Genomic DNA, 138,686 nt, shown 5'->3' with positions numbered 1-138,686 from the left:
CCAGGGGAGACTGGAGAGTGTCCCCATGTGTCCCAGGGAAGAGTGGAGAGAGTCCCCGTGTGTCCCGGGGAAGAGTGGAGAGTGTCCCCCTGTGTCCCAGGGGAGAGTGGACAGTGTCCCCATGTGTCCCGGGGGAGAGTGGGGAGCGTCCCCATATGTCCCAGGAAAGAGTGTTCCCATCCCTGTGTCCCAGGGGAGAGTGGAGAGCATTCCCGTGTCCCGGGGAGAGTGGGGAGTGTCCCCGTCCCTGTGTCCCTAGGAAGAGTGGACACACACACTCTCCTTTATGTTCCAGACACCGCTGCTATCACTTTCCTATACCCGCTGAAACTGTGTTCTGACCTTTCTAATTAATAATCCAAACACTGCTCATATGTAAAGCGTGCCTGAACGATGCCTTCAGAAGGTAGATGAGGCTCCAGGCATCACATACTCAAGACCTGGGGGTTCTCTCTGTGGGTGGGAGACACGGCATGTGTGATGTCACTGGATTGAGTCCAGTGAGGTCCCTTTCCATTAACTGTGGTTACACACCCTCACAGCACACTGTAAAGGGACTTCATACCGGAGCTTTTCCGCTGGACCTGCTTCGGGAGCTGTACTGACATGTAGGTGAAAACGTGTCACTGACTTCTGCTCAGATGCCACCAGGTGGCGCCCTTTTCCAGCCCCCGAGAGCCTCTGCTGGGTCTGTGGAGAATCCGCTGTGTTGGGCCACTTCACTGGTTTGAATCTTCCAATTTGGTCTGGCTCAGTCCTGCCTTCCAAGTAGCTTCCCCTGACAGTTCCCACCCAGGATACCTCCCATAATCAGAGGCCAAAGCAGTCAACAACCAAAATTAGCACCAGCCTTGAAATAGATGAAGATAAGTTAGTTTTCACTGAAGAAAGTTTCCATTAGAATTCTTGGTGGTAGTGAGGTGCTGGTTGTGTGGAATTCTAAACTAATTCGTAAATTGGGGAACATCTTGGGCTTTGTGGCCAACCTGACCTCCCAGGATTTTTTTTCTCCCCAGAACTCCATGAGTTCACTCCCAGGGATTTAGACGGGTGGAAGCCACGCTCTGAAAGGTGGATGAGAATGTTCGTGTTCAACAAAAACACTTACTAGAAATCACACAGCTTTAGATCTGTTAAAGGATATCTGCAAAAAAAAAAAAAAAACCCAGTTAACAACTTTCTTCCTAAAATTTATTTTGTATTGTAATAAAACATTTAACATGAGACCCACCCTTTTAACAAAATTTTAATTGAACAATACAGTATTGTTAACTACAGGCATGATGTTGTATAGCAGACCTAGAACATACTCATTTTGCATAACTGAAACTGAAACTTTATACCTGTTCAGGAGCAACTCCCTTTTACCCTCTCTGCAGCCTCTGGCAACCACCATTCTACTCTCCGCTTCTATGTTTGACAACATAATTTTTTTCATAATTTTTTTGAGGTAGGATCTCACTCTGTTGCCCAGGCTGGAGTGCAGTGGTGCAATCCTAGCTCACTGCAGCCTTGACCTCTGGGCTCAAGTGACCCTCCCACCTCAGCCTCCTGAGTAGTTGGGACCACAGGCACGTGCCACCATGCTAGGCTACTTTTTCCATTTTCTGTAGAGACAGGGTCTCATTGTGTTAACCATCAGCCTGGTCTCGAACTCCTGGGCTCAAGTGATCTTGCCTTGGCCTCCAAAAGTTCTGGGATTACAGGCACGAGCAACTGTGCTCAAGTGACAACATAATTCTTTTTTTTTTGAGATAGTATTTGACTCTGTCACCCAGGCTGGAGTGCGGTGTGCAATCTTGGCTCACTGCAACCTCCACCTCCTGGGTTCAAGTGGTACTCTTGCCTCAGCCTCCTGAGTAGCTGAGACTCCAGGCGTAAGACACCATGCCTGGCTAATTTTTTATTTATTTTTTGGTAGAGATGGGGTCTCCCTATGTTACCCATGCTGGTCTCAAACTCCTGGGCTCAAGCGATCCTCCCACCTTGCTCTCCCAAAGTGCTAGGATTACAGGTGTGAGCCACTGTGCCAGTGGACATAATTTTTTTTTTTTTTTTTTGAGACAGAGTTTCGCTCTTGTTGCCCAGGGTGGAGTAAAATGGTGTGATCTCGGCTCACCGCAACCTCCACCTCCGAGGTTCAAGCTATTCTCCTGCCTCAGCCTCCCAAGTAGCTGGGATTACAGGCATGCACCACTATGCCCGGCTAATTTTGTATTTTTAGTAGAGACAGGGTTTCTCCATGTTGGTCAGGCTGGTCTCGAACTCCAGATCTCAGGTGACCCACCCCCTTCGGCCTCCCAAAGTGCTGGGATTACAGGCCTGAGCCACCGCGCCCAGCCAGCATGGTCTTTCTTAAAGGCTCTTAAAAGAGGGCTCTTGGCCCCTGCTGGGATTACAGGTTTGAGCCACCCCACCTGGCCTGGTTGACATAATTTTGAATGGTGAAGAGAATAAATGCTTTTCCCCTGCACTCAAGAGGAAGACAAAAGTGTCCTCTCTTGCCACTTCTATTCAATGTTATGCTGAAATTCTAGTTATAACAAGTAGGTAATAAATTGAGAAAAACTGCAAAAGAAGTAAGATCATCTCTATATGCAGATGGTATGATACTGTATAAGGGAAACCCTAAGGAATCCACTGGAAACTGTTAGAGCTATTAAGTTCAGAGAGGTTTCAGGATACAACATAAATATATAAAAATCAGTTATATTTTCTTTCTTTCTTTTTTTTTTTTTTTGAGACAGGGTCTCACTCTGTCACCTAGACTAGAGTACAATGGTACCATCTTTGCTCACTGCAACCTTCGCTTCCTGGATTCAGGCAATCCTCCCATCTCAGCCTCCCAAGTGGCTGGGACTACAGGCATGCACCACCACACCCAGCTAATTTCTTATTTTTGTATGTTTTTTAGAGACAGGGTTTCCCATGTCTTGAACTCCTGGACTCAAGCAATCCACCCTCCCCAGCCTCCCAAAGTGTTGGAATGACAGGTGTGAGCTGCCGCCCCTGGCCAAGTTTAATTATTTTAGATTCTTCAGGCAAGTGGAATCATGTAGCATTTGTGTTTCTGTGCCTGGCCTGTCTCACTGCATACTGCCCTCAAGGGGCACCCACATTGTAGCATATGGCAGCAGTCTCTTCTCTTTTAAGGCTGAACAGTATTATGTTGCCTGGACACACCACACTTTATCCATCATTCATCCATCAACGGGCATTTAGGTTGTTTCCCACTTATCTACTTTCTGTTTCTATGGATTTGCCTGTTCTGGACATTTTCTATACACTAACAGATTTATTTTTATTTGTTTAAAGCCTTTCTCTCTAAAAAAAGTTTATAACATATCTGAGATATAATTCACATATTATACAATTCACCCATTTAAAGTGTACCTTCATTGTTATTAGTATAATTACAAGATTGTGCAAACTCCACCATGATGTAAATTTAGGATATTTTCATCACTCCAAAAAGCTTGCTCCCCTCCCGTCCCCTCCCCATCCCACCCTGCCTCACCTTGCCTCCTGCCCTACATGCTTCTCCTGGGTGAGGATGCTTGCTCACTCTTTGGCTTCTACTGACCACTCGGGCACACAGCCCTGGCTTAGGTAGTTCTTCATTTATTTCCTCCCACATGGATCCTGAGCTGTCTCTGGGACTCACTTTTGGCCAATAGAATGCGGTTGAGGTGATGTTGTGTGACCTCTGGGTAGGTCAGAAGAAGCCTTGCAGATCCTCCTGGGGCTCTTGCTCTGGGGAAGGCGCTAGCCACCCTGGGGCTGCCATGTTTTGAGGAAGCCCCTGTGAGCCTCACGGGGGCCATGTGAAGAGAAGAGTTGATGGGCTCCCAGCTCATCACTCCCTCCAGCCACCAGATGCAGGAGTGAAGGAGCCATCTTGGACACAGCCCTGTTGCGTCTTCAGATAATTTTCGGCAGCCTAGCTGCTACCTGAAAGCTGATGCCTGAGCAACATGTGTGAGAACCGCCCAGCTGAGCACAGTCAACCCAAAGACGGAGCGACCATCACAAGTCATGTTTTTGGGCTACTGAGTTTTGGGTGCTTTGTTTTCTGGTGGTGGACAGTGCAGGTGCTGCATTAGGCTGGGTACATGTACCCCTCGTTCCTGTCGCCAGAGGCCAGGGCTCACTCTGAATTCCCACCCTGACTCCCCAGTCACACCCCTCAGCGTCCCCACTGCTCTTCCCTGCCTCTCTCTCTGCTCCTTGTCCCCCCAGCCCTGCCTGACTCAGCCTCCTATCCCCTCTGGCCGCGCGTGCATGCTATCGCATGGGTCCTCTCGCTTCCAGCCTCTCCCTGCCCGTTACAGAGGCCACCACGCACCCAGGAGCTTCCACATCCTGCCTGTAGTTCTCACCCGAGACCCCTTTAATGGTCTCAGCATTCAAAAGGGCAGCATGGCTGGCACTCGAGCTCCAGGGCTGGCTCCTCCCCACCCTCTCTAGTGTCCCCCTGGGCTGTCGCTGCCCTCCCCACCCTCCCCGCCTCAGCTCCCCAGACACTGGGCCATGCCCCACCCCTCCCCCCCGTGCCCGGCGCTCTCCTCACTCTACCATCCCCACTGGGCCGTGCTCCTGGCAGCAGGTGTTGTGCAGGTGTCTCTGTGAAGTCTCCCTGACATCCCTGCTGCGTGGTGTCCCCCTGGCACCTCCGTCGTGCCCCTAACGACGCCCACCACTCTCTGCGCAGTGTGTTTGTTGCCAGGCCCAGCTCTCACACTGGACCGAGAGCACCAAGTTGACACCGGGGCACAGCCTGCTCCCCCGCTGAGCCTGCCACGGCACCTGGCACATGGTCGATCACAAATAAATAATGAGTAAACAGCCCATACACATGTACTGCATAAGCAGATGCATGTGGAGATAAATAAACACCACCCAGACGACAGCAAGCCCAGGCTCTGAGTTCGGAGCTTGGGAGCGCCCCACCCTGAGATCAGCAGGCAGGGGGCAGGGCACAAGTCCGCCCGCTTAGGGTGGTGGTGGTGCTGTGGGAAGGCAGAGGCGGCTGATGGACAGTGAGGTGTTCGGCGGTTGGTGAGAGGACATGTTTGGCCTCCTCTGGTTGGTCCTGAGTTGGAAGTGGGGGCAGAACACAGAGAAATCAAGCTCTGACTGTCCCAGCAATTGGCTGCAGAGGCGGAGCTGCTGCTTCCAGCTTCTTTGTGGTCCGGAGTCAGTAGCAGTGTGGAACTGGCCCCTGTCCAGATGCCTACACTGAACCTCTCATGTGGGGAGATGAGCATTTTTCTCCTGGGACTGAAGGAGGGAACAAGAAGGAGAAGGAAGAGGTGGGGCTGCGACTGTGCCCAGCGTGCTGCCAGGCTGCCGGGTCCCTGCTCTGGGTATTTCTCTGCTTTCGGGCGTCTCGTCTAGAAGCTGCAGCCTGGCCTGTCTCACCTCTACAAAGAGGGGCCGCTGGAGCCTGACGGTAAAAGGTAGGGCTGCTGAATGTCCACGCAGCTGTCAGACACCAGGGAAGTTTTCAGCAAGGGAGGCCCAACTCACGAGTCACTCGCACGTCCTGTTCTCTGGGTGTCAACAGGACGCGTGCATGCCCCAGAGCCCAGGATCAACCCTGCAGCGGAGCCAGCTCTGCCCTCGGTCGGGGTGCCCTGTGGGGATGACCCCACCTGCCAGGTGCCCGGCCTGGCCCTGCTGGGCCCCCGAAACTCAGAAGAGTCTGGGCAGGGGTTATAGCACCAGCCCCAGGGTCTTATGCTCAAAACCTGAAAGCTGTGGTTTCACAGATGATCTATGGAGATTTGTAATGTCTTTGACAAGATTTAGCATCAAGCTTTTTACTTAGCTGATTGAACTACTATGGAAACAAACTAGATATTGATAATTGTAGGCAAAACTGAAGAAGTGTCTGATCCGAGAGATTTTTAAGCAAATGTCCCGGAATAGAGACCCCCATATATAGAACATTTGAAAATAACGAGCTTCCATCCCAGGGGCAACAGCACCTCCAGGGCACTCATGAGGTCTGCCTGTGACCTTTGCTTTTATTGTGGTAAAATACCTTTAACATAAAATTGACCATTTTAACAATTTTTTTTTGAGATGGAGTCCCACTCTGTTGCCTAGGCTGGAGTGTAGTGGCATGATCTCGGCTCACTGCAACCTTTGCCTCCAGGGTTCAAGCGATTCTCCTGCCTCAGCCTCCTAAGTAGCTGGGACTACAGGGATGCGCCACCACACCCAGCTAATTTTGTGTTTTTAGTAGAGTTTCACCATGTTGGTCAGGCTGGTTTTGAACTCCTGACCTCAGGTAATCGCCCACCTTGGCCTCCCAAAGTGCTGGGATTATAGGCGTGAGCCACCCCATTCCCGGGCCATGTTAATGATTTTTAAGTGCACAGTTCAGTGGCATGAAGCACGTTCACGTTGCTGTGCAGCCATCACTGCCATCCATCTGCAGAGCTTTACATCTTCCCAAATATCAACTGGCCCCATTAAACACCAACCCCCACCTCCACCTGCCCTGGGCACCACCATCGTATTGTCTGTCTCTGTGGGTTTGACGACTCTGGGGACCTCACACATGGGATCAAATGGTATTTGCGCTTCTGAGAGGGGCTCGTTCCCTCAGCATCAGGTCCTCAGGGTGACTGTGTGGCCCCTGGGTCCGAGCTGCCTTCCATTTCTGGGGTCACTGACATCCCATTGCGCGTACATATCACATTCGGGGCAGGGGTCGTGTAACACATTCGTCCACCCTCTGGCCGTCGTGAAAAACGCTGCTGTGAACGGTGTGACCTGTGACCTGTTAGACACCGGACTTTCCGAGCACAGGCAGCTGCCTGTTCCTGGGCTGAGCAGGGCCCTTTGATCTGTCAGGCACATCGTGCTCCATTTGGAAACGAGGCCTGTGAACTTTGCAAGGGCCTACGAAAAGGTTTGAGACCAGAAAAAAATTTTTCCTGGTTCCAAGTACAGGAAAGATACTGCAAACTTGAAATTTAAAAAAGTTCTAGTTGTGATTCAATTTAGCTTTTATGTAGTTACATTAAAAATTATATTTAAAACGGGCACAGTGGCTCACACCTGTCATTCCAGCTACTCGGGAGGCTGAGCTGGGAGGATCACTTGAGCCCAGGAGGTTGAGTCTACGGTGAGCTGCGATTGTGCCACTGCACTCCAGCCTGGGCAACAGAGCAAGGCCCCATCTCTAAACAAAGTTATATTGAACAGGCTTGATATGATTGGAAACAGGGCTTACTAAGTTTGCCCGATGGCTGGGGATGTGGCCATTCATCTTGGAAAGTGTTGACATGACTCATTTGTCTGGGGTCAGGGCTCCAGGATCAGGTGCGAGGGGCATCTAAGACCCTTGACCTTTGACTTCCTGTGAGGGAGGTAAAATCAGTTCCTGACCTCGTGGTGCTCACGCAGCAGCAGGGAAGACAGGAGGGAGTGCAGGGAGCGGGGAGGCTGCCCAGCTGCAGGCAGAGGTGTGGGTGCCAGGACTGCTCATGTGGGGAGGCCACTGCCGGGGCTCGGCTGCCCCTGCAATGGGCATGGGGGAGGTGGGCATCCATATTTGGGTTCCTCTGGCTGGTCCTGAGTGGGGAGTGGGGTCACTGACTGAGTCCTGATCTGCTGTGGCTTCCCCAGCAGACGGCTATAGGTTGTGGCCAGAGCTCCACCCTTCCCCAGAATGCATGCGAGATAATGTGAGGAATTTAAGAAAAATAATAACCAAGGGGATTCAAGAGACAGAGACAGAGAGAGACAGAGAAAGGGAGACGGAGAGACAGAGAGAGACAGAGAGAGGGAGAGATAGAGACAGAGACAGAGAGAGACAGAGACAGAGAGGGAGAGACAGAGACAGAGAGAGGGAGAGACAGAGAGACAGAAAGAGACAGAGAGAGGGAGAGACAGAGAGAGAAAGAGAGACACAGAGAGGGATAGACAGAGACAGAGACAGAGAGAGGGAGAGACAGAGAGACAGAAAGAGACAGAGAGACAGAAAGAGACAGAGAGACAGAAAGAGACAGAGAGAGGGAGAGACAGAGAGAGAAAGAGAGACAGAGACAGAAAGAGACACAGAGAGGGAGAGACAGAGAGAGAGACAGAGGGAGAGACAGAGACAGAAGCAGAAAGAGACAGAGAGAGGGAGAGACAGAGAAAGAGGGAGAGACAGAGAGGCAGAGAAAGACAGAGACAGAAAGAGACAGAGAGAGGGAGAGACAGAGAGAGAAAGAGAGACAGAGACAGAAAGAGACACAGAGAGGGAGAGACAGAGAGAGAGACAGAGGGAGAGACAGAGACAGAAGCAGAAAGAGACAGAGAGAGGGAGAGACAGAGAAAGAGGGAGAGACAGAGAGGCAGAGAAAGACAGAGACAGAAAGAGACAGAGAGAGGGAGAGACAGAGGGAGAGACAGAGAGAGACAGAGAGGCAGAGAAAGACAGAGACAGACAGAGACAGAGAGAGGGAGAGACAGAGAAACAGAGGGAGAGACAGAGGGAGAGACAGAGAGACAGGGAGAGACAGAGACAGGGAGACCCTGCCCAGCCCCCTGGCCCCAGCGCAGCCCCGAGTGATATGTGGAGTCACAGCACGGGGTGAGGGAGCCGAGGGGGAGGCCAAGGGTGGACTTTCTTTGTGTGGACTTCATATTCGCCCTTCATCTTACATAACGAATGGTTTATCTTGTTGTCATGCGTGGTGTTCATTTTCTATTTTCTGGTTATTTATGGCCAGTGTGGAGAAATCGTTTTGAATTTTGTGTTGATCTTGGTCTGGCCTCTCCTGTCACTTTTCATGATTTGTGGAGTCTACTGGGTTTTCCCGTATGGCTTTGGAACCCGGGAGGAAAAGAGAGACTCTCCTAATGACGTCTCCGCCTGGGCCCAGCTGGAAGACTCCCGAGGAAGGGTTCCTGTCGTCCACCCTGTCCTGGGCCGGTCGCTGTGGTGGGGGCAGCGCCGTCTGGGCGTGGGGCTCACAATGAGCACAGCTTGGCCGCTGACCACACGCAGGGCAAGGCCGCCGCTTCGTCTGACGCCCACGCTGCTGCGGGGCTGGGCAGCAAGGGCCCCTCCAGGAGAGACCCCAGGCTAAGGCTCCCGCTTCTGCTCACAGCAGGTGCTCACGTTCAAATTCATCAGGGGAACAATTTTCCCCTGGGAAAAGGCTTCTTCAAAATCCATTTTTCACGTTTTGCCTCGATGTGTTAAAAAAAAATCCATTTTCCATGCAGTGCTAAAAAGAAATGAGTCATTATGCCACGAAAAGCCACGGAGGAACCTTAAATTGCACTTTACTCAGTGAAATAAGCCAACCCGAAAAGGCTACAGACCGATTCCAACCAAACGGGATTCTGGACAAGGCAAAACCAAGGAGACAGTGAAAAGCTCGGTGGCTGTCAGCAGCTGGGGATGGAGGAGCGAATAGACGGGGCACAGGGATTTTTAGGGCATCGGATCTGCTCTGCAGGATACTGAAATGGCAGCTCTGTGAGAACGCACTCACCCAAACCCACAGCAGGCACACACCGCCTGAGCTGTGGACTCCGGGTGATGATGGCACATCCCTGTGGGTCTATCAATGGCGGACAGATGTGTCACATGAGTGCAGCATGTTTATAATAGGGGAAACTGAGGCAGGGGAAAGAAGGTGGCATATGAGAATTATATTTTCTGCACTTTTTTTGTATGCCTAAAACTGCTCTAGAAAATAAAGTCCATTAAGTTTTTAAAAGTCTGTCTTGCAAGAGAAAGGAGCAGGAAGGGACGGGAAAGGAGTGGGGAGGCCAGCATCAGGCGCCAGGCAGGACAAGGTTGGCGTGGACACACTCCCACAGAACCCTGGGTCTCTGCAGGTCCACGCGCCTGATGGCCGGCCCGGGGTGGACGCTGCTGCTGCTGCTGCTGCTGCTGCCGCTGCTGGGGGCCATGGCAGGGCATGGGCCGCATAAGAAGAAGTTGAACGTGTCCCATAAGGTGGGTGCCGGGCGCCCCTGAGGCCCTTGAAGGCCCCACACACGCCATAAGGTGGGTGCCGGGCGCCCCTGAGGCCCCTGCAGGCCCCACCTGCGGGGGCTGCCACTTTCTGTCAGGAGGCTCTCAAAGGGACACAAAGTGCCTTCCTGGATGAAACCCTCCCTGAGGCCACTGGCTCTCCTGGCCGCACGCCCAGCTGTGCTGCCCAAGCACACTTGAGGCTATGGGACGGCAACCCCAGCACCAGGAGCAGCCCTGGACCGCGGTCACCGTACACCAGGCAGGAAAAAGCGGGGCCACGTGGGAGCTGCACCAGTGCGCACTTTTGTTTTTGAAAATATACCCATTTTTCTTTTTTATTACTTTTTAAATTGTGTGTGTGTGTGAGAGAGAGAGATGAAGCCTGGCTCTGTCGCCCAGGCTGGAGTGCAGTGGCGCGATCTCAGCTCACTGTAACCTTCACCTTCTGGGTTCGGGCGGTTCTCCTGCCTCTGCCTCCCGAGTAGCTGGGATTACAGGTGCACACCACCACGGCTGGCTAAATTTTGCATTTTTAGTAGAGATGGGGTTTCACCATGTTGACAAGGCTGTTCTCAAACTCCTGACCTCAGGTAATCCACTGGCCTTGGCCTCCCAAAGTGCCGGGATTACAGGCATGAGCCACCGTGCCCGGCCAGAAAATATACCCACTTTTAATAAAAAGTTATTTATGTTAACATGCAATGGGATTACTATTGTTATCTTAAAATTCTCTCAGTTTTAGGTGGAATGCAGTAACACCAATAGACATAGCCTCATCCACAACACTCCGAGCAAACAAAACCAGAGGTCGCGCACATGGCGGCGCCTTGTGTGTGTGGGTGGGGGGTGGCTACAAACTGTGGTGCGAGGGGCAGGCCTGGCTCTCAGCTCGCCTCTGCTGGGCGCCTTGCTCGCCTTCCCTGAGCCTGTTTCTTCTCCTGTAAAATGCCAGGCACTGGGCCGGCCTGAGAGCTTCGCCCATGCTCTGCTGCTGCATCCTTGCCCTCAGTGCCTTGGTTTACCCTCTTCCGCGTGGCTCACAGTAGACATTCCCTTTCTCAGCCCCGGGTCCCCAGCACTGACCTGCCAGAACCACGGCAGTCTGGGTTTGTTCCAGAAACTTCTCAGGGAACCCAAGTTTGAAGGATGGTGACACAGGGGAGCCAAGGAGAGGGCAGGCCTTTCCTGAGTGCTGAGTCTGCAGGCCCTGCCCAGGAACAGGTGAGCGAGCTGGTGAGTGGCGTTTCAGGGCATCGGGGAGCCATGCGGGAGCCACGAGGAGTGCCAGAGCAACTGCTGTACCATCAACAGCCTGGACCCACACACGCTCTGCACCCCTAAGACCATCTTCCTGCAGTGCCTGCCCTGGAGGAAGGTGAGGTGCGCGCGGGGGGCGGGGGTGGAGGAGTGAGACTGCCTGTGGCACCCTCCTACCTGCCCCTGAAGGGCCAGGGAGTGGATGGTGGGTGCAGGGATGACGCGTCTCCTGTCCCATAGCCCAATGGGTACAGATGCTCGCACGACTCAGAGTGCCAGAGCAGCTGCTGCGTCCGCAACAACAACAGCCCGCAGGAGTTGTGCACGCCCCAAACCGTCTTCCTGCAGTGTGTGCCCTGGCGCAAGGTGAGCTGCGGGCACCCAGGGCAGATGGAGCAGGGGTAGCCGGAGACGGCCCCTCTCCACGACCGCTGCCGGGCTGCCTCCTCAGCCCAACGGCGACTTCTGCAGCAGCCATCAGGAGTGTAACAGCCAGTGCTGCATCCAGCTGAGAGAGCACAGCCCCTTCCGCTGCTTGCCCCGTACCGGGATCCTGGCCCAGTGCCTGCCCCTGGTGAGTCCCGGGCGGGGGCTCAGCCTCCAGGCCCTCCCTTGGCCGCAACAGGGAAGTCACACAGAAACCCAGCAACTGGGCCGGGACCGCGGCTGTGAGAGGTGGGCTCTGAACCCACGGGCGTGCAGAGCACCCGGGCACCCCCGCACCCCCGCTGGGAGAGGCCGGCGCTTCACCGCCCATCTCATAAAGTGGCGGCCGCAGAGAAGGCTCCTGGGCTGGCACTGAGCCCACCAGGCCCCGCAGGGCACGGGTGCCCGGTCAGAGACCGTCAGAGCCTGCGGGGCCGCGGGGAGGGGGCCCCACGACCATCCCCCGTGGGAGCTGGGGTTGGACGTCTTCAGGCCGGAGAGGGAACAGCCTCACCAGCCCTGGAGGAGGAGGATCCTGGCTTCTCCCCTCCCTGCCCCGACCTCCGCCGCGGCTTTCCCTGACAGGAAATCCATGGGGTAAGCCGTGCGGTGCAGGCTCCGACTCTGCTGAGCCCCGGGGTCAGGGGCAGGGCCCGGCGGCGCAGGGGTCAGGGGAGGGGGCCAGGTCGCCAGCGGCGCAAACGCTGTGGGGGCGCAATTGTGCGTTTGCTGGAGCCCAGAGCTCCCATCTGGGGTGAAAGGGTCCTGGCACCCAGAGGTGAAGTTTGTTCGCAGCCCTCGGGTACCACCAGGCCCCCTCGTGGGCGCTGGGAGCAGCTCCGGGTGCCTGGCGCTGCTCGGGGGCATCCCCCTGGGGAGCTGAGCGTGGGCGTCGGCCTCCGGGTGCCGTCCCGACCCCCACGAGGCTGGTGCCGGGAGACGCTGTGGCCCCGGGTTCACGTCCTCCTTCCGCGGCCGCTTCGAGGCCCGTCCCCTGCAGGTTTCCTCAGCTTCGGGCTCGTCCCCCGCGCGTTTCCTCAGCTTTGGGCCCATCCTCCCCGCTCGCACTTTTCCTCAGCTTCAGGGCCGTCCCCCGCGCATTTCCTCAGCTTCCGGGACGGCCCCCGCGCATTTCCTCAGCTTCAGGGCCGTCCCCCGCGCATTTCCTCAGCTTCCAGGCCCGCCCCCGCGCATTTCCTCAGCTTCCGGGCCCGCCCCCGCGCATTTCCTCAGCTTCAGGGCCGTCCCCCGCGCATTTCCTCAGCTTCCGGGGCCGTCCCCCGCGCATTTCCTCAGCTTCCGGGGCCGTCCCCCGCGCATTTCCTCAGCTTCCGGGGCCGTCCCCCGCGCATTTCCTCAGCTTCCGGGGCCGTCCCCCGCGCATTTCCTCAGCTTCCGGGCCCGCCCCCGCGCATTTCCTCAGCTTCCGGGCCCGCCCCCGCGCATTTCCTCAGCTTCTGGGCCCGCCCCCGCGCATTTCCTCAGCTTCAGGGCCGTCCCCCGCACATTTCCTCAGCTTCCGGGCCCGCCCCCGCGCATTTCCTCAGCTTCCGGGCCCGCCCCCGCGCATTTCCTCAGCTTCAGGGCCGTCCCCCGCGCATTTCCTCAGCTTCCGGGCCCGCCCCCGCGCATTTCCTCAGCTTCCGGGCCCGCCCCCGTGCATTTCCTCAGCTTCCGGGCCCGCCCCCGCGCATTTCCTCAGCTTCAGGGCCATCCCCCGCGCATTTCCTCAGCTTCCGGGCCCGCCCCCCGCGCATTTCCTCAGCTTCCGGGCCCGCCCCCGCGCATTTCCTCAGCTTCCGGGCCCGCCCCCGCGCATTTCCTCAGCTTCAGGGCCGTCCCCCGCGCATTTCCCCAGCTTCGGGCTCGTCCCCCGCGCATTTCCTCAGCTTCGTTACCCCACCTCGCATGTTTCCTCAGCTTCAGGGCCGTCCCCCGCGCATTTCCCCAGCTTCGGGCTCGTCCCCCGCGCATTTCCTCAGCTTCGGGCCCGTCCCCCCACCCCGCACGTTTCCTCAGCTTCGGGCCCGTCCCCGCCCTCCGCGTTTCCTCAGCTTCGGGCCTGTCCCCCGCACGTTTCCTCAGCTTGGGGTTTTCCTCCGCGCGTTTCCTCAGCTTCGGGCCCGTCCCCCGCACGTTTCCTCAGCTTCGGGCCCGTCCCCCGCACGTTTCCTCAGCTTCGGGCCCGTCCCCGCCCTCCGCGTTTCCTCGGCTTCGGGCCCGTCCCCCGCGCGTTTCCGCAGCTTCGGGCCCGTCCCCCGCGCGTTTCCTCAGCTTGGGGTTGTCCTCCGCGCGTTTCCTCAGCTTCGGGCGTCCCTGCACGTTTCCGCAGCTTTGGCTTCTCCTTCAGTGATGTGAGCTCGAACCTGGGCGCGAGGGACCGGCCTGGGCCCTGGGATGTTCACGCAGGACCGCGTTGTGCTGGGGCTGATTCCAGTGGAAGCTTCCCTTACGGTTTGTGCTGCTGTTTCCGGGGCTCTGAAAATCTGTGGGAACTGAAAGGCTGTGACCAGCCTGGTGGCGCGAAGTGTCTGAGAACAAATCCCAGGCACTGGGGTGTAGGTGATTGTTAAACATCAATAAAGGCTCCTGGCCGACTGAGCAGCCGTGTCTCACCCCTTCAGTGTTTCGAATAATAAAAGCATAAAATCTGAAGGAAACCTGGAGGTCACAGAGAGGTGGCATCTGCTGGGTTTGTGCCAGAGTGGCCTCCTGGGAAGCCTGGGGAGGCACAGGCCATGCTGTGGGAGGCGAGGCCAGGGCCAGAGGATCGGGTTTGCTGTCACCTCCCCCCATTGCAGGGGCGTCAAATAAAGGGGTGCAAGCCCGTGTGGTCACCGCAGGTAAAAATCACTCCCTCCCTGTCCCTGGCACGGGCAGTCCTCAGCATATAGGCACCCGCGTCCGGGACGCAAGCCCAGGCCCCTTCCCCTTCCCCGGGCCCTGGCTGAGCTTCCATGGTCACCTCCCCTCCCCTCGGGGGATCCCTGGTTCAGGCCGCTGACACCCCAGGGCAGCACTGGGCTCTGCACGGCTGGGAGCGGGTCTCTCTGCCTCGTTTGGTTTCTGATTCCATCTGCCTGACGTTCCTGGAACTGCCTCCATCCCCAGCCCACCCCATCCCTGCGGTTTTCAGCCTGGGCCGCTGTGTATTTGTTTTTGTCTTGTTCCCGAGTCCTTCTCCGGCACGTGGGTCTTCCTTTCCTAACTAATTATAAACAATCTCCATCTCTGTGACTGCCGGACCATCTGAGGCTCCCCCGGGAGAGACCTGCAGGGGCAGGAACACCTGGCTGCGGTCAACTCTGCACAGCCTGAAGTTACATAGTTTTGGCGACTTCCTTAAGAAAAGGCATATGACATTATGAACACAGCGTTAGGCCTAAAACTGAACATACTTACGGTGAAAGACCCAGCACACCATGAGTGTAGGAAGCTCACACAGGCAGCATCACGCACAGAATCAGAAGCTCACACAGGCAGCATCACGCACAGAATCAAGCTCACACAGGCAGCATCACGCACAGAATCGCACAGCACGTTTTTTACCCCAAAGTTCCTGACTGCGCAGCCTTGGATCACGTTAACAAAACGGCAATTTGGTAATATTTTCCATGGGAGAATGGAAAATCAACTTAGTCTTCCCACGGATGGGGTTGAGCCATGTTTTCTATGGATATGAGTTGCTCAGGTGTGAACCTCCCTGGGCATGTGTGGGCGACAGACACAGCCGCCATCACGCGATTCCCATAAGAAGTCAAAACAAACCTCCATCCTGATTAGAAGCTGCTGAGAACTGAATTTTCCATGCACACCTCTACCTGTCTGAAGCCATCCCATGCCCCAGTGTCTAGATGCGGAATCTTCAAACAGGATTGCCCAATGCCAGCAGAATACGTCAGAGACACCATCAGACTCCTGCCTTCATGTTGATGTCAGGTGGGTGAGCCCAGCACGGGGGCCATCCCTATGTGGGTGAGCTTGGGTTTGCAGGCCATCCCCACAGAGGTGAGCCAGGGCTCGGGGGCCATCCCCACGGGGGTGAGCCAGGGCTCAGGGGCCGACCCCATGGGGGTCAGCCAGGGCTCGGGGGCTGACCCCACGGGGGTGAGCCAGGGAGTGGGGGCCGACCCCACGGGGGTGAGCCAGGGAGTGGGGGCCATCCCCACGGGGGTGAGCCAGGGTGCAGGGGGCCGACCCCACGGGGGTGAGCCAGGGAGTGGGGACCGACCCCACGGGGGTGAGCCAGGGAGTGGGGGCCATCCCCACGGGGGTGAGCCAGGGTGCAGGGGGCCGACCCCACGGGGGTGAGCCAGGGAGTGGGGACCGACCCTGCGGGGGCGAGCCAAGGCTCGGGGGCCGTTCTCACGGGGGTGAGCCAGGGAATAGGGGCCGTCCCCATGGAAGTGAGCCATGGCGCAAGGCCCATTCCCACGGGGGTGAGCCCAGCAACACCAGGGAAAAGCTTCCTCAACTCACCTTCCCCACAGATAGCTCCCGGCTGCTTGGCGCTCCTCCTCCCGCAGAGATACCAGAAGCGCACGGGGGCTGTGCCAAGTGGAGACAGGTCTTGACTCAGTACAGTGAAAAGATCTTATTTTCCCAAACTTCACAGAAATACCAACCATGTGTTTGTCACAGTCAGTTGGCGGCAGACGCCACACCAACATGGGGACGGGGGCGTCTAAGGTGAGGGGTTGTGCGCGGGTTCCAGGAGGAGCAAAGTGAGCTCAGTGGGCACCCCGGGCTTAGGGCAGCCCCCAGGGTGGATGCAGAAGGGGTTCCCTGCCTGGTGCTCAGGAGACGGTGGGGCCACAGCCACTGGTTTGGAGAAGCTCTCTGGGTTGAGGCCGGGGGCCCACAGCGGGGCCAGCAGCACTGTGCGCTAGAGGGAAGCACCTCTGGGTCCACACGGCCAGGGGAGCCACTGAACCGGGAAGCCCCCGCTGCATCCACCCATGGCAGAGGGGCTGCCGGTGGGCAGTTCCAGAACCATCCATCAGTGTGAGGCTGCCAGCCCCAGGATACCGACGATCCCCCCCATCTGTCCAAACCCCTCGAATCCTGTTTGTTGTCATGTGGGTCAACTTCACTATGAATTTGGAAGTCTAAGAAAATTACAAAATGAAACAACATCATGAAAGGGCGTCAGACGCCACTGCTTCTGAGTGCGCCTGTCCATTCCTTCCACACGGGTGCCCTCTCCCGGCCTCTGCCTGGCCGTTCCTTCTGCATGGGCACCCTCTCCCGGCCGCTGCCTGGCTGGAGTGTGGCCAGAGTCTGCCCCTGCTACTTGGGGACATGGCCTTGCTGTGGACTGATCATGGCCTTGCTGTGGACTGATCGTGTCCTCGCATTCATGGGTTCAGGCCCTGAGCCCCAGCATGACGGGACTGGAGTGGGGTTCTGGGAGGTGACTGAGGTTTTGATGAGGCTGTGAGGGGCCTCATGAGAAGGGAATTCACGCCCTTGTAATAAGAGGCTCCAGGTGACCGCGGTGGTAAACAGTCACACACTGTGAGAAAAAAGAGACAACAGAGCGGAGTGTGCCAGCTCCCCCTGCCCTGCCCTGCCCACCTGCTGGGGGAGGACGCCCTGGGAAGGCAGCTGCCTGCAACCCAGAGGGGGGCCCTCATGGAGCTTGTTCTGCTGGCAGCCGGATCTCAATGTCATTGTTTTAGCTGCTGGGTCTGTGGTGTTCCGCATGGCAGTCCAAGAAGGCTGAGACAATCCTTTTAGCGAAATCCTGAGAAACCGTTGCTTCCACCGTAACAGTGAGAACAAGCCAGATACGCCGCAACATGATCGTTATTTTGACCACTCATCCTCAAGTTCTAACAAAATTATAGTTTTTAAAAGAACAGAATAGGTAAACGTAACCCATCAAACTTGAAAGCATCTGGCAGAAGTGTGGCTCCCAGCACTTCGGGAGGCTGAGGTAGGAGAACTGCTTGAGCCCAGGGGTTTGAGACCAACTTTGGCAACATACCAAGATTCCATCTCTACAAAAAATACAAAACTTAGCTGGGTGTGGTGGTGCAAGCCTGTGGTCCCAGCTACTAGGGAGGCTGAGGCAGGAGGATCGCTTGAGTCTAGGAGGTCGAGGCTGCAGTGAGCTGTGACTGCATCACTGCCCTCCAGCCTGGACAACAGAGCAAGAACTTGTCTGAAAAAAAAAGAAAAGAAAGGGCTGGGCGTGGTGGCTCATGTCTGTAATCCCAACACTTTGGGAGGCCGAGGTGGGCGGATCACAAGGTCAGGAGATCGAGACCAGCCTGGCTAACACAGTGAAACCCCATATCTACTAAAAATACAAAAACAAAATTAGCTGGGCGTGGTGGCGGGCGCCTGTAGTCCCAGCTACTCGGGAGGTTGAGGCGGGAGAATGGTGTGAACCCGGGAGGCGGAGGTTGCAGTGAGCCGAGATCACGCCACTGCACTCCAGCCTGGGTGACAGGAGACTCCGTCTCAAAAAAAAAAAACAAAAAAAAAAAAACAAGTTGTGTTGGTTTTCCGGTTGTTTTTTCTTTTTTCTTTTTCTTTTTCTTTCTTTTTTTTTGAGACAGAGTCTCGCTCTGCTGCCCAGGCTGGAGTGCAGTGGCGTGATCTTGGCTCACTGCAACTTCTGCCTCCTGTGTTGAAGCGATTCTCCTGCCTTAGCCTCCTGAGTAGCTGGGATTACAGGCGCAGGCTACTACGCCCGGCTAATTTTTGCATTGTTTTTCAAGATGAAGCCCCAGCACAGTGCTCTAGTCCCCGGAGGGGCCGTCAGCTCCAGGGAACCTGGAAAGTGCTTTGTGGCTTTAATAACGCGGTGGGGGAAGGCGGGCGCCTGCGCGAGTGGCTTTAATAACGCGGTGGGGGAAGGCGGGCGCTTGCTTGTGTGTTATGTCTGCCGGGGAAGATGGAAATTTGCAATTGTAGGAGGAAACTCGGTCTCCGCACAGCTGCCCAGTGGAGGCTCAGCCGTAAGGGGTCCCTAGAGCCCGCGGTCTGGGCCCAGGTGAGGAAGCGACTGTGAGGGCTGTGGCCACCGTAGGGACGCCGGGAGGCCAGGACCTTCGCTCACTGCAGAGGAGGCCAGACAGCCTGGTCGCTAGGAGGGTTTCTCAGAGCGGGAAGAGCAACACTGAGGATGCAAACTGGGAAACTTCCTGCATCCTGACTGTGGGTGGAGAGGAGGGGCCCGCGGAGAGGAGGGGCGCGTAGTGAGCACTTCAGGAGATGGTGCGATGGCGGGATAGACAGAGACAGACAGAGGAGAGACACAGAGACAGAGACACACAGAGACAGAGGAGAGACACAGAGACAGACACAGAGAGATACACAGAGACAGGAGAGACACAGAGACACACAAAGAGACAGACATACACAGAAGGAGAGACACAGAGAAGGAGAGACAGAGACAGAGACACACAAAGAGACAGAGATACACAGAGAGAAGGAGAGACAGAAACACACAGAGACAGAGGAGACACAGAGACAGAGACAGACAGAGATACACAGAGACAGAAGGAGAGACAGACAGAGACACACAAAGAGACACAGGGACACAAGAGATAAGGAGAGACACAGATGGGGACACAGAGAGGAGAGACACAGAGACAGACACATGGAGACAGAGATACACAGAGACAGAGGAGAGACACAGGGACACACAGAGACAGAGACACAGACAGAGACACTCAGAGACAGAGGACAGAGACAGAGACACACAAAGAGACATAGAGACAGAGACACAGAGACAGAGACATACAAAGACAGAGAGAGTGGGGGGAGAAGAGAAAACCCCAAATTTGTTTTTCACCAAATAGAACAAGGTAGACAAGCGTTGAATTGACAAAAGAGAGGAAATAGCAATCAGCATTAGAAATGTGACAGGTAAAAAAGCCACAGATAAAAAGAGGATTTAAAAATTATAAACAGGCCGGGCGCAGTGGCTCACACATGTAATCCCAGCACTTTGGGAGACCGAGGCGGGCAGATCACGAGGTCAGGAGTTCAAGACCAGCCTGGCCAACATAGTGAAACCCCGTCTCTACTAAAAATATAAAAATTAGCCAGGCATGGTGGTGCATACTTGTAGTCCCAGCTACTTGGGAGGCTGAGGAAGGAGAATCGCTTGAACCCGGGAGGTGGAGATTGTGGTGAGCTGAGATTGCACCACTGCACTCCAGCCTGGGCAGTAGAGCAAGACTCCGTCTCCAAAAAAATAAATAAGCTAACATCAAAGCTAACATCACTGGGTGCAGTGGCTCATGCCTGTAATCCCAGCACTTTGGGAGGCTGAGGCGGGTGGATCAACTGAGGTCAGGAATTTGAGATCATCCTGGCCAACATGGCAAAACCCCGTCTCTACTAAAAATACAAAAATGAGACAGGTGTGGTGGTGGGTGCCTGTAATCCCAGCTACTCGGGAGGCTGAGGCAGGAGAATTGCTTGAACCCAGGAGGTGGAGGTTGCAGTGAGCTGAGATCGCGCCATTGCACTCCAGCCTGGGCAACAGAGTGAGATTCCGTGTCAAAAAGAAAACAAAAACAAAAACAAAAGCTAACATTGAAGAAAATCTAGTAATTGAATATTAAACTCTTCCGCATATACCTTCAGCAGGCATCATACTTTCCTGGAAGCATTATTAACGTCTCCACCAGACAGAAGCAAGGAAAGTCATGCCCGCTGCCCGTCCTACTCACCATGACTGGGAAGTCCCAGCTGGCATGAAAACACAGGAGACATGCGAGACCACTACAACGACCGACGAGCCACCCCTGATGGCGCCGGCCCAGTATCTTCCTGGGAAGAAAGAGAAGCACCGGAAACGCTGCTGGAAGGCATCAGAGGGGTCAGCCGGCCTGTCAGCAAGGGCAGGTGAGGCCGTGCTGCCTTGAGGAGCAGCCCCGCTCCCAGGGTTGGGACAGCCACGCGCCCTTCCTGGCCAACATGTGCCCCTCGGGCGCCCTGCTCTGTCTTCCTCACCGAGAGCCAGGCTGTTGGAGATGTCCTGGGAATGTCACCCTTGGAAACATTCCTGGCTGCTGTGGCAGAGAACACGAGCGGCTCTGGAGAGGATGATGCCAGCGCTGAGTGCTCCGGTCCCAAGGCAGCACACGCTCCCCGACGGCCTGTGACCAGAACGGCCATGAGGGCTGGACACACAGTCCTGCGTGTGCTTGCGGTGTGGGGAGCTGAGGATACCTGGCAAGTGGAGCATCTGCCACGGCCAGGGAGTGAGATACAAACAGAAAACGTCCAGAGTCACCCGGGCCACAGCGGCCCATGACAGCTCACCACCATCCTTAAAGCTTGAACACCTGGAAGTAAACTCACCAGGAGCTCCGAGACTTAGGTGAGGAAAATCAAAACCTTCACCAGATGATGAAACAGGAAGCAGAATCAGCCCTGAGAGCTGTGTGGTGTTTCAGATCCACATCGATTCTCCCCCAAATTCACTTATAAATCCAGTGCTATCCCAACATAAAGGTCACAGCTAAAAAATTTAACACAATTTGACAAGCTAATTGTCGAGTTCGTGTGGCGAGAAATCAGGAATTTTATGCTGCGTATTTTCTTCCTCGAAGCCTCTTCCCTTGGCATGAGGTTCCTGTGTCTCATGAGGACAGATATGGTTGCCCAGGCTGGAGTGCAGTGGCACAATCCCGGCTAGCTGCAGCCTCCACTTCCTGGGCTCAAGGGATCCTCCCGCCTCAGCCTCTCAAGTAGTTGGGACCACAGGCACATATCTCCATGCCCAGCTAATTTATTTATTTGTAGAGATGGGGTCTTGCTATGTTGCCCAGACTGGTCTCAAACTCCTGGCCTCAAGCATTCCTCCCATCTTGGCCTCCCAAAGAGATTACAGGCATGAGCCGCTGCACCCGGCCCAGACTCCACCTCTAACTGCTGTGAGGTGGTCATCTGGAGCTTCTCTTTGCTGTCCTTCCAACTGGGTTCTTTTTGTTGGTGTGCACCCTTATTTTAGTTAAATGTTTCATCTGGTAGCTTTCAAAGAAAATATGCAGGGAATACATGTGTGCCTGAACCCTTGCCTGCCTGAGACTGTCTGAGAGCATCTTCATCCTCGATAGCTCTTTGCCTGGGAATTCTTTTTTTTCTTTTTTTCTTTTTTTGAGACGGAGTCTCACTCTGTCACCCAGGCTGGAGTGCAGTGGCGGGATTTTGGCTCACTGCAGCCTCTGCTTCCTGGGTTCAAGTGATTCTCCTGCCTCAGCCTCCTGAGTAGCTGTGATTACAGGCACCCGCCACCATGCCCAGCTAATTTTTGTATTTTTAGTAGAGACGGAGTTTCACCATGTTGGCCAGACTGGTCTCGAACTCCTGACCTCAGGTGATCCACCAGCCTCGGCCTCTCGAAGTGCTGGGATTACAGGCGTGAGCCACGATGTCCAGCTGCAATTTTTAAAAATTTTAATATGTATTTGTTTTTATTTTATTTTATTTGAGACAAGGTCTCGCTGTGTTGCCCAGGCTGGAGTGCGGTGGCACGATCTCGGCTCACTGAAACCTCTGTTTCCCAGGTTCAAGTGACCTCAAGTCGTCTGCCCGCCTCGGCCTCCCAAAGTGTTGGGATTACAGGCATAAGCCACTATGCTTGGCCCCTGAAGTTACTTTGATATTAACATAGTCACTGCAGTTTTTTAAAATTTTTGTTTGCGTGGCATAGCTTTTTCTGTCCTTTTGACTTATTGGTGGCTATATCTAAAGCGCATTTCTCATGAGCAGTTTAGCGTTGGGTTTTGCTGGCCTACCCTCCCTGGCAATCTCTGCTCTTAACTGGGGCTGTCTGACCGCTTTCTCTGGTGTGGCTGTGGCTGCGTGGAGGCCACGCCCTCTGTCCTGCTCTGTTCCCATTGGTCTCAGTGTGCAGTTGCCACGCCCAACTCCCTGTTCTCTGCTCCCATTGGTCTCGCTACATGGAGGCCACACCTACCATTCTGCTCTCTGTTCCCATTGGTCTCACTGCACGGAGGCCACGCCTGCTGCCCCGGCTCTCTGCTCCTGTTAGTCTCACTGTGCAGAGGCCACGCCCACTGTCCTGCTCTCTGCTCTCATTGGTCTCACTGCAAAGGCCACGCCTGCCATCCTGCTCTCTGCTCCCATTGGTCTCACTGTGCAGAGGCCACGCCCGCCATCCTGTTCTCTGCTCCCATTGGTCTCACTGTGCAGAGGCCGTGCCCGCCGTCCTACTCTTCGCTCCCATTGGTCTCACTGTGCGGAGGCAACGCCCTAATCCTGCTCTCTGCTCCCGCTGCTGTCACCGGCTCTCCCTTTCCCATTTCCTCTTCCTTTTTTGGATTCTGTTTGATGATCCTGTTTGATTGCAGTTGTTGGCTTATGAGCCAGAATTTTCTGTTTTGTTGTTTTAGTGGTTGCTTCAGGGTTCACAGTAAACATCTTCAACTCTCACGGTGAACCTTTGAGTGGGGCTGCACCTCCACGAGGGCAGATGCTCCGCAGGGCACGTCACCCACCCTCTCCCCGCCGGGGCCATTGCGGCAGGGCGGTTCCCTGGTGACTGCACTCCGTGCCGGTGCCATTGGTATGGTCTGGGTTGAACAGTTTGATATTTCACCTGAAAGGCAGGTGCCCCAGCCCCGGGAGGCCCTCCTCAAGCCCTTCCCTGCTCTGGGACCGCCTTGCTGCAGGCTGACCCTGAAGGGGCATCTTGAGGCCAGGATTGGACCCGGCAAGCCCCCGGCCGAGGTCACGGCTCGAGTGTGACTGTGAACTTGGACATCTGACCCCAAAGGTCACTCCTGGGACAAACCCAAGATAATCAGAAACAAGCGTCACACAAATTCTTGTCCACAGATGTTCAAAGCAGACTCTTCATAGCTGCTCAGGTGTCCACAAACAATCAACAGATAAGCCCAGCGTGGCCCTCCACACCAGGAAACAGGATTCCACCAGGAAAAGAATGAGGCCCGCACGGCTGCAGGGGGTGAGCCTGGAGAACGGCGATGGGGGACGGAAGCCAAGCACACAGCCCCGACTGTGAGCTTCCGTTTCTATGCGGGCCCAGAACAGGCGGGTCCGGAGGCGAGAGGAGGCCCGGGTTGCCAGGTGGGAGGGATGCTCGCGGGGAGGGAGTTCTCTTCCAGGTGGAGAGCGTTTAGAACCAGACGGGAGTGAGAGTCATTCAACATCGCAAATGGACTAAATGCTACCGAATTGTACCCTTTAAAACGGTTCATTTTATGTGATGTGAATTTCAGCTCAATAAAGAAAAAAGATTTAAAATGTGTCTTGAGGAGCCACGAGCATCTGTACCAGGGAGGTGGAATTCTGTCAGGAAGGCTGAGGTCTGGAGATGAGCAAGGGTTGGGGCAAATCCTGGAGATAAATGTGTTATTTCTGCAACTTAAACAGGACCAGGCTTGTGCTATGAACTCTAAATACTCGCTACAGCTGGAGGACGGCTGCTGTGCTCCAGAAAACTCAGCTGCATCCAAGACAGGAAGGGGCCGGGAGGGCTGTGTGGTCGGCTGAGCGACGGCACGGAGACGCATCCCCGTCCGTGGAACCTGGGAGTGCTGCCACATGTGGTAACAGGAGCTTCGCAGGTGTAACTAAGTTAAGGATCTTGAGATGGAGAGGAGAGCCTGCACTTCCAGGAGGCCCTAAGTGCAGTCACGCGCCGGTAGGAGGCAGGCAGTCGGGGCAGGAAGCTCGAATCGGGGACCTGAGGGCGCAGCCGGGAGAGGCGAGAAGAGGCCACACAGCTTGTCTGCCCGCCCCCTTCCTGGACAATTTCGTCCTGAGACCTTTGCATGAGGCTGAGCATCCTCAGGGGCCGTGGGGAGCCAGGGGTTGGGAGTACAGCATGGACCCTGTGCCGGCTTGGGGTGGCCGGGGCGGAGCAGAGAGCAGGCGCTGTGCCGGGTGGGCGGCCCAGGGTGGGTGCTGGGCTCAGGTGAGGAGTGGGGCGTCTGCAACGGGGGCAGGGGCACATCGAGGCGGGAGACCAGCCAAGCAGAGTGTGGGAGCCGGGCTCCCCGCCATGGGGAAGCCAGTGGATGCCAGGAGCACGGGATGAGCCCTGTGCGGTCGGACTGGGATTCCAGGGTTTTCTTTTTCCTTTTTCTTTTTTTGAGACGGAGTCTCGCTCTATCTCCCAGGCCGGAGTGCAGTGGCGTGATCTCGGCTCACTGCAAGCTCCGCCTCCCGGGTTCACGCCATTTTCCTGCCTCAGCCTCCCGAGTAGCTGGGACTACAGGCTCCCACCACCACGCCTGGCTATTTTTTTTTTTTTTTTTAATATTTTTAGTGGACACGGGGTTTCACCATGTTAGCCAGGATGGTCTTGATCTCCTGACCTCGTGATCCGCCCGTCTCGGCCTCCCAAAGTGCTGGGATTACAGGCGTGAGCCACCGTGCCCGGCCAGGAATTCCAGGGTTTTCAACACACATTGGTGGTTTTGGAAGTAAATAAATATAGATGTGAAGAAACACAGGTAACGTGCCCAAGAGCACGAGGCACACACGACACCCAGGCTGAGCCTCCAGGGCTCCAGGAGATGGGGCCGGGCAGGGAGCGCCTGGTGCTTGGGGGCCCCAGAGGGCAGGGGCTGTGAGTGGGGACGGGCACGCGCAGGAAGCCACTGGCCTCGCCCCGGGGCATCAGGCTCAGGGGAAGGCCCAGCTGCACTGATGTAATTGATGCGTTCAGGGAATGTTTGAGGGGAAAGAGGTTTCACATGGGTTCAAGCAGCTTCCCCCTCAATGCTCAATTACAAAATGGGGGGCAGGTGGCTGAGTGCAGGTCGGGACCAACGCCTGATGGGACAAGCTGGCATCGGGCGCTGCCGACGGCTTCGAGGATCCCCAGCAATTCTGCGTATTTCCACTCCAATGCCCATGCTCCCGAGAAAGCCAGTGAGGGCGTCCCTGAATTGCGGTCCAGAACCTTCTGCGCACCAAGGTTGTGAGAGTCCCTGAGAGGCGGGGGGGGGGGGGGGGGGGGGGCTCTCCCAGGAGGAAGGAGCGTGAACGCTGAGGCCCTGCACCAGGCGGGGGGCTGTGCTGCTCGTCGATGCTGCGGGGCTGCGGTGTGGACTGGGACGGACAGCCCTCCTGCCGGAACGGACAGAAGGTGCCGAGAGCGAAGGCGGAGGGTTACCAGCTCGCTCTGAGGTCAGGAAAGAGTTATTTGAACGGCGCTTGCAACTTTTCAAGCTGAAATGTTTAAAATCACAAATACAAGTTACAGATAAGCACCGTTTCTGAACCCACAGTTCCACGTTGGAGAATCAAATCCCACAAAAATGTTTGTCCCAGAAGGTGCAGTTTGATACACAAGACTTAATCCACAAACCGGACACAGCCACAGGCGCTGGCATCATGGAGCACCCGCGGTTCTTCCTGGAGCATGAGGAGTCCAGCTCCCCCGGACGGTTCCAGAGCACAGGTGGTGTCCCCAGAGGGAGCGGCTGCTTTCCTGATCACTCATGGATTCTTTTGCTTGTGACAAGGAGCATGCATCAGTCCTGTAATTTCTTTTTCTAAAATCTAGGCTGGCGCGGTGGCTCACGCCTGTAATCCCAGGACTTTGGGAGGCCAGGGGGCGTGGATCACCTGAGGTCAGAAGTTTGAGACCAGCCTGGCCAACATGGCAAAACCCTGTCTCTATTAAAAAATACAAAATTAGGCCGGGTGTGGTGGCTCACGCCTGTAATCCCAGCACTTTAGGAGGCCGAGGCTGGCGGATCACGAGGTCAGGAGATGGAGACCATGCTGGCCAACATGGTGAATCCCCGTCTCTAATAAAATACAAAAAATTAGCCAGGCGTGGTGGCGGGCACCTGTAATCTCAGCTACTTGGGAGGCTGAGACAGGAGAATCGCTTGAATGTGGAAGGCGGAGGTTTGCAGTGAGCCGAGATTGCTCCCCTGCACTCCAGCCGGGATGACAGGGCGAGATTCTGTCTCCAAAAAAAAAAATTTTAGAACAAAAATGTAAAGGAGGGAAATCCCAACAGTTGAGTTGCTGTTTCCATTTACACGTTGAACTTGATGAGCACGGGTGTCAGATCTGCTTCTCTGGGGCAGAAACAGGAGCCGTGCGTGTCAGGCCCGGGGACCATGCAGCCTCTGGACCACCCAGGTGCACACACCTGGCCCCTGCTTGGTCAACTCAGCCCTCGAGCCTCTTCCTGACTAGGAGGCAGCCGTGTCCTGGTGGCCTCTGTAGTGGCGGGGGGGACAGGCGGCCACAATCCTCAGCCGCAAGCTGCTGCAGGATTACGAGATGTGGTTCTGACCCTCCCTGCCCCCAGAATCCCCTGGCCTGGCGGCTGGATGCTGAGAACCCCCCGGCCTGGCGGCGGGATGCTGAGCCTCTCGTGGGGCTGGGGTGAGGTTTCCAGGGGGCCACACAGGCTCAGCTGTCTCTGTGAGGCCTCTTTTCCTGTTTGCTGCCGTGTTCAGCAAGGCCACGTCCATCCCCCCGAACCCTGTTGAAGGGGACCCTGTTCAGCTTCGAGCAGCCCCAAGACCACCCAGGAAGGAAGGAATCGGGGTCGGTGTGAGCCAGTCGGTCTGAAGCCTTCATGGTAAATATTTTATGATGCTTCCTTTTCTATCTAGAAATGAAATTCAGTTCTTAAAAGCTTCACATATAATTTTAGGGAAAAAATATCTAAGGCCCCCAAATATATAAGCCCCAAACTGTGGTATAACAGAAAAATAAAAATAATTTATAGCAAAATGTTGTGGATTTGAAGTCGGTGAAGGTCTCAGGTGTGCGGATGCCAGATGTAAAATGACCTTCAGGTTTCCCAAAGGCCCCTGGGTTAGTCCGGCTCCCACAGAGAACCTGGGCCCTTAGCCAGCAGGCCGGGCGCGGCCCACGTCCCCTGCCCTGTTGACGAGAGGTGCAGGCCCCCCAGTGTCAGCTGATGACACCTCAGCAGAGACGCTCTGGTGGTGAGGGGGAACCCTGGGGAGGCCCTGGCTTTCTAGACAAGGTTGGCACTCACCGTCTCCCCTTCACTGATCTCTCTCCTTGGCAGGTGGATGTAATGCCTGGAGCTGCAGCAGCTATTTCGTAACTATGAGGCAATGAGCAAGGAAAGGCCAAGAGAATCACAGAAATGCCAGGCCTGACTCAAGCTCCTGCAGCACCTCCTGAACCTCTGCCTCCAGAACACGTGTCCTATGGGAAAACCCTGTGTGTTGACGGCGTCGTGGTCACAGATCCTGTACTTGCAGGCACACTCCTTTCTCTCTGGGCCTTCCCCAGCATGTAGAGCCTGTTGGACACAGGAGCACTGGCCACTGGCCTCTCCCAGCAGTGCCACGTGCCCTTGGGCTGTGGATAGGACCCCAGCCAACGCTGCAGAGAACTCAGCATTGTCAGCTGTGAATACTTACAGCCTGCATCAAGATCCTTGAATTCCAGGTTCCTGTCAGTGGTGGGAAGATCTCCATGGCACGATCTCTGGAACCTGAGAGTACCTCACCTAGAAGGCCATGTCTGAGCAGATGTGATTAAAGTAAGGATGTGGAGGCGGTGCAGCTTTCCTGGATTACCCAGGTAGAGTGTAAACGCAGACTAGTCCTCACGAGACAGCAGGGGAAGCCCCAACACAGAGGTGGCCACCTGAGGACAAGGCACAGAGAACAGGCTAGTTTGGACACCCAGGGCATTCCAGGGTCCATGCCTGTTCTGGGACTCCACTCCCTTGCTGGTGAGGGGTCCAGGCATTGCCAGGAGGAGCCCAGCAGGGCGTCTGGGAGGCTTCCTCTTCCTTTGGTGCCTTTGCCCGTCCAGGACACACCTGGCCCTTGCTGCGTGCCAGGCCCTGAGTCTGGTAGTAACAGGATGGACTTTGATGCTGTTCCTCTCTCTCCTGGGCTAGCCAGGAGTCACTGCAGCTGCTTGACAGATGTCACCCAGGTTGAGTGTTTTTAAAACTCTGTATCCTATGAAGGATAGAATATTAAAACATATATTAAAACCTTTATTTTTCTTCAACATCAGATGTACTTCCATTTGCCTGACCGCATCTTTCAGGTCTTGTTGAAATAAAGTAGAATTTCAACTACTGATTTTTACAGCAGGGTCTGTCTTACCAAGTTCTAAGTTACCCAGGTTCCAAGTTTTACAGGAGGGTAACTTAGCCCAAGTTCTAAGTTACCAGGTGAGATGGAAATAGCCTGACCAAAATCCTCCAGGGCCAGGGGATGGATCGCTTGGACTGCTGACCTGAGCGATGTGCCCCCTCACAGTGTTTCCAGGAGCATGTACCCTCATAGAATGCTCCCAGGAAGGTGCCCCTCCTCACAGAGTGCTCCCAGGAGGGGGCTCCCTCACAGAGTGCTCCCAGGAGGGGGCTCCCTCACAGAGTGCTCCCAGGAGGGGGCTCCCTCACAGAGAGCTCCCAGGAGGGTGCTCCCTCACAGAGTGCTCCCAGGAGGGTGCTCCCTCACAGAGTGCTCCCAGGAGAGTGCTTTCATCACAGAGTGCTCTCAGGAGTGTGCGCCCTCAAAGAGAGTGCTCCCGGGCGGGTGCTCCATCACAGAATGCTCCCAGGAAGGTACTCTCATCACAGTGCTCCCAGGAGCGTGCCCCCTCACAGAGTGCTCCTGGGAAGAAGTCCACCTTGGATTCTGCACCATCAGAGATTACTCCCCTCAAGGATGATGCCTAGGGAGGGATGGCTGCTTCAGTGCCAGGGCTGGCCCCACATTGGAAGGCAGCCCAGAGGGACTCTGCCTGGGTGGGGTCCCCTCCCCCCTCCCCCCTTCTCTGTGCCTCAATGCAGGCTGTGTGCTTTGACCTAAAGGCGGGCATTTCACCATTTCACTCCTTCACATGGCATCCCTGGGCTTGCAGGTAGTTCTGGCCAGCGGATGGCCCTGGAGTGCTGCCCACCCTCCAGCTGCCCACCCTCCAGCCGCACTGCTCTCTACCCTCCAGCCGCACTGCCGCCCTCCCTCCAGCCGCACTGCCGCCCACCCTCCAGCCGCACTGCCGTCCACCCTCCAGCCGCACTGCCGTCCTCCCTCCAGCCGCACTGCCGTCCACCCTCCAGCCGCACTGCCGTCCTCCCTCCAGCCGCACTGCCGTCCACCCTCCAGCCGCACTGCCGTCCTCCCTCCAGCCGCACTGCCGTCCTCCCTCCAGCCGCACTGCTGTCCACCCTCCAGCTGCCGTCCTCCCTCCAGCCACACTGCTGTCCACCCTCCAGCTGCCGTCCTCCCTCCAGCCACACTGCTGTCCACCCTCCAGCTGCCGTCCTCCCTCCAGCCGCACTGCCATCCTCCCTCCAGCCGCACTGCTGACCACCCTCCAGCTGCGCTTTACAGGTGCGTTCCCAGATCTCTGGGGCCACAGGGCTGGGCCCTGGCCCTGCCTCCTCCTCGCCGCTGGGCCCTGGCCTTGCCTCCTCCTCGCTGCTGGGCTGCCCTGTAGGGGCCTTGGGGCTTTGGGTCAGACCAGCCCCAGGGCAGAGCAGGCCTGTGTGGGTGACTAACACAATCAGCTCACTCAGGGCAGAATACGCGTTCCTGGAGTCTTCCTGAAGATTAGATGTGTAGGTTGGAATAACCAAGACAAGGGGATGTGAAGCATAGCCACGTGCCGTCCAGCCGCACCGTGGGAAAGGGTGTGTAGGTCGGAATAACCAAGACAAGGGGATGTGAAGCATAGCCACGTGCCGTCCAGCCGCACCGTGGGAAAGGGTGTGTAGGTCGGAATAACCAAGACAAGGGGATGTGAAGCATAGCCACGTGCCGTCCAGCCGCACCGTGGGAAAGGGTGTGTAGGTCGGAATAACCAAGACAAGGGGATGTGAAGCATAGCCACGTGCCGTCCAGCCGCACCGTGGGAAAGGGTGTGTAGGTCGGAATAACCAAGACAAGGGGATGTGAAGCATAGCCACGTGCCGTCCAGCCGCACCGTGGGAAAGGGTGTGTAGGTTGGAATAACCAAGACAAGGGGATGTGAAGCATAGCCACGTGCCGTCCAGCCGCACCGTGGGAAAGGGCAGGCTGCATAGGCAGTGGCGGCCCTAGAAGATTAGAATGCTGGATTCATTTTTTTTTTCCTCTCTTTTTTTTGAGATGGCCTCTCGCTCTGTCTCCCAGGCTGGAGTACAGTGGTGTGATCTCAGCTCACCGCAACCTCTGCCTCCTGGGTTAAAGCGATTCTCTTGCCTCAGCTGGGATTACAGGCGAGCGCCACCACGCCCGGCTAATTTTTTGTATTTTTAGCAGAGATGGGGTTTCATCATGTGGGTCAGGCTAGTCTCAAAACTCCTGACCTCAGGTGATCCGCCCACCTCGGCCTCCCAAAGTGCTGGGATTATAGGCGTTAGCCACCACGTCTGGCCAGAATGCTGCATTCTTCCTGTACCTTTTCATGCACCGGGTTACAGCTGCCGATGGGATTCGGGAGTCACATGGGGTGCAGCCCAGGAGCAACAGGCTGTCCCATCCAGGCGTGTGCCACGCGCTGTGATATTCACACAGTGGCAAAATTGCACGACACATTTCCCAGTGTCTCCCCATCGCTAAGTGGCAGCTCACTGTAAAGGCTGAAGCCCAAGTTGGGGCACAGAGGCCTGCGGGGATACAGAGGCCTGTGGGGTGGTGGGGCTGACTCCACAGGAAGCAAACTCTTGCATAGAAGCCCCACATGGCAGATGGTCCAGGCCCCGGACAATGACCCAGTGGGGCGTGGAGTGGGACCTGTCCCTCCTGCCAGCCTGGAAGGGTCTTGTGGGACGCAGGGCACTCCTTGCTGGGTGCTCAGTGGGCCCACGACTCCTTGCTGGGCGTGCAGTGGGCCCACGAGGCCTCCTTCTTAGGTTGCAGCCCTGGGGCCCCTTAGTGAGGAGTGAATTGGCAGGGAAGGGATGGGGGTGATGCTCAGGTGAAGGCCAGGTGTGCACCTGGAGCTTTCCTGACGATCACTCAAGGCAGGTGGGCCTGGCGCTCACTGCACTGGAGGGTGGGGGCTGCCACCTCTGCACCTGGCTCCTGCTCTCTGAGCTCCTGTTCATTCGGGCACAGCCAGGGCAAGGCCAATCCCACAAGTCCCTGCGGGGCCAGAACTCTCTGGCACGAAGGCAGGAACTAAGAGCACCTTCTATGCAGAAAACCCCGTGGATGTGAGGGAAGGAGGCCCGCGGGGTTGCTGGGGGTGGGACGACGGGGGGCCGCGTGACACCCCCAAGAACGAAGGAGCACATGGGGCATCCGGCAGAGCCAGGAGCTGGGGTTTCCATGGGGAGAGGTGTCGCTGGGGGAGGGGGCTGGGCAGAGCCGGCGTGGCAGCAGGGCCAGGAAGCCAGGACCTGCTGTGCTTCACTTCCGGGGGGCAATGGCACCCAACAGCATGGGGCCGCCGAGGCGCCCAGCATCCCAAGGTGCTGCAGGAGGGACGCACGGCTGTAGGGGGTCAGCCTGGGTGAGCCTGGCCCCCCAACACCACACAGAACACGCGACCACAGTTTCGTCCAAATCAAGGCTGTATTTATCGTCACTGACTGACATGGGAACAGAATATTTAAAACAGACAGGGTCCACTGTGGAAACGTGGCTGAAACACAGAACTGAGCAAAGCAAGTGGCTCGACGGCTGACCCCGAAGGCTGGGAAGCCCGGCAGGGACACAGCCCAGACGTCGGGGAACACGAAAGGCTGCAAGGGGTGCAGGGCATGGGGGGCTCATGTGGGTGAGGGCAAAATCCAAACCAAGAGGAGGCCAGGCCAAGGGCCTGGGAGGCGACGACCACACCGAGGTGATGCTGATGCCTCAGGTGGAAGAAAACACACAGCAGTGATTTTGTGTGTGTGTGTGTGTGTAATCAGCCTTTAGACTCTTGCACTTCTAAACCTCCACCGATCTGGTCTACAGATTCCGAGAACACTGCACCATCCACACAAACGTCCACAGAATCGCCCTTGCGGCTGGAGCCGGCCAGTCCTGAAGCCCACAGGAGCCGCCCAGGAGTGCTGTTCTGCTGGCCCAGGGGCCCTGCTGGAGGGACCCAACCCCTCCATGGACCCAGGGGCTGGGAGGTCGCTGGCGGAACCTTCCTCCCCCAACCAGCAGAGCCGCCGGGAAGCGCTTGCATAGTTGAAGGAAAGTTGCTGCCATTAAACTTCTGATAATGTTTACAGCCGGCCGCGCCTGGGTTTTTGTGACCATGTTAGACAAACAACCAGAGGGGTTTCTGGAAACCATTTTTATAAAGTCTATCTAGATTAAGAATTTAGTAACGTCATATATTTATATCAACAGACTATTTACACGTTTCGTTTGCTTTTAAAAAAACAAACCAAAAAAGAAATTACACTTCTGCATAATAAGGCAAAAAAACAAAGTTTGTACATTATTATTATTATTTTAATATAGATCTGTAACTTCGGTTCCAAGTACCAAGGGGGGGCCAGGGCTGGCCTGAGTGGGGGCCTCACAGTGCGCTGGACAAAGTGACCGGTTTTTCTCCATAAATAAGACAAAGAAACCCTGGGGATCTGAAGAAGGATCTGAGGCCATTAAACTGCAAATCCCAACCGAAAACGAAGAAGCAAAAGTTTCTTTTTTGGTTCTTTTAAACGTCTAAAGAGCATAAAATTAAGAAAAATACAAATCCATTACAAACACTTCTCATCTGTGGGGGGAAAAGGTACAAACGCGATTTTTTTTTTCCCAACAGCCGAATCCCAAACTCGGAAAACAAAAGATCACCCTCAGAAAAGCCGACACCCAAGTCCCCGCCTCCGCAGGCTGCGGGTGGAGAGGCGGCGCCGCCCCAGGATCGGCGGGAGCTGTGCTTGAGTTCTAGGAACTGATGGAGAAACGGACAGCGGTGCGCTCGGAGAGGCGTCTGCGGCCCCAGGGCTACCGCGCCTCCACCTCCGGGGGGTTTCGGGACGGGGAGTAGTCGCGCGCCTCGCTCGGCCCGAGGCCCCCCAACGGCGTAGTCCGGCTCCGCGGCGGCCCGGGGGGCGTGGGGGGCCCGGCCGCGGTCACCAGGGGGGGCGGTGCGCCGAGGGCGGCGGCGGCGGGCGGGGTCCGCGCCAGGAGCCCATTGTGCAGCGCGGCGGGCGCGAGGCGCGGGAAGTGCAGGGCTCCCAGCGAGGGCAGCAGCGCGCCATCCAGGGCGGGGGCGGCGGGCTGCAGGTGCGGGGCCCGCGCGCGCTCCAGCTCCCCCCGCAGGCGATCGGGGCTGTAGCCGTGGGGCTCGCGGTCGCGGTAGGGGCGCTCCGGGGGCTCCAAGAGGGCGGCGGAGCCCGGCGCGGGGGCAGGGGCGGCGGCGGGGAAAGCGCGACGCGGCAGCTCCAGGCCGCGGAAAGGCTCCCACGCGAAGCCCGGCGCGCCCAGGCGCTCGCGGCCCAGGCCGAGCTGCAGGGGCGCGGGGTGCAGGCCGCCCCCCGGGGGCTCGGAGGCCTCGTCCTCCCCGCGCTCCTCCTTGACCTTCACGTCTCCAGGGACCGCTTTGCTGTGGGGCGGGGACGCGCGCGCGGGCATCTTAGCGGCCTCCTCCTTGGCCGGGGAGCGGCTCTCCTTGACCCGAGGTTCGGCCTCGCGCTCCGCGGGGACCCCGGGCCGGCCCAGCTCGCTCTGGGCCCGGAGCAGGAGGCCGCTGACGGGGTGGCCGGTGGGGGTGGCGGGCGAGGCCCGGCTCAGCAGGCGCGTCTTCTCCAGGAGGTCCCTGGGGGCGGCAGGGCGGACCCGTCACTCCCGAGACCTCCGTCCTGCCGCGCAGCGCAGCCCCGGGATGTTCCCATTGCCGGGCGGGGCCTCCAGCTCCTGGGTGGCCGGTGACCCCTCAGCACCCACAGCTCTTGCACCCCCACAGGCTCCCAAAACCTACGCGTCCTCTCCCCGCTGGGCGGCCTGGAAACCTCGGCCGGGAGACGGAAGCGGGAGGAGCTGCCAGCAGCGACTTCAGCTCCCCACGGGCCCTCCCTGTTAGGACGGTGGGGGGGACCTCCCGGCAGCCGCACCCCCGAACTCCTGCCTCAAACTCCGTGGGTCAGGGCGCGGCCACCTGGAGGTCTCCCGGATGGCAGGTGTGGGTGCCTGTGGTGGGGTCTTCACCCTCCTCATCCCTCCCAGCCCCAGGGCCCAGCCTTCACTCCCCACCGCAGGGAGGAGTCGCCGGGGAGCAGAGCTTTGGCCCCTGTACCCCGGGGCTCAGCACAGAGCTGGACAGAGTGTGAGTGGGCAGCAGTGGGGCGAGGAGGGTGAGAGGGAATAGGGGAGGAGGAACGGGGAAGGGGGAACGGTGAGGGAGAGGAAACGGAGAGGAGGAGAGGGAATAGGGGGAGGGGGAACCGGGGATGAGGGGAGGGGGGAGAGAAAACGGGGTAGGGGTGTGTGGTAGGGATGGGGTACAAGAGGGCCACTCACCGTTCCTGCTCCTCCTTGCCATTGTCCGGCTCTCGGTCATGGTTGGTCAGGGCTGACACCCGCTCCGCGTCCACGGACTTGGGCCACGGGGGCGGAGCCGGGAAGGAGGGCGGTGCCCGGTGCAGTCGGTTCCAGGCCTCGTGGGGGCTGGGCAGGCCGTGCACGGAGGAGCCCTCCTTGGGAGCAAAGATGCTGCCAGCGGGAGCTGGGGGCAGAGGCCAGGGAGCATGAGGTTGGGTCTGTCCCTCCCCACCCACTCCCCAGGAGAACCCAGTAGGAGTTTTAGGAGGGTCCCAGGCTGACACTGAGAAGGGGTGCCCCAAGGAGGCCCAGCCCAGAGAGGAGGAAAGTCAGCCAGGCATCAGGGTTCCCGCAGAGGACACAGGCATGGGGGAGGGGCGCGGGCATGGGGGAGGGGGGCACAGGCTGGGTCACTCACCCAGTGCATGGCTGCCCAGGCCCCCAAAGGCGTGGCTGCTCAGGCTCCCCAGGCCCCCAAAGGTGCTCGGTCTGCTGAAAGGGTCTGTGGGGGCAACCGCGGGACCCAGAGGTCTGTGAGGCATGGGCTGCAGCTCCCACCTGGCCCACTGGGGGCTGCTGTAGAGGCTTTGGGCCTGGTGGGTACTGCCTGCATGACCCAAGGAGCTCCCTGGGGCTTGGGGCCACCTTCCCGCCCACCTAGTTCCCCCGCCACAAGGCTGCTGAGGAACCAGCCAGGCTGCGTGGGCTGAATTCAGAGACACCCACCTGTCAGGGGGCCAGCGGGGAGGAAGCTGCCAGGATGGGCTGAGGGTCCAAATGGGTTGGAGGCAGGATGGGCGGCACCTGGGGGAGGCAGCCAGGTTTGACAGAAGCCAGGAGAGAGCACCAGGGCCTCCCATCTGCAGCTCTGTTCACAGGGAGCACCCCAATTTCCTCTGTGAACCTTCACCTCCCATTCTCTTGCATGCCCTGAGGGGTGAAGTGTGTCCAGTCAGAGTAGGAGATGGAGTCTGCCCCACAGTTCGGAGGTTTGACTTGGAGCTGCAGTGGCAGCCATCCTGGGACCCCAAGGGGGGCAGGGAAGGAGGTGCTGAGTGCGGTGCAGCCCTCGGAGCAAAGGGGCTGCAACTGGGGCAGAGACAAAGTCCAAGTAACATGCGCCTTGATCGGACCACTCCTGAAGCCCTTATCCCAGAGCTTTCACCTGGGAGCTGGTAGATGGTCCTCACTTCTTAATGAGGTGCTGGGCCTCAGGCCCGGATGGACATGGTTCTGTCTTGGAGGCTGCACATGGCAGCCCCTCGTGGCATTCCTGGGCACAGGCCCAGCCCACAGCACCATGTCAACATCAGCCCTGGCCCCCCAACAACCCTTGGAGAGCAACCGTGTGGGGCCCTGGCCCTGGGAAGGGCTGCTGCAGGGGACTCAGTGCTGTTGGGTCAGGGGCCGTCCTGCACATGGGTCCAGAGGGCAGGTTTCTGGTAAAGACCAGCAGGGCGTCATCTTTAGGTTACTCCGGCTCCCTCCCAGCCCTAATCTTAGGGACCCCAAAGATGGGGTGCTCATGCCTCCCATGTAGGACGCAGCAGGTTGTATTCAGAGCTTCTGGTCTCCACTGAGCTCTGGCATGAAAGCTGATGCCACTCTTCTAAACTAGAGAGGAAGACAGCCTGCCCGATGCTATGAAAACACAGCTTGTCAAAGCGTGTGCAGCAGGAGGTGGAGAGTACACTGCCTCAAATGCCTGCACTGTGAGACGCTGAGGAATTAATATTCTCAACTACCAGACCAAGCTAGAAAGGGCCAGAAGAGTGAGTGACACACAGGAAAACACACACAGAGAAGGCGGCAAGGTCAGAGCTGTCCTTTAAAAACACAGAGAAGGCAGCAAGGTCAAAGCTGCTCCTTTAAAAACACTGGTGAAATTGGTTGGGCACAGTGGCTCACGCCTGTAATCCCAGCACTTTGGGAGGCAGAGGCGGGAGGATCACCTGAGGTCAGGAGTTCGAGACCAGCCTCGCCAACATGGTGAAACCATGTCTCTACTAAAAATACAAAAATTAGCCAGGTGTAGTGGCACCTGCCTGTAATCCCAGCTATGTGGGAGGCTGAGGCAGGAGAACTGCTTGAACCCAGGAGGTGGAGGTTGCAGTAAGCCAAGATCGCACCACTGCACTCCAGCCTGGCGACACAGCAAGACTTCGTCTCAAAATAAATAAATTAAAATAAAATACTGGTGAAATGGACAAACTTCTGGTGAGATTAATGAAGGAAAAAGGACAGACGGCACAGCCAAGCAACATTAAGAACTGCCAGGGCCTGCGGAGTTCAGGCGTGACGGACGGACACTGACAGCTACGGAGCCTGCCCCAAATCAACTTACTAGAAACACTCATTACGGAAACCGATGCCAGAAGAAACAGCTTGAGGAATACCACACCCAGGGGAGAAAAAAAAAATCAGTCCTTGGAACCTGAAATGTGAGCCTCCAAGCCTTGAAGGCAGTGAGGATCGGACCTCACAAGAGCTCTTCCAGAGAACAGAAAAAAGGAAAGCGCCTTAACTCACTGAAGACGGCAAAGAGCCCTCACGACAAAACCTGCCAGGTTTTAGGAAACTAAAGGCCAGGCTTACTCAGGAAACTCATCTGGAACAAAGCGCTGGAAAAGTGGCTCCAGAAACGTATCAACAGTTTATACAAGGGGGCAAACCATCCACTCGTAGATATGACTTTCTATTCAGAAAAGGTAAAGGAATTGACAGACAAATGTCTTTGCATTCGTAAGAATTTAGCGGGATTGCTAGTTACGGCATCGAGATGGCATACAAATCTTCAAAACAGATAATGCACTTCTGTTTTCTAGCAACAGCTTAAGAATGTAACTTACAAATTCCTATCATAATATTAGTAAAATATAAAGCATCTATGAATAATTCTACTAATACCTAAATAAATGAGATACACCATGATCAGGGATAGGAAAATGATACCAGAGATGACGTACGAATTCCTCTTAGGTCGATGTACACCTTTAACCCAACTCCAGTGAAAGCTGGAACCTAACAGGCAGATTGAAAGTTTATATGGAAGAGAAAAAAGAGCAACGAGGAATCATCCTGCCCGCTGCCAGCAAGATATCAAGCCCTGCCAAGGAGATGGAGGAGGAGGCAACATTGGCCCCAAGGACTGAGGGGGCCCAGCCTGGAAGGACAAATGGAAGACCATTGAGGGACAGCCACCGGGTATCCAGAGGAGGGAAGGGGAGGGTGGGTGGGGTGGGCAGTGTGGAGGGCCCAGAACTGGGTGCCACACTGAGCAGGTGTCCCGGGGGCTTGAGCCAGGCTGTGGACAGCCAGAAACTGCAATCTGGACTTCTGCTTTCTGAGACACCCAGACTACTGGGATGCTCCATGGCCCAGAGGCCACCATGCTTGTGAAGCCAGCCTCGGGTGGCTGCTGGGCACGCCCATCACCCTTATGTGGACAGGGCTCTGCCTTTACACGTCCACATGCAACGTGCCATCAAATGCTCATGAACACGGAAGAGACCGAACACGGTGAGGGGAGAGTGAGGGGGGCTGCAGCGGGGGTTGGGAGCTCTGAGGAAGGGACAGGCCTCAAGGACCTGGTGGCTGGGGAAGGTTCCAGCAGCAGGACAACTGGGCAATGCAGTGCCCATGTGTGTATGTGTGCCTGTGCATGTACGTGTGCCTGTGTGTGTACGTGTGCATGCAGCTGACCCTTGAACAACATGGGTTTGAACTGTGCGCGTCCACTTAGACACAGATTTTCTCCCACCCCTGCCACCTGAGACACCAAGACCAGCCCCTCCTCCTCAGCCCACTCAGTGTGAGGACGAGGATGAAGACCTCTAGGATGATCCACTTCCACACAGTGAATGGCAAATATCTTTTCCCTATGATTTTGTGTGTGTGTGTGTGTGACAGGGTCTTGCTCTGTTGCCCAGGCTGGAGAGCAGTGATGCAATCACAGCTCACTGCAACCTTGACCTCCTGGGCTCAAGCCACCCTCCTGCCTCAGCCTCCTGAGGAGCTGGGACCACGGGGGTGCGCCACCACGCCTGGTCATGGTCTGCCTCATAAGGTTTTCTTTTCTCTAGTGGACTTTATTGTAAGAATACAGTCCATCATACACGTAACACACAGAACAGGTGTTCAGCAACTGTTTATGCTATCGTAAGGATTCCTGTCAACAGTAGGCTAAGTTTCAGGGGAGTCAAAAGTTATACCTGGATTTTCAACTGTGTGGTAGGGAGTGCCCCAGCCTCTGTGTGGTTCAAGGGTCAGCTGTATGTGGATGCTCATGCTTCACGTGTGCGTACACGCATGGGTGTGTATGTGTAACTCTGTATGTGTAGAAAGGCATGCACCGTGCAGGCTGAGACACCATCTTTGGAAAGGTCTGTGCACACGGCTGGCCCTCAGCCAGCCTCTAGGCACCCAGACTGTGTCTATCCCACGCTGTGGTTGAACTTCGAGCCCACTTTCCTCCTGGGGGCCTGTGCCAAGCAGTGGTGCCCACGGATCAGCACCCCAGAGTCTGCGTGCCTCTGCATGCCTGGAGGATGACACTCGCGTGTGCTCATGTTGTGTTGCTGGGGGAGGGGTGACCCGGGGGAGTGTGTGACTCCAAAGGGCAGGGAGGCCCTCGCCGCTCCCAGCAGATCCCACCCTGGGCCATGCCACTGAGGGCAGTACAGGCCAGGTCCTGGGACCCTTCCTAGGAAACCACCGCAGCTGGGCCGGTCCTAGGATCCCGGGAGCAGCCGTGCATGTGAGGAAGGGGCACTAGGGTGTGGGCCCAGCCTGGCCTCAGGAGCAGCTTCCTGCTGTTCAGCGAGAGGCCAAACTCCTCCTGGGAAAGCGGGGGCTGGGAGACAGAAGGGGGCAGCCTCGCGTGGGCCTGGGTCCCTGCCACTCCTTTGCCTCTGGTGGGGCCAGAACAGGGAGCCCCAGGGAGGAGGGGTGGCCAGGACCAGCTGCCTCAGAGCCGTGTGGCGTGGGCTGAAGGCCCCCCAGGACACATTGGGCAGGACTTGGTGGGGAGGAGCAGCAGCCCCAGGCCCAGGTCCACCCTGGGGAAGCTGGTGGGGAGGAGAGGAGGGGAGAGGAGAGGTGAGGGGTGGGGTGAGGTGAGGTGAGGTGAGGGAGTTGCCAGGCTTTGACCTGAATAAGTGGTGAGCATCAAAAAGCAAAAGCTGGTGCTGAGGTCCAGAGAGCGCTCTCACTCCTGGCACAGGAAGGCAGGCTCGGCTGGGCACAAGTAGGAGGTTTCTGGGCCCCCCACCTGGCCCCTGACTCCAGTCTCACCTGTGCTGGGGAAGAGGGGCCGGGCCAGGTCCTGTGGGTAGTGGAAGCCTGCAAACACGCCCGGGGCGGGGGGTCTGCCGAACAGGTCCAGCTTCGCACCCACCTCCAGCTTGTGGGGGTCCAGCTGCATCTCCTGGGAAGATAGAGCGGGTGAGGGCCGCCTGCCCGGGGACTGGCCCTGACCACAGGGAGCCCAGGCCTGGGGGACCGCAGGGACCGGGTGTGGGCCAGTCCAGAAAGGGGAGCAGGTGGGATGGATTTCAAGGGTGTATTCTCTACACCCTTGATGTAGGAAATGTTACATGTGATCAGCAAAAAAGTTGAATGGGAGAGCTCACGTCCTCTGAACTGTGGTACGTACTTAGCACATCTCAGCTGGGACGCTACGCTGTCATGGAAAATAACTTACTTTTTCTGTATTTAGATTCTTTTAAAAGTTAAGGCCAGGCACGGTGGCTCACGCCTGTAATCTCAGCACTCTGGGAGGCTGATACGGGCGGATCACCTGAGGTCAGGAGTTCGAGACCAGCCTGGCCAACATGGTGAAACCCGTCTTTACTAAAAATACAAAAATTAGCTGGGCGCAGTGGCGGGCGCCTGTAATCCCAGCTGCTCAGGAGGCTGAGACAGGAGAATCACTTGAAGCCGGGAGGTGGAGGTTACAGTGAGCCGAGATTGCGCCACTGCACTCCAGCCTGGGTGACAGAGCAAGACTCCATCTCAAGAAAAAAAAAAAAAGAAACTGAAAAAGCATGCTCACGTGCCCAAGTTGTTCCAAATATGCTGAAGAGTTTCTCAGTGACTGAATTTGGTATCAGTTTTCAAAGTTAAATGTGTGCAAATTATATGAAACTACAACATGTGCCCCTCACTTGCATTGGCCACACTTCAGGTGCCCACGCTGCCAGACGGCTATAGGAGGCAGGGCCAGGCTTGGGTGGAGACTGGGGATGCCTGTGCCCTCCCATGGGAGCAGAGGGGCCCAGAGCCAGGAGGGGTGTGGCCAAGCAAGACCCCACCATGTCCTGGTGACTGCGCTGCCTCCGCCTGTCCTGCCTCTGACTGGCACTCAGGCTGGCCTGGCCCGGCCCCTCCTGGTCCCTGCAGTGTGCTCTGGCACTGGGGTGGTTTCACTGGCCATGATGATGCTGGGGTACTCTGGCACTACGTGGGGGCAGGAGTGAGGGCTGGGCAGACCCTGTGTGCGCCCTCTCCCTGGACCGCCAGCCTCTTGCAGGATCTGCCCTCCTCTGAGGAGCAACTGCGCCCCGAGTTCCAAGGACAAAACCAGGAGTGATGAGGCCTCCCGACTCTGCCGTGGGCAGCCCCCCACGGGAGCACCTGATTCCTCTGCTGTGTGTCCAGAAATTCCACCCAGACACGCACGTATAAAGACATACAGCATTCTGGCCGGGCACGGTGGCTCACGCCTGTAATCCCAGCACTTTGGGAGGCCGAGGTGGGTGGATCATGAGGCCAAGAGATCAAGACCATCCTGGCTAACACGGTGAAACCCCGTCTCTACTAAAAATACAAAAAAAATTTAGCCAGGAGTGGTGGCGGGCGCCTGTGGTCCCAGCTACTCGGGAGGCTGAGGCAGGAGAATGGCGTGAACCTGGAAGGTGGAGGTTGCAGTGAGCCGAGATCGTGCCACTGCACTCCAGCCTGGGCGACAGAGCGAGACTCTGTCTCAAAAAAAAAAAAAAAAAAAAAAGACATACAGTGTTCTGCTCTGAGTCCCGTCCTGCTGATGCCTCTCCCAAAGGGCACTGAGGACAATGATTTTTCAGAGTTGTGTGCGGAGGTGACATGCGTCATCAGGACAGCACAGGGACAGCAGAGGTGCAGGGTCCCATGGCACTGAGGCCACAGTCCCGCTGTCCTGGCCTCCCAGAACCCTCTCCCGTCCCCGCGGCTCCTAGCCTGGTGGGACCTGCACCGAGCTGCCCGCGGGCTCCCGCCTGCCTCAGCCTTCCCAGGTGCACATCAGTTGTGAGCGCTCAGGGTCCACCTGGGTCACTGCTGAAGACCGAAGAACACAGCAGACACTCAATCACTGCGGGGAGTAGGGACGGCAGAGGACCCCAGAGGCACCCCAGTGACGTGCTCTGCTCCCCAGGGCCCAGCCGGCACACCTCGCCGAGGGGAGGGCCTTGCGGCACCCGGGCACCCAGCAGTGCCCTGTGGCCTCGCTGACCTGCTTAGAGTAAGAGCCCAGTACCCAGAGGAAGGGGCAGGCGGCTCATGCATGGGGATCACACCCGTGCACACACGTGTGAACACACACGGCCTCATGCCTGGCCTTCCAGGGCCCAACCAGGCTGGAAACGGGTCTGTGAGCCCCCAACCAGGCTGGAGACAGGCTGGAGACAGGGGTTCACAAGCGCCCTGCACCAGCCCAAGTGGTCTCACCTTTATCTTCTGCTGGTGGCGGTAGATCTGCCAGGCGATCTGCACGTGCACGGCACACCACCTCCCTGGCTTCTGCGACAGGACGGAAGCACTCAGTGGGGCCGGTGCCACCCCCAGCACCTCCCCGGCTTCTGCCACAGGACGGAAGCACTCAGTGGGGCCGGTGCCACCCCCAGCACCTCCCCGGCTTCTGCCACAGGACGGAAGCACTCAATGGGGCCGGTGCCATCCCCAGCACCTCCCCGGCTTCTGCCACAGGACGGAAGCACTCAGTGGGGCCGGTGCCACCCCCACCCGTGTCTTCTGCAGACTCCTGCTGTCATGGGTCCCCCGAGGCCACCAGAGTCCTCCCCTGCCACAGGCCTTCCCAACGTGCGCTCACCTTGACCACTGCCCGGTACGGGTCAGACACCTATGGAGACAGGAAAGGAGTGTTAGGTCCGGGCCCCACAGGAGGCTGAGTCCTGGGAGTGCAGGGGACACAGCCCGTGTGCTGTGGCCACCAGCCCACGCAGGGCCGGGCCAGGGCAGGCCATCACCCGGGGTGGGGACGGGTGCCCACTGACACCTACCCCAGGTGCTTTCTGCAGGAGTGAGTGAACCGCACCAGCCCGGCGGGCCACCTCAATGGGGCTTGAAGTCTGAGGGGAGAAAGAGACAGCTTGTGTGCGCGTGGGGCCGCCCAGGCAGGAGGACGCCTTGGGCTTCCTGGTTCTGGCGTGGGCCCGTGCCCTGCTTTGCCTTGCCGTGGGGCCCCGCACGCTGTCTCCTAGGGGCAGTCTGCCCTCCCTCGCAGGACCACCACACCTTCAGCCCGCCAGTTTCTGCAAAGGTGGGAAGCAGGTGCTCTTGCCGGAGAAGGTGGGCGACCTTCCCCGGGGAGCCACTTGCTGCCAGGGCCGAGACAGCCCCACCCGGAGGGGGAGTGGTGCAAACCTAGTCTCCAGCCCAGGAGGAGCTGCTGTGAGCCTGGATGGGCCAAGGGGAGACAGTCGTTTCCCACCAGGGGCGCCAGGGGAAGGGGGGGTCCCACAGCAAAGACCAGCCGTCACACCACAGCCCCCTCCTGCCCGGACTGGCTCAGCCGCCCCTTCTCTCTGGGCTACCGCCCTGCCCAGAAGCAGCTGTGCTCGGGGTGCAGCTGGGACAGATTCCTTCGCTCCCAGACTCAGGGCCTCAGCGTCCTGGCTGTCTGGGCTCAGGGCAGTGCCCCCGAGTCCCAGTCTGGGGGTCCCTGGTCGACACCTGCAGGTGGGCCACATGCCTCCCTTCTCCATTCCTCTGAATTCCTCAACCACGGGGTCTGGGGGCCCAAGACCCTCTAGTGCCCAGGGGTGCCTGGTCCTCGGAAGCGCTATCTGCCTGTCCACGACGTGGGCGGTGCCCCAGGGGAGCCCAGGGGTGCGTGCTGGGCCCTTCAGGGCAGCTGTGGGCAATGAGTGGGGGCTGCAGGATTCTGGGAGGTCAAGGGCTTGGCAGCTACCAGGGATGGTCCAGGCCCCGTCTTCAGAACCCAAGGCCCACAGGTGAGGAGGCTTCAGGACTGAGAGCTGCGTGCCCCTCCGTGGAGGGTGGGGGTACAGCACAAGGCTGGGGACAGTGAGGAGGGTCACAGGGTTCCCTCTCCCCTGGCTGAGGTGGCACACAAACTCCTGCTGCCCAGGTCCCCTGCAGCGTGGCCGGCCCCGTAAGGCCCGGGTCCCCTGCGGTGTGGGCGGCCCCTTAAGAACCTCCTTGTGGTGTGGACGGCCTGTTTGGCTGCTGTCCACACCAGGGCCTCCTGCCAAGGACTGGAATGTTCTCCATCGAGGCTTCCACAGTGTGCTCTCCATACGGTCCCACCACCTCCCAGGGCTGCTCCCAGGCCGGACCCCCTGCCCATCCCACGGTGGCCACACACAGACCGCAGGGCCCCCCATCCTGGCAGAGGCTGCTCACGCCAGCGCCCAGATGACGACAGGTACAAGAGAGGGAAGGGGGGGTAGTTGTGGGCAGAGAGTTTGGCAAGGTTGTCACGCACTCCCCCCAAAATCCACCCACCCGCTGTGCCCGCCCCACCTGCCAGGGGCAGCAGTACCTTGGGCTGAAAAGCGCCCTGCAGGGACCCGAAGGGGCCGGGGTGTGGGAGCAGGGTGGGCAGTCCCGGGATGGCAGGAGGGAAGGACGGGAAGAACTGTAAGAGAAGGACAGCGGATGGAGTGGGGGGCCCAAGTCCTCACCTCACCCTCTGCCTGTAACCAGAAGGCACCAACGCAGCAGGGGCAAGGCCAGCCGAGTCGCAGCCCCACCCGCCCACCCTGTGGCCAGGACCTGCGTGCACAGTGACACGCGCCGGGCCCCTCGGGGACACTCACACTCACGCTGGAATGTCGGAAGTAGGGGCTGTCCAGCTTGGGCGCATACTTGTCAAACTGGAAGGGAAGGAGGGGAGGGTGAGGCCCCGCACACACGACATCCTTGCTGGGCCCCAGCCCCCGCCCACCTGGCCGGGCTGGGCAGTGACAGGACGGCGTTGTGCTTCCTGAGGCTGGCGGCTGTGGCCAGCCGTCCCAGGCTCCTCTAGAGCGCCAGCCCCACAGCTCTGAACTCAGTCTCAGACCAGGGCGGCCCTGCCATTCTAAGGGTCCCCTTGCATGGGGTGGGAACTCGGCCCACCCGGGCAGTCTGTGTGCCCGGCTGAGGCCTGGGGCATGAAGCCCTGGCTGCTGGGTCGCGCTGGGGACACACTGGGTTACTGACAAACTGGCCAGTTTCCGAATAAAACTCGAGAGAGTGGAGGGGACTGGAGCCCCCAGCAACTCCCTCCTCAAACCGGGCCTCCGGGGCCAGGAACACGGGAGGCATCCTGAGTCATGGTCCCTGTGCCCCTCAGGCCTGTCTGGGCCTCCAGCCCTGGCACTGGGGATCTAGTGCAGGTGTGAGGGTGTCCCACGCACGTGGGCACGGGGTGCCTGCCTGAGTCCAGGACCACGGCCCAGGGTGGGGGCCTCATGGCACAGCTTGGGATGGGGACACCACAGGGCACGCTGGGGACCAGACAGACGACAGAGAGGTGCCGCCAGCCCCCCACCTCCTTCTGGGCTGGTGTGTGTGCAAGCGTGTGTCTGCGTGTGCCTGCTGCGTGTCCCCGCCCCACGCCCGCCCCCGCCCCCTGCCAGCACGCGGGCCTACGCACCGGCGGGGGTGCGGCGGGCGGCGTCGGGGGCAGCCCTGCGGGGAAGGGGGCGAATGTGTGTTGGTGCTGGTGTGTGTGTTGGTGCGTGTGCTGGTGTGTGTGCTGGTGCTGATGGAACTCCGCCCGCAGCAGAGCCCCCGGGCCCAGGGAGGCGCCAGGCCGCTCGGCGCTCTGCACCAGAAACCGCGTGTTCAGCTCTTGCCTGAGCAGCTCGTGATCTACAAGAGAAAAAGAGAGAGAGACAGAGAGGCACGTTGGCCGCGGGCTCCCGGTGGGGCGAGGCGGATAGTCACCTGGCACTCCCGGGGTCGGCAGGCCAAGCCGGGGTGGCCGCTCGCCACGTGCGGGCCCAGGGGTGCAGGTAAGAGAGGAGCCTGTGACCAAGTACCAATCAGAATCCCCGAATGAGGCTGGCAATACATGATTGGCTGGCTGAATGAGACCGACAGGCTGGCATCTAGAGGCAAGAGAGAACACGGTGAGCCCCTCCCCGGGAGCCAGGGTCCAGCCACCCCCAGGCCAGCGTCCTGGTCCCATCCCGGGACATGGGGCTGTCCCCAGCGTGGGCCGGGCTGACTCGGAGCCTCAGGAAGCGCCTGGGGGCCGAGGGAGGAAGCCTTCGCGGTTGGGGTTCCACTGGGATGGCACCCGCTTGATGTGAGGCCCCCTCCTCCCAGGGCTCAGGACCCAGCAGGTTGCGGAGGAGGCCTGGCCCCAGGAGGGGAGGCCCGTGCACCTGTCTCAATGTGAACACGTGTCTGTACGTGCATGTGCACGTGTCCTGCCTGTCCCCACACACACGTGGCCCGTGGCCCCGCAGGGACTCCTGGGGAAAGGCACACCTCGGGGAGCCACTCAGAGAGGCGCGCAGGGTCTGCAGAGACCACGGCAGGTGGAGGGCCAGGCTGTGCGCCCCTCCCCGGTGGCCGTGTCCCCGCACCCCCCACCCCTGCCCTGGGCGAGACTGCGGCCGAGACACCTACCGGCCGGGTGTCCTGGGAGGACCAGGCTGCTGGCCGGCAGCGCCGGGGGCGGGGGCAGTGTCGGGGGTGCGGCAAACATGGCCGCGTGGAGCTGGTGCTGCGCCTGGGACCGGAGCGCCAGGTGTGAGGTAGACAGGTGGGGGCCCGGCCCGTGTGGCGACAGCGACACGTGCTTCCCCAGGCCCAGGGGGGCGCTGCTGCTCCTGCTGCGGGACACGGGGCTCAGTGCCTGCCAGCCCGACCCCTGCAGAGCCCCCAACCTGAGACCACACAGGCCCCGTCCCCCGCGGGGACCCCACCTGAGGCCGTGCAGGCCGTTGGCTGCCGCCTGGCCGTGGCCCGCAAAGGCGCCCAGGGATGCAGGCACGTGTGTCGGGAGCAGGCCGCGGGGCTGCGGGGGTGGCGGCTGTGGGGTGTGGTGGTGCGGGGCGGGGGGCTCCTTCTTCACCAGGGGATTGGCGCGGGAGCCGGGCGGGGGCCCCGGGCAGGGCGCGGCATGGGGTGCGGGGCTGGCCGTGGGCAGGAAGCTCTCGGCGCTGAGCTCACGGCTGCGCTCCAGCCCTGACACCTTGGGCACCGGCCCGGCCTTGGCCTCCGACTTCTCAAGTGCTGGGCCTGCAGAGAGAGAGTGGCTGCGCTCAGACCAGCAGGGCCTCGTCCCTGCTCCTCCTCTGGCCCAGGGAGCCCTGGTAGGTGCCCGGTGCCCAGGCTACGTCTGGGCTCTGGCTATGCCCCCATTTCAGATGAGGAGGCAGGCACGGAGGCCACACAGCCAGCTGGACCTCACCCGAGGCTCCAGGCCCCGCCTGTCGGAGGGAGCTGGCTTGGGAGCCTGGGGCGTGGCCGGGGGTGGGGGTGGGTAGCCCACCTGCCCGAAGACGCATCACTGGCAGGGACAGGACAGGACCTGCAGGAGTCAGTCCCTGGACAGGGGCTGCTATGACCTCATTTAACAGACAAGACCAAGATACATCAAGGACTTGGCCCAAGAGGGGAGCTGGATTTGAACACAGGAGCTAGGGCCTGTGTGCCTATGCCTCATGTTCACGGCCCCTGGATGTGCCCTCAGCCCAGTGCATGGGTCCACCCCACCCCAGCAGCAGCGCCCACAGCTGGTGCCCACCTTTTCTCTCTGGAACCCCCTGGTGGAAGGCTTGACCACTTCCTGGAAACTTGGGCAGGGACTGGGTAAGAGGCTGCCTCCCACTGTGACTGCCCGTCACCCACCACCCTCACCCCTGCTCCCTGGCCACCCTTCTGCTCACCTAGGCACGTCCCCCCGCAGGTCCTGTGGGCCCCTCTGAGCCCCTGGGGCCTGCCCCCCCACCCCCGCACACCCCAAACCCTCCTTTTCAGGCCCCTTCAGGCAGGTCTCAGATCAAGTCCCCGGGAGTCAGGAGAGAGCAGTGTCCATGCGGCGGAGCTCCTGTTGCCCGGGGTCAGGAGCTGCCATGGCCAGGGGGCCAGTTTCGCAGGAGAAACAAAATCAGGTTCCACGTGCCACATGCCTCCTGTTCACGTCCCCGGCAGACCCTGCTTCCTTCCTGAGGCCTTGGGACGGTGGAGCCATGGCCCACGGGGACAGCTGCGGCCGTCCCTTCCCCATGTGACCACGGGGCCTGGTCTGCTGGGGCCTCAAGGAGCTCCTCCCAGGTGAAAACAGGCAGCAGGAAGCAGCCCCATCTTCACTCTTCACCTGGGGCCAGGCCTTCCACAGCAGCCACCACCCAGCGACCGCAGAGAGGCTGCGCGGAGGATACAGGAGAGAGGGAGCCCACGGGCACTCTCTCCACCGGCTTTCCCAGCTCCCCGGGTCAGCCCCACAGGACCTCTCCTCCTCTCTCCCACATCTCCAAGCCAGACTTGCGTACATTAAGAGCTGTGATCATCAGGATGGAAAGAGGCTTGGGCCGCACAGACCTGGACTAGACTCCACATGCGGGGCCTCCTGTGCCCTTCTAGCACCTCCAGCCCTCACTGGGACATTGTCCGTCCAGATGCAGCAGCAGCAGCCGCGGCAGTGAGCTGAGTATTCAACAGCCCTGCGTTGACACTCTGTCTGCGAAGCCAGCTGCCTCTCCTACTGGGGCCCGTCCCATGCACGCCCCTTCCGACACCACCCCATCTGCACCTGCTTTGCTGTGATGCTCTGATGTGAACAGGCTTCCAACTTGAAGGCAGGTGAAGGCCATGCCTACTACAGGGCAGTAGGGCCCATCCTTGCCGGCGCTGGCAGGGCCTGTCCTGTCCAGTCACATCCGGGTGAAGCCGTCCCAGCAAAAGGGTGGTTCCAGCTGGAAACCCAGGGAGGCAGGAGCCGAGACCCCGTGGCCCTGCCGGAGATGCTGCCCGCCTAGGCCCTGGTGTGGGAATCCCAGGATCCCAGCGCCAGGGAGGCCCTAAGACGCCGGGGCTACCCCCTCTGGAGAGGGTTGCTGGCCCGTAGACACCGTCCCACAGCTCACAGCCACAGGTTTCGAGGGCCTGGCCTGGAATGGCCGTCCAGGCCCCTCTACTGCACCACAGAGGCTCACAGGCAGCAGAGCCAGGGAAGTGAGTCTGAGTCCCGTTTCTCTTTAACTCAGCAGCCACAGGTGCTTGTGGTGCTCGTGGCAGGTGGCCCTTCAGTCCCAAGTGTCTGACCCCACAAGCCTAGGGAGGGCCTGAGAGCACGCATTCCTAACGGTTCCACTCTGGGAGCCACTGCTACGAGCGGAGCCCAGGCCTGCCTACGGCTCAGTGGCTTCATCTACTCTCCCCTGCTCCTGGGGGCTTCCCAGCAATCCCAGCACCCTGGTCCCACCCAGCTCTGCACCCCAGGTGCCAAGACCATCTCTCCCTGACTTCAAGGGGATGTCCTGCTGGCAAGACGCAGGGCACATTGTGTCCCTTCAGAGGCCCAGGAGCTGAGCCGAGGGGACCCACTTACCTTTATCGGTTCCCGGGGCAAAGAGCTTCTCGGAGCCCACGGATGCCTGGAGAGAGAGAGAAGTGGGTCAGGGGCAGTCAGGGTGGTCCTCATCCTCGTGGACCCTGCGCCCACTGCCCACACACAAGTCTGGGTGATTTTCCAGCAGGGCCAGGCGGGATGTGCCCTCGTGGATGCCCCCGTGTACGAGGCGAACACGCTTAGTCCTGAGCTCCATGCATGTGTGTACATGTGCTCACGCTGGGGGCACACGGGCCCCTCTCTGCTCAGAGCAGCAGGCTTCCTAGAGGGGGTCTGAGTGAAGACGGGGTTTGTGGGGGAATCAGGAACCAAGGCTGCTGCTGGCGTGGACTGGGGGAGCGCTGGCATTTGGCAAATCTGCACCCCTCCCAGGAGAACCAGCACCAGTAGCTGTGGGCCCTGCTGGGCCCCCACCCATCAGGCCAGAGGCAGATGATGGAGAGCCCTAGGACACACCTCCTGCTCCCAACCACTGCCCAGCACAGGTGCCCTGGCAAAAGTGAGAGAACCAGGATACCGACCAGGCTGGACATGCGGGTCCACAAGGCTGCAGGACACCTCGCTATGCTCCCGGGCCGGCTGAGCTCCAGGCCTGGTGCCCAGTGTTGCTGAGAGGCAGCTGAGTGTCCCGGACCATGTGGGGGAGCTCTCAGAGGGTCAATCGCAGAAATTGCGCAGCCCCACTCCTCCATCTCTTCCAGAGAAACTCGCTCAACCACCCGCCACAAGCAGGCGGCGAGAATGTGGGCCTGTCAGGGTGAGAGCGTGGGCCTGTGGCCACCGATGGGGAGGAGTGGACGGAGGGCCCCATGCTCTGGGGGACTTCACGGCAGTTTCCAGGAATGAGCTTCGTAAGAATGACCTTAAATAGATATTTCCCTCCTAGTTTCTTCTTCTTTTTTTTTGTTTTGATTAAACAGCTTCATTGAGTTGTGGATTGAACGTTTCTGTCTACCTAGAATTCACACGTTTAAATCCTCACTCCCCAGGTGATGGGATCAGGAGGTGGAGGGTGATGAGGTCATGAGGTCTTGAGTGTGGAGCCTCACGAGCGGCATCAGTGCCTTATAAAGGGCCCCAGAGCCACCTAGCCCCTTCCACCAAGTGAGGACGCAGCGGAGAGGCACCCTTCATGAACCAGGAAGCCCTCACAGGGACTCTGCCATGCCTTGACCTACTTGCGGCCTCCAGCACTGTGAGCTGTGAATGTCTGCTGTGGACAAGGCACCCGCTGGGGTATTGGGCCAGAGCAGCCTGCACAGACTAAGACTTGAGATGTAATTCACATACCATCCAACTCACCGTCTAACGCTTACAATTCACTGGCGTTTAGTATGTTCACAGTGATGCATCTGTCACCACGATCAATTACAGAACATTGTCATCACCCCAAAAAGAAACCCTGACTCCTAACCGTCACCCCCAACCCTGGGAAACCACAAATCTTTCTGTCTCTACAGAGCTGTCCTTTCTGAACTTCCACGTGGGTCAGGCGGCACGGACCTGCTGTGATTGGCTTCTCTCACTGCAGGGCTTTTGGCATTCACCCACACTGCAGTGTGTACCCTGGAGAGATCGGGGACACTCTGTGTGTGGAGGAAGCAATTGCAAAGAAGAAGTGTTATGTCGATCTGGACAATGTGCCTGTGCTTGGGCACGTACACACACTCGGGTACGTGTATGTGGGCACACTCTCGGGTACGTGTACATGAGGACAGTCGGGTACGTGTACATGGGCACACACTCGGGTATGTGTACGTGGGCACACTCTTGGGTACGTGTACGTGGGCACACGCTCGGGTACGTGCACGTGAGCACACTGGGGTATGCATACGTGGGCACACACTCGTGTACGTGTACGTGGGCACACTCGTGTACGTGTACGTGGGCACACACTCGCGTACGTGTACATGAGGACAGTCGGGTACGTGTACATGGGCACACTCTCGGGTACGTGTACGTGAGCACACTGGGGTACGTGTACGTGGGCACACACTCGGGTACGTGTACGTGAGGACAGTCGGGTATGTGTATGTGAGGACAGTCGGGTACGTGTACGTGGGCACACTCGGGTACGTGTACGTGTGCACACTCTCAGGTACGTGTACATGGGCACACGGGTACGTGTACATGACAGTCGGGTACGTGTACGTGGACAGTCGGGTACGTGTACGTGAGGACAGTCGGGTATGTGTACGCGGGCACACTCTCGGGTACATGTACGTGAGGACAGTCAGGTACGTGTACGTGGGCACACTCGGGTACGTGTACGTGGGCACTCGGGTACGTGTACGTGGGCACTCGGATACGTGTACGTGGGCACACTCTCGGGTACGTGTACGTGAAGACAGTCGGGTACGTGTACGTGGGCACACTCAGGTACGTGTATGTGGGCACACTCTCGGGTATGTGTACGTGGGCACTCTCGGGTACGTGTACATGGGCACTCTCGGGTACGTGTATGTGAGCACACTCAGGTTCATGTACAGGGGCACACACATTCTCGGGTGTGTGTACCTGGGTGGCAGTGTGTGCATGGATGTTTGCGTACATGAGCATCATGTGTATGTTTACGTAGGTGCCCGCGTGTTGGCGTCTATGTTGGTGAAATTGTAGAATGGGTCTCGAGCTCATGTGTCCACCAGGAGAGAGCAGTCCCCTCTGGGAATGGCGGGGGTGGAGGGCACAAGAGACTCGGCTTAAACACATATTTTAAGTTTTTACAAAGGAGACTGCATTCTGGTAATACTCGTGTAACTGAAATGTAACAATGACAAAGGTAATTAAGAGCTTCACTGCTACCAGGGAGGGGCCGGCCAGGCTTGCCTAGTGAGCACGGCTGTGAGAGACCATGGCGTGGGGAGCATCCGACTCGGAGGCTGGGTGCTGGGAGATGGGGGTTCTGTGCTTGTCGGTCCCCCTGATCTGTAACATCATCTGTGACTCTTAGGGTTAAAACAATAAAAAGGGATTTAGGAAGTTGGCTGGTGAAAAGCGTGCGAGACCCACAGCTCTCTAACCTGCTAAAACCTGGGAGGGCAGCTGGGCGCGGTGGCTTGTGCCTGTAATCCCAGCACTTTGGGAGGCTGAGGCAGGCGGATTACGAGGTCAGGAGATTGAAACCATCCTGGCTAACACGGTGAAACCCCGTCTCTACTAAAAATACAAAAAATTAGCCGGGCGTGGTGGTGGGCGCCTGTAGTCCCAGCTACTCAGGAGGCCGAGGCAGCAGAATGGCGTGAACCCAGGAGGCAGAGCTTGCAGTGAGCCGAGATCGCGCCACTGCACTCCAGCCTGGGCGACAGAGAGAGACTCCGTCTCAAAAAAAAAAAAACCTTGGAGGGTGAGGGCAGGGGCTCTCCCAGAGCCAGGAAGCTCACCAGCGAGTAAGCCAGCCCAGAGGGGCACTGGGTGCTGGGAAGAGGCCTGCTGTCCCCATGCCACAGCGCACGTTTCCTATCACCCCAATCAAAATCCCAAGCAGGTATCTGGAACACATGCATTACTAAGTCCTTACTGTGGGAGCTGCTTCCCCTGAATCCCACACAGCCCAGCCAAGGGAGCTGTGCTGCTGTTCAGGGCAGAGGGGAGGCGGCTCAGGGTCCACCGGGGCCTGGTGTGGGGCTGGGGTGAAGCCAGGCCCAGCTGCCCAGAGGGACACCCGTGTCCAGCAACTGGCAGATGGATCAATGGTGAGCGTGTCTGCCTCAGCCACACATGGAGGAGCTGTTGGCATGCGCTCCGTGAGCCTCAGAAACATCACAGGAGCCAAAGCCAGACCACAAAGAGCACGCAGCCGTGTGACTGTGAGAGCGGCCCCAGCCACAGCAGCCGAGGGGTGCAGGGGGTGCACAGGAACTCGGGGGTTCAGGGGCGACAGGGGTGAGTGTACAGTCGTAGGTGTCAGCCGGAGGGGTGCAGGGGGTGCACAGGAACTCGGGGGTTCAGGGGCGACGGGGGTGTGTACAGTCGTAGGTATGTGTCAGCCGGAGGGGTGCTGGGGGTGCACAGGAGCTCGGGGGTTCAGGGGTGACAGGGGTGGGTGTACAGTCATAGGTATGTGTCAGCCAGAGGGGTGCTGGGGGTGCACAGGAGCTCGGGGGTTCAGGGGCAACGGTGGTGGGTGTACAGTCGTAGGTATGTGTCAAAAAGCAAACCGCACACTTAAAATAGCTGCATTTACCGCAAAAATAAATAGGTGAATTTTACCGCCAGTAAATGACAGCACTGGAAACCAACAAAAAGACGTGACACGATGCTGGGACGGACAGACAGACAGAGGGACAGACGGACAGACGGAAGGAGATCCAAGAGCGGAATGAGAAGCCCCAGAGTTCCCATGGATGCCAGGATGGACAGAGATCCACAGAACGGAATGAGAAGCCCCAGACATGGTGCAGGCTGTAGGGGCCAGGCGTGGGGTGCCGGCTGTGGGGTGCAGGCTGTGGGGGCCAGGAGTGGGGTGCAGGCTGTGGGGGCCAGGAGTGGGGTGCAGGCTGTGGGGGCCAGGAGTGGGGTACAGGCTGTAGGGGCCAGGCGTGGGGGGTGCCGGCTGTGGGGTGCAGGCTGTGGGGGCCAGGAGTAGGGTGCATGCTGTAGGGGCCAGGCGTGGGGTGCCAGCTGTGGGATGCAGGCTGTGGGGTGCAGGCTGTAGGGGCCAGGCATGGGGTGCCGACTGTGGGGTGCAGGCTGTAGGGGCCAGGCGTGGGGTGCCGGCTGTGGGGTGCAGGCTGTGGGGGCCAGGCTGTGGGGTGCAGGCTGTGGGGGCCAGGCGTGGGGTGCAGGCTGAGGGGGCCAGGCGTGGGGGCCAGGCCTGGGGTGCAGGCTGTGGGGTGCAGGCTGTGGGGACCAGGCGTGGTGTAGGTCCTTCAGAGCAAGCTCCTGTTTCACCCCCTATCTGAAAATAATTCCAGACAGATCGAAAACATAGAAGTGAAAAACCATCAACATATCAGAGAAGACCAGGTGTGGATTCCACCTTCTTGCTGGAATGGGAAGCCCTTCCTAGTCACGTCGAAAGAGCCCCAACCACAAAGACCGGCGGGTACATGCCTATAAGATGGCAATAGCTGAGGAGGGCCTGCCACACCCACACGTGCCGAAAGGGCCCCTGCACAGGAGGAACGTGGGCCCCTTGGAAAGGAGCAGCGGTTGGGCCCTGCACATTTGAGTGTTAAAGGGCTGTGGTGCAGCTGGTGTGAGGGGATACCGAGCTCCAGGCACTGACGCTACATGGTCTGCTCACCCTGTGCAGTTCCTGGGGTCGGGGAGGGGTCTGTCCACCTGCTGAGGGCCGGCAGGGGCGGGGGTCCTGCAGCCCAGCCTCCTGCGGGGTGAAACACCAACTCTATATCCAGCGCCCCCAGCCACCAACCCCCAGGCAGTGACGTAGGACTTCCTTCTGAGAGGAGGAGGCTTCTGCTCAGACCCAGCTCAACCACGCAGGGGCCGGGTCGGATGGAAGCTAGGAGACCCCGGCACCCCAGAAAGGGACCCTCCCAGCCCCAGCCCAGGGCCCCAATGCCCTCTCCCTCCCCCAGCCTTGCAGCCACCACCCCTAGAATCCTGGCTTGTTACAAAGAAAGGAGGACAGGAACCTCTCACCCCTGGGAAGCCGGGGGGCCTGGAGGTTGGGGCGTGTGGCTTTCTCCCCTCTGCTCGCCTCAACATCATCCCCCAGAAGTGTGGCTCCCATGGGGTCCGCCTCCACCTCCCTGCCCCATCCGGCCACTGCTGGTAACCCAGGCTACGCAGTGACCATCCCAGCATCGGAAACAGGAAGGACTCCGAGAGAAACAGGAGGAATAGTGAAGAGGAGTCCAGACCAGCCTTTGGGCCTCCGGGGGGCACTGGGGCTCCCCAGAAAGGCCTCGGCACCTCCTTGGCCATGCCCATCCCCCAGCAGTGCCAGCACCAAGTGCTCCCTTGGGCCTGGCCCCCAAATCTGGGCCCCTCACACAGCAAGGATGGGGATCCAGTGCTGCTCCATGCCAGCCATGAACCAGGCACTGAACACCCAGGCCTGCCACAGCCCCCTGGGGTCTCTCCTGGGCCTGCACCATCCTCCTGGGAGGTTGCCCCGTCTCTGGCACCCACGCGGGCCCTCTTCTTGGCTGGCATCCCGGGTTTGAGTGGCCTCTTCACCAGGTGGCCCACCTGTTAACTGCCCGCTCTGTGGCTGCGGCAGCAGGCCCCACCACGCTGCCAGGAGGGAGGCGGGTGCTGAGGCCTCCCAGGTGGGCAGAGGGAGGAGAAGCCAGCTTAGCCCGCAGTTTGACGGCCAACCCAAAAGACAGACCCCAAAGCACAGCCCCAAAGCCGGCCCTCGTCTCTAGGGTAACTACAGATTGGAGCCCTGTCTGGGGCTCTGCTGCCCTCCCCCTCACTGGGACCCACTCTAGTGGGTTCCGCTCCACGTCCCAGGCTCGAGCACAAGCTCCCCAGGGCCACAAGGGGGCGCCCCAGACACCAGCGAAGCCAAGAGGGCTGCAGGGAAGGGGAGAGTCTCCTGCACGGGCCGCGCGGCTGGGGTCATCCAGCACCCATTCTGGTCACGCCACAGTGGGCCCTACACTTAGCAGACAAGTTTGCTCAGGGAAGCTGAGAATGGGTGCTCCAGGGGTCCTCGGCCCTAGCAGAGGCCCCGGAGGCAGCTGGCCTCCACCTCACAGTGAGAACCTGGACACCTGGCCAGGTGCAGCCACGCCCATCCGGGAGGGCTGAGAGCAGAACACGGGCCGGCCCTCTGGGGGCCTGGCCCAGGCTCCAACCCCTTCCTAGACCACACACAGCAGCTGCACCTTCTGGGGCTCGTTCCCCCACGCGGTCCCTCAGCTCTTTCCCTTCTAGGACAGTGCTTCTGGCGCTGGCCAGCTGCCCCAAGGGGGTGGCAGCCCCAGGGGCCACCAGACCCGCGTTAACTTCTCAGCCATGATTTGCAGGGACGTGACCCAGGCACGAGCAGCCGCCTCTGCCTCCTAGCCCGCATGGGGTGGAAGGTCACTCAAGCCCAGGGTACAGGTGGGAGGACTCCGGGCCCGCAGGCTCAGGGTCCCTGCGAAGAGGCAGCGGGGGCGCCCAGGCGAGCCTCAGCCCCCGCGAGGTGCACAATCCCGGCGGCGGGCGGAGGTCAGGGCTCGCTTTGTCTGCGAGGACCCGACCCGCGGAGCAGCCTTGGCCAGACACGCGGCGCAGCCTGGGCCAGCCGCGCCCCGCCCCAGACAAAGAACTCCAACTCCGGGCAGGTGAGCGCGGCGCCGGGAACCCGGGTGGCCGATTCCGCACCGGGGCGCAGACAAAGGCGCGCGCCCCCCACAACGCTGGGCCCCGCCTCCACCCTCGGACCCTGGGTGCCCTGACCCGGGCCTGGGACCCTCGGCCGCGCCGCACCCCCGCCCGCCCGCCGCCACGTGCGCCCCCGGGAGGACGCGGTCTCCGCGCTCGGCTCCGGGAGAGGCGGGGTGGGCAGAAGGCCCGGAGATCTCGGGCGTCCCGCTCTTCTGGGGGGCGGCTGCTCCCCCTCCCCTGTCCCCCCAAAGTCCTAATTCCCTCTCCGGAGCCCGCAGCGCGCACTCACCTCGCCGGCGCCCCAGGCAGTCACCACTAGTCCCGGGGCCGGAGCCGGGCTGCATGGACGCGGGCGTAGAGCGCGGGCCCCGGGTGGCCCCGGCCCGTCCAGGCGACTCCTCTCCCCGCGTGCCCTGCTCAGCCGGAGCTCGGGCCGGGGACGCGCATGTCCGCCGCGCCGGCTCTGCGCGGTCTGGGCGGCGCTCGGTGCGCTCTGGGCTCCCGGGCGGACGTCGGGCGCGGCGCGGGCCCCGAGGCGGCGGGCGCGGAGCTGGGCGCGCGGGAGGCGGGAGCGCGGGCGGGGCGGGGGCGGGGCGCGGGCAGACCCGACTAATCCAGCCCCGAGGCGCCGATCCACCCGCGCCCGCCGCCGGTCCAGAGTCCGAACGCGCTGCCTCCGATCGCGGCCACCCGGGGAAAGGCGCGCAGCGCTGCTGTGTGGGCGCTGCTCCTCTGGTCCTCACAACAAGAAGTTACGGACACCTGCCACCCCGCTCCCAGAAGGGAAAACTGAGTCAGAAAGGGCGACAGCCGGGCGCGGTGGCCGGCGCCTGAAACAGCACTTTCGGAGGCCGAAGTGGGCGGATCACTTGAGCCCAGGAGTTCGAGACCAGCCTGGCCAACATAGGAAGACCCCCGTCTCTACAAAATAAAAAAATTAGCCGGAGGTGGCGGCACGCGCCTGTGGCCCCAGCTACTGGGGAGGCTGAGGTGGGAGGATCAATTGAGCCCGGGAGGTGGAGGCTGCAGTGAGCCGAGACTGCACCACTGCACTCCAGCGTAGGTGACAGAGCGAGACCAGGTCTCAAAAAAAGGAAAAAAGAACGACCTGATTGCCACTGTGGAAAGTTGGGACCTGAAAGGAGGAGCCCTTCCCCCACCCACCCGCTGCAAGCCCCGCCCTCCCTGGGCCTCGGTTTCTCCCTCCGTGAAACGGGAGTGCAAAGTCGGAGACAGCTCCGAGCAGCTGCTGTAGCTGCAAACGGCTGCGCAGCGCACCCCCCAAGACCACCGCCCTGAACCCCCCGTGATTTTACACTTGAGGTGGCCGGGAGGGACAGGAAGCACCTGGCTCTCCCTTACGGTGGGGCGCTAGAACTCGGATCCAGGCCCAGCCACGGCTTCCTGCGAAGGCTGCTTATGTGCGCCTGACCGACCCAGACGCCCGGGCGGGACCCTTCCATCCCAGCGCCCCTCAGGCGGAAAACCAGGACACCAACTGCGAACTCAAACGCGATGAATAAGGGAGGGAGGGCGCAGCTCTGGACCCAGCAGTCGGGAAGTGTTTAAGGACAGGTCCCCTCCAAGCTGCTGCGTGGCTGGCGGCACACAGGGAGGCCGGCTCTGGTGCGGCCAGGGACAGACGACTTGGGCGCCGCTTTCGGGACAGAGGTGGGAGCTGGGACCACGTTTCTGTTTCTGGGCTTGGAAGGCCTGGCCCGGGCAGAGCCTATCCATGGCGGAGCCCGCAGCCATTCAAACCGCGGGAGCGGCTCCCACACGGGTTAGTTGGAGCCCTCTGCAAGCTGAACCAGCACTTTCTGCTCCCAAAGGTGCCAATGTGTGCAGGATGCCTCCAACGGTATAGAAGGAATCGCCAAGGTCGGCCTCAGCCAGGGAGTTCCAGCCCTCAGGTTCTATTTGAACTATTTACCAAATACACGTACTCCCTTTAGCAACAAGTCGCCCCCAAAGCCCTGCTGTTTCCTGCCATGAAAACGGCACCGCTTGCGTCCACGCACACACTGTGTCCACCCAGGCACTTCCGGGCACACTGCGTGCCGCAAGACACAGGGCCCTGAAGCCTGTACTCTGAGGACTTGGGACAGGCCACCACTCGTCTCACTGACGAGGAAACAGACGTGCTGCTGGCGTGGCTGGTCTGTGGCTGGGCTGGGCTGAGCCGGCAGGCTGGCTGCAGGGCTCATGGCTCAGCAGGGACACTCTTCCAGGAAGGTGGTGGGCCACTCCTGAGATGGGGATGGGGCCGCTCCATTTGAGATGCGTGGAGCCCTCAGGGATAAGTCAGGGTTAAGGTCAGGCCCAGGGTGCTGGCCTGAGCAAAGCCAGCCAGGAGGGGCCCTGTGCCGAGATCATTTCTGTCCATCGGGGGTCCAGACGGCGAGGCCCACAGAGAGGGAACGGGGCGTGGGGGGGAAGGGAGGAGAGAAGACAGACTCAGGCACAACCCTAGCTCAGCCCCTTCCTGCGTGCCTGGCCCTGGGAGGATGCCATCCCCGGTCCCCTCTTCCGGGCCCTGCTCTGGGGACCCTGCACAGATGGAGCCAGTGCATCCTCAGCCCCCTGAGAAGCTGTGCTGCCATCAGCTCCTTCTCTGGGTACAGGGCACGGGAGGCGGCTGCCCAGCAGGCCAGGGTCCCGCCAAGCTGTGCCCACTCTCTCTGCTGACTGGAGACCCCAGGGGGCTAGGGAGTTGGGGGAGCAGGAAGAAGGAACTGAGCGGCAGCAACTGGCCAGCTCCAATCGGGCTACGGCCAGTCTCAATGTGGCCGGCTCCTCTCTTGGGACCTCACCACTCAAATCACAGGAGAAGCCATCTTCCTCTCACAAACGAGGCTTCCAACCCCACTTTCCAACCTCAGTCCTGAGGCCGCCTTCAGCACTGACCATCCTGGAACAGGCGGAGATCCTGGCCTGGGTCAACGGGGCCGAAAACCCAGCCCCGAGCCCCGAGCCCCGAGCCCCGCCCCACAGCCCTGCGCCCCAGTTTGGGAGTGAAACTAGACTCTGAGAACCGGGGGCAGGTCTGTGTTTTGTTTAGAAAGGAGAGTAGCTCTGATATGAAAGATGTAATGAGGTTAGAAGTCTAGAAGGAAGCGAGTGGGAATAGATTATCTGGAGAAAGAAAGGCATTCACTGGAGAGCACGCTGATATTAAATATCAGGCTTCCAGGCCAAATATACATAATCCAGTTAGGGACTTGATGGTGGTGTTCAGAGGCACATTTATCCAGAGCTTATGGTTCAGAAACTAACACTGTAACTGCATCTGTCATCGTTACACAGCGGGGGGCCGGGGGGTGTCATCATGGGAAGGCATAGGAAGACAGGGTCCTCTCAGCCATGCTGCCCCAGCCACCCCAGGACACCGGATCACCCTGGGAACCGCCCTGGGGGCACCCAACCTCCATTCGGCCATGGTTAGCCGAGTGCCCAGGCCAGGAGACGACAAGACTGCTTCCTCAAGGCTGCCACTCCACGGGGCACGTGTCCTTGAACTGGGCCATGTCCTCTCACGCCTGGAGAGGAACCTCCCGCAGGACAGGGGTTGGGGGGCAGCACGAAGGCCTGAAGAGGAGCGTCCCACAGGAGGGGGGTGGGTGGTGGGGGCACAAAGGCCTGAAGAGGAGCGTCCCACAGGACGAACACTCAGACGCACCCAGCAGACTTGGGCCTTGAGTCGTGGCGTGGCGGGTAGGGCCTGCGCCTGCTGTTGCCCGGCCTGTGCAGGCCACGGCCACGCTGGCAGTGTGGCTTTGCCATGGAACGACTCTGAGGTTCTGTCTGTTGCAGAGGTGTGCACTCTCTGAGCAAGGCTGTGGTGCATAGGTGAGGGGTAGGCCAGACCCCCCAGGCCCGAGGGCGGCATCAGGGGGAGCCCAGAGAACCGTGTGTTCACCATCTCCATCCAGAATGTCGGGAGAAAAGCAAAAGCCAGAACCACCTATAGAGATGCTCAGATGCTGCTCAGCATCCCTGGAGGCTGCCGGCCTGGAAATGCAAATCCCAGCGAATTTCAGCTCCCAGGGAAAGTGCAGAAGGCACCGGAACTTCGCGGAAACACAGAAACCCAGGGAAAGCCTCTAAGGAGAGAGGACCCCAGGGGCTGGGGGAAGAGCCCAGGGATGCTGTGCCCGAGGCCTTGGACGGCAGCACCTCCCGGAACCCTGAGGCCACAACCCGCCCTGCAGGCTGGTACACAGGCACGAGTGCCTGCGGGGAGAAAGGTGGGGGCCGCCTGCAGGCCCCAAGCCCACGCCCATCCTGACCCTCAGATGGGGCCCTCCCAGGTTATCCAGGTGGACCTAAATCCGAGGACTGGCGTCATTTTGAGGAGAGGAGACACAAAGACACACACACAGAGGAGGGGCCACGTGAGGACGGACAGGGGCAGAGTCAGGAGCTATGTGGCCACCAGCCAGGGACGCCGGAGTCAGCAGGAGTGGGAAGAGGCAGGAAGGATCCTCCTCTGGGGCCTCTGGAGGGAGCATGAACCCAACACCATGATGCCGGACTTGTGGGTGTGGTCCCCACGCTCACGCTCGGGTGGGGCGGCTACCGTGGAGGCCACGCTCGCTCTTGGGTGGGGCGGCTACCGTGGAGGCCACGCTCACGCTCGGGTGGGGCGGCTATTGTGGAGGCCACAGGACACCAAGGCCCCATGCTGCCTGCCAGAGAAAGCCGTGACCCCCCTCCAGAGATACACCACAGCTACACTCCCACCTGAGGGAGAGCTGTGCACAGCACAGGTTTAACATTCATGAAATATTAAATCACAGGAAACGCATACCTCCCCCAAATGCATCGAATTCAGCCATCCCCACAGCCGTCCTGGGCAGGCGCTACTCCATTTTACAGGCAAGGAAACCAGGGCTCAGAAGGTCGTCTGCGGTGGAGGTCACCCCAGCAGGGGGCAGGATGGGGCCAAAGGCCACAAAAGCTTGTCTTCAGAATGTTTGGTTTCCGATTTCGATATAGTTCCAACCGCACATTTTATTTTTTTATTTTTTGGAGACAGAGTCTCACTTTGTCGCCCAGGCTGGAGTGCAATGGCGCGATCTCAGCTCACTGCAGCCTCCACCTCCGGGGTTCAGGTGACCATCCCTCCTCAGCCTCTTGAGTAGCTGGGATTATAGGCACACACCACCACAGCCAGCTAATTTTGTATTTTTTGTAGAGACGGGGTTTTGCCATGTTGACCAGGCTGGTCTTGAACTCCTGACCTCAGGTGATCCATCCACTTGGCCTCCTAAAGTGCTGGGATTACAGGCGCCTGCCACCACACCTAGCTAATTTTTGTATTTTTAGTAGAGACGGGGTTTTGCCATGTTGGCCAGGCTGGTCTTGAACTCCTGACCTCAAGTGATCCGCCCGCCTCAGCCTCCCAAAGTGCTGGGATTACAGGCGTAAGCCACCGCAACTGGCCCCACTGCACATTTTAGAAAAGCATTAAGATGCATATTTAACATCAATTAAGTTACATTTATTTAAGCATACTCATCAAAACCCACCTTATGAAACATCCTTTCTGTGACACCCTGTTCTGTTCCAAATCCACTCTGGGCTGCTGTTTTCAGACCCCAGTTTCTGCCGGTGCCCTGCAGTGACACCCCCAGCTGGGCCTCCTGAGGGTGCAGGTTGCCCTCGAGGCTTCTGAGGCAGGGGCGGCTCCTCCACGTGCCGGGGGTGAGGGCCTGAATGGGGGGCCCTTGTCGCTGCTCCCTCCCACTGCCCAGGGTCCTCCGGTAACTGCTGACCCCTCCTAAGGCGGTGAGGCCCTTCCCGACGCTTGAGGGTCTGACAGCTGCTGCAGTGTTCATGGGACCCCCGAGGTGCCCCGTGGCAACCGATGGCTCTGAGCCCCTTCTCTGGACTTCTGGGCTTCCAGTGCATCCTAAATCTTCCTTTGCTGTGACGGGGACACCACGGGGCCCTCAGGATGATCCAGGCTCTGTTCTTGGAGCCCTGTGAGCGAGACTAGGCCCGTGGAGTGGAGCAGCTGCCCAGGTACTCAGAGCCAAGTAGGGCCTCTGAGGCTGGGAAAGGCAGGACACCAATTCCCCTGAGGTCGGTACCTTGACTTCAGCCTGGTGAGACCCATCCTGGACCTCCAGCTCCACTGCTGCCATCAGCTCGTGCCGTTTTGAGTGACTGTGTTTATGGTGACTTGTTACAGCAGCTGTGGGATGCTGAGACCCCCTCGCACCCCCATTGCCCCGAGTCTCTGATGCTACTGCCTCAGCCAGGCCCCGCTTCTGCTGGGACCAGTGCAGAAGCCTCACTGGCTATTGGGCCTTTGATCTGAGGACCCGGGTGCTCGCTCTGTGGTGGTCATGATCTTGGTCCTCAAAGGGACCGACACGTCCGCACCTTGTGCCCGTGCCCTCGGCCCCTCTGCCTGGCTCCAGTGAAGCATGAGTGGCAGCTCAGGGTGGGGTGCTGTCCCTCCCCAGCAGGCCCCCACCAAATGCCGAGTTCTACCACGTGGGACCCAGGCAAGCAGGGCCCCGCAGCCTGCCACACAAGAGAGCGAGATGGCCTGTCTCGGGGACCCAACCACCCAAGGCCCCCACGCCCCACTGAGCCAACCCTCTCAAGGCCCTTCTGGGCTCAGCAGCCCCAGGTCAAAGTGCAGGCTCAGGCAGGAGGGTGGCGGCTTCAGAACCCCACACACCCTGTGAGGTCACCCCATGGTCACCCGGTGTGGGCAGGGTCTGTGTCCAGCAAAGGGAGTCCTGGCCCACGTTCACCAGAGACGGTGGCAGCTGGGACACCACTCCCTGCACTTTTGTCCCTAGGGAAGGATGGATGGGCCTCCAAAGCCCCCAGGAAGGTGCTCCCAGGAGTGGGCTGGGGTGGGTGGGGGGTGTGAGTCGCACACAGAGGAAGGCCTCCGTGAGCCACAGACACGCAGCAACCCTTCCTCAGAAGGTGCCTGGTCTGCTGGTGGCCAGATACAACAAAGGCGCAGCTGGCACACTGGACTGCTGTTGAAATTTCCCAGGACCCCACGGAGGCCCAGCAACTGCGGGGTGAGCGCCCATGGCAGGGGCCCCCAGCCTGTCCAGCCGTCCTTCTGTCTGTCCCGCGGGGTGAGTGTCCGTGGCAGGGGCCTCCAGCCTGTCCAGCTGTCCATCCGTCCTTCTGTCTGTCCCACGGGGTGAGTATCCATGGTGGGGGCTTCCAGCCTGTCCAGTCGTCCATCCGTCCTTCTGTCTGTCCCGTGGGGTGAGTGCCCATAGCAGGGGCCTCCAGCCTGTCCAGCCGTCCATCCATCCTTTGTCTGTCCTGTGGGGTGAGTGCCCCAAGGCAGGGGCCTCCAGCCTGTCCAACTGTCCATCCATCCTTCTGTCTGTCCCGCGGGGTGAGTGCCCCAAGGCAGGGGCCTCCAGCCTGTCCAACTGTCCATCCATCCTTCTGTCTGTCCTGCAGGGTGAGTGCCCATGGCAGGGGCCTCCAGCCTGTCCAGCCGTCCATCCGCCCTTCTGTCCATGCTGTGGGGTGAGTGCCCCAAGGCGGGGGCCTCCAGCCTGTCCAACCGTCCATCCATCCTTCTGTCTGTCCCGTGGGGTGAGTGCCCCATGGCAGCGGCCTCCAGCCTGTCCAGCCGTCCATTCGTCCCTCTGGCTGTCGTGCTGGTAGTGCCTGAACTCGCAGTTCCCAAGAACAAGAACCTACGAACTTCAGTGACGAGAAGACAGGTTCAGAGAGGACCCAGTCAGGCACAGCGCCCCACTGGAAGAAGGGTCTGCTGGGGAGGGGCTGGGTGTGGAGGACTGGCTGGCCTCCAGCCCTCTGAGGACCGTGCTTGGGGTGGGCAGTTCTCTCCTCTGCCTAGGCCCCACTGTGGCCCCATTTTGCAGACAGAACATGGAGGCTGTGGATGGTGGGCTGCCCGCGGGGTTGGCCCCACGCCATGTCTGACCTCATGCCACTGTCCCCCAGCCCTGCCCCTTCCAGGCCGGTGCTCTTGGCCGAGGCCCGGCACTGGGGGTGCTTCCTGATGGGCTTCCACAGATGGGCCAGACAGCCGTCCCTGGAGGTGGCCGTGGCGGCCACCGGCAGCAGGAGGAACGAGGCCACCACCACCTGGCGGCTGCCTATGGAGTCCCATATCGCTCTTCACCCCACACTTTTCCAAGAAAAAAGTGGTTAGACACAAACTGCAGACTTGCGAAGGGGCCATCTGGCAGCGCCCGAGCCTCCCGTCAGCTGCCAAGGAGACTCCTGCCAAGGGCCAGGGGAGGGGGCGGCTGGGCGGGCACAGCGTGAGGGAGGTGGTGGAGAGGTGTCTCAGTCAGTCTGTTCACGTGGAGGAGGGCTGTCCAAAAGTCTCCACCTTGATTGGCAGGAGAGCCCAGGGTGAGTCCCCGAGGGGTGGCTGGCCTGGTGGGAGCTGGCACCCCAGACCAAGCTCAAACCCGCAGGTGTGGGATGAGATGTGAAGTGCACTGGCCTGAGACGTGTGCCCGCGCCCTCCCCACCACTCCATCCAAGAGGCCCCCTCGGGGTGCAATGCCACCTGCCCCGGCGTCCGCTTCTGCGAGCAGGGCTGTTCCCTGCATGGCTGCTGGGTCAGCGCCCACAGACCCCACACGCAGGACGCTGTCTGTGGCTTCTCCGTCTTCTGCCCACTGGGAGCGGCCAGGCCATGTGAGCAATGGGCTTCCCAGGTCTGAGTGAGGTCTCTGAGGGTCCCTGTAAATGTGGGCACTCGGGGACCTTCCTTCCACATCCAGTTCACAGACGGGTTCCACACAAGCCCGGGGCTGCTGAGGGGCTCTGGGCACTGCTGATGTGAAGCGCCCCCACGTTCCTGTCTCAGAGCCTGGAATTCTGCCATCTGGAGCCTGCAGGGCTCTGTCCCTCCTGCTTCTCCTGCCTGCTCCCTGGCAGGGGTGCCAGCCTCGCACAGCGGTGCCCAGGGACAGAGATCTGGGTGCCTCTGCTCCCAGCAGGTAGGGAGGAGGGCTGGGGACGGCCAGTGGGGCGCTGGCTGACTTCCCACACCTGCCTACGCCTCTGTGTGCGTCTGGATGGGCTCCACGCACACCCTCCGCCCAGCGTAAGTTCCTGACCCCCTGAACCCAGTGCCGGGCAGAGAAGACCAGGAGGGACCTGAGGTCTCCTGCCCTCCCAACTCTCCCAAACTCAGGAAGCTAATTTCCGAGCATCAGGGGCTGGATGCCACGGGGAAACGGAGACGTCTGGATGGGGGTGTCCGACGGTGCAGCATCCCATGCACTCGGAGGGAAACGGAAACTCCTGCTGCTGCCTCTGGGCTCCTCCCTCTCGCTCCGCTGCAGCCCGGGATGCACTGCCGGCTCCCAGAACGCACCAGGGTCGTCCCCACCTCCAGCGTCTGTCTCGAGTCAGCCTGGGACACACCCCTCAGAGCACGCCCCAAGGTCACACAGAGACAGACAGGCTGACGGGCCAACAAGGAGAAGCCCCTGCGGTTTTCCTGGCCCACCCTGCTGCTCTGCCCGGCCTCCGGGAGCTGCCCCCCAACAGAAGCAAACAGGGCCACAGGCAGGCCCCACCCACTCTGCCAGCACCGTGCCCCTCGTGCGCCGGCGCTCAGACCTTGCCGCAGCCAGAAGGAGCCACCATCATGGAGACTCAGTGTTTGGCGGAGCTGCCTTCTCCGTCCCCGCCCCGCCAGGCCTCTCTGCTCTCCCCAGAGTGGGCGTGACCCGAAGTTGTGCCCTGGAGAAAGGCTGGCAGCCCCTCTCCGCTCCCCTGCCATCCTCCGCAGCCCCTCTCCCTCCCCTGCTGTCCTCCTCAGGACCTGTGGCCACCACAGCCCTGGAAGCCCCAACACGGCCCCAACAGCACGGAATGCCAAACTCGCCCTGCCGGGACTCTCCGTGTGCAGGAATGCTGACCTCGCCCTGCCGGGACCATCCGTGTGCAGAGCCCTGGACTGGACTCAGCCTCCCCGACCCTGGGGCTGCTCGGGCGTCTCAGAGATAAACGCCCCAGTGTGCAGACTCCACCTGACCCCATTCTAGAACGCTCTTTCAGCCTGTGCTCTCCCATGGACCCCTCGGCCTCCAGCCCAGGCCCGGGCAGGGGCCACATCACTGCAGGCACAGCCTGCACAGACATCGTTTGGGTCTCGGAGGCTGGCGTTACCCTTGGTGGCTGGATATGGGGGGTGTGCAGTTATGGGGGCGGCTGTCAGCCTTCCACGTGGACCTGGACTCCGGGGCTGCAGGCGGCTTTGCCTCATCTCGGTAAGGCAGGCGGGGAGAGGAGAGGGAGCCCCCAGCAGGCCCCAGGCTCCCGAAATCCCCTCCTTCCTGCCGCTCTCAGAGCAGCCCTTGGTTGTGGAGAGTGTCTTCCCCAAAAACTGCTTTTAAATGAAAGGAGGTAGGGAGGGGGTGAGCGGCTATTTCCCGGGTGCCTGTGACCTCATTTCATTCCTGAGATCAGGACGAAGGTTACTCCTCTGAAATGTTAGGCCTGTCAGGGTTCGGGCACGGGAGCTGTGGGCAGGGGCTGAGGGCCACGCGGAGCCACGCGGGGTCCCAGGTGAGGCCACTCCTGTGGGCTTCATGACCACCAGGACGCGTCCCCAACACTGTCCATCCGCGGACGGGCAAGGAGAGGTGTGTTGGGCAGGGACATCGTGGCTGGAAGCAGCCCAGGAAGCCGGAGCCCCAGACACGGCTGAGCCCGGCGCTGCGGCCCACACGGCGCCTGCCCCAGACCCCAGGCCGCCGCGACGGTGCGGCCTCTGGCTTCCATGGCGACTTACCTTGACTTCTTGGCGCATCACAAACTAAACCACCGAGCCCCTCCTCCCCCGGCCACCGCCACTGACTCCAACATCTGGACCCTCACCGGGCCCTCAGCTGTGAGACCCCACAGCCCAGACGGCTCCTGCCAGGCCATGGGCCACCGTGGGCGTCCCCCAACACCTGTGCAGACCCCTCATGGAACTGTTCCATTCATAAAAACCTGCCTGGACCAGGGCGAGAAGCGTCGCACACACACAGCCAGGGCGAGAAGCGTCGCACACATGCAGTCCGCCTCGGGCCTCTGCAGGGCCGTCCCTGAGGCCGGGGTGTCCATTCCCCTGGCACATCTGGCAGGGCCCTCACCCCCATCCAGGTGCCCCCGGGTAGCCCTCGGCAGTCACAGGGGGACAGTGAGGTGCAGTGGTTACGGGCCAGGACCTCGCGCCACCTGCCTGGCCTCCTCGCCCTCCCGGGCCTGATGCTCCTCGGCCACAGCAGGTGACGGTTCCTCCCCGCAGGGCTTTGGGGCAAGTGGGGCAGGCCTGGGCCCTGGAGCTGCCCTGGGGCAGAAGGAGAGCCCCCCCGGAGGCTGCTCCGAGGCTGAGGGGACGTGGCTCAGGGGCTGCTCGGGGGGTTCATTCCTGGCTCAGGCTGCAGGAATCCTGCACTAGTGGGGACTGGATTACTCCTGAACACTGAGGGTGACTGTGATGTGGTCATAGGCTGCGCATCTACCTCCTGGTTCTGGGGGCCACCGGGTTTAGGGTGGGGGCTGGGCTCTGCCCCTGCTCCCTCAGGACTGATGGGGCCAGTCCCGGGGCACAGGCCCAGCTGCCCTCTGCTGCCCAGGAGCTGGAGCTGATGTGCCCGACCCCACGGCAGCCCTGCCCAGGGCACCCTCCTGGCTGGGGCAGCACTGATACCCACCTGTGCCTGTGTCCCGCCAGCCACAGTACCAGCCTCAGCCCTGGACAGGCTCTTCCACAGCCAGGAGAGGCCAGCACCCCCACACCTGGGAGGCCACAAGCCCCCTGCACCCACCGGGCGGGGGTATCCCCCCAATGCCCGACCTTCTGCCTGGTCTCCAGGGCCCACCTCGCAGGGCCAAGGTCAGCAGGGGAGGGCAGGGCCGTCAGCCGAGCCCAGGAGGAGGACGCTGGGCTTACCTTGTCGTCCGGGCCGCTCTCGCTGTCACACTGCAGGGACAGAGAGACAGAAGTGAGTCGGGGCCCCACCAACCAGTGTCACCCCCCGGGGCACGGCGGCAGCCACGCTGCAGGGACACGGGTGGGGCGGCCCTGGCTGCTGCCGGGAGAGGGAGGTGCCAGCAGGCCCAGGTGGTCGGGGCGGTTAGGAGGAACCTGGGCCAGGGCCCAGTGCTGCACCAGACAGACCTGGATCACAGCCCCCCCGGGTGGGATGGACAAAGGGGCACAGCCAGGCCGACTTGTCAGCGGTGGGGAAAAGACTGGCCCTGCAGCCCGAGAGGAGCCCTCACTGGCCAGACCCTCAGAGCAGGGTGGCCATGAAGACCCCCATCCTGGGCCAGCCAGAGCCTTCCTCACACCAGGAAGGAGGGCAGCCTCCGGCCCAGGATAGCCCCACTGTCCCCAGTGAACCCCCGAGGGGATCGATGGCACCACATGGGCTGGGAGATCCAGGCACCCCAGCTCCTCATGGTGGGCAGAGCCTGGGAGCCCCTGGGGTTAGGACAGCCGGGGGCAGAGGAGGGGCTGGCAGCGCACAGAGGGCCATGACTGCTCAGGGTTAGACACTCGATGCCAGCGCCATTTGTCAGCTTGGCTGGTTAGGGTGGGGGTGTGATAATCCCGAAAACAAATCCGTTTTCCATTTTCAGTAAGCAGAGCTTTGAGAAGAACACACTGACTGCAATGTCCCCCAAAACAATCAAAAGGGGAAAAATCTCTTCCTGGCAACTGCAATTATGAGGCATTCATGTCGAATGAATGACCTGGCGGAAGAATAAACCCCCCCAGTGCATGGAGGGTGGTGAGTGCCAGCCGGACGTGTGGGCGGCGCCCTCCTGTGTTGAGCCCACTGGGTTAATGCAGGGAACCGAACGCACGGCCACCCTCCACGTCCAGCCGCAGCTGCGGAGTGTTCAGTGACGGAGTTCACGGTACGGTGTGAAATGTGCTTTAGCAGACACTCTGCAGCCAGAACGTGCTGCTCCCAGCGCATGACGAGTCACACTCCAGGTGGCTCCTACTGGTGGGACCCCAGCTGGGACCCCTGGGGAAGCTGGGCAGCTGGGGTGGGCCTGTGGGGGGGTCTCCTGAGGCTGACAGGCTCCCCCAGGCTGTCTGTCCCGGCTGTGTGCTGCCCTGGTGGGCTGGGCCAAGACCCCCAGGGTGGGTGTCCTTTCCCACACAGAGGAGGAAGGTGTGAGCCTCTTCTGGCTGCACAGTCGTGGCCAAGCCCTCTCCTAGGGTCCTCCCTGGTCTGGCCTTTTAGCCATGACCCAGCCCTCTCCTAGGGTCCCCCCTGGTCTGGCCTTTAGGGTGAGAGGTAGAGAAGGGCCTCAGTCCCACCTGCACCCGCCCAGCCGGGCCCACCACACAAGCACTGAGGGCTCCAAGTCAGAATCAGGCCCACCCCGCCCCGGAGGCCGCAGGTGCAGAGCTCACCAAGGGCTGGGCCACAGGACCCCCACATGCAGACCAGCTTTGCTGGCGGCCCTGGGTCCCTTGAGGCCTGCATCTCCCCTGCTGTGATATGGGCGGGCCTTGGTGTTTGGTGAGGAAAGTATGAAATGGAACTGCCCAGGCTCAGCCAGAAGCAAAGGAAGCAAAGACCAGGATGTGGGGCAGGGGAGCGCAGGAGCATGCCAGAACACGCCAGGGCTGAGGGGACCAGCAGGGCCGGAAGATGGCAAAGCAGGAGCTGAGACTGTGCCAAGGGTGCCCTCTGCACACGGGGAGCCTGGGGAAGGCAGAGAGGGAGTGCGCCCTGGAGGTGGGACAGGAGGCAGCCCCACTAGCATCCGGAGGCCTGTGGGGGAGTCAGGTGCCCTTCTGGCCTCACAGTGGGATTTCTGGGGACCCCCAGTAAGGCCTCTCCCTGCTGAATTTGCGCTGCAGAGCCTTTGACTTGGAAACTGCAATCCCACCAGACTGTCAGGGTTCTGGCCAATCAGGCCTCGAGAGCAGCCTGACACTTGGGGCCACATGGGTGCACCTGTGGCCTGGGGGCCACCTGCCCAGTCCAGCCTCTGCTCTTGTCCCCACACCCAGATCCCTGCTTGAGCCTGGGTTGGCCCTGAGACCCATGGGCCAGAGCCAGGAGCTCCCACAAGGCCGGACCTGGTTACAGATCTCCCCGTGGGTTTCAGGTCTGTGGCTGGACCCAGCCAGGCTGACCGCACAGGCGAGGGTTTAATGTATCCAACAGCAAAGAGACACTGAGGGGTGCTTTCCAGCAAGCGCACGAGAGAACGCTACATGGATCCTCTAATTAACCAAACAGCACGGCATTGTCAGCCAGGCACAGGCAGGGGCGTGAATGAATTTGTGTTATTAAGTCCTACTGAATTAATGTTTAACTGCAGTGGAGTCGGCATTGAATGAGGCAATTAATCAGGGTGAGGAGAAAAGGAGAGACACATCCACCTCTCGGGAGCTGCTCGAGTGAGGCGACCTTTCACGGGGCCGGGGCTGGGCTCGGGGGCTCAGGGAACGTCACCCTGGTGTGGTTTGGGATAGGCAGGAATGCCTGGGAGCAGAGTACACACCCCAGGCCCCGAAGGGACATGCTAGGCATGGTCAGGAGGCCAAGACTCAGGCTCCAAAGAAGACGCCCGCTGTGTACTGCACGGCCCCACGCTGGGCGAGGCCCTGAGCTCTCTGTGTCTCGGTTTATGCTTCTGTAAATAGGAACAACTTACAGGGTTGTCCCTTACAGCTCATAGGGTTATTGTGTGGCTTAAATAAGTGAGTATGTGCAAAGCACTAAGGCAGTGCTCGATATATAGTCAGTACACTATACACATATGATAGTATCATCACTACCATCACCATCCTCATCACCACCATCACCATCCTCATCACCATCACCCTCATCACCATCCTCATCACCATCACCCTCATCACCATCACCCTCATCACCATCACCCTCATCACCATCCTCATCACCATCCTCATCACCATCACCCTCATCACCATCCTCATCACCATCCTCATCACCATCACCCTCATCACCATCACCCTCATCACCATCACCCTCATCACCATCCTCATCACCATCACCCTCATCACCATCCTCATCACCATCACCCTCATCACCATCACCCTCATCACCATCACCCTCATCACCATCCTCATCACCATCACCCTCATCACCATCCTCATCACCATCCTCATCACCATCACCCTCATCACCATCCTCATCACCATCACCCTCATCACCATCACCCTCATCACCATCCTCATCACCATCCTCATCACCATCACCCTCATCACCATCACCCTCATCACCATCCTCATCACCATCCTCATCACCATCACCCTCATCACCATCCTCATCACCATCACCATCACCCTCATCACCATCCTCATCACCATCACCCTCATCCTCACCACCATTTTCACCATCATCCTCACCACTGCCACCATCACCATCATCCTAACCATCGCCATCACCACCACCATAACCACTATCACCATTGTCACAACCATCACCATCATTGTCATCACCACCCTCACACCACCACCACCATCACCATCCTCATTACTACCGCCATTATCATCAGTATCATCGTCCTCAGATCACCATCCTCCTCAACAGCACTACCATCAGTTATCTTCACCACCATCACTGTCATTACCATCAGGTCATCATCCTCACCCTCATCCTCACCACCATCATCACCATCATCGTCTGCCCACAAAGCCAAGAACGAGAAGATGCCATTTCCCCTGGCGTAGGTGAAGTCCTGGTCTAGGAGTTTTAGAGTCTCTGAGCCGTGGCAGTGCTCACGCTTGTCTATGACCCTGATGGCCAAGGCTGGAAAGGTGAGCCTTCCTGCAGCCACGAGGAGACCCTGACATCAAGTCTCTCCTTCTCTGCTTGTCCTGAGCTCCAATGGCAGCCAGCAGGCAGCAGCTTCCTGTACCATGGTCTGCCAGCCTACAAGGCCCCTCTGAGTCTGTCCGGCCTCACCATCCAATAATGGCCCTCATGACCACTTCTCAGTGCTTGTTCTCTCCACCCATGCCCTCAGTCAGTCTGGTTTTAAGCTGCACTGAGGCTTGGGGGCCCTAGACCACTTAAACCTGGGTGCCTGGGGTGGGGAGTAGTAGCCGGGTGATTCCGGCCAGTGGCCGTGGGGGCAGGCTCTGGCCCCGAACCACTGGGCTCTGTTCCTTCCTCCTTCCCAGGGCCCCAGCCCTCATGCCTAAGGTGTGGGGTGGCCAGAGGGAGGCACCTGACAGGAGTTCCAGACCACTCAGCAGCGCAAGTCAGAGGCCAGGTGTGAGCCAGGGCTCCCCACCCCAAGCCCACAGCTCAGCTCCCCCAGGCCCTGGGAAGCTCTATCTGCCCCACCTTCATCCCGGGCTGGGTGTGAGAGCCGCGGTGGGGCTCGGAAGCACAGGCACCTGTTTCGTCCTCCGTGAGAGTGGGTTCCCCGGCCACCCCAGGAGCCACTGCGTGTCACTGTTTTCACAGAGGTGGCTGTGTGGTGGGGATGCCTAGCACCTCCAGGCTCCATTAGTGGCCTTCCCAGACCCTCACCCATGGGTGGACAACGGCCTTGAGACACGGCTTTTAGAGCCACAAGCTGGGCAGGGGGCACATGGGCTTGGTTTGGCCTGATTTATTTTTTTTAAATTGGCTGCCAACATTTGAGCACCTGGAGACTTCTCATGAGCACCGATGGCTGCTTCCTGCTGAGAACAGGCAACTGCATCCCCACGTGACAGCTCCCTGTGGGTTCCCAACACCTCCCCCAGCTTCTGGGCCCCGGCCCTGGGGTGTCAAATGCTGGGCATAGCCCAGAGTTAACATGCACCCTGGAGCCCAGTCTGGGCGGGTCCTGGCCCCACTGCTTCTCGGAGCCCGGTCTGGGCTGGTCCTGGCCCCACTGCTTCACGGAGCCCGGTCTGGGGGCGGGTCCTGGCCCCACTGTTTCGTGGACACCGGACACCATGGCAAAGGTCTCTTCGTTTCTCTGAGCCTCAGTTTCCTCATCTGCAGAGACAGTGGCACCTTCATGGGGCTTCTGAGTCAGAGGAGGCAACGTGCATGGCAGGCTCAGGACAGCAGCCGCTGGCGGCCAGGCTTCATAAATGGGAGCTGCCATCAGTGTCATCTTCACTGTCACTGTCACTGTCACCACCACTGCCACCAACCCCTCCCCCTTCCCTCATCCTCAGAGGCATCTGAGCCCACCCCACAGCCAGGCATAGGCCCTGCCAGCTGGCAGTGCACCCTTGCTACCCAAAGAGCCTGGAGGGGGCTTGGCCCCCATCACCCAGGCCTCCCTGCACCCCTTCCAGACCCTGGGTGGCTACAGGCTGGGGTTGGGGCTGCCTGTCAGCCCCACCCATGGGGAGACACAAATAAGCAGCACGGCTATTAAGCAGCAAGGGACGCATGCCTCCCCTTCCCAGCGCAAGCGTTAATTACGGCTTCGGTGTGCTCAGGGGCCGCCTGATCCCACTGCTCAAACAAAGGCATGAAAAATTCATAAGCAAGGACCCTACACTGAGGTCGCCGCTCCCAGGGGTTCCTCAGTGTCTGGCCCCGACCAGGCAGGGTGGGGAGGAGACAGGAGACAGAGGGGCCAAGGGGCTGTCCTGGGGAGGGTCTAGGCCCAGCAGTGGGGGAGGGTGCTGGAAACACTGCCAGCCTCTGCTTCCACCTCCCCAGCTTCCCATCCAGGAGAGCCGTCTGGGCCCGGTGGCTGGGAGAGGGGCTGAGGCAGGGCCAGTGAGGGCCAGATTTCTGCCCTGAGGCACTGCATGAAGGTTCCCGAGCAGGACTACCTGGGGCAGGGGGCCCTGACCCCTCCTCACCAGCAGAAAAAATGCCCCAACAACACGGGCGCCTGCACCAACCCGAGGTACCTCTAACAGTGGCAAGGCGTGGGCAGGACGGAGTGGAAAGGCCTGGCCTGGGTGTTGGGTGAGAGGCCGAGCTGCTGGGAACACCAGTGCGGAAGCCCCACCCTGGCTGAGCGCGTGTGGTCCGAGTGTGCACATGTGTCCTCCGTGGGGCCCTGTTGAGCCGCGCGTGCCCACCCAGGTGCCCGGGGATACGAGGAGCATCTGCTGTGTGCACGTGTGCCGTGGCGCGTCCTGCGTGTGCAAGTTCCTGGCCCCTCCCTGTGCCATCTGGTCATCCTGCCCTTGGTGGCTTCTGCCCTCAGTGTCCTGCCATGTGTCCCAATGTATGTGGCACGTGGGCGCCTCAGGAACTGCCACGGAGCCACGTGCCACTGAGTGGGGAAAAGGGCCACCTGTGCCACCTGTGCTGGGCCCTCGTGGGGCAGATGGCAGCTTGGCTGCTTCACCTATTCTGTCTGAACCTGCAGCCCAGAAACTCCAGCTCCCTGGATGGTTCGGGGCGGTGGGGGGAGCAGCTCTGGAAGGGATGGGGCAGGAGCATGAGTGGCTGTGGGCCCATGCCCTGCCCTGTGGGACCCCATCTTCCCAGATGGCAGGGCCAAGGGGCCCACCTTCATTTGGGCTGCATGCTGGGGCGGCATATGCAATGCATTCCAATCAAGCGATTTGGCTGAAATAAGGGGCAGGGGCTGGCGTGGCACCGGCAGCCCCCAGGGCTGAGAGCAGCTGGGGAGGTTTCAAGTTGAGCTTCACACTGTGTGAAATGTCTCACGATTGGAAAGGTCATTCTCAGCCCCTTTTGGCCGCCTCAGTCCTGTTAATCCGCACCCCTCCACCATGTGGGCTCAGCCCAGGCTCCACTTCCCTTCCCCTCCATGGGCAGAACTGAGCTGCCTGGTGGGGCACAGCCAGGTGGGAGCCACTTGTGTACTCACCCCACGCAGCCGGGCAGCTGTCCCCGGGGTGGGGGTGGGGGTGCGTGACCTCCGGCGGGGCTGCTGGCCCCTCGTGGGCAGGGGGTTACGGGTGCGGATGCTGGAGCTGCAGGGCCCAACTCTGGCACTTGAGGGTGAGGCGCCTTTGGCCATCCACAGTACTGGCATAGAATGGATGGGTGGGGCCTACTGAGTGGATTTGCACCTGACGTGCCTTGGGGTAGGGGTGTGGTGGGAGGCTGTGCCCCCAGTGTCACAGCAGTATCAGCCCATTTCATAGGAGAGAAAGTAGAGGTTCAGAGGGAAAGAACTTTGTTCAGCTGCATGGCTACTCAGCAAGGGCCTGGAGCTGAGCCCAGGACTCAGAGCTGGGGATCTGGGGATCTGGGCTTGTGGGGCCATAGGTGTGGGGCTGGGAGTCCTCCTGACATCGGGGAGGGGTCCCCCTGGGCAACGCAGGTGCAGTGAGCAGTGGGCTTGCCCTGGAGTCTGGTTCCAGGTGCTGATGTGGTCAGCCCAGAGCAGGCGTCACACACACCACAGGCGGCTCGGAAGCCCACGGGATGGCTGGCAGGGACAGTGTGTGGTGGGCGGGTCAGGGGGTGTGTGGAGCCCACTGAGGGGATGTCTGGCCTCCATTCTGGCAGGGTTGGGTGCAGGAGACAGTGTGGGGCTGGGCTCTGCTGCTGCACCACGCCAGATGGAGGTGTGCCAGGGACCAGGGTGGGTAGGCGGTTGGGGCCAGGGTGGGTAGGCGGCCGGGACCAGCTGGGCGCACTCTCAGGGTGACCCACAGGGAATGGGGCCCAAGGCCGAGGGGAGTCAGCACCTGGCGGGAGGGACCTGGGATCAACTGAGAGGGCTGGGGGGCAGGACGGGGCTGGGAGACTGGACTGCGTGGGCATGGGGCTGGAGGGCAGGACTGGGTGGGCCAGGACACAGGGCTGGAGGGCAGGACTGGGTGGGCCAGGACACAGGGCTGGAGGGCAGGACTGGGTGGGTGGGGCACGGGGCTGGGAGACTGGACTGGGTGGACATGGGGCTGGAGGGCAGGACTGGGTGGGCCAGGACACAGGGCTGGAGGGCAGGACTGGGTGGGCCAGGACACAGGGCTGGAGGGCAGGACTGGGTGGGCATCGGGCTGGAGGGCCGGGGCATGGGGCTGAGGCTTCCTGGCCCACCTGACAGCCAGCTCCTCCCTCTCTGACCCTGATCCTAGCATAGACACTCCCCGCCCGCTCCCCAGGCCTTTCTTCTCTGGAGACTGGGACGCCCGCTCCCCAGGCCTTTCTTCTCTGGAGACGGGGACGCCCGCTCCCCAGGCCTTTCTTCTCTGGAGACTGGGACGCCTGCTCCCCAGGCCTTTCTTCTCTGGAGACTGGGAGAGCGGGTGCCCGGAAAGAGCTGCCATGGAGCCCGAGGGGTGGGGGCCGAGCAGTGTGTGGGGATGCGGTTCACACTGGGCTCACTTGCAAGTCGCCACGGACCCACCTGCTGCCGGATGGGGAAACTGAGGACCGAGTGCATGAGAGCCCACCAGGGCACAGCCTGGGGGTGGCTGGGTGGGTTCTGAATCCTGAATCCAGGCTCTAGAATCTGTGGCAGAAGCCCTGGAGGCCACGCTCACCCTCTGGTCAGGGCCCCGCCACACTGAGGCCCACCTTCCTCTCGCTGTCCTGGGAGGTGGAGGCACCTTTGCACCTGGTTACACAAGATAACCAGGTGGCGGGTCCTGAAAAATGCTATGTTTGCTTACTCAGCAAATTCAGTTTTTATGAGTGTTTAGGCTTCAAAGCACAACAAAGCGCTAATTACCCAATTAATGAGCAATTAACAAGCAATCAAGTCACTGCAGCCAACAGCCACAGCCTCCAGGAGCTGCAGGTGAGTGAGGCCCTGGAGCAGACACGCCGGAGCTGGACTTGCCTGTGCACCCTCCCGACAGCGCCGAGGCCCCATGGGCTGTGCGCCCGCCTGCAAGGGTGCCTCCCGGTGGGGGCTCAAGCCCTCAGGAGAGGCTGTGCCACGTGGCGGCTCCGTGGCCATCACTGCCAGGGAAAGCTCTGGGCTCTGCGGCGCCCACTGGAGGCCCCCACTCAGTGCACCCGGCACAGCCCACGCTTGCCTTGGGCCTTGCAGGACTCAGGCAGCCCTTGACCTCCAGTCCAGGCCCATGAAGAGACAGCTGGGGATGGCAAAGGGGAGCGGTGGGGCTGCAGGGCTGGCACCCCTGCCTCTGGCCCCAGGATCTCCTGATGCATTTCTGAACTTTCCCTGAGAGCTGCCAAGGGAGCAGGCCTGGCAAGCCCTGCGTCGGCGAGAATATGGGGCTGGAGCCCTGGTTAGGAGGAGAAGCAGCTGGAGAACACACCCTCCCAGGCCCCTTCCGTCTCAGGACCTCCTATAAATCAAACTAACTCCCTCCCAGGCCTGGCCCCAGGAACCGGCCCCTGGGTCACAGGGCCTCAGTCCAGCCACACCCAAGCTCACCCTGACCAGGGATCTGGGTGAGCCCGTTCCCGCAACGCTCTTCTTCGAGTCCCAGCCAGTCTGGCTCCTCCTGGCACTCAGGGCTCTGCGGCCCCTCCCCTGAGCTCGCCATGCAGTGGTGGCCCCTGCGCCTGCACACGAGTGCAGCCAGCTCCTGCTCAGGACCCTGATCCCACCCAGCGATGATCTCCGATCAGCTGCTTATTTGCTATCCATGGTCTTGTCTGTTGAGAACATGGATCCTGTTCCCGAGGATCCATGGGATCCACTTAGCTGGAGACATGGCAGGCACACGCGTGGGCAGCCTGGGCTCCGAAGTCTGCACTGCCTGTTGCCCCACGCTGTGGTTGGACGGGACAAAACTGTCCTCGTGGGGGCTCCCAACTGTCACAAAGATTGGGGCACTAGGTGCTGGGGGCCAGTCCTCAAGGGAGCACTGCCAAGCCCCAATACAATTCCAGAACATTCTGTCAGATGTGCAGAATTAGAAACCTGCTTAGCACCACCTGAGCCTTGGGCCTAAATGCTCTAAAATGCACAAAATCACCTTTAATTTTCTCAAGTCACGACTGCCACAAATAGGAACATCTGGACTGGCATTTGCACTGCGACACCCTGGGACATGGGCCGGGGAGGACCCACCACAGCTGCCTCCGGGCTTGGCCCAACCTACACACTGGACAGGCTGGACCGGCATTTGTGCTGTGATGCCATGGGACGTGGGTGGGGAAAGCACCCACCTCAGCCACCTCCGGGCTCGGCCCGACTCACACACTGGACAGGAACCGTCTCACTCTGAACAGCTTTCCATTCTACACCCGAGTGCCACTTCTTCCTATTAAGTACATGTCCCTGGCCACACACTCCGTGGGCTTCACACCCACAGCAGAGGGCACCCACCACACGACAGGGCAGCCATACAGCACATCCCTAACCCTCTGCCCTCACATCCTGTCAAGCGTGGCCACCTGGGGCCCCTGTGCTCTGGCCCTCCAGCTGTCTCCACACAGCAAGGGGGTTCCTGGTGACAAGAGCTGGCCACCAGCCGCTTCCACTCTACCCCACCCCATGCCAGCCTGAAGACCCCCGAGTGCCACCAGAGCCCCTGGCCTCACCGTGATCATTACCACACAGGCATGTGCACAACATGAGCATATATACGTGCATGCAAAGACACCGTTACGTACACACATGTGCACAGCCACATACATTTTTATGTACACACGTACACTCACACGCAGTCATGCATGCACGTGCAGTTATACATACACACATACACATAATACACTTTCACATACACACGTGCACTCACATACACCATCATGTACACATGGCACACACACTGTCATGTACACATAGCACACACCACATACACATGCACTCACACCATCACGTACACGTGTACTCACACACACCCCGTCATGTACACATGCAGTCACACACCATCATGTACACATGGCACGAGGTCATGTACACGTGTACTCACACCGTTTTACACGTGCACTCACACACACTGTCATGTACACGTGCACTCACACACACACCATGTACACACAGAACACACTATCATGTACACATGGCACACACACTGTCATGTACACATAGCACACACCACATACACATGCACTCACACCATCACGTACACGACACACCTTCATGTACACGTGCATTCACACAGTCATGTACACATGCACACACACCATCACATACACGTGTACTCACACACCATCATGGACACACATGCACTCACACACACCATCATGGACACACGTGCACTCACACCATCATGGACACACGTTCACTCACATAGACACACATGCACTCACGCACACCATCATGGACACACGTGCACTCACGCCATCATGGACACACGTGCACTCACGCACACCATCATGGACACACGTTCACTCACATCATAGACACACGTGCACTCACACACACCATCATGGACACACGTGCACTCACGCACACCATCATGGACACACGTTCACTCACATCATAGACACACGTGCACTCACGCACACCATCATGGACACACGTGCACTCACACACACCATCATGGACACACGTGCACTCACGCACACCATCATGGACACACGTGCACTCACGCACACCATCATGGACACACGTTCACTCACATCATAGACACACGTGCACTCACGCACACCATCATGGACACACGTGCACTCACACACACCATCATGGACACACGTGCACTCACGCACACCATCATGGACACACGTGCACTCACGCCATCATGGACACACGTGCACTCACACTGTCATGTACACATGTGCACACACACAGGACTCCTAACCCCTGGCCCCACGAGCCTCCCCTCTGGGTCTCTGCTCAGCGGCTTCTCTGGGGGTTCCTGCACCCCCTGGACCTAGTGTGCTTGGGGCACCCATAGCCTCAGCCTCACTTCCCCAGGCACCTCCTGCTCTCTGATACTGGCTGCATTTGCTCCTGTTCCTCATCTCTGGGAGAGCTGGGATCTGGCAGCCAGTGCCCCACACACCTGCAGATCAGCTCCACTCACCTCTTCACACCCAACCAGCACTGTCAGGGGGCCAGGCTGCAGCCCCCATCCCGCCTCAGAGGCCTCACCAGGGTTTCCTTCCATCTCGCCCTCTACATCCCCGCAGCGGATGGCGTGTGGATCTCAAATCCACTCTCCTTTTTCTCATTAGTGTCCCTCCCAGCACAGCCCTGGCTGGGCTGGAAGAATTAATGAGCCTGTGTCAGGGAATGAATAAAAGATGGCCCCCTGGCCCCGAGCACGTGGCTGACCTTTCTTGGAGCCGACCGTATTAATATATTCTCGTGTTGTCAGGCTCAAAGTGCTAACTGCCTCATGAATTATTTATCAACACAAAAAGTCTTAACCAGAAACAGTGTTAACATTAATTCCTAACCCCCGTGTCACAGCAGCCCGGCCTGTTCCCATAGTTGGATTTCAGCTTGATGGGCACCCCAGACTCCGGCCTGGCCCTCTCCAGCAGGGCTGTGCGCCGCCACCTTCACTGCCTGTGCCGCCCTCCTCGGTCAGGCATCTCCCTGTCCTGTGGGGCTGTCCTGCCTGGTGGATGGCTGTGGCCCCCGTACCTGGGAGTGCTGCAGGGAGCCGTGGGTGGGGTGAAAGGCGGCACTCATGAGGCTCCTCTAGGGCGGGGGTCCAACCCCTCCCCTGGGACCTGGGCTGGGCTGGGAGTCTCTGACCTGCAGAATGTGCTGGAATGGTGCTGCCAGCCTGGCTGAGGCTCTGGGAGGGCTGGCCACAGCTGCCTGGGCCTCGAGCCACCGAGGCCCAGAAGCCAGGCACGTCAGCAAAGCCACCCTGAACCCTCCACCCAGCCCAGCCACCAGCCACCGTCCCCAGGAGACCCCAGTGAGCACAGTGCAGCATGGAGGAGCCACCCAGGCTGAACCTTGCTCAATTCTGACCCACAAAACGGGAGATAAAAGAGCGTGTGCCCGCCTCGGGGATTGAGCCCTGTGTGGGCACATGCGGGGCAGGGAGGTGGCGAGGAGAAAAGGGTGGACAGGGAGGGGACCAAATCCATTGGCCCCATCTGGACCCCGCCCTGGCAGAGGGTGCGACAGGTGCAGCTGACGCCTGGGCCTCGGCTTCCGCATCTGCAGACAGAGGCGAGGTCTCTTCATGGACGTCACCTGTTTGCAATCAAATACCATAGGCGGAGGAGTCAGATGATCTAAATGCCATGGAGATGGTGTTCTCACACGCAGACACTCCCTTCACCTGGGGCCTGACAACGCAGGTAGCGTCCCACCCTCTGCAGCCCACAGAGGCCAGACCTGGAGTGGAGGCAGACGGCAGGACAGCCACCTCCCAGGACCCCAAGTCCCTGCTGCCCCCGTGCTGAGTGGAGGCAGACGGCAGGACGGCCACCTCCCAGGACCCCAAGTCCCTGCTGCCCCCATGCTGAGTGGAGGCAGACAGCAGGACGGCCACCTCCCAGGACCCCAAGTCCCTGCTGCCCCCGTGCTGACCTCCCAGGGCTGAGTGGTGGTGCCTGGGCTGCTGGAATAAACCCAGCCTGGACCCTGCCCCTCTCAGCACTGGGTGGGTCAGCCCCTTTGTCACTTAGCCTGGGGTGGTGGGGGATAGTGGCACTATCTGCACAGCCTCCCATCCTCTATGGCCCAGCTCCCCTGCACCCCTCCCTGTTCTCTCCCACAGCGGCACCCGCCCGCCTCAGGTCCTGCACACACAGGCTTGCCCCTACCCAGACGCCCTGGCCTGCCCCTTCTGAGATGCTGCCCCGACCCCGGCCCACCTTCCTTCCGACCTGGCAGCTGCTGCTCTCTTTACCGACTGGCTCCTCTCCCCTCTGGAATGGCAGCTCCCTGGGGGCAGAGACCCTGTGTGACGTGCTCCTCACACCCCAGTGCCCGGCATGGAGCCCAGCCCAGAGTCAGGCTGTGCTGAGGCCACTGCCCTCAGGCACATGATCACCGTGGCATGGACAGACAGATGGGTGGCAGATGGGGGACAGGTGGTGGGTAAGTGCATGGATGTGGGTGGGTGCAGATGGACAAATGGGTGGGCAAATGGGCACAGGCTGTGGCCACCACGAGGCGAAGACATGGCTCAGCCCCCACTCCTACGGTCCCCACACAGCAGCCAGCCTGAAAGACCCTCCTATGCTCAGAGGTTGGGAGGAGACTGCAGCTCTCTGACTCCAGGGAGAGGCTGGGTCGGGAGGAGACTGCGGCTCTCTGACTCCAGGGAGAGGCTGGGTCGCGAGGAGACTGCGGCTCTCTGACTCCAGGGAGAGGCTGGGTAGGGAGGAGACTGTGGCTCTCTGACTCCAGGGAGAGGCTGATGGGTTTTTATTGCTTCTGTACAAATTATGGCTGCTCAGAAGAGGCCCAAGGAGCCCTGTAATGAGTGTCATAAACCTGCCTTGTAAAGACAGTGCCTGTATCGGGCCCTGGCACAGAGCGAGGGCAGTGGGACCCCAGCGGCTGGTGGGCATCTGCAGTGTCCCACCTGGCTGGGTCTCTGCCCCTCCCACCCACCTCCAGCCTCCCTGTCCCAGGCATGCCCCCAAGCACGCGGGGTGGGCTCCTTCCTCAGGGGCCTCAGGGCCTCTCACTGGCCCCTCTGTTCAAATCTGTGCCTGCTTCGGCCGGCCTGGCCGCCCCCCCACCCTCCTGCGCTGCGCTTAACACCCCGCCTGGGACAGCAACTCCTTGGCTTCCCTTACCCGGGTCTTTCCCATCTTTCTCCCCACGTGCATGCCTGGCCATGGACACATTCAGCACACACGGGCTGGAGGGGAGGCAAGGGGACGGATTTCTCCACACCTCAGTTTGTGCAGGGTGGGCATCTGTGACCCTGATGGAGGGCCTCGCCAGTGGGGACGGGAAGGGCCTGGCGGGGGGCTGCGGCCAACTGGGCACTACTGGGGGCAGAGGAGGGCGTGTGGGCATAGCCATGCAGGTGGCTCTTCTTGACGGGCACAAGGGGCTGGGCAGCCACATGGAGGAGAATCCTGGGTGGGTGTGGCCGAGTGGTGAGGGAGGTCTGAGGGTCTCAGCTCCCAGTCACTGAGGTGGGTGGCCCCGTTGGCCTCTCTGGGCCTGTGACCCTGTCCGGAGAACGGGATGATCTGGTAACTAAATGCCGCGTGCAGGGTGAGATGGGTCCCTGAGGCCTGGGCCTCACCATGGGCTGCCACCACCCTGCAGCTCACCCGGCCCCTCACTCTGGCCCCTGCTGGCCAAAGGCCCTTCCAGAACATTCTGTGCACGGGTGTGGGAGGGCGAGCCAGGGTCCTGTGCCGGCAGGAATGGCTCCAACCCCAGCAAGCTCTTGTGGATCCTCATTCTGTCTAATCGATCCACTAGTCCCCTGCCACGCTGGAGTCAGTCACCACATCCTTGGGTGGAAGCAACTCTACCTTACAGCACTGATGGTGGCTGAGAAGGCCAAACCACACACTCGGGGCAGAAGCTGCTGAGGATGAGCAATAGCTGGGGCTTTGCTGGCTACCAATGTGGACAAAATTACACCACTTTAAGGACGGTTCATAAAACCAGACCAGGTGACAAATGCCCGTGCCGCTCAGCAACACGGGAGGCTGCTGGCCTGGCTGTGGCTCCTCATTAGGCCGGAGGCCCCAGTCACAGATAGGCAGGTGGCAAGGGGTGCACACGTGCACGACACACAATGCCATGTGCACAACACACAACGCCACGTGCACAACACGCAATGCCACATGCACAACACACAACACCAAGTGCATAACACGCAACGCCATGTGCACAACACACAATGCCACACGCACAGCATGCAAACACACAAACACAGGTCACACACACGTGGATGCCCACACACACACACACGCACACACAGAGGCCCAGAGAGGAACCCGTGACACTGTTCGACAAGGCAACGCACAGCCCCATGCAGCCCACCACACGGGGATACTGTGGACGCGAGCTGCACACAGGACAGGCACAGACCTGCCCACACGCACATGCACACACGCACACACACACACACACATGCACATGCACACACACGCCCACACACGCACAGCAGCCTCAGCCTAGGGAGCACCCCAGGAGTCTGAGGGCCTCAGGGAAGTCTCGAATCCCCACTAGTGGGTCCCAGGCTTCAGCACAATCCAGACCCTCGCCTGGGCCCCTCGCCTGCTCCTGGGTCCTGTCCTGCTCCTGGCCATGCGTCCCATGGGCCCAGTTCTTGGTCCTCCACCCCTGGGGTGGTCTGGCCTCCACCTGCCTCCAGTCTTCAGTGCTGGGGAAGAGCACTTCCGAGGAGGCCGGGCGCCTCCCTGCTGTCTGCCTGGAGCCTGGGCTCTCACCTGCACCCCCCCCACACACTGGACACAAGGGGCCCCCAGGGCTGACAGCATGGGCAACTGAGGGCCACACTGGACCAAAGCCCCGGGCGCACACCTGCACACGGCAGGGCCCATCTGTACACACCAGGGTCTGAAACACAGGTCTGTGTGCACTGGGGCCCAGTGCACACACACAGGATCCTCTGCAGCCCTCAGGGTCCTCCCGGGCTCCTGTGGCTTGGAGGGGAACCCCATCCCCAGTGCAGCAGGCCAGCCCCTCCCCCCACCCCCAACCCCACCCCCCACCCCGCCATCTGTCACTTGTGTGCCTCGGCTGTGGGGGTTAAGCTGCAAGCAGCTGGCAAGTTAATGACGGGCTTTCTCAGGAAACACAGAGTGCTCTGGAGAGAAGGCTTGAATAATGAGTGGAGACCCAAAAGCAGAAGGGCACCCAGTGGCTCAGGGCAGAGAGACCCAGGTGCCCTGGGGGCCTCAGACCAGCTGGGGTGGACACAGGAGGTGGCCACGTGCACACCTCACCAGCAACAGGGGGCAGAACCCACCTTCCAGAGCTTAAGACCCGGCCCTCCCCCTGACCCACAGTGAGCCGGCAGGAGCCCTGCCCAGCACTCGGAGATGTCACCGACACTCACAGTCTGGCACCTATGCGGGGGCCGCAGTCCTCCTCCTGCCCATGGAGTCTGCATCAGGACACCCCACTTGGCCCAGGTGCCTCCCAGCAGCCGGAGCCAGGTGGCCTTAGCCCATTTCCGCACTCTTGACCCCGAACACGCACACCAGGAACTGGCCTGTCAGGACACCACCCAGAGAAGGGCAGAGGAGTGTCATCATACTCATGACAATGGCTGTCAGGACACCCACAGCCACCTCTGAGGGGTTGCCCCCGCGCACAGGCGACAACAGCAAGGCTGCCTGAGACCCCACGCAGCACAGGAGGAAGGAAAGCCCCAGGAAGAGGGCCCTTGGGCGGGCGGCCACTCCAGGAACCACTGCCCAGAAGTGAGCTCCAGCCACCCCAGGTCAACAGCTCACGGACTCTGGACCAAACCAGGTGAGAGGCCAAAGGCAGAGCCCAGGGTGGCAGAGAAGAGCCCAGGGTGGCAGAGCCCAGGGTGGCAGAGAAGAGCCCAGGGTGGCAGAGAAGAGCCCAGGGTGGCAGAGCCCAGGGTGGCAGAGAAGAGCCCAGGGTGGCAGAGCCCAGGGTGGCAGAGCTGAGCCCAGGGTGGCAGAGCCTAGGGTGGCAGAGAAGAGCCCAGGGTGGCAGAGCCGAGCCCAGGGTGGCAGAGCCGAGCCCAGGGTGGCAGAGAAGAGCCCAGGGTGGCAGAGAAGAGCCCAGGGTGGCAGAGCCGAGCCCAGGGTGGCAGAGCCAAGCCCAGGGTGGCAGAGCCTAGGGTGGCAGAGAAGAGCCCAGGGTGGCAGAGCCCAGGGTGGCAGAGAAGAGCCCAGGGTGGCAGAGCCGAGCCCAGGGTGGCAGAGCCGAGCCCAGGGCTTTAGACGGACCCTCAGGTGAAAGGGCAGCCTCAGGGGAGCTGGGGTGGGGGTACAAAGGGCCTGGCTGAGCCCCTGCTGTGACCCAGCCAAGTGGCCAATTCCTGCTCATGATCCTGGGTCCAGGGATCATGGGGTCCACTCCTGGCCTGTGGCCGCGCTGCCCATGCTGCTCCCTCGCTGCTTCGGGCTCTGCCACCAGCAGAAGCTGCGGGACGGAGACAGTGGGGGGCCGTCCCCACCAGGCCGCGTCCCCTCTGGCCTGGCCACACTGGGTCATTCCTGGTTTAATTACACACCCTATAAAAAGCTGCTGTGGTTTAGTGAGGGAGCCTCTCCGGCCTGGAAATTGCAGGGGCTGCAGGGATGGGGTGGGCGGAGTCCAGGCCCCCACCCTCCCACGAGCCGAGTAGGCCGTCAATCTGTAGAAATGGCTTTTATGGAGCTCTGGGTTTTACGATGTCATTAATGTTCCTCCTGATACTTAAGGGAAAATGAAACACAGTCATGAGGAGGGCAGGGGACAGCGGTGATGGGGGCTGGGGAGATGGTGCTGGGCCTCCAGGCCTGGGGGGCAGGGGTCGGCGCCTAGCCTCCCAGGCCATTCCCACAGTAAGTCCAGGCACATGTGCAAGGAGCCCTCCACCGCGCCATGTGCACCCACGGGGAGGCACAGCACACCCTGAAACACACCCGCTCCCCCGGACACACACCTGCTCCCCCTGGGCAGATACCTGCTCCCCCTGGGGAACATACCTGCTCCCCCTGGGCACACACTCGCTACCCCCAGGCACACGACCATCATGAAGGGGAAGTCTCCATCCCCCTGCCCGCCACGGGGTGCTGGCTCCCTGGGTGTTGCCCAGCCTGGGCCCAGGCCTCTCTGTCCAGGGTGAGGCAGGTGCCGGTCAGGGCACTGGAGGCGGCTGCTCACACCATGGGCACCTCCCACACCAAATGTCCCAGGCCCGCAACAGGACCCCAAGAAGCAGCCCGGCCTTGGCCCCACGGATCCCAGCACCCTTAGCCACAGCTGGGGTCTGTGCAGGCTGACTACTCTGAGGCTCCTGGCAAGGCCACAGCCACAGGGCCAGCCCGTCCCCCCGGGGCAGCATGTTAGCCTGGGGGCCCCCTGGCAAACCGTGAGCAGGACGCACCCCCAAATCTTCACTCTGGAGCTTGTCCACCCCCCACCAGCCCCATGGTGGTTGAGGCCAGAACCAGTCTGGGGCTCCAGAGGGAACGTGGGCACGGGACTGGGGTGAGCTAGGTTGTGGGGCCTCGGACAGGTGAGGTGGGGACCCGGTCCTAAGGCCCCAGGGGCACAAAGATGGAGGGGGGTGCTGGGGGACTTACAGAGTAGCCTCTCCCCGAGACCGCATGCGCAGAGCTCTGCAGGAAGGAAGAGGGGACAGTCAGTGAGGCTGCCGCTCGGAACGAACTCCCAGGGATGCACTCGACGGCTGCCCCACAGCCCTCAACCCTGCCCCGCAGCCCTCAGCCCTGCCCTGCAGCCCCGCAGCCCCGCAGCCCTCAACCCTGCCCCGCAGCCCCGCAGCCCTCAACCCTGCCCCGCAGCCCCGCAGCCCACAACCCTGCCCTGCAGCCCCGCAGCCCTGCAGCCCTCAACCAGGGTGGGGACAGGTCCAGATGCCCAGACCCAAGACCACCAGTGAGACATCCTCTCAGGCAGGGGCCACGAGCGCTGAGGCCGCAGGGAGGCGGACAGAGCTAGGCGTCGTGGTGGGGTCCTCCCCAGGGGCTATCGTCCTCCTGAGGGGCCCAGCCAGTCTGAGGCTCCCCTGCAGCAGCTCTGGGATCCAAACCCGAGGAGGCTCCCACAGGGACGCCCTTGGCTAGCTCCCTGTCCCCAAGAGGGAAGGCCCCACCAGAAATGCTCCTCAGAGGAGGCAGGAAGACCTGGGGGAGGTCAGCCCAGGGCTCCAGCTTCTGCTGACCTCCCTCTGTGCCCACCCACCAGAGAGGTCCACAGTTGTAGGACTTCGGGGAGGGTGCCCTGGCTAGACAAGGAAGGCTTCCGGGAGGATGTGCCAGATGGAGCCCTCAAAGGAGGGTTCACCACAGGGGCCTGACAGGTGGCGGGGGTTGGGGCTGGGGGATGGTAGCTGGGGGCCCCTCAGACATCAGGGCACGCTCTGGTCTACAGGGGCTGCTAGGGGCCCCCCACACCTTTGGTGGGGATCCCTCTGGCCTGCAGGGGCTGCTGGGGTCCCCCACACCCTTGGATCCCTCTGGCTCGAGTGGGTGTTGTGAGGTCTTCAGGACAGAGGTATGATCACACCAGCTACACACTCAGACCACTAGGGCCTCCCCCAGCAGGAGGGGTGGGGAAACAGGCTCAGGGCTGCTATAGTGGACGGGGTGGGTCACTGAGCCGGGCAGGGTGGGGCTCACAGAGAGGGTCCAGAGCAGCCTGAGGAGTGGGGGGCAGATGCAAAGATCCAACACCCCCTCTGAGGGGCGGGGCAGAGGAAGAAAAGGAGGGCTATGGGGCCAGCTGAGGGCAGCCCTCCACTCTCCCAAATCAATCCACAACCCCCACTGCAGAGTCAGGGAGGACACCCCCTCCCCTTCCCCAGACAGACCCTTGCCGGGGACAGGTCAGCTCCTGAAGGGCCCCAGGGTGTCAGGGGACAGAGCCCAAGGCCCTGGGTCCCGATGGGCCCACCCGCCAGCTCCCAGCTGCCAGAGGGGTGGGGGGCCTTCATTGCCCCAAGTATGAGCCTCAGCCCCAGCTGCTGCGTTGTGCCCAGAATGTGACTTCCTTCACCAGGGGCTGGCAATTAGAGGACGAACCAGGGCAGCGGCGGCCCCAGGTAACTCCCAGCCTATTTTCCTAACTTGTGGCAACAAGATGGGGAGCCGGGCAGTGAGGCCTTCATTTAAATGATAATGAGATGCCTCAAGTTCCATTCAGCAGAAACCTCCCCACCGCCCCGCCCCCCGCACCTGCAGGAGCTGGAGAAAAGGTGCCAACGGCCTCCTCCCAGCCCGCTGGGGTGCTCCGCCTCTGCCCCGGCCCAGCCCGATGCTCCCACGGCCGCGCCATCAGGGTCCAGCCCCGTCACTGGCCAAATCCCGCATGATAGCCTAAGTGTGGGGGGTCCCGGCCCCCCGGGGACCTGGGGACCTGGGGCCCAGGGGCCTCTCTCAGGGACACCAAAGGCATGTCCTGACCCAGGTCAGTGTGTGCCTCCCCCTGGCACGGGCACATCGGGAGCCAGGACGGGATGCTCCGCCCAGACCTGCTCAGGGTGAAAGAAGCACCTTCCACTGACGTTTAACAAACCCCAGCTCCTGCTGCCTGCCACACTCCGCCTGTCTCCCGTCCCAGGCCCACGGGGCGGGTGGGTGCCCCCGGCTCCTGCTGCCCCCGGCTCCTGCTGCCCGTCATGCTCCGCCTGTCTCTCGTCCCAGCCCATGGGGTGGGTGGGTGTCCCCAGCAGCGGGGCAGGACCCACAGCAGCCCAGGCGTCCCCAGTGGCGGCCCAGGAGTGCCCATCTCGAGACTCGGCGGCCATCCGCCTGCCCTCCACCCCCAGGCCAGCGGTGCAGGCGCAGCGTCCAAGGATTAATGTTTTGGGCTCTGGGCTCCTGCCAGCTCGCTCACCATTTCTTCATTTAAATTTCTCCTAATGGGAAAGTCCTAATGAGTAAAAAATCACACTTTAACGAAGGCAAAATGCTCATTGCTAAGACAAAGCCTTGGTGGGAAACCGGGCCCTAACCAGCGGCTTCCTGGACGCCCTTGTGCAGGGCGCAGCGGGCAGGCGGCCCAGACTCGGACTGGACGCCCTTGTGCAGGGCGCAGTGGGCAGGCGGCCCAGACTCAGAGCCTCCGGGCGCAGGCAGCTGGGTACTCACATCGCTGAGCGGGTCCCGGGAGCTGGTGGCTTCGAGGATGCTGTCGTCGTCACTGTCCCGGTCGCCCCCTTTGGACACGGTGACCTTCATCTGGGACAGAGAGAGACACTGTCTCAGGCAAACCCCCACCTCACCGCGTCCGCATCAGGGCCCCCTGGCTAGGGCTACGTGCCTGCTCCTGGCACCCTGGCCCCAGGCGCCCCGACAGCCGCTGGGCGCTTTGGGATGTGATGAGCTGTGGTGGGCTGGGTCCTGGTCTGGGGGCGGGAGCAGCAGCAAGGCAGAGCTCTGCAGAGCCGGGAATGCCATCCCAGCTGACGGCGCACACACTGATAACACCCTCTACCAGGATGGGGAGGACCTACCCAGGACCCACCGGCTCAGCGACACAAGAACCGCCACGTGCTCGGAGCCGCCCCTTCCACAAGCTGCTGACTTTGAAGACATCCTGGCGGTGCTAGGAACCACGGGCAGGGCCTCCGCTCACACCATGGCTGGTTAGCACCACCCCATCTGGCTGTACAGGGCTATGACCTCCAGGTCGAGCCTCAGTGCCACCCACTGTCCCCTGGCTGTGCCCACACCACCTCCTTCGGTTGGCACCATCCCAGGGCAAGCAGCGAGGTGGTGGTGGGACCTGGTGGGACCTGCCTGTCCCTGGCCATGGGCCCTTGGGCCACTGCTCGGCCTCCCCGTGCCTCAGTTTCATCACCTGCTGAAGGGAACACCCATACTCACTGCCCACTGCCACCACCTCTGACACCAGCCAACATGGGCGCCGAAGCGTGCCAGGGCCTGGCCCGGGCACTTTGCACGCACTCACACATTTGCTCACACAGTGGCCCCGAGTAGAAACTATTTTCCTTTACATTTCACGGATGAGAAAACAGAGGCGCAGACAGGTTAAGTGACCACGCAGGGACCAGACCCCGAGCCCCGCATGTATTTAATTTTTTTACTTGGAAATAATTTCAAACCCGCACAAAGCTGAGGGAAGTGAGAGGCCAGAGCTCCTGCTGGCCAGCACCCAGCAGGGACGCCCCTGCACAGCCAGCTCCCAGCCTCCCGTGGAAGCCCAGCGGTCTCCCTCTCTGGCCACCTTGGATCTGGAACAATTCTGCACCTTGTGGTGACACGCCCCAGCACGTCTGGGCCCCCAGGCCTCGCACCCCAGGGCCCCTGGTGAGGCTCTTTACATTGAGTCATCCAAGTCAGGAGCACGCCCCAGCCCGGGGAAACCCGTCCCAGGACTGGCTGGTGTGGCTCCCTGCTGCCATGAGCCTGGCTCCCCGCCGACCTCGGGCTCAGCCAGAGGCCCACTCTGTGCACCTCCTGCAGCAACAGGACTCCCTGGGTGGCTGACAGGGTGCACACAAGGCAGACGGTGCCAGTGCGAATTAAGGGATGTCACCCAGGCCCCTGAGGTCAAATGCCCCCGGCCCATGAGGTCCATCAAGCCGCACAGTAGCAGGAGCCCACCCTGGAGGAGCCCACCCCGGAGGAGCCCCGGCCAAGCAGGGATGCAGCCCCGAGGAGTCTGAGCCTCACTGGGCAAGAGCCGGGGGCAGGGCGGTGGGCTAGTGACCTGCTCAGCTGTGCAGTAGCCCCCACAGGTCCTGGCTGGGCTGCCCGGCTCTTCCTGGCACTGTGGCCTCGGGCAAGTGACTGGCCTCCCCCAGCCTCAGTTTCGGCATCTGTAACTGTAACGTTTGGGAACCCTGGCAGGGCCCCTCAGTGCAATGAGGTTTAGGTGGAGGCGCGACCTGTGCAGCGGAGCCCGGGGCCAGCACCTTCCAGGCCACCAGGTGTCACTGTTGTCACCAGCTGGACTCTCACAACCCCTCCTTTCTCACCCCCGGAGTTGGCACTGGGGTCCCAGCTGGGCAGCCCTGCCCACCGGGTCCCACACTTGCTGCCCTGCTGGGGCCATCAAGGGTTCTGTCCACCTCTGCAGGGAGCCAAGGGTCCCACTCCTAGCGGTTCTCAATGCGGGGTCCTGGGAATGCATCATCGTCCCCCAGAGCCTGCCAGGAATGAGTTTCCAGGCCCGCTCCAGGAACCGTATATCACCGGCCCCCTGGGGAGTCTGACCATTGGCAACAGCCCCATGAGCCCTGCACTCACTGCTAGGGACAGAGGATCAGGGCAGTACCTGGCAGCGATGGGAAAGGCTGCCACAGGGCTGCTGAGTACAGTGGTGCAGGCTGCTCACTGCCCAAGGACACCCGGCCGATGGGAAGGGAGGTGGGGCTAAGAAACACCCACACAGCTGAGCCGTGAGGAGTAGGGCACCTCTCTACACTTCACACCCACACAAAAGCCACCTCCAGTCAGGGCTGGGCGCAGATGAAAGGCGTCACCCCCATGCCACAGAGGGCCTCGGCGGGCTGCCCTGCGTGTGCTCCTCCCAAACCTGGAGGCCCTGAGAGGTGGACAGGCAGGTTGTGGGGTGGGGTCTCTTCCCCTTCCTCGGGTGGCTGGTTTTAGCTCTGAAAGTCCCATGTCTTGAAAAACCCTGTAGAACTGGCAATCTGTGTCCTGGTCACCCCACTTTGTCCCCAGGCAGGACCTCAAACAGCCAAGGTGGCTGCCCTCAGCCCAGCCGCTTCTCAGTGCTGCCCGCCAGCCACACCAGGGGCCGGGGAGGCCACACATCCACTCCCAGCAGGAGCTGGAGGGACAAGATCACAGTCCCTGGATGACAAGCCCACGTCTGGGGCCAGAGGGTGCCCCTTTTGCCCTGGAGGGTGGGTAGGAGCTACTGCACCTGTGCCCACCCTGGTCTTGTGGTCTGCCCACCTATCTGCCCACCCATCAACCGACGCTTATGGAGCCCGGACGAGCCAGGTACCGGTTCTGGGCAGTGAGCAGAGCAGACCCAAGCCCCTGCCCTCCCAGAGTGACAAAGGAGCGACTGTTCCCAGTGCACACAGAAGGTGGCTCCGTCTGCCAGGCGGCAGGTGCTGGGGGAAAGGCAGCGCAGGCCGGGGAGGGCCCCAGACACAGCTCACTGACGGCACCAACGGCTCAGCACACACACTGCAGCCCCGAGTTGCCCTCCTCACGGGGCACCCTGCTGCCCCACCAAGCCTGTGCTTCCTGGGGTGGGGGAGGAAGGCTGAGTCTGTCCAGTTATGTCAGCAGGTGGGGCGTGTGGCAGGAGCAGGGCAGGAGGAACAGCTCCCTGTGGGCCAGCGTGGAGCGCCCGTCAGTTTCTGTGACATCAGTACCCAAACCACAGCTGATGGAAGCCACTAACAGTTTAACAGCCGGCTTCAAATTTCCCGAACCCTCAGCAACCTGCTCCTGCAAGCTGCACTCCACTGGGCGGCCGCAGACCAGCCGCTGGTGGGACCAGGAGCACTGGGGCCCTGAGGGTTCTGGCAGTAACTGCAGGAACATGGTGACTCCAGGCGCATAGAGCCCCTTCCCCAGGGTCCCCTCCCCTCACCAACCCCCTCCCTCCACACCGTCCCCAGCTCCAGGCTGCACGTCCAAAAATCACTGCCTCTGGGTTGCTCACAGAAACATGGTTCCACTGGGAGGCTCAGGCTCAGGCGGGGGCTCAGGTGCAGCCTGGCCTGTCCGGGACTAGTGCCCTTGAGCTGTCCTGTTGCTGGGAAGGGGCCAGAGAGACGGGAGCCAGCAGTGGCTCCGCCATGCAGCCAGGAAACCCTCTGGGGTGCACGGAGACCCGCAGGCACACACACCGCTCCAGGCTGAGGGACCGCGCCGGCCGCACACAGAGACCCACGCAGACCCACAGGTGCCGGCAGGCGCACACACTGCCCCAGGCTGAGGGGCCACGCTGGCCGCATACACGCACCCATACCCCTCTCCATCACAGCAGTCACACTGGCCCTGTCCACACCGCGCCCCATGCACACAGACTCATCGCCCCACCTGCTCCCCAGACCCGCCCCAAGGCTCTGAGCATGCACTGTCCTGCGCAGGCCCCACCCGAAGTGGAGCACCCAAGAGGCCCCACACCAGCCCCTGCGTCCCCTTGTGCAGACTGAGCAGAAGGTGCCCTCCCGGGGAATGTGCAACGCTCAGGGCAAATGCATGCACCACATACGGCACGGTGGGAATGGCAGCCCTGAAGCGGTGCAGTGCACAACTCTGACAGCCGTACTCTGCAGCCCTGGTGAAGCTTCACACCAACCGGATCACACCACGGGGACTCTCACACCCCATCCCATGGCATCACATTCAGACAAGGACTATCCTACAGGGGCATGAACTGAGACTGGCCGGCCACGATGCCTCCAGCTTCTGCACCTGCAGGCCTGGGAGAGAGGGCAGGAGTCGGGGGCTGCCTGGGCTGCTGTTCTAATGCAGACCCCGGAGAACCCTGAGAAGGGCCCACGGCTTCCTCTGCACCTGCCAGGCCAAGGACAGGCCCCCTGGGAGATGGGGCAGGGGTCAGGCCCCCACACCCCCTAGCTGGGCTGGGCCACAGTTCCAGCGGGAGTGGGAACGCGCCGCCCCTGCAGCAATGAAGCACAGGTATGCAGAGGCGGAGCTGCCGCCACCCCGTGTCTGAGTGGAAATGCGTGTGGACACAGCGCACCCCTGCCCCAGCCCCACAGCCTGCGCTCCCTCCTCCTCGCAGCTCCTGCTTCCTCTTAAGGAGCTGAGCCCCTAGAACATGGCTCCTGGTCCAGTGCAAACAGTGCTCCCTCGGGGAGCTTTCAGGACTCCTGGGCCTCCCCCAGGGACTGGACGTCATGGGTCTGGACTTGAGACTTTCCAAGTTCCCCACCCACCAAGGTTGAGAAGCCTCAGGGGACTGCAGTGGGTGTCCAGCTCCCTGGCTCAGGGCAGGGCAGAGCAAAGAGGGCATGGCTGCTTTCGTCCACAACACTCCATTTCCCCACCTCCCACAGTCCCTACCAGCTCCCAGCTGGTCCTGGTTTCCTGCCTGTTTGGGGAGCCCGCAAAGCCGTCCCTGAATCCTGAGAGCAGGTGCCTGGCACAACTGTGGGTGGGTGGTACCTCTCTCTGCTGCCTTCGCTCCCGATGGGACAGCCCCAGAACCCTCAGGCTCTCCAGGCCTGGTTGAGCCATGGATGATGACTATGGGCCCCTCACATTCAGCAAGAGCAGAGCCCGACTCTGGGGTCCCTCTGTCCCAAACCTGCCTGGGCCACAGGGACTCGCCGGCAGATGCTACGCCCTGCCCTCAGCCCTGCCCCCAGCCCTACCACAGTCCCCTGCCGCTACCTCCTGGGGGCTGGGCTCATGTCCCCGGTTGGGAGGAGCCGTGCCGCACCCACAGCACGTGACACCAGCAACTGCATCCTGCTCTGTTTTGTGGACTGTTGTCCCCACCCTCAGGTGTTTGGAGGTCAGGGGCTTTGTGGCGGTCACTGGTGCTGCTCCAGAACTTGTACTCCCAAGGTGAGCCTGATGGGGAAAGGAAGTGACCCAGTTCCGGGATCAACCTGAGCAGCGGCTGCCTCGGGAAAATCGCCATCTGCAAAGAAAGAGATGGGAGAGCCCTGGGGAGCGTCCCAGACAGCAGGAGCAGCCAGGGAAAGGGAGCTCTTCCACAGCTGCTGGAGGGGTGCAAGGAGGGTGTGCTGGAGGGGTGCAAGGAGGGTGTGCTGGAGGGGTGCAAGGAGGGCTGTGTACCTGCTGGTGGGGGCACTGGAAGGGGGGCCCATCTTCCTCACCACCCATCCACGCTGCCTGCACAGCCTCTGGGCTCTCTTCCACACATACTCAACCTACAACCCTCAGATTGGAGGAGTAGCCACTTTTTTTTTTTTTTTTTTTTTGAGACAGAGTCTCGCCCAGGCTAGAGTGCAGTGGTGAGATCTCGGCTCACTGCAACCTCTGCCTCCTGGGTTCAAGCGATTCTCTGCCTCAGCCTCTCTAGTAGCTGTGATTACAGGCACTCGCCACCACACCCGGCTAAGTTTTGTATTTTTAGTAGAGATGGGGTTTCACCATCTTGGCCAGACTGGTCTTGAACTCCTGACTTTGTGATCCACTTGCCTCGGCCTCCCAAAGTGCTGGGATTACAGGCGTGAGCCACCACGCCCAGCCAGGGGTAGCCACTTCTTAGCACCCACAGCTCGAAGCTCAGGCTGGAGTCACATTGAGCTGAAGGCAGCACCTACTGGTGAGGTCTGGCACTGCAGCCCAGCTATATGAGACTGCATAGCCTATGGGAAGGAGAACGACTCTGAGTTGGGAGTGAGGAGTCAGAAGCTCCAGAATGAGGGAAACTCTGTTGTCTGTCTCCAGGACCCTGGTATTAGCAAAGCATGCCATCCCCTCCTCCAGGCTAACACCACTCAGAGTGGCTGTGGCCCTGCTTCTTCCTGAAACCGTTCCTGACACTCCGTTCACTCCACATGCCAACCAGGCTAGGTAAAGAGTTCCTCCAGGCTCCCACAGTCCCCTAAGTGTCTCTCTAAAAGAGAAGTGGGGTTGCTTGTTTCGGTGTCTCTCTTCAGTAGACTGTGAGCACCCAGTGGGCAGGGGCTGTCTTTTATCCTTGCCTACCTAGCACAGGCAGACACAGTAAAGAGGGACTCAGGCAATGTTTGGGAGAGACCAAGTGTTCCCTGAGTCAGCACAGTGTCAGGGAGCAGGGTACTGCCCGCCAAGTGCGGGACACTCCAGTATGCTGCTCCACCTTCTTCTATTGTGATTCAGATGGGTGGATAGATGGACGCATGGGTGGATGGATGGACAAACGGGTAGATGAATGGGTGCATGGGTGGATAGATGGACACACAGGTGGATGGATGGACAGATGGGTGGGTGGATGGATAGATGCATGGGTGGTTGGATGGACAGATGGGTGGATGATGGATGCATGGGTGGATGGATGGATGGGTAGATGGGTGGATGCATGGGTGGATGGATGGACAGACAGGTGGATGGGTGGATGGATGCATGTGTGAATGATGGATGCATGGGTGGATGGATGGACAGACAGGTGGATGGGTGGATGGATGGATGTGTGGGTGGATGGATGCATGGGTGAATGATGGATGCATGGGTGGATGGATGGACAGACAGGTAGATGGGTGGATGGATGCATGTGTGAATGATGGATGCATGGGTGGATGGATGGACAGACAGGTAGGTGGATGGACAGACGGGTAGATGGATGGACAGACAGGTGGGTGGATGGACAGACGGGTGGATGGACAGATGGGTAGATGGATGGATGCATGGGTGGATGCATGGACAGACGGGTGAATGGGTGGATGGATGGACAGATGGGTGGATGGATGGACAGATGGGTAGATGGATGGATGCACAAGTGGATGGATGGATGCATGCATGCATGGTGGATGGATGGACAGATGGGTGGATGATGGACGCATGGGTGGATGGATGGACAGACAGGTGGAAGATGGACAGATGGGTGGATGGATGGATGAGATACACTACAGATGATATGAGGGATGCTGGCTGAGTTAAGGCCTAGGAGGTGCGTTGCCAGCAGGCTCCTGGTGACACTAGTGTGTGCGGGCAAGTGCAGGTGAGTGTCTGCAAGGCCCTGCCTGTGCAGTCCTGTGTGCTGGAGGAGGGGTGGGAGCAGCAGCTATGCTCTGTGTCAGAGTGGACTCCAGCAGGTGTGTGCCGCCAGGTCTGGAGTTGGGGCCTCTGGACTCCTGGCTCCACCACTTTTGCCACCTGGGCTGCATCACTTGGTCTTGCTCAATTGGCGCCCTGTCCATCCAACAGAAGAATGACCTAATTCAAGCCACTCCACCCCCTCCTGAACAGCTGCAGCAGCCTCCCGACAGGCGCCACCACCCCCACAACCATGCTGCCTCCCCCACGAGTTTGTAAAAACACAGGAGCTCACGTTGTTCCCTGGCTTAAAACCCTCAGTGGTTCCCCTCTGTATGAGACCAGGCCCCTCCTTAGCCCTGTCTGCCCACCCCATGCCTGCTCGGCTCCTCAGACACACGCCACCAGAGGCCTGGGTGGCTGCACCCTCTACCCAGAGCGCTCTTCCCTGACCGCCTGGTCTAACGGTGCCTTCTCTCCTTCCCAGGCACGGCTGTGCTCACACTCAGAACAGTCTCCACCTGCTCTGCTGTCGTCCCAGTTATAATTTAACTTCTCGAGGGCAGCACGGTCACTTGTCTTGTTTGTCACTGCAGCCCCAGGCCCAGAACACGGGCGGAATGACCAAAAGTACAAAGTGGACGCCAGTCGGAAGAGCCTTCCCGACCAGAGTGAGGCTGGGAAAGCAGAGGTGGCCACACTCGCCCCGGACCGGCTCGCCCCAGGCTGTGGGGAGCAGTGCCTGCTAGGCCCAGGTGCTCAGCCTTCCTCTTCCACTCCCACCTAACAGCACCCTGGCTGGCGTGGCCCCCAGCCCTCCTGAGTGGCCCCTTCCCCTGGACCAATTCTTGGTTTGTAGGAGGGCCCTGTCAGGTGGGAGGAAGCTCTAGGACCCGGTGACCCAGCCTGCTGCTCCCTGCAGGTGGCAGGCCCAGGCCCAGTGTCTAAGGCACTGATTAACCGAGTGCCTCTCTCCACAAGCCCTGCACGGGAGGACTCTTGCCTGGCAACCAGGACTAAGATAAGCCTCTAGAGTCTGGGCCTCAAACCAGCCAGGCTGGGCCCAGGAGGTGGGAGAAGTTACTCTGAGGCTGGGCTCAGGAGGTGGGAGAAGTTACTCTGAGAATTCATAATAATAAAAGCAGGAATCAATATCATCATGGCAGCTATGTAGATAGCACAAACCTTGCATGTTAGCTCATTTTATCATCTCAACAACCCGAAAACAAATGGACTATTTAGTAACATCCCCATTTTACAGATAGGAAAACTGAGGCCCAGAAAGCTGCCCTCCAGGGAATGGCCCAGGGTACAGATTCCACAACAAAGCCAAGCTGCTGGGCTTGAATCCTGGTCTAGCTGCTCACTGTGTGGACCTTGGGCAAATTATTTAGAGGCAGCTTTTTTTCTTCAGCATCCTCATCCGGCAAATGGGAATAGTTACAGGGTTGCAGTTAAACAAGCTGAGGCATGTTAACTGGTGGAAATGTGCCTGGTACGATCAGAAAAGACTTCAAGTGTTAGGCTAGGCTGGCGACAGGGTGCTGAGCGGGCTGGGGGAGGTGGCTCTGAAGACGGTAAATGTGGACATCCAGAAACTCCATCTAACAGATGTAAGACTCTTCAGATTATCTAAGCCGGGTGTGGTGGTTCACACCTGTTCCCAGCACTTTGGGAGGCCGAGGCGGGTGGATCACCTGAGGTCAGGAGTTCAAGACCAGCCTGGCCAACATGGTGAAACCCATCTCTACTAAAAATACAAAGATTAGCTGGGCGTGGTGGCACTTGCCTGTGATCCCAGCTACTCAGGAAGCTGAGGCAGGAGAACTGCTTGAACCCGGGAGGCGGAGCTTGCACAAGATCACGCCACTGCACTCCAGCCTGGGTGACAGAGCAAGACTCCGTCTCAAAAAAAAAAAAAAAAAAAAAAAAGACTATTCAGATTACCTATTTCATCTTGCGTCAGTTTTGTTTTCCAAGTAATTTGCCCACTTCACCTAAGCTGTTGAATTTGTTGGAATAAAATTGTCCCCATTTCACCTTTTTCACGTCTATAGTGCCTGTGATGATATTTCCATTTTTGTTCCTAATATTCATAATTTGTGTTTTCTTTTTCTGACTGATCTAGCTAGGGATTTCTCAACTTTGTTAATGTTTTCAAAGAACACCTTTTGACTTCGTTCATTTCCTCTATTGTCTGTTTCCTACCTTATTAATTTCTCTCTTTTTTTTTTTTTTTGAGATGGAGTCTCACTCTGTTGCCCAGGCTGGAGTGCAGTGGCATGATCTCAGCTCACTGCAACCTCCACCTCCTGGGTTCAAGTGATTGTCATGCCTCAGTCTCCCAAGCAGCTGGGACTACAGGGGTGCGCCACCGTGCCCGGCTAATTTTTTGTATTTTTAGTAGAGACGGGTTTCACCATGTTGGCCAGGCTGGTCTTGAACCCCTGACCTCAAGTGATCCACCCTCCTTGGAGTCCCAAAGTGCTGGGATTACAGGCGTGAGCCACCGCACCTGGTCTGCCTCATTAATTCCTGTATTTCTGTTCTTGTCTACGCTACGGCTTTCCTTTATAGGTTTACAAACCTTCCTTTTTCTATTTTATTTTTTGGTTTCTCAAGGTAAAACCTTAAGATTCTAGACCTTTCTTCTTTTCTAATATAAGCACAAGCTAGTTTTCCTTTAAGCATTGCTTTAGCTGCATCCCATAAATTTTGACGTAGTATTCCTTATTTTCTAGTGAAATTCAGCTCAGAGATTCAGGAGGTGGAAGCTAAGGACGTGCCTGGCTGGGTGTGCTGGGTGGGAGGACAGGGGAGTGAGGAGAGGAGAATGACTGTCAACTTCTAGCCCAGTCATCTGGGTGGTTCCAGGTTCACCCACTGAAATGGGGAAAGACAAAAGCTGGTGTGTCTGGTTTGTCCGTGCCAAGTGAGGGGTGCATCCTGGGTCTCAGCAGGATACTCTGGCCTGATGCATGAGGGCGCTCAAACCATAGAGCTGATGAGGTAGAGGGTGAGGAGACAGACAGCAGGCGCCTGGGAACAGCATGGGCATGAGATAAGCACTCACAGAGCGTATATTGTTCTGGACCCCCCACACCTCCCTGCTGTCAGCCCTGTGGTCACTGGGCGCAGAAGCCGCCAGTCTAAACTCAAGTGTTGTAAATGTAAGACACCTGCTGGCTTTCCCAGACTCAGTACAAAAAAAAAAAGAGTAAAAAAGATCTGATAATTTTTATATAGATTACATTGTTGAAATACTATTTTCAAAGTACATGGAGTGAAATGCAATACTTTATTAAAATGAATTTTACTTATTTCTTAACTCTGTATGTGGCTCACACAATACTCCTATTAAACAGTGCTGCCCTAGGAGAGTCCAGGGCCCTACCCACCCCTGCTGGATGAGACGCTGCACTCTGCCAGGTCCCAGGGTACACCAGGGAGCCCTCCAGGTTGCGTACCGGCCCTAGGAGAGGCTTCGTGCCAAATCCCTGCACTGTGGCCAGGCCTGTGGCTCAGCATGGAAACCCTTCTCCCTTGGGGTCTCCCCACAGCTTTGTGAACTGCTAGGGATGTCCCCTATCACTGCAGCTTCTGGCTGGAGGAGGATGGCCGGTGGCCTCGGCCTGGTCAATGCCAGTCCAGCTCAGTCTGGTACTGTGGTCCTGGGCCACCTGGGAAGACGCCAGGGAGGCCAGAGAGATCCTGGGTCAGGCCGCAGCCCTGCTCAGATCCCTCTGAGGCCCCAGGACTCCCCCTGGACTTCTGGGCGGCCCTAGGTCTCCCTCGGGCAGCTGTGGGTGGTCCTGTCTTCCTGCCTCTGCACATCCAGGTGCTCCCCCCCGGCCCCCCACTCATGCCCTCTGCGTCTTTGCCCTCACCACAGTCGCCCAGCGCGCTATCCCAGCCAGTATCCCCACACAGAGAACAGAGGCGGAGCTCATCGTCCTCAGTGCCCAGACAAGGGTCCCAAATGAGCAAACGGGGAAGGCCCAGGAGGTGGTGTTTCCAACATGCAGGGCAGGGCCTGGGGGTGGGACTGCGCCTATTCACCTTCAGTGAGGGGTCCAGAGAGACGGGGCCCTCGGAAGAGGGTCGGCAGGCAGAGGTCCACGCACCAGGCGTGGATGCTGGGCCAGGTGCCGGGAGCCCACCCACGCTCACACCCCTCCCTCCCTGGGGGCTGCTCAGCGATGGCTCATGGACTTGGCCTGACCTGGGGAGGACCCAAGGGCCTTAGAGCTCCAGGCCCCTCATGGGGTTGGCCCCACCGCCACAGTCTCAGTGTCACCCATCTTCCAGGAATCCGCCCCGACCTCCCCTTTTCCTCCCCCAACAACAAACCAACCACTGCCCTCGTCTGCCGTGGGCTCTGCAGGAACACGCCTCGGCCTCTCCCAGAAGGCTCACGCCCTCCCCACAACCCCTCCTGCAGATGGGAGGGGACCAGCCTGCCTGAGCCAACAACAGCAAGGTGGGCAGAGGCCCCCGCAGAGGTGACCAGAGGGCTGATGGTCACTAAAGCACTGCACCCAGGCCCCAGTCTCCAGAGGGGTTCCTGAGGCAGCAACAGGGTCTCTGTAGACAGGCAGTGGGCAGCCTCCCCCAGATCCCCACTGTCACCCCCCGGAAGACACCTCCATCCTCAATCTTCAGGCTGGGCTGCCCCCACCCCCTCTACAGCAGCCAGGACCCAAGCCCATCTTCCTGGGCAGGCGCAGCCCCACTGAGTACCGACCCCTTCCAGAAACAAGGAAACAAGCCATGTCCCACCCAGGCCTCAGGCTCCAATCTGCTGCCTGTGACGGGAGCCAAATCCCACTTGCCAGAGGCCCCGCAGGCCCGCAGCTGCATCTTCTGGTCAGCAAAGTGAGTCACAAAAATTAGAATTGACCACCAACATTTCAACATTGCCGAATCCAGAGAAACCTGGATTTCCAGCTCTTCAGAGACATCAAAGACCTGGCCACACAAAATCTGCATTTCCCAGGGCGATGCCTGGCAGCAGTGTCCCCACCAGGGCGCGGGCCCCAGGACACAACACGGATGTCCAGCACCGTAGGGCCCTGGTGTCTCTGCCCTCCCCATGGCGGCACCCCGACCCCAGGCCAGTGCAGACAGTGGGTTCGAGCTGGAGGCTGCAGGGTCATGGCCAGGCCTTGTGAGCCCCTCTGGGTCCTGAATGTTTCCTCCACAGGTGTCCTCTGCACCCCCAGCTGCTGGCCACGGGGACCCAGGTTGCAGTTTCCAGCCCTCCTCAGCCCTCCCTGGCAGGCTGGCCTTCCCCATTAAGGAGCAGCCAAGTGCCACTGCTCAGCTCCAGCATGGATGGCCCCTCCCCACTCCCTCAGGCCATGTGGGCCTGCCCCAGACACGGCTCTACTCACTTGGCCCCCTCTGCACTCACGGGAGCCCGGGGGTGGGGGCGGGGGCCTGAACGTGGAAGGAGGGCAGGAGGCTGTTTAAATCATCACTGTCCCCCACGTGTGACAACAGGGACGTCTGAAGGCAACTTCAGCCCCTCTGCAAGGCAATGGCTTGTGTGGGCGACTCTGAGATGGCACCGCCCTCCAAGCCCGCACCCCAAATGTGCCAGGTCCAGCCCGGAGCTCAGCCAGGGTGCTGCAGCCAGGACTCGGCCCCTCCATGCCCCGGCCTTCCGTGAGCAGAACACAAGCACCTGACAGGCCTTGCAGAGGATGCACCTGACAGGCCTTGCAGAGGATGCTGGGCTGAACCACGCTCCCTCACGGGTGCCCAGGCCGCACAGAGGACCCTGGGCTGAACCACCCTCCCTCACCAGTCCCCAGGGCACCGACCCCGGGGATGGGTGTCCCCCAGGCACGAGCTGAGAGGGGGGTCTCAACCCCTGCCGCACCGGCCCACACAGTAGCCTTGCGGTGGGGGATCTGGAGGCCGGGGCCCCCTGGCCCACACAGTAGCCTGCGGTGGGGGATCTGGAGGCCGGCGCCCCCTGGTCCACACAGTAGCCTTGCGGTGGGGATCTGAGCACAGCACAAACCCCCATTCCAGGCCTCAGGTGGGTGGGCCGGAAGGTCAGGAACAGGTGCTGCAGGTCTCCCCTCTGTTCGGTCAGAGTGCAATGAATCCTGAGCCAAGCCCAGCACAAAAGCCGTTTGTGGGAATAAATCACGTAAGACACATGCTCGTCTGTTTAAATTACAAACGCTGATGCTGTTATAAAAAATAGTGGCACGGCATTTTATTTTCTTTAATCAGAAAAATAAGCCCTGCGCTTCTGGGATGGAGGCCCCAGGTGAGCACCGGAGGAAGGGGCCTGGGTGGGTGGGGAGCGACGGGGCCCAGAGGCCAAAGCAGATGCTGCACCAGAGGCTGGTCAGGACCCAGGAGGGCCTGCGGGGGTGGGGTCCTCATGAGCAAGTGCGGGAGCTGGAGGTCAGCAGCTGCCTGGCCTGGGAGCCAGGGACACCCATCCCCTTCCTGACACCTGAGGCGGCCCAGCTGGGCAAGACCAGGCCTGCAGGACCAGGGCCTCCTGTCACTCGGCACAGGGGTCCAGGTGGTCAACGCTGCTCTCTGGAGGACCACTGGCTAGAGCCTGCCCAGCTCCCCTGAGGTCTGGAGACAGTCAGAGCCCCCCCCAAACACCCCCTCCCTTTTGGGCAAGTGGCGTGTCTCGGACTCCAGAAGACTCAAGTGGGGCTGCCTCGAGACCAGGTTCTGAGGGGGTGGCAACCCCCGACCACAGGTAGGGGCTGTGGAAGGGGCAGGGATGGGCCCAGGGGTAGCCTTGTAGTGTGAGGTATGCCCGACTACATGTAGGTCAACAGCCAGACGAGACACTGCAGGGGACCGTGGGGAAGCCGGGAGAAGGCGCTGCCCACCCTGTGGGGTCCCCCTCGCCTGGAGACCCTGCGGGCAACCCTTCAGTGCATGCCCACGGGGGTGGTGAAGGCAGAGTCCTGAGAGGTGGGGGTGGGAGCCTCCGGGTCCTCTGCAGGTCCTGACCCACCAGATAGGCCCGTGTGCCCCCTGTAGCTTGGGGACCCTGGAGGTGGACACCAGCACCTCCTGACTACCAGGGGGAGGGCCTGGACTGAAACCCACACCTTCACCATTCGCCACTGGGCTACTCTGCAGGAACTGCAGCACCCCACAGATCCTTCATGCCCAGCACGCCACCCACTCTCACATCCTCTCGCACGCACGCACACACAGCACGCACACACCAGGCTCACGCGCTCTGCACAGGTGGCACGCCGGGGGCAGGCGTGCATGTAGACTCAGAGATGCAAGGACAGTATTGGCAATTCAGAGGCACAGAAAGACGCTGAGGGGCCCCCAGCAAGGTCCCTGCCCTCAGGGGCTGTGTTCCCCTCCCAGGGCACGCACACCACAGGCAGCAACGCGGGTGGGGGCACTGTGATGCCAGTGGGGGGAGAGGGAGCATGGCGGGGCGGCAGGCAGACGCGAGTTCATCTCTCCTCCTGGTGTGGTGAGCCTCAGCCTGATCACGGCACTGTAGGGGCTCCCCGCCTCTGGCCGAGCCTCAATTTCCAACGACAAACAGCCCAGCCCTGTCTAGACAAGGCCTCAGGCTAGTCCGGCAAAGCATCTCCAGCCCAAAGGGCAAGGCGGCCTTGGCCCTCGGGGCCCTGCCAAGGTGCAGATCACACTGGAGTGGGCTGGAAAACCCATATGGGGAGGTGCCTGCAGGCATCAGGCTCCAGGGCTCACAGATGGGGCCTGACGGGCCATCCCGGGGGCACAGGATCGGGTCCACCGTGACCTCAGGGGCCGGCAGGGATGGCCCAGGGCCAGGAGCGAGAGCCGGGGCTGACGGGCCGGCACCAGATCCAACAGGGACCGCCGTGGCTGGCACAGGAGCCCCAGGAGAGGCCGGCAGGGTGGGCCCGGCTGCCCCAGGAGGGAAGGGCGATCGGGAATGGGGAGCAACGGCTGGGGTTTGCAGGGCTTGTTGGGGCCCATGAGTGGCCGCAGGGGCTGGCAGGGCTGCTCTGGGCCCATGAGCGGCCGCTTGGGTGGGCAGGGCTGCTCTGGGCCCATGAGCGGCTGCTTCTGCTGCCTCGGCCGTCCCGGGCCCAGGAGTGAAGGCGTGAGTGGGCCGGGCTGCTCTGGGGCTTCCACTAACCGCTGGGGCTGCCTGGGGCACAGCAGCGACCGCCGGGGGCGGCTGGGCTGGCCCAGGAGGGACCTTCGGGGCTGGCCGTACTGACACGGGGCTAGGAAGGCCCGCCGGGGGCAGCAGCACTGTCCCGGGAGGAAGCTGGCGGGCCGTCGGCGTGGTCGGAGGGTGAGGAGTGGCCGCGGGGGCTGGTACCGCTGGCACTGGGCTAGCAGCGACCACAGGGGCCGGCTGCGCTGTCCTGAGGATGCCCTACCGGGCTGGCCACAGTGACATGGGCTGGCCCACGGCCGCAGGGGCCGGCAGCGGTGCCACAGGGTCAGCAGGGACCGTAGGCGCCTGCAGCGGTGCCTCGGGGCCAGGAGGAACCGCAGGCGCCGGCAGTAGAGGCAGGGGACCAGGAGGGACCGTGGGGCCAGGAGGGACCGCAGGCGCCGGCAGTGGTGACACGGGGTCAGCAGGGACCGCAGGCGCCTGCAGCACTGCCTGGGGCCTGGGAGTGCCCAATGCGGCCGGCAGGGCTGGGCCGGGCGTGACCGCTGGGGCTGGCAGAGCTGATCTGGGGATGGAAGGAGCCGCTGGGGCCGGCAGGGCTGACCGGGGCCCAGAAGTGACCGCCGGGGCTGGCAGGGCTGTTTCAGGCCCAGAAGTGACCGCTGGGGCCAGCTGCGCTGACCCAGGAGTGGCCGCTGGGAGGGCTGGCAGGGCTGCCCGGGGTCCGGGAGTGCCGACGGGGCTGGGAGGGACCCCTGGGGCTGGCTGGGCTGGCTGGGCTGGAGCTGTTGCTGGCGCTGGGCCGGGCCGTTCTGGTCCCAGTGGCTGGCTGGGAGCGGCCCCCCTTCTGGGGAGCACACCTGCATGGAAGAAAGAGCACGTGTCCACCTGGGCAGGTGTCACCGCCCGCGGAACCCCCGTCCAGCCCGGGCCCAGGAGGCATGCTGCCCTTCTCCAGCAGCCCAATTCCCAAGGGGGCCGAGGGGAGCCAAGGACACTGCGCAGAGCCCCACCCTGGAAGGAAGGCGCACACCAGCAGACCCCTGCAGAGGAAGCAGCTGCAGGCTGAGCCGCACCCAGGACAGAGCCCCACGCGCTGGGGAAGCCCCCACCTGCTCTGACAGCCCCTCCTGGGCAGGAGGCTCCTGGGCAGGGCAGGCAGAGCCCTGTTCCCAGCTGGGCCACGCACCTGACCACTGACCACAGTCACGTGCCTGCAGCCACTGCCGGGACCAAGTGTTCCCTTCCCCACGCCGCACACGTGAGTGGATGGTGCTGCGTGTGGACAGGACAGCCCTCGGCAATGAGCCTGGACCCCCTCCTTATAGACACGCTGGACACCTGTAGTCGGCGGAGCCTGATGGACACGGCAGGGAAACGGGGCCGGCCTATCAGCTTGGCGCCCCAGCCCGGAACGCGCGCCTTGCTGCCCCAGACAGGCACCTCTCCTGCTGTGGCCCTGGGCATGTCACGGCCCCTCCGTGACCCAGCCGGCTCCTGCCTCTGCTCGGCCCCAGCCCTGTCCACGTGTCCTGCACCCCAAGCCTGACAACGATGGGCGCGCTGCCAGGCAGGCCCGGGGGCCACATGGGGTGGTGTCCAGGTGCTGGCATGACCCCGGGGCGGTGAGCACTGACCCGCCGCAGAGCTTCCGGTCGGGGAGGGACCTGCTCACCTGCTTGGAGGGCTGCAGTGGGACCTTCCTCGCCCCATCGCAGGCGGGCTCGAGGTCCTGCCCGGGGCTGCCTGCCTCCAGGGGCCGCCTGTTCTCACTGGGCTCCGCAGGGGGGCAGGTTTCCGACTCCCGGGGCTTCTTGATGAGACGACGCTCCCACTTCTCCTTCCGCTCATGTGGCTTCAGGGCCATGTCCTTCTGAAGGGAGACAGGGAAACGCCAGTTAATTGGCGGGACCCCAGGGCCTTGGGCCCAGGACAGCACCTGGGACAGCACCCACCTGAGCAGCTCTCAGGAAGGAGCCTCCCCACTTGGGAGGGGCACCTCAGAGGGGAAGGAAGATGGCAGGTGAGATGCTGCTGTGGGATGGGGGATGGGAGTTTCCCAGGGCTCAGCCGATGAAGGGGCCAGACGAAAAAAAGCTTAGTCCAACAGGGAGTCTCCAGTAAGCTTCACAGGAGACCAGCCCAGGGCTGCCCAGGACTCCCACTCTGAGTCCTGCTGAGACGAGGGCTGCCTTTCAACACTGAGCGAGTGCCCTGCAGTGGTGGCCAGGGACCACAGGAGCCTCTCCAGGGGACACCCAGGCCCCATAAGAAGTGCTCCCCCAGGTGACAGCCCACAGGAAGTGCTCCCCCAGGTGACACCGTATTCCAGAGGGCCTGAGGGGTTCTGGCCAGTGCTCCCGGACGGGTCTGTGGATTTGGGACAGATGCTTCCCCGTGTTCACCTTTGGGCTACCAGACCCTGGGGACACTCCCAGGCCCCCTGTAAGCCTGCTGGCCTCCCCTGGTCCCCTCTTGGCCCATCTCGACTCCTTCAGAGCACCTTCTAGCCTGCGGACAGCACCAGGATACTCCAGCCTCTGCCCCGCCGGTGGACATCGGGCAGCCCCAGGTTCTGGGGTCCCCACCTCCACACTCCATAAACGACTAGTAAGCACCTTCTGTATGCTGGCTCAGCTCCTGGCACCAGGGCTGGTGCAGACAGATACGGCACATCACGTTTAGGGTCCAGAGGAGCCAGCCAGCCAGGGAGAAGCATCCACGAAAGGACACAATCCTCTCGGGGAGGGCACAGCTGTGAGGAAAACAGCAGCAGTGAAGCCCAGGACAGGACCCATGTCAGAGCTGCTGCCAAGGACCCCGGGAAGCCACTGAGGAGGATCCGCCCCCGCGGAGGGCCACAGTGTCCCTGAGGAGGACCCGCCCCCGCATAGAGCCATGGTGTCCCCAGGAAGAAGGACCTTGGCTGTCCCTCTGGTAAGGACAGATGACAGAGACAAGAGCCATGGTGGTGCCGGCCACGCCCTCCCCGGCTGGGCGCCCTCCCCATGATACAAGCGCCACCCCCACCAGTCTAAGCTGGAGGCCCTGAGAGGCCCAGCAGCGTTTCCGGGCCCCCTGCCCACGAGGGCTGATCCTGTCACTCCAACTCTTTGCTGTTTCCGGCTCCAGGAAGACTCCTTGCCTCCCCGAGGCCCAGCTCCCGCCATGTGCTCTCCGCAGAGCCACCACTCAAGGCCCAGAGCCCTGCTGTGAGCGGCCTGTTCCTGCAGAAGCCCGAGAGCCCATGGCCTCCAGAGTTCCTGCTCATCCACCCGGGATCTGTCAGGGCTGCCCATCCCAGGCAGCTGTGGACCCAATCTGCTAACATTGCAGAAACGGTTCCCAGTCCCACTGAGCTCTGAGGGTCTGAGCCTGCACGAATCAAAGGCTGCAGCCGAGAGAACGACTGTTTGCAGCGTTGGATCAAAAGTAGGAACAAATCAAGGTGTTACCTTTCACAGTAACTACGAAACCTGCAAAAGCAACCTGCCACGCAGGGCACCGCTGTGCTGGGATTTGTCTTTCTACTGGGCAAAGAGTCAGAGGGGACAGGCAGAGGGCAGATCTGAGGAGGCGGGACCAGGTGGTGCCCTCGGGGCACAGACGCTGCCCCAGGCCCGCTCCACACCTCTCCCCATCGCCACAGTGTTCACAGCTGGCCAGAAGGACGCATGTGTCAAGGGCAAATTGTTTAAATTTACCACATTTTCTGTAAACCTGCTCTAGTGTTACTTCGCTTCAAAAAAATATGAAGATTTCTGCCGGCCCCTCCTCCCATCCACAGACCTACCCTCCAGCTCCCTCCCCGCCCCTGCCACAGTCACACCAAGCACAAGGCAGTTTCCTGTCCTGTCTGACCACCACCAGAACGTCCATCTGCACTGCCCCCTGCTCAGCCCCAGACAGGGCTCACAAGCACTGCTGAGTGAACATTCTAGAGAACAGACAGCAGAGGGGTGGGTGCCCACACCAGGCAGGAGAGGCCTCCAACGTCTCCGGCTTCAGGCGCAGCCCCTGTGCCCACACACGCCCAGCCAGCGCTGCAGCCACGCTCACTGCAGAGAACAGAGCCCATTCCCAGGAAGCTCTGGGAGAGCTGTCCCAGCACTCTGCTCTTGAGACGTCAGCCAGTGCTTCGCCTGCTACCCTAAGACGGTGGGAAAGGTACCCAGGCCTGGGAGAGCCGTGCGGCTGGCCCCTCTGCTGGCCACTCCGGGGCTTTCCAGGGTGAGGCTGGCCCTGTGGGCTTCGCCTGGCAAGTTTCAGAGGCCCCACAGCGACGCCACAGCACTGCCCTTCCCAGCTGCTGAAAGAGGCGTGACCAAGGAGGCCCAGGCTGGGGCCCTTGCCAGCCCCACTGCTGCACCCAACACCCCACTCTGCCCAGTCACTCAGTCACTCCATGTACACCTGAAGGGTTGGTGGTGCGGCTCAGAGACCATACAGGCCACCATGACAGGCAGCAGCATGGCCACCCACGCTCCTGTGAGGACCAGAGCTCCCCTTGGGGCAGACCACGGGTGGGGGTGGGGCCGGGACAGGAGTCCAGGCCAGACGGGGGGCAGTCCCCAGGGACTGGGGGACAGTGTGTGCCCTGGGCAGCCCCAGTGTCCTCCTCATTTGTAAGCTAGGCAACAGCCCCACCCCCATGGGCGGTGCCAACCACCACACCAAGGATGCCTGGGCTCCATGGAAGGAAGGGCCCAGAAGGTTCGCATGGGGAAGCGACATGACCTCCGGGTGGGGGCCCTGCACCAAGCCAGGGAGACCAGCAGCGGCCGCGCGCTCACCCACTTCATCGTGTTCACCGCAGTGAGGTCTGTGCCAGGTGCTCTGCTAAGTGGTGGGTCAGGCCCCACTTATCTTTTTGTTTGTTTGTTTTTGAGATGGAGTCTCACTGTGCTGCCCAGGCTGGAGTGCAGTGGCACGATCCTGGCTCACTGCAACCTCTGCCTCCGGAGTTTAAGCAATTCTCCTGCCTCAGCCTCCTGAGCAGCTGGGATTACAGGTCACCACGCCCAGCTAATTTTTTTGTGTTTTTAGTAGAGACAGGATTTCACCATGTTGGCCAGGCTGGTCTCAAACTCCTGACCTCAGGTGATCCGCCCGCCTCGGCCCCCCAGAGTGCTGGGATTACAGGCGTGAGCCACCATGCCTGGCCTGGCCTGGGCCCCGCTTATCTAATCCACACAAACGGGACTCCATGAGCTGGTCGCAGTGACCACCCCAGTGTCAAATGAAGACACAGAGACACAGAGAGGCCTGGAAAGGCTCCAGGAGCTGTGTCCCCAGCACCACCCACCACCCAGCCCAGCCCTGGGGTGCCAGCCAGGGCCACCTCAGGCCACTGTCCCAGCTGCAGGAACCCCTGCTAGGCTGAGGCAGCAGAGGCCTTGAACCCCCCACAGGTCTGCAGTGCACACCTGGGTCAGCACACGTGGCACCACATCTGCGCACACAGGGGCCCTCCAGGAAGGCGTGGTGGAGGCCCTCCTTGCGCAAGGCCACTGCCCTGCAGTGGCGCCAGCACCCCCCGTAGTGGCTAGGGCCCCAGACCTCCCTGCTCCCCTCCCAGGAGGACCACCAGGGCTGGGCGCAGGCTGCCGTGACGTTGCTAGACAGATTTTCCTGGAGCAATTCTATGCGACTGCTTTCGGCTCTCTTAATGTCATTACTATACAGCACCAATAACATTTCTAATCACACTACAGTGAACCAGACACGCAGAGATAAAATAATTCTACCTCAGCACACACAGAGCCCTGCTGCCCCCTCTTTAGGACGGGGCTGCCTGTTTGCACCAAGGCCTGGCCCAACCCCTGCAGCCGGGTGGCCACGCCCTGCTCCTGAAACCACAGCAGGGGCCTCTCCCCTCCTTGGCACCAGGCAGGAGGCTCTGGAGAACCGCCTACCCAAGACCTCACCTCCCTGGCAGGCCCCTCTGCTTCCCACCTAGAGTGATGATCATGTTCCCCTGGGCAAAGCCAGGCCTGGAACCCCCAGGGATCTTCTCAGATGGGTCGGAAGCTGCTCTCCATGGGGACAGGCGGCTGAGGGAGCCCCTGGGGGTCTTCTCGGGTGGGTTGGAAGTTGCTCTCCACTGGGGGCAGGAGGCTGCAGCTGCTTGGCTCCCAGAACCTTGTTGGCTCACACCTTCGTCAGGCCTGTCTCTGTCATTCCAACAGCTCAGGCCCAAAAGCCCAGAGCCTCTGCCTCTCAACTGTGTTCAGTCTGGGTGCAAACCCCACAGCTCTCCCTGCAGAGCACCTGAGCGTCCGCTCAGCGCCCAGCTGGCATGGCTGCCTCCCATACCCGGGACCTGTGGTGGCCTGTGCCCTGACATCTCCCCTCTGCCGTGGGTCAAAAACTGAATAGAAACTGGCACAGGAGACCCTACAGGGAGCCCCACCCATGGCCCCCTGTGGGGGTGTGGGGACTGGGTCTAATTACCCCTCCAGCTGCGAAGGTGAGAACGGGACCCTTTCCCACCATGACCCATCTCCCCTTCGGCTCACACCCACCTGGCGGGCGACACCCCCACATCTCCCCCCGCCCAGGGCGTCCCACATCACACACCCACGGGGACTGCTCCGGCAAGCCTCACTGACATCTCATTTGTTCCAGAGGCCTCCTGGTGGTGCCCAGCTGCTCCCACGGCCTCCGGGATGTGGTCCTGCGGGCTTGCAGCTCCCGCCTAGCAACGGACCAGCAGCTGGGAGCTGGGCTGCCCCTGCAGGACCACCACAAGCATGGTGGCTGCCGCCTCTCGGGGCTGGCTGAGATTCCCGAGCACCCAGTGACGGCGCGTGGCTGCACTCTAGGGGCAGGGAGGTAGGGTCAGGGCTCCTGGGGGATGGGGTGGGAGGCGGGGCGCTGTGAGGCCCAGCTTGGCTGTTACTGCTGCACCCCACCCCTTGGGAGCTGTGGAGGCTATGGCCTGGCCCTGTGCGGGCTGGGAAGAGCTACCTAGAGACAAATCGGAGACCCAGACCATTGGTGACGGTGCCATGGAGAACAGCAGTGCTGCCTGGGATGGAGTGGTGCCAGGACGGGTATGAATGCAGGGGGCACGGCAGGTGGACAGGAGGGGGCGGGGACAGGAGGGGGTGGGGACAGGCAGGCATGGGTATGGTGAGGGTGAGGCCTGAAGCAGGGAGGTGGGGGATGGTGTGAGGGGCAGGCTGGTGTGAGGACCACAGTGGAGCTACTGCTTGGCCCTGGTTTTATCCCAGGGTTCCAGTCCAGCCACGCCTGGAGAACCGTCTGATAGGGGCTGAGCCTGGAGGGTGAAAGAGGCTGCCCAGTCACCCTCTGACCAGCCCGACTGGGAGGCCACTGTCACGCGCCAGGCCTGGAGGTCAGTCCTGCTGTGCACTCAGAGCCTCACTGATGCGTTCCTCCCTCCAGCTCCGATTTACTAGAAGGCCACGGATCACACCTGGCTGTGGCCCGCAGTCTTGCCCTTCAAACCAAAGGCCTTCCGCAGGATGCCTCTGAGCGGCCATGAGGGCCAGGGGTGGAGGGTTGAGGCAGCACTAGGGAAGATGGCCCAGGGTGGCAGTTTGCCAGGAGGGAGGTGACAAAGGGCTGGAGCCTGCCCCGGCCACCAGTGGGGTATGCCAAGGATTCTTGAAGGGCCCCCAGAGAGACGGACCACACCAATGCTGGCAGGTGGGGGAAAGCAGGCAGCTGACCTCTCTGTCCCTAAGGAAATGGGGGGGTTGCCGCAGGTTGGGGCATGAGGACGCGTCAGGATGGTGGTCAACACACTGAGAGGGACGCGTCACTCAGACCCGGGAGGTCAACTCTTCGAAACGAACATATGTCCCGTCCATGCGCTCTCTGTACACACGGACTTCCTCACAATAACGAAAAGAATAAAAGGAAAAGCAAGTCATTTGGATTTAGATTTAGATGAAGACAACAGAAAGGAGCCAGGTGCTGCAGACATCGGGCAGGTGAGGCTGTCCCCAAAGGGGGGACGCAGGGCAGGACCCTGTGAGCTGAGATCTGGGCAGTCGAAGGAAGGAGAGGAGCCATGGGCCTGGGTGTCCTGCTCCCCGCCAGCTCCTGCTCAGCTGCGCTGCATGCTGGGCCCTGCTGTGTGGCCAGCGCTGCTGGGACAAGGAGTCCACCGCTGGGGTCCCATCCTCTCCAGAGGCCCCTGTCCTGGCCCCTCCCCTCACTGGCCCCTGCACAGGAATGGGCCGTGCATTTGCTCACGGCAGCCCCCTCACTCCTGTCCAGGGCCTTGGGCCCCGAGCGGAAGGCAGGCTCAGGCTTCATTTCCATGGCCCACTCTGGCCCCTGTGAACTCATGACGGCAGCGAAGGCACCCAGCGCACCAACCACTGGGGCTGGGCTTTGTCAGCCCACACTGGTCTCTGAGGCTCCTGGCCCTGGGAGCCCCTCCCCCGGCCATCACCCCTGCAGACAGCTGCCACTGGCGATCCCACGCAGCAGCCTGGGACACACAGAGCCTCTTCCTCAGCCATGGGGAGGGCAGCCCGGGCCCACGCTAGCCAGGTGTCACTAAAGCCACAGGCCTGGGGCGCGAGGACCACAGGGGCAGCCGTCGCTCGGCCCCAGCTTTATCCCGGGATTCCAGTCCAGCTGCGCCCACAGAACTGACGACCCCCGGGGCTAGGGGCTGATAGGGGCTGGGCTCCGAGAGTGAACAGGACCGCGAGGCCGACCCACTTCTGACCTCAGGGCCTCAGGGAGGAGAGCTGCAGGGGGACCAATGTAGCCCCCACCCAGTCCAGTCCACGTCGGGGGCCCGGTCCACATCAGGGTCCCCTCCCTGGGTGGCCCCTTGGGCTCCTTCCCCACCCAGCTCCCGGCCACATGGTCCCTGGGTAGAGGCACGCAGCCATGCCGGCCACAGGACAGGGTGTGAGGGGCAGGCGAGTGAGGCATGGGATGAGGGTCTGGCCGAGAACAGCCAGAGGCCTGCTGGGGTATGAGCAGCAGCAACTGGAGCAGGGGCCAAGGGTTGTGGGGGACACCGTGGCAGGAGAGGTTAGAGAGGGTGGGGCCGTGGCAGGGCCTGAGCTCCCTGTGAGGGCACAGACTGTTCCAGGCTGGATGAAGTCTGCAGGGCCTGGGATCCCTGTAAGGGTGTGAATGGGCTGTCCCAGGCTAGACGGAGTCTGCAGGGCCTGGGCTCCCTGTGAGGGCGTGAACAGGCTGCCCCGGGCTGGATGGAGTCTGCAGGGCACTGGGCTCCCAGGCAGGACAGCAGCTGGATGAGGTTGGATTCAGGAAACTACGGACTGGGTGGGTGGAGGGGCCAGGACAGGGGACGGCGACAGGGCCAGGACTCCCTGGAGGCTGGTCTGGACACACAGCAGGACCGGCTGGCCCTACGGGGGACAGAGAACAGGGAGCAGAGAGGCTGGCCCCCTGGGCCCAGGCCAGAGAGGGGCAGCCCCAGCCTCCAGCCTCCAGCCCTTGCCTGAGTTCTGATCCTGCTCAACCACTTGCCAGCAGTGTAGACACGGGAAGTGACTGCACGGCTCTGTGCCTCGAGTTCCTCATGAGCAGCATGGGGACAGAGCAGCACCCACTGTGGGGGCTGCCGAGAGGAGCAGGTGCGATGCACACGAGGCCCAGGAGCTGCGCCTGGGCCTGGAGCCAGGCCCCGCTGCCTTTCCGTCACCGTCACGGCCGCTCAGCAGCAAGGCTCGGTGGTGGGGCCGCGTGTAAGCCTGGGACACACTCGGCTGCTCTGCTCCCTAAAGCCGCCCAGACAGGACCAAGTTCTCAACAGAGGGAAGGTGGCGGCCACAGACTGGGCAGGCGTCCCTCTGGCCTCCGTGGGGCAGGGTCACGGCGTGTGGCTCCCAGCCCCAGACGCTTGATGGCTCCGCAGAGTCCAGAGGGCAGTGCCGGCGCCTCCTGAGCCAGACACCACAGATTCCGGCCAGAGGGTACACGCACATGGTACACACGTGGGCTGGGAAGACGGGCGTGGAGACCTTGATGCCTGTCTGGGCTGCAGAGGGCCCGGCAGCCCACTCAGCCTCTTCCCTGATGCCAGCACAGCTCTGGGGAATCCCATCCGCCCCACAGGCCAGCTTTCTACACAAAACAGATCAGCACAGCTCTTCTGCCGAGCTGGGGCTCGGCGGCCGTTCTGTCCCTCACACTCCTCAGGGCGCCTGCCGTCCTCAGGTACGTGGAACCAAGCACCCCATTTGCCCTGAGTCCCCAGAGCACCTGATCTCATGGAGTTTAGGTACTGTGCAGCGCCCCACTCCCCAGCCCTGCAGGCCCCCAGCCACAGCCCCCAGCCGTCTCCAGCTTGCCTGCCACCGGCACCCCAAACCCCTACCACCTGCTACACGTGCCCTTCCTGACGGGCTCTCGGGAACCGCCACGCCACGGTGCTGCCCCTCACAGCCTGCACTCTTCCCCAGAAGCCCTCATGGCCTGCTCTGTGACTCCTAGCCTCCGATGACAGCCTCTTTACTGCCATCCCAGTACTCGCTGGCAACGGGGCCCGTGGGTGTATCTTGGGGGCTGGCCCAGGGCCTGGCACATAGCCGGTGCTCAATAAATGCTTATAGAATCTGTCAGGGAAAGCAGAACAGCTTAGAACCCTTCCCTGCTGGCCAGCGGCTCACCTGGCCTCTCCCAGAGGTCCAGCACCACCCCTGCCTGGCCGGCCCTGGAGGCTCCACTGTGCAGCAGCAAGACCCGGGCAGAGCATAGATCTGGAACGGGCGGGGCGGCTGCCGAGGCCGGATGAGGCCCACCAGTCCCAGGGACCAGTCTGGCCACCCAAGCTCCTGGAGGACTTGCAGAGCACTATCCCATGGGACAGCAGAGGCGGCAGGTACCCTTGGTCACATACACAGGCAGAAGGGGCCCAGCCTGCCGTGGTGAGGGCGGAGGAAGCCCGCTGAGCAGACAGGAGCATGGGCAGGTGGCCACGGGACCTGGCTGGGGCTGTCGGCCTCTCTGCCCAGCCCCCAGTGGGGTGAGTACCATGACCAAGCCTGTTTCCATGCATCACACAAGGTAGCCACAGCTGCGCCTCCAGCTGTCCTGGTCCACGGGGACACCAGCACCTGATGGTTCTTCAGCCTCCAGCCTCCCTCCCCTAGAACAGGTTGGTGGCCACCCAAGCACAGCCCCACCCAGCTCTGCAAGGCCCACCCAGGGAGGGGCAGAGCCGAGTCCCACCCAGGGCCACCTGCTGACCAGGATGGGGGGCCCTGTGCAGTAGCACCTTGAGGAGCCCCGGCACCTCCCAAAGCTCCCAGGGGATCTGGACATTCCAGGCTGCAGAGCAGGAGAACCCAGACTTCCACGACCCACATCCCCACATGGGGGTGGTGGGGGCAGCCCAGGACAGGTGTGTGGGGATGTCCCATCCTCCTCATTTCCCTGGACGGTCTGTAGAAGGATGAGAGTGGAGCGCTAGGGACTGGGAGGGGTGGGCAGCCACAGATCCACTCTTCTGCGGTCCTCGACAGCCTGTAGCTAGCTCAGCCTCCAGCCGGGACCTCCAGAGATTGGCCAGAAGGTGTCTGACAGGCAGGTGGCTGCTGCGGCGCCTCTGCAAGGGTGGCTGGGGGCCTGTGGGTCCCGCAGGCCTCCCCACTGGAACATTCTGACTGCTGTCACATCCCAACACAGCCCCCGGCCTCATGCCCCCCGCAGAGGCCTCACTGTGAGCGCAGGGCCCAGAGAGAGACCCACACCCACACAGGGGGCACGCAGCTGTGGGGCTTGACAGATCTGGATGGCCGGCTCTCCCCGCCAGCCACCTCCCCAGGCTCCCAAAGAAACAGCAGGCACCCTCCCCAGAGGCCCTGTGGGCCAGCTCTCCTGGGGTGCAGGCCAGGCTCAGCGACGGGCCCCCCAGCTCTCCCAGGGGTGCAGGCCAGGCTCAGCGACGGGCCTCCCAGCTGCTGCCACACGACCACTTCAGATGCCACTCGCTCCTGGGGTGGGGCCGGGGAGGACATCAGGTCCGAGGGGTCTCTGGGGGAGGCACACGCGTGGCACAAACACACACATCGCACGCCACAAGCCCTGGCCCTCCCTCAGGGACCTGGGGGCTGCTTAGATGCTGACCCTTGTTTAGGGACAAATGGCTTTGTCATGGGCCTCACAGCAGGAGTCAGGGCCTGACCCTGGGCCACTGAGAAGGGTTAGATCCCCAGCCCGGGACTGCCTCAGCAGGTGTGAGGCGGCGCGCTAGGGGTCCCGAGGCCCAGAGCCTGGATTCTAGCCTGGGGCCACCCACTGAGCTCATCTCGACAGGGGCAGAAGACCTGGGGGCACTGAAGGGTGGTCAGGCCTGTGGGCTCCTGAAAGCAGGAGCTGAGGCCAGAGGGGGTCCTGGTGCCATCTAGGTAGGGGAGTATGGAGGGGGAGTCCGGAGGGAGGGGCAGCCTGGGACACAGGGGTCACTCAGGGACTCCTGGAGACTCAGGTGGGCTGGGCTCCTCCCGTGGCTGCCTCTGACTCAGGGCAGCCAGGCTGGGTCTGCCCCGGGACCTTGGCCCAGCTCTGTGGTCCTCCTACTTAGAGGGCCCTCCTGACCCGGCCAGGCCACCCCGGGCTCCTCTCCCCCAGCCTCCACTTCTATCGAGGTGGTCCCATGGTCCCTCCCTCATTACCCGTGTCCCCACCCCAAACCATGCTGACTTGGGGTCTCTAACTGGTCACCAGTAAATGGGCTGTAGTACTGGGACCCGAGTATTCTGTCCAGGTGCTGAGAAAGTGGTTAATTCTTGTGTCATTTTGACGTTACACAAAAAGATGAAAAGTTCCCAACCAAAATGCAGCAGAACCAGCAGAAGCAAGACTATCAGACTAACTTTACTAGAAACAGGGTGGCAAAAATTCGAACCGTCGGCAAACAACCCAAAATGAGACTCCACCAACACGGCCCGCCAGGGCCACGTCCGGAGTTCAAGGACAGCCCGACAGCAACAGCAGGGACACCGCAGGGCCTGGGAAGGAAGCACCGGGCAGCGGCACAAGCTGGGTGAGCATGGCCACCCCTACCTGATGCTGGACCAGAGATGCGCCCCGCGCAACACAGAATGCCCATCAGAATGCGGGGAAACAGGGAAGGAGGGAGGGACACAGATACCCACAAACGGCAACACCAATCCTCACGCTCTGGACACACTCACAAATCCAGCGCAGCCGCGGGAAAGCAGCAACGTCACAGCCATGTGCAGATGCCAGCAGGACCAATGACAACCCCCTAAGAGTCCCCTAGAAACTGCCTGTGCTGAGGAGAGAATCCAACAAAGTGCCCAGGTAGAGATGTCAGGTGGGAAGACAAACAGCAACAACCAGCCAGAAAACACAGTGAAACGAGGCTTCCAGAGTGACAAAAACACAAGCCCGGGTAAATACGCAACACGGGCCCCTCAGCAGGGAACAGACCCTCACGACCATCAAGAGCCTTAAAACTGCCACCCACAGACAGCAGGGCCAGTTCTGGGCACTTCTCTTTCTCTAGAAAAGCAATCACACAAAAGTGGGATATGGCGGACGTCTGGCGACAGACCTCCCCGTAAGGACAGCTGGGGCATGAAAGCCTAGTCGGGAATGAAGGGTCTAGTGTGGGTCTGGCTCCCTGCTGCAGGACTGTGCGGTGACTCACAGGGACCCCAGGAGACCCCTCCAGACAAAGGGCAGCCGGCACCAGGCCCCAAACGCGAAGGTGCACAGCATGTGCGGAGGCGCAGGCACATGGCGTAGCCACAGCAAGGACGGGAAGGCCTTGGAAACCTGAGCCAAGAAGTGACAGGCCCAAGCAGCCGGGAGGGAGGGGATGGGGAAGAGGGCCGGTGACTGTCCTGCTGTAACAGCCCCGACCCCGAGGCCAGCAAACCACTGGGCAGGGGGCCATGAGGGGCAGAACCACAGGCAGAGGACACGGAACCTTTCCCAGAGCCAAAGCAGGCCAGGTGCAGGCCCTGCTCCAGCCATGGCAGGGCCTGAGGAGCTGCTGGCCCCCAGACAGGGCCTGGACAGGCGGCGGGCACCCACGTGGACCAAGGGGCCAGCGACACTGCTTTCAGGGCCTCTGCGTCCACCTCCCCCGAGGGAGCAGCCCTTGCCCACAGCTGCGGGACTCTCTGGGAGGAACAGGAATCCACGCAGCTTCCAGGCAGCCCCTCACTGTCACAGGGCAGGCCCCAGCTCAGCTCCGCACCCCTGCCCCATGGCTGTGGGTAAAGCACTTCCCCGCTCTGTGCCTCAGTTTCCCCACCTGGAGACCAGGAAGCAGCCACAAGGAGTTCCTGGGCCGAAGCCTGCCCTCTCCCTGGCTCTCCTCACTGAGCCCAAATGTCTGCGGTCTCAGCCCCCACCCCCATCTGTCTGAGAGATGGGCCAGGCATGGACTCACAGTGCCCCCGGCAAACTCAGCCCCCACTGGCACCACCAACAGTGTGGCCTCAGCAGTCCCCAGAGGTCCAAGTGACACTGTTAGGCCCCACACGCGGTGCTCGGCGGGCCAGGCCCAGCACCCACATGGCCAGGTTACACTTCCAGCCCAGATCCTATGCCTGGGCTCTTGCTCCTGGAACCCTGGCCGCTCTGTGAAGCCCACCAGGCCCACTAGGGGCTCACAGAGAGACCACCTGGCTTAGCCTCCAGGATGCAGGGCAGGGCAGGGCAGTGTCTGGGCCAGTCCCTCACACCCTTACTTTGCCCACCATGGGCCGTATCTCAAAACCTGTACCCTCCCCTTGGCCAAGGCCCACCGGCTCCAGGCTCATACCCTAAGCCCACCAGGGTTCTGGGCCATTTTCAGCAGGGGTCACAGCTCGCCCATGGACAGACAGCCCTGGGAGGCCGGGGGCCGCACACGATCAGTAGCCTGGGGTTTCTTAAGCACAACCGTCTGTGCAGGTTCAGCAGAGTTTTGGGTGCATGTCCTGTGGTTTATGCTGAGCAGATAATGTGGAAGCACAGGCATTAGAGGAGGCCGCCGGCCACCGAGCCAGGATGTTGGGCGCTTTCCTTCCGCTTTTATTCCTGGGACACACGTGGACCTTCTGAGTGGCCCGTGTGCCAGTCAGGGAACAGCTCAAGCTTCAGCACGCACCTTCTTATGGAGCTTGATGTGTGAACCAAGTGAAAGTCACCAGGTGAAAGTGATTTACTGTTTGAAAAATGCAAATGAACCAAAGATCACAGACACCAGACCAGAATGGTGGTGTCCGCCTGGAACTGGTGGCCAATGTCCTCCCGGGCACCCTGCCACCTCCCTGGGGCCCAGGTGCAGCCCAGAGCACCATGGCCAGCGTCGCTGGGGCCCTGCGGCCAGCATGTGGGAGTGGGCGGTGCAGCCCACTGGGCTAAGCGGGCCTGGCCTATCTCCCGGGAGACACAGGGACCGGCACAACCTGTTCTGTGGCCTGAGGCCAGATAAGGATGGCCTTTGCTATGTGGGAAGACGGGGTCTGACACAGCCCTGGATATACCTCTCAGACCCCAGCCTTCTTGGGAGGACCCCAGGCAGAGAACAGCAGCACTGACCGGGCACGTATGGCCACAGCACTGCTCCAAGGGTAGGGGCCTTCCTGTGTCCTCTGGTCAGTACAACCAGCGGACAGAGCTGTCACAGGAAACAAAAGGGACAGCAAGAACCATGTTCCCAAGCACCCAGAGTCCCCGGTCAGGGCAAGAGCAGGGGAGAGGCCAGCGGGGCTTCCTCAGGCCTCCTGTCCCCACAAACCACTGCCCCTGGTTACAGAGTAGAAAGTCAAGCAGGCTGGCTCAGGTCTGCCGCGCCGCCCCACCCACTCCAGCACACCCAGCCCAGCACGCCCCTCTGCAGGTCCTCAGCCCTGTCACAGGGCTCCCAGCTCCATCCGCGGTTAATCATTAACGCTGTCTCTAGGGCTGCAGGCACACCCTGAGCCAGGCCAGACCCTGGCCCTCCTCAGCCCACAACTACCACCACCATTTAGGGAGTGCCTGCTGTGTTCACAGCACACACAGACACAGGCACAGGACAAGCAGGGACTCCTCCTCCCCTACAGGAGCACATATAAATGTGCAGGTGCTGGGGGCCTGCCCCGGGCACAGAACGGCCTATGTGTCCCACCCAGGGTACATAAAGGGGGCGGTGGCCTGCCCCGGGCACAGAACAGCCTGTGTGTCCCATCCAGGGCACAGAAAAGGGGCAGGGACCTGCCTGGGGCACAAAACAAGTACAGAGACCTGCCCCGGGCACAGGGCGAGGGGGGCCTGTTGAGACAGGGTGGAGGGTTGTCTGCCTGGGGGCAGAAAGGGCTGCGGGTGGGGGTCTGCCCCAGGGGCCAGGGCTGGGGCCGAGAGTTGGTCCCATCGCGTGTGCTGTCTTGGGGGAGGTAACAGGACTCCTGCAGGCAGGCTACACCTCCCCGGCAAGTCTACACCTGTGTTTGGTTGTTTACACCACTGCAGTGTCCCACAGGCACGAGCCAGCCTCTGGGGTTACAAGGGCTTCCTCCAACTCCTGAGTGTCCCATCCTCCAGCATCCCAGAGTAGGAAGAGCCCCCAAGACGTGGGTGGGGGCAGAGGGACTGTGAGCGAAGGCGGCAGAGCCAAGGGCAGGCTGTGCCTCTGGGCTGGGTCCTGGTGGCCACATCTCCCTCTGTGTCCCGTGTGGGTGGCCTCGCAGGGCAGCACCTGCTCATTCCAAGGCCGGACAGGCGTGGCACCCAGTGCTGCTCGCTCTGCCTCAATGGGGAGCCTCGAGGTCCCCATCTGTGGAATGGGGGCATCCAGCCCTCCTCGTGGGTCATTTGAGGAGTAAACAAGTTGATGTCTGTGAAGGGCAGCTCAGACCACTGCCTCGTGGAGAGAATCCTTACTGAACCAGTCGCTACTATTGATATAATTATGATTTATCTGAACTTTGGGGAAAAACCACCACACTTTGGCAAAAAACGTGGCCAACAAAGAGACACGTGTGGGATGATCATGAGGTTATGACTTGTGAGAAGCCCCGTACTTTCCCAGGCAGGCTCCGAAGGGCAGAGGAAGGGACATGAAACCACCCCGGGGTGCCATGGCTGTGTTAATGCCACGCAGCAGCAGACTTGTCTCACTATGACCTGGGGGGCCGGCTGGTCTAAGCCAAAGTCACCAAAACCCACTGAACCCACTGCCTGCAGGCTGGGGGCACGTGACCCTGCCAGAGCAGGTGGACAGCCAGTCAGAGCCGCTGCGGGCAAAGCACGTGGGCCTGGGATTGGCCCTGGGTCTCTTGAGTACAGTTCATCTCCTCACTCACTGATTCCTGACACACGCATCTAGGGCACTTTCTACATGTCGAGCTCTTCCCAGCACCAGACCCCATAGGAGACACACAGGACAGCACAGTGTCTGCTCTCCTTCAGCTTACAAGTTCTCGTGGGAGACAAAAATGGAGAGCAAAGACATCCTAAAACAGCTTCGCACAGTGGGGATGACAGGAAGAAGGTGGGCAACATCGACGGGGGTGGGGGGCACCACTTCAGAGGAGTCCGAGGTGATGTTTTTGCAGAGACACAATGGCACCAAACATCAAGCAGGCAGAGAACGGCAGGGTACAAGGGCTGACCCGCTCGGAGCAGTGAGGAGGCCGCGGTTAGGGACCCAGGAGGTGCAGGTGGGTGGCGACAGCTCTGGAAGTGGGCATCGTCATGGTCTCACCTGCAGTGCAGGAGCTGAGCGCAGGGCCTGGCTTGCAGTACGTGCTCAGTACACGTACAGTCTGTGTCATCACCACCACTGAAAGGGCAGAAGACAGCCCCAGGGCCATCCCGTCCCAGCACAGAGCAATGGCGTGTGCCAGCCCTGGAGCCATCTAATAATGTGCATGACAGAGAATGGCCAGCCTGTGTGATGAGCTTGGCCACCACCCACCCCATCCTGGGCCCACAGGAGCCCCAGCTCTGTCCGTGCACTCGGGACACGAAGCCCCAGCTCTGTCTGTGCACTCGGGACACGATGCGGCACCTGTTCTGGGGCCACTTCCCTGGCCACCGGCCCTGACCCAAGGCTCTCTACAGTCCCCAGAGTTTGGATGAGAACTTGAAGAGGACTTGCTGCTTCAGGGGCCTGCAGTAGGCATCTCCCCTTTTCCCAAAGCTCAGCTTCTGAGACCGGGGGATCCCAGGCCATGGGCTCCCAAGCCCCTGGAAAAATGAGAGGGGTTGGAAATGGGGTGCTTCTGGGAGTCAAAGTCCAGCAGATGAGGGTCTCCCAAAGTAAGTGCTGCACAGGGCACACCTCGCTGGGCGGGTCTCTGCCCTGGTGGAGGGCACCTTGCTAGCATTCCTGCCCATGCCAGTCCTGGAGAGACAGTGCCTGCCCCAGCTCTCAGACAGCATTTAATTTCCTTCTCTGCTCAGCTGGGTTCATGCAAGAGGGGCAGTATTTGCTCAGCAAATATTGTCCGTCAGCCAGACAAGCAATATTTTTTGCCAATCTATTAACCATGCAGCAGGCAGAAGTCACCAAGAGGGGTCTTGAGATTAACCCTCCTTCTCCCCTTCTCAGCAGAGCCCTCAAAGGGAGGAGGGAACGGGATGGCCCGCGCAGTATCCATTTTATCACCACCTCCCTAAGATCCAGCACTGCTCCCTAGCACGTCCTGAACCAGGCAGAGCGATATGCTGGCAACAGAAACACAACTGATAAAAGGCCGACGGTGCTGTCAGACAGCCCCCAATTTCGAAGCGTGGATTTTTTTGCCTCTGCAACTCAAAACGTCCCCAAACCCACCCGACGCTGCTGGGTCTTCCAGATGCGACCGTCTGGGCGAGGGGTGGGCACACAGAGTCCCTGGAACGGGGACCAAGTGGCCGGGGCTTCCCTCAGGGCTGCCCACGGCGCGGGCGGTCGCAAGCCCAGGGGTCCCGGGATCGCCCGACGCGTCAACTCCGGGCCCCGTTCTCGCCTCAACGCCGGCGAAGCCGCGCCCGTCTACCTACCTCCAGGGCCTCCAGGGTGCTGAAGCTGGCGATGGCGAAGCCGTCGATGACCTCCTCCTCCTGCGAGCTGGACTCGCGGCGGCGGCGGCGCGGGGGACGCGCGGCGCGGGGCGCGGGGGCGGCGCCTCGGGGGGGCGCGCCGAGGAGGCCCGCGTTCTCCTTGCCGGGGCTGGGCTCGGGCTCGTCGCCCGACGACGGGCTCTGGGCGCGGGCGTCGCGGGCGGCCTCCCGGCGCCGGCCACGGTCCCGCTGCGCGCGCGAGCGCCGGCTCGGGCGGACCTTGGCCTCCATGGCGGCGCGTGCGCCCCGTCGGGCCGGTGACCTTGACGCCCCGCGCCTGGCTCGCAGCAGGCGGGCTCCCTCGGCTACGCGGCGCCGCCGGGCTGAGTGTGCGCCGCGCGGGCTCGGGCCCTGGGCGGCGGCGGGCGGCGGGCCGGGCCGGGCATGCCGGGCGCAGGGGGCGGCTCAGCCCCGGGCCCGACGCGGCCTGGGACCCCCGGCGCGGACGGTTGGGCGCATCGGCGGGGGCGGGCCCGGCGCTCAGCGGCCCTCGGCCGCCCCCCCGGGGGCGCGCCCCATGCGCGCGGCGCGGCGATCGGGCCGAGCGGGCGGGGCCGGGCGGGCGCGGCGGGCGGCAGGCGGCAGGCGGGCAGGCGGCCGGGCTCCGGGGCACCGGGCTCGTGAGGCGGCGGCGGCGGCGCCCCGAACAGATAACAACTGACGCACTTCCGCCCGGCTGCGCTCGCCAGAGGAAGTGAGGGCCGCCGCGGGCGCCCGCGCGCCCCGCCCCGACCACGCCCCTGCCCTGCCCCGCTCACAAGGCTCCGCCCCGCTCACAAGGCTCCGCCCCCTTCCCGCCCCATTCACGCGGGCCCCGCCCCCCGCAGGCTCCGCCCCCTCCCCGACCCGCTCACGCAGGCCCCGGCCCCGCCCCGCCCGGCCGCCCTCCTTCATTCAGGCCCCGCCCCGTCCGCAGGTGCCCGCCCTTGGGCCTCGCCCCCTAGCCGCGCCCCGCCCGGGCGCCCCGACCTCCGCAGCAGCCCGCGGTGGTCCGCGCGGCTCCTTCAGGGGAGGATGCTAGGCTGCTGGGGCCCCTCCGCGGGCACCTGCGGGCGGTGCTCTCCAAGCGGGAGGCGCGGGCAGCGCCGCCCTCCTCTGTGGGGCGGGGGTCCCCGGCGGCGGGCGGCTTCCGAGGAGGACGAGGGGCCTCCGGTCTCCCGGAACCGAAATCCTGCCCTCGGCGAGCATGGAAGGGACGGGGAGGACCGGGGGAGGGTCCTCGGCCAGGCAGTGCCCCCTCCCCGCGCCCCCGCGGACCCGCCCAGGCCTCCTAGGATGCGGGAGGGGTCTGCCCGCGTCCCCGCCCCGCGCCACGTGCCCCCAAGTCCCACAAGAAGGCGGCTCCCGCCACCGAGACCCCCGGGAACGCGCCCAGGGGGGCGGGGGCTGCTGCCAGGCACGGAGCGCAGTGTGGAGGGCGGTGCGGGCAGGAAGCGCACGGGGGCGGCTGCGGTTGCGAGGCAAGCGCGGGGCGAACTTCCTCCTCCACCCCCAGGACAGGCCGAGCTCGGAGGGGCCCGCCTGGTGGGGTTTTCTGAGCCCCGGGGCCCCTTGCGCGTGGGCACTGGAGTCATTGATTCATGCAGCGCGTATTTGCCAGATGCCTCCTGTGTCCAGGCGCTGTTGGTGACCCCGCAGCGGCTGAGATAGACGACCCTCTTAGAAGTGGGAGAGAGACCCTGAACACAGGGCCAAATAGAATATCAGCCAAGGATAATCTGAAGAAAATCGAACGGGGAGGTGTCACAGAGAGTGGGCATTGGGTGGTCCAGAGGGCCTCCCCGAGGAGTGACGACTCCGAGCCCCACGCAGTCATGGGGACCCTGTTTCAGGTCGGGGCTACACCCCTGCACAGGCCCTCGGAGAATGGTGGTTTGCTGGAGGGCGGAGGGGAGAGTGCCCGAGACAGTGGTGGGACCCTGCCCTCGGTTGCCCTTAGTGGGAAGGGGTCCTCCCCGACTCTGCGGGGTCCACTTCACCCTGCCTCTGGCAGAGCCGACTGGCGGCCTCTTGTGCAGGGCAGGAAGGGTGTGGTCCAGGCACCACGGGCTGTTTGCTGGGCTGAGGCAGTCGGGAAAGTAGCTCACTGGGGTGGGGGACTTCCTGTTCACCCAGCCTCCTCAGTCCACCCAGGCCGCTCTCTGGTTCCGTCAAAGCCTCCCCAGGGTGGGGACAGGGTCCCCTCCCCCTCTTCCCATTCCGGGTTTTGTTAACCCGTGGTTTCACCCTCCAGCATCCTCCCTTTTAAAGCCTCATTAGGAAGACAGAAACGGACCCCGAGCAGTTTTTCCATGCACGCCTGCTTCCCGAATTCCCCTCCTGGACAGAACCCCAGGAAATGTGGGCGAGGGTCACCCAGATGGCATTTCAGGCTCTTGTTTAGATACAGGCCCCTTCCCGAGCAGCCTGGGAGTCCTCACCTGTTCCCGAGGCTCCCAGAGGCCACCCCACCCCAGGCTGGGCCCAGAGGTCAGTCAGACTGCAGGGGGCATCCTGTGGGCACCCCCTCCCCCCCAGAACAATTGCTTGGGAAGGTCTGAGGTTCTGGTTTTGAAGTTTCTTTTTTTTTTTTTGAGACAGATTCTCACTCTGTCACCCAGACTGGAGGGCAGTGGCGTGATCTTGGCTCTGCAACCTCTGTCTCCCAGGTTCAAGCCATTCTCTTGTCTCAGCCTCCCGAGTACCTGGGACTACAGGCCCATGCCACCATGTCTGACTAATTTTTTGTATTTTTAGTAGAGGTGGGGTTTCGCCATGTTGGCCAAACTAGTCTCGAACTCCTGACCTCAGGTGATCTACCCGCCTCAGCTTTCCAAAGTGCTGGGATTACAGGCGTGAACCACCGTGCCCAGCCTGAAGTTTCTGATTATAGAAATACACTGTTTCTTTATCTGGTCTCTGAAGGCGTTCAGATGTGTGACCCCAGTGAAGGGCAGGGGCTCTGTAGACCTCCTCAGGGGCTTCCTTTTTGGGCTCCCCCCCAGTTTCCCTGGCTGTCCTGGGGGAGGCGTCCCCAGGTGCCTTCTGTCCTTTGATCCATTTCCAGGTGTCCAGATGGCCAACCAGGGACCAGCCGCCAATGCTGGAGTTCTGGGCTCAGGTGCTCCCCAGGGACCAGCAGCCATCTCTGGAGTTCTGGGCCCAGGTGCTCCGCAGGGACCAGCCACCGTCTCTGGAGTTCTGGGCTCAGGTGCTCCCCAGGGAGGGCTTACTCTGGGAACCTTCTCTTCCAGGAGAAAGCAGCTGGGCTACGTGCTGGATGGGAAGCCCTTGGGAGGGAGGCTGGGCTGGGGGTGGTTTCTGACAGATGCGTATTTGCCTACTTGCGGACCGGGCTGTGTGTCTCTGGGAGCACACATCACAGTGACCGGACATCCCACTCAGGACTCCGAACCTCCCCGGGGCTTGCCAGGGCCCTGGGCAGAGCTTGCAGCACGAACCCCACCCCCCACACTCCCACTGACTTCTTGGTGTGGTGCAGGGCGGACCTCCTGTGCTTGTTTGGTTTTTCAGTTTGTGTGCTCACACATCTGCCCTCTCTTGCCCCGGGCAAGATGGGGTGCTTTGGAAGGTAGAGACTGCAACGGTTAGGAGACCCCTAGGCCAGTGGTCTGCAGAGCTCGGAAGTGGAGGGAATGGTTGGGTTGTCCGGACGGTGGCCGCCAGCCACAGGTGGCTCAAGCCTCTGCAGTGTGGCAAGTGCAACTGAAGAACTGGATTATACATTTTACTTCTAGACCTTAATCTAAAATATAATAGCCCGTGGGGCTGGTGGATACTACGCTGGACAGGGAAGTTCTAGACCGGCTCGCCTGGGCCCCAGCCTCAGCTCTGCCACCCACTTAGAATATTTCGGGCAAATGATTTAATGTGCTTCCGTTGTCCCGTCTATAAAGTGGGGTTGGTGTGGCGATGAGGCGTCCTGCTGTCGGGGGTCTGAAAGCCCCTGGGTGTGTGTGAATCGGTGTGTGAGTGGATGGAGGCCTCAGACCCGCAGCGGGAGGAAAGTGTGAGCACACACGGCTGAGCCCACCCCAGGGTTCCCCACCCCTCACGTCTGAGGTTCTCTGGGGCTGTTGGTCTGGGACCACACTCTGGGAACTATGGGTTTAAATGCGCCACAGTCAGGGCCCTGGGCACAGTCAGGGCCGTAGGTGAGTGCCCATCAAGCCCTCGAGCCCCCTCCCCACCCTCTCTTCCCCAGCTCTTGCCAGCGAAACCCCTTTTCTCTCCACTCTGCTGGAGGCCCACAGCTCCTGCCCACAACTCCTTTCCAGCCCCTGGGGCTCAGCTCTCTGGCCCCACCACCAGCCCAGGTCTGTTTCCTGCTCACGTCACACCCCTCAGCTCTCATCCTTCCAACCAGCCCAGGCCCCTTCCCTGCTCACGTCACACCCCTCAGCTCTCATCCTTCCAACCAGCCCAGGCCCCTTCCCTGCTCACGTCACACCCCTCAGCTCTCATCCTTCCAACCAGCCCAGGCCCCTTCCCTGCTCACGTCACACCCCTCAGCTCTCATCCTTCCAACCAGCCCAGGCCCCTTCCCTGCTCACGTCACACCCCTCAGCTCTCATCCTTCCAACCAGCCCAGGCCCCTTTCCTGCTCACGTCACACCCCTCAGCTCTCATCCTTCCAGTCACCCAGGAAGGGGGTCCATCCTCCATGCACAGGTACTTGCAGGCAGGGGTTCTGCAGAGCACAGCTGTGTTTCCCACCCCAGTCTGACAGGAAGCACAGGCTCACTGTAGTACATCCTCCTGCAGCCCGGACCGTCACACCGCCACAGCTGCTACCCCCAGCCCAGACCCTCGCATGGCCACGACCCCCAGCCCAGACCTTCACCCAGCCACAGCCACGGCCCCCAGCCGAGACCCTCACCCAGCCACAGCCACGGCCCCCAGCCGAAACCCTCACCCAGCCCCAGCCACGGCCCCCAGCCCTGGCCCTCACCCAGCCATGGCCCCGGCCCCCCAGTCCAGACCCTCACCCGGCCCCGGCCCCCCAGCCCAGACCCTCACACGGCCCAGGCCCCCCAGCCCGGCCCCTCACATGGCCACAGCCTCCAGCCCGGACCCTCACGCCAGCCGGGCCCTCACCCATCCATGGCCCCTGCTCCCTGGCAGAGCATCCTCTGGCAGAGCCCTGAGTGGTGCTATGAGCATTGGTGGGCTCCGGGATGGCGCGTCAGCTCCTCCATCGTAGCCACTGGCCTTTGCTTTAGAGAGTCCTTCACTGCCGTCTGTAAGGCTCTGTGCAAAGTTAATTGATGTGAAATTGTATTCAAAATTCAGTTTGCTCCAGCGGATCCAAATTAGGCCCTATGAATCAGCTAAGCCATTTGCCTTTTGGGTTTCAAACTTGCTTGTGGGGTGACAGCCAGAAAGTAGAAAGTATGTTCCATTTTTTGCAGCCCCCAGCCCCATCTATGAGCCAGCTGTCAGCTCCAGCCCTCCGCATGTGCGTCTCTTCCTTCCCATAATGGCACCTCAGTGTATTTTAGATGCATAGTCTGCTCTTGTGGGTGCTGTCTGGTGACACAGCAGGTCCTAAGGCCCCACGCTCCCCTAGAAAAGGAACAAAGGAACGTCAGTCAGCTCTTGCTTCGAGAACGCTGTGTAACAAACAGCCCCTGGGCTCTCAGTGACAATGCCTTGCTCACAGGGTTGCAGGGTGACAAGAGGGGCTTTGCTTCTTCATTTGGACTATGGTCAGGCCCAGCTATAATCCACTGGCCTCTTTCTGTGGGATGCAGGCGTTCATTCTCCCTCAATAGCTCAGGAGGCTGAGCAGAGCCACACAAGCCTGGGAGAAGCCCGTGAGGAGGCTGAGCAGAGCCACACAAGCCTGGGAGAAGCCCGTGCTTGAAGCCTCATGTTGTGTCTGTCAAGGAAGTTTCAAGGCTAGGACCAGCCTCCACGGGGCAGAGAAGTCGTGCCTTCTGCTCTGGTGGGGTTTGGTGGCCCAGTTTGTCATGCAGGTGACCCAGGTGACACCAGTCAGGTGGCCTCTTCCTGGATGCAGTTAGAATGTGCCTTGAGCCACGTGTCAAGGCAATTGAGAGTTTGGAGTCCCCAGCGTGCCCGCTTCCAGTCATCCTGCTCCTGAAGATGTGCCGTTGCCTGGTTCCGAGCCTGCTGCAGCTCTGCGGGCCGCCCCCTCCCTGTTCACCCAGGTGAGCAGGCGTGTTCCCTCTGTAGGGGCTTGAGACCTGCCGTCCCTTCCCCTGGACCCTCCCTCTCCCCCAAGCCCTAACCCAATGCCCCTCCTTCCTGAGGCCGATGGTGACTTTGTGCGAGGTGGGTCCTGCTGAGCAGCAGAGAATTTCTTAGAATTTTCCTCGCCAGATGGCTCTGGGTTAGGGCTGACCACAGAAAACCAGCAGGCATGTTGGAAGGCGGGAGTGGAATGCAGAAGGCAGAGGGAGCCACACGGAGCGGCCAGGTTACACTCCTGCCGTCGTGTGACTGCTGCAGACCCCCTGTGCCCGCACCTCAGCCAGCTTGGGCCGTTCCAGGCCTGCAGCACTGTGAGCTCCAGCCACCGCCTGCCACTGCCCCTCCCAGTCTGTGTCAGGAGTGCTGGAGTCTCCCAGTCAGTTCCTCAGGACGCTGTGTCACCGTCATGACATCCATGAGCTCCCGTGCGCCTGGCTTTCCCCATTACCACACTTACCTTTCTCTCCTGGCGGCCACTCCCTGGCCCTCCTTGGAGAGTGTTTCAGCTGGCCACGCTCCGTGTGCAGTGTGAGAGTGCACAAGCTTGCACAGGTGCTCACACCAGAAAGGGACGTTGCAGGTCGGGAGGAGTGTCTCTGTGCCAGGCCCTGGCCCCCGAGTCTGCCCCTTGCAGTGGGGTGCCCAGCCTGGTGTGGGGTCAGGCTGTGGGAAGGAGGAGAGGCCAGGGACAAGCAGCCGGGATTAGCTTGGGCTCTTTGCCTTGAAAGTGGCAGAAATGCAAACCCAAAGCAGCCCGTACCCGTGGGGTTCCCGACAGGCCCCGGCTTCAGGCAGAGCTGGATTCAGGCAGCAGCCCGTACCCGTGGGGTTCCCGACAGGCCCCGGCTTCAGGCAGAGCTGGATTCAGGCAGCAGCCCACACCCTGTGGGGTTCCCAACACGCCCTGGCTTCAGGCAGGGCTGGATTCAGGCAGCACCCCGTATGCCATGGTGTTCCTGACACGCCCCGACTTCAGGCAGGGCTGGATTCAGGCAGCAGCCCACACCCTGTGGGGTTCCCGACAGGCCCCGGCTTCAGGCAGGGCTGGATTCAGGCAGCACCCGGTATCCCATGGGGTTCCTGACAGGCCCCGGCTTCAGGCAGGGCTGGATTCAGGCAGCACCCCGTACCCCATGGGGTTCCCAACACCCCCCCAGCTTCAGGCAGAGCTGGATTCAGGCAGAGCCCACACCCCGTGGGGTTCCCGGCATGCCCCAGCTTCAGGCAGGGCTGGATTCAGGGACAGGGGTTCCACAAGCCTCAGCTTTAAGTGGGGAGTTAAGGGGTTCAATGTCGACAGGAAAAACAGAGTTTTATGAAGCTCTGAGCAAAGTCCCGAGTCCTCTCTGAATGGGATCCTCAGGCCGCCGAGCCCCTGCAGCTGGGGGGTGTGAAGCTGTGACTGACAGGCCTCGGTCTACCCAGACCACAGACTGAGGAGGCGGAGGCAGGCCCTAAGACTAGATGGGAACGGACACTGTAGGGGACCAGGTCCCCACCTGAGGCCCACCTGCCTCACTGGACCAGCACTGGGGCTCGAGCCTGCACCCCACCTACCCACCTCCCCGCAGTGTCCCGGCCGCCCCACACAGCTCTCTGGACACCGTGTCCCGGCCGCCCCACGCAGCTCTCTGGATACCGTGTCCCGGCCGCCCCACGCAGCTCTCTGGACACTGTGTCCTGGCCGCCCCACGCAGGTCTCTTGGGCCCGGACACCTCTCTGGACACCTTTCTGCTACTTGTGCCGCACTGTTGGTTCTTGGGCCCGAGCTGTTCCCACCTCCCATGCCCAGCAGGTCCCGGTTATGTCCCAGTTATGTCCGGTTTACGTCCCAGTTGTGTCCAGGTTATGTCCCGGTTATGTTCCGGCTATGTCCGGGTTAGGTCCTGGTTATTTCCAGGTTACGTCCGGGTTAGGTCCCAGTTATGTCCGGGTTAGGTCCCGGTTATGTCCCGGTTATGCCCCGGTTAGGTCCAGGTTATGTCCGGGTTATGTCTCGGTTAGGTCTGGGTTATGTCCTGGTTATGTCCGGGTTATGTCCTGGTTATGCCCCGGTTAGGTCCGGGTTATCTCTGGGTTATGTCCCGGTTAGGTCCCAGTTATGTCCAGGTTATGTCCGGGTTAGGTCCCGGTTAGGTCCCAGTTATGTCTGGGCACATCTGTCAGTCATTGCTGTGTCCCAGCAATGGCAAATCTCAGTGTCTGCAGCCGTGAGCGCTCACATCCTTCTCAGCTCTGCAGGTCAGCTGCAGGGCTCCCATCCACCCCAGGGAGGAGTCATGCCCGGCTGGAGCCTGGGTGACTGTGTTTCCCCATGTGAGACCAGGGGATGGGTGAGCCAGGCCTGTGAGGTATAAGGCAATGTCTGCAAGGGCGTCTTGTGAAGATGCCCCTCTGTGATGAAGAGAGAAGGACACACAAAGATGTCATCCGTTTGTCATCCTGCCCACTCGTCCCACTCCTGGCTTTGAATGCTGTCCTGTGAGCATGTGCTCCTGGGAGCTGTGGCAGCCATTTTGCACTCACGAGGCAGCGAGCTCCAGGAGGAAGAGCCAGCGTGTTGACACAGTGGGGCAGAAAGACAGAGACAACAGAATGGGGAGCGGGCGGCCTGGACCAGCTACCTCCAGACATTTCATCCGGGAAGTAGCTGTCCGTACAGTTTGAGTTGCTCTTTGTTGGATGTTCTGTTACTTGCATCCTATGGATTTGGCCTCTGGCTGCAACCTGACAGCATCAGTTTGGGGAAACAAAAACGTGTCTGTATTCAGGCAGAGAGGCATTTAACGTGGGGACAGGTACACAAATGTCGGAAGGGCTGTGCGGTCATCCCGGACACGAGGGGGCTGGGACGCTCTCGGTGCCAACAGGACTGGCTGGGGAGCTCCTGGTGACCTGCAGAGCGTGATTTTTGGCTGCCTCTGTGCAGGTGTTTCCAGAGGAGACTGCAGTGTGTGGCCGAGTGGCAGAGGTGAAGATGACCTGCCCTCAGTGGCACCTTCCAGCTGGGGTCCGGAGAGAACAGAAACAGAAAAGAGGAACGTGTTTCTCCTCATGCCAGCTGGGATGCATGCTTCCTCTCCTGCCCTTGGACAGAACTCCGGGCGCCCCAGCCTTTGGGCTCCAGGACTTGCACTGGCAGCCCCAGGTCTCAGGCCTGTGGCCTTGGGCTGAGTCACACCATCAGCTTCCCGGGTTCTGATGCCTTCTGACTTGGGCTGAGCCACGCTACCGGCATCCGGCATTGTTAGCCTGCAGACGGCCTGTCGTGGGACTTCCCAGCCTCCATCATCTGGTTCCCCTAACAGACCCCGCTCACGTCTCTCTCTGTGTCATGTTGGCTGTGTCTCCCTGGAGACCCCTGACTAACGCAGATGCGCTGGAGGTGAAGGAAGTGAGGAGGCTGTGTTATGGGTTACCGTGTGTTCTCAGTATCACTCGGAGTCCCAACCCCCAGAACCCCAGAATGTAACCCTATTTGGAAATTGGGTCTTTGCAGATGTAATTGTAAATGTTAAAATGAAGTTCCCAGATTTGGCTGGGCTCTACATCCAAACACTGGCCCCCTTGTGAAAAGAGACACAGGCCTAGGGGAGACGGCGTGTGGGGACGGGAGCAGAGGCTGCAGCAACGCAACCACACAGCCGGGAAGGCCAACACTACCAGGAACGGGAGGAGACACGGGTCCTCCCCTGGAGCCTCCCGAGGCAGCGTGGCTCTGCTAACACTGGTTCTGGACATCGGGTCTCTAAACCTCAAGGGAAGACATTTCTCTGCTCTAAGCTGTACTTTTTTTTTTTTTTTGACGGCGTCTCACTCTGTTGCTCCGGCTGGAGTGCAGTGTCGCAATCTCGGCTCACCGAAACCTCTGCCTCCTGGGTTCAAGCGATTCTCCTGCTTCAGCCTCCCGAGAGGCTGGGTTTACAGGTGCTCACCACTATGCCCGGTTAATTTTTGTATTTTTAGTAGAGACGGGGTTTCACCATGTTGGTCATGCTGGTCTTGAACTCCTGATCTCAAGTGATCCGCCCGCCTTGGCCTCTCAAAGTGTTAGGATTACACGCGTGAGCCATTGCACCCAGCGTTCTGCTGTACTTTGTTATGGAGCCTGGGAAACGACCACAGGGTGCTCCCAAGAAGGGGAGCTTCTACCCCACATAGATGAGAGCCCAGCAGGACAGCCTGAGGGAGGCCCATGGTGCACAGGGGCCAGGGCTGCTGATGGGAGGGGGCCGCTGGGTCCCTGGGGGTGCAACCTCACTGGTGTGGAGGCCAGAACGGCTTCCCTTCCAGTTGGCAGGACCACCTGGAACCCCAGCTGCAGGGAAGCCTGGGGCACACAGGGTGTGGACGGCCGGCCCGGACATGCACCGTGCCCCAGGGCAGGGGTGGCAGGGCTGCCAGGAGGAAATGACAGGGGCCTGGGGCCTCGTGGACAGTCTGGAAGTTTGTCTTTCCTGAATGCATAATCAGTCCTTCGAAGATCCCACAAACCCAAACCTCACCCACAGAAGCCGACCAGCGTGTCGGATGCAGCAGCTCCGTGGGGATGGGCCCTGAAGCCAGTGTCTTTCCTGGAGGACACAGGGAACACTCCCGGCTGAGAGCTGGGAGTTTCATTAGAAACCCCGGAGGAGAGCAGCTGCCCCAGAGCCCCGTCTGTGATAGAACATTAGAAAGAGTCCCTGTGGCCTTCGTTACAGAAAAGGCTGGCTGCGGCAGCGTCCTTGAGTGCAAACGCTGCTGCGGCAAAGGCACGAGGTTGCTCTGGAGGTGACGTCGCAGAGGGAAGAGGCCATACAGCAGGAGAGGTGCAGCCACTCGTGTGAGCGAGAGGAGCCCTGCGGGACGGTGCTGTACCTTTCCCGAGGGTCCCTGGGAGTGTCCGAAAGTGCGGAGAAAGGTCTGGAAGGTGGCCCCCTGCTGCCGCACTCGGAGCCTTATTTTTTCAGCAAGTGTGAGCTTCGGAGTGCAGCGAGACACGGGCGTGTGTTCTGGGGTGCGTGAGGTGGAGGTGCCGCGGCAGCCCAGGCATCCCTGTGGCTCTCCCAGAGGCTCTGTGAGGGCCACCCACGACCCTGGGGGGGCTGCACCTGCAGAGCTCAATCCTCTGGCAAGGTCAGGGGTGAGGCAAGGGGCCAAGCTGAGCTCCCCACCTCCCTATTCCCCCCATGCATTTCCCAGCGTCATGCAGTGTGCAGCCCACACATCCTCCCAGGACGGCCCTTGGAGCCCTTTCCTCCCCATTTCTCCAGTCCGAGTTTGGGGCGAGAGTGCCGACATCTGACTTGTATTTAGAAGGGTTCCTGCACTGCACTGTAGACCGTGGGCCAGGGGCCAAGAGTAGAAGTGCTCAGGGGCCAAGAAGGCTGCTACAGGGCCCAGGGAGAGGCAGGGGTGGCCTGTACCTGACCAGCATGGGGGCTCACTTGGAGGGCAGTAGGGGAGTGTTTCCAACAGGACTTGTTCCTGGCTGTTTGGGAAGTGAGGCAGAGCTGACAGCCACAGCAGGAGGTGCAGGCCTGACCCCTCACCAGCCTGTTCAGGGCATTGAGGGAGGATGCTGAGGCCATGGGGACCAGCCTTGGGCTCTGGGGGCTCCATGCCCGGTCCTGGGAGCCTGGGATGTAGCACCTTCTGTGGTGAGGAGACTTGGTGGATGTGGTTGAGCTGAGGATCTTGAGATGGTGACGGAGCCCTGCATGGTCCAGGCGGCCCTGGACATGTTCACAAGCGTCCTTGTGGGAGGCTCGGCACCCTCTGGATGCTGGAAGATTCAAGGGTGGGACCCTCCTACAGCCTGCAGAGGAACCCGGCCTGCCCACACCTCCACGTCAGCCCTGGGAGCCCCTCTGGGACTTCAGGCTGTGAGAGGGTAAGTGTGTGGTTTTAAACAGCCCAGTCTGTGGTGGTTCATTATGGCAGCTGCAGGAAGGGAAATGGTGTTCCAGCGACAGGTGGCTACGACCCCCGCATCAGAAGCGTAGGTGAGAAGAGCAGCCCGCCGTGCAGGCAACACAAGGAAGGGCCCACTCCGGCCTCCTGCGTCCCACTCCGGCCTCCTGCGTCCCACTCCGGCCTCCTGTGTTCCACTCCTGCCTCCTACAGTCCACTCTGGCCCACTCCGGCCTCCTGTGGCCTCGTCAGTTTGGAGGCCTGAATTTCATTCGTAAGGCGGGTCTTGGAGGTTGTGAGTCACACAATGCAGGTTCCCTTCTGAAAGCATTGCTCCTGCCGGGCTGGATGGCGCCCTGTGGCCTGCACGGATAGACAGGCGTCCTCAGAAGCACATGCCGACTCCCAACGCAGCCTGAGTCCTGGGACACCCCCCCCCTGCCCCCCACCAACTCTGGGCACTCTCTCCACCCCTGCCCACCCTGCATCCCTGCCTCAGAGCAGCTCCTGCCTCGGGGCTTCTGCCTGTGTTCTCTCCTTGCTGGCAGCTTCCGCTCATGCCTTCTCGGAGGGGCATGGCCGGGCCCCTCAGGGTGGCACCAGGTCACCTTGCCCCGTGCTGGTACCCACCGGACCAATGGTGGCTTTCACTGGTTCAGTGCTGCCCGCACTACACCGTGAGCCCCGGGGACTCTGTCCCTTCACTGCTGACCCCCGCGGCTGGAACATCGCCTGGTGCACAGGGAGCTGCTCACATGAGTGGTGTGAAGAAAACGGTTCCCAGCAGAGAACCTGGTGCGTGGGATACCTCGAGGGGGGCGGCCTCTGGACGGTGCTCATGAGGCCCAGATCAAGGTGTGGGCCGGGAGGTTCCTCCTGGAGGCTCCTGGGGAGAATGTTTCCTGGGAGGATAGGAACCAGGCCCTGTGGACATCGTGTGGGAAGGGTGAGCTGGTCTGAGAGTGGAGCTGACTCCAAGAGTGAAGGTGAGAGGGAGACAGAAGCAAGGCCCCCATGACGTCCTTTGAGCCCCTGGATCCAGCTAGACCTGAAGCCACCCACTCCAGGACTTCCTGGTTGTGTGAGTCACTAATTTCTCCCTTGGCTTCAACCACTTTTGTTGCCTTTTCTGTCACAACCCAGCATGCCCTGACTTGTGTGGGGTTGTGCTGTCAGGGAAGAGGAGAAGGTGTATCAAGAAGG

General features: G+C 60.8%; 3 protein-coding genes across 17 annotated transcripts; 1 reads left to right on the top strand and 2 right to left on the bottom strand.

Moving 5' to 3' along the window:
- Positions 1 to 5,199: 5,199 nt before the first annotated feature.
- Positions 5,200 to 14,311, top strand: LRCOL1 (leucine rich colipase like 1). The gene is made up of 6 exons (XM_024257282.2): positions 5,200 to 5,459; positions 9,853 to 9,973; positions 11,244 to 11,369; positions 11,492 to 11,617; positions 11,703 to 11,825; positions 14,028 to 14,311. Exons 2-6 carry the CDS (start codon positions 9,866 to 9,868, stop codon positions 14,028 to 14,030), a joined length of 486 nt encoding a protein of 161 aa, XP_024113050.2. The 5' UTR covers positions 5,200 to 5,459; positions 9,853 to 9,865; the 3' UTR covers positions 14,031 to 14,311.
- An 18,715-nt stretch (positions 14,312 to 33,026) lies between these two features.
- On the bottom strand, positions 33,027 to 126,034 carry FBRSL1 (fibrosin like 1). 15 transcript variants are annotated; one of them, XM_054528461.2, is made up of 20 exons: positions 125,312 to 125,778; positions 108,033 to 108,230; positions 90,688 to 90,777; positions 88,159 to 88,194; positions 69,114 to 69,143; positions 49,874 to 49,919; positions 47,244 to 47,559; positions 46,945 to 47,150; positions 46,350 to 46,418; positions 45,962 to 46,179; positions 45,147 to 45,197; positions 44,864 to 44,959; positions 43,359 to 43,427; positions 43,169 to 43,198; positions 42,787 to 42,858; positions 40,375 to 40,507; positions 35,809 to 36,012; positions 35,501 to 35,584; positions 35,062 to 35,266; positions 33,027 to 34,360 (listed from the first exon to the last, which is right to left on the bottom strand). In XM_054528461.2, exons 1-20 carry the CDS (start codon positions 125,600 to 125,602, stop codon positions 33,547 to 33,549), a joined length of 3,258 nt encoding a protein of 1,085 aa, XP_054384436.1. In that variant the 5' UTR covers positions 125,603 to 125,778; the 3' UTR covers positions 33,027 to 33,546. The 15 variants fall into 15 exon arrangements, with proteins under 15 accessions (XP_054384436.1, XP_054384434.1, XP_054384435.1 ...); XM_054528459.2 differs by having other exon boundaries at positions 45,141 to 45,197; positions 125,312 to 125,776; XM_054528460.2 differs by having other exon boundaries at positions 45,141 to 45,197; positions 46,945 to 47,147; positions 125,312 to 125,776.
- Positions 57,775 to 69,107, bottom strand: LOC103892170 (uncharacterized). The gene is given in 3 exon segments (XM_054528473.2): positions 57,775 to 64,482; positions 64,485 to 64,578; positions 64,580 to 69,107. Coding segments are annotated over 3 exon segments (918 nt in total). The 5' UTR covers positions 64,817 to 69,107; the 3' UTR covers positions 57,775 to 63,895.
- Positions 126,035 to 138,686: the final 12,652 nt, after the last annotated feature.

The sequence above is a fragment of the Pongo abelii genome, chromosome 10 (genome assembly GCF_028885655.2).
Source record: "Pongo abelii isolate AG06213 chromosome 10, NHGRI_mPonAbe1-v2.0_pri, whole genome shotgun sequence".
Lineage (NCBI taxonomy): Eukaryota > Metazoa > Chordata > Mammalia > Primates > Hominidae > Pongo > Pongo abelii.
This window is presented reverse-complemented; position numbering and strand designations above follow the sequence as displayed.

Excerpts from the sequence above, each read along its gene's own strand:
- LRCOL1 (XM_024257282.2), top strand. The coding sequence starts at position 9,866 with ATGGCCGGCCCGGGGTGGACGCTGCTGCTGCTGCTGCTGCTGCTGCCG. Across the intron at positions 11,370-11,491 it reads AGTGCCTGCCCTGGAGGAAG|CCCAATGGGTACAGATGCTC; the intron begins GTGAGGTGCGCG and ends CCTGTCCCATAG. Across the intron at positions 11,618-11,702 it reads AGTGTGTGCCCTGGCGCAAG|CCCAACGGCGACTTCTGCAG; the intron begins GTGAGCTGCGGG and ends CTGCCTCCTCAG.
- FBRSL1 (XM_054528459.2), bottom strand. The coding sequence starts at position 125,602 with ATGGAGGCCAAGGTCCGCCCGAGCCGGCGCTCGCGCGCGCAGCGGGAC. Across the intron at positions 43,428-44,863 it reads AGGGCGCTTTTCAGCCCAAG|ACTTCAAGCCCCATTGAGGT; the intron begins GTACTGCTGCCC and ends TTCTCCCCTCAG. Across the intron at positions 42,859-43,168 it reads CGTACCGGGCAGTGGTCAAG|AAGCCAGGGAGGTGGTGTGC; the intron begins GTGAGCGCACGT and ends GTCCTGTCGCAG.